The sequence below is a fragment of the Salvelinus alpinus genome, chromosome 23 (assembly GCF_045679555.1).
Source record: "Salvelinus alpinus chromosome 23, SLU_Salpinus.1, whole genome shotgun sequence".
Taxonomy (NCBI): Eukaryota; Metazoa; Chordata; class Actinopteri; order Salmoniformes; family Salmonidae; genus Salvelinus; species Salvelinus alpinus.
Window position 1 is genome coordinate 25,281,194 of NC_092108.1, and position 138,532 is coordinate 25,419,725.

The 138,532-nt window shown below is 42.1% G+C and overlaps 3 protein-coding genes across 5 annotated transcripts; 2 read left to right on the forward strand and 1 right to left on the reverse strand.

Moving 5' to 3' along the window:
• Nucleotides 1-6,210: 6,210 nt before the first annotated feature.
• On the forward strand, nt 6,211-84,875 carry LOC139550660 (solute carrier family 22 member 23-like). The gene is made up of 10 exons (XM_071361683.1): nt 6,211-7,295; nt 33,338-33,441; nt 33,724-33,878; nt 60,408-60,576; nt 61,563-61,690; nt 66,054-66,156; nt 67,109-67,347; nt 68,701-68,733; nt 70,470-70,593; nt 77,064-84,875. The coding sequence occupies exons 1-10, from the start codon at nt 6,843-6,845 to the stop codon at nt 78,385-78,387; spliced, it is 2,832 nt and encodes a 943-aa protein (XP_071217784.1). The 5' UTR covers nt 6,211-6,842; the 3' UTR covers nt 78,388-84,875.
• Nucleotides 84,876-86,982: 2,107 nt separating this feature from the next.
• Nucleotides 86,983-94,857, forward strand: LOC139550661 (tubulin beta-2A chain-like). Of its 3 annotated transcripts, XM_071361684.1 has the most exons (4): nt 86,983-87,160; nt 87,671-87,779; nt 92,672-92,782; nt 93,399-94,857. In XM_071361684.1, the coding sequence occupies exons 1-4, from the start codon at nt 87,104-87,106 to the stop codon at nt 94,490-94,492; spliced, it is 1,371 nt and encodes a 456-aa protein (XP_071217785.1). In that variant the 5' UTR covers nt 86,983-87,103; the 3' UTR covers nt 94,493-94,857. The 3 variants fall into 3 exon arrangements, with proteins under 3 accessions (XP_071217785.1, XP_071217787.1, XP_071217788.1); XM_071361686.1 differs by lacking the exon at nt 87,671-87,779; XM_071361687.1 differs by lacking the exons at nt 86,983-87,160; nt 87,671-87,779 and adding an exon at nt 88,123-88,143.
• Nucleotides 94,858-104,214: 9,357 nt separating this feature from the next.
• LOC139550662 (desmoglein-2-like protein) lies at nt 104,215-121,701 on the reverse strand. Its single transcript, XM_071361688.1, has 14 exons — nt 121,446-121,701; nt 119,487-119,612; nt 118,252-118,407; nt 118,009-118,150; nt 117,275-117,438; nt 116,986-117,120; nt 116,519-116,704; nt 116,017-116,330; nt 115,735-115,877; nt 115,333-115,554; nt 114,860-115,093; nt 112,426-112,553; nt 105,940-106,275; nt 104,215-105,744 (listed from the first exon to the last, which is right to left on the reverse strand). Exons 1-14 carry the CDS (start codon nt 121,494-121,496, stop codon nt 104,551-104,553), a joined length of 3,531 nt encoding a protein of 1,176 aa, XP_071217789.1. The 5' UTR covers nt 121,497-121,701; the 3' UTR covers nt 104,215-104,550.
• Nucleotides 121,702-138,532: the final 16,831 nt, after the last annotated feature.

Below are 138,532 nucleotides of genomic sequence, written 5' to 3' on the forward strand. Positions count from 1 at the left end.
ATGACACCTAGCAAAATCTGAAAAGCGGTTCCTTCATTTATTCCATAGGATATTTTTAGATTCACTTAAAATAAGGTCTGTGTTTCGTGTAGGCTTACACCACCTTGCCAATTTTATAACTGTGTAGATATCCATAGGACAAGGTAACTCTGATCAATATTGGCTAAATATAAGCGAAGATAATTATTTTTGTAGAGTGGATTTATGAAAATATGTTGACAAACGTTACCTTATCCTAGTGAGATTTACACGGGTATCAAAACGTCGAGGCGGTTTAAGCCTGCACGAAACACAGACCTTATTTGAAGTAGATCAAGACATTCTCTATGGAAGACATGAACGGTAAAATAACGAAGGAACCCCTGTCAAGTTCAGCTGCAAGTTATTACAGGAATTATAACGCGTCGACTATTTCTCTCTAAACCATATACCTTTGACTAATCCGGAAACTATCACCTCGAAAACAAAACATTTGTTCCGTTCCGTATTTTATCTAACGGGTGGCATCCATGAGTCTAAATATTCCTGTTACATTGCACAACCTTCAATGTTGTCATAATTATGTAAAATTCTGGCAAATTAGTTCGCAAAGAGCCAGGCGGCCCAAACTGTTGCATATACCCTGACTCTGCGTGCAATGAACGCAAGAGAAATGACACAATTTCACCTTGTTAATATTGCCTGCTAACCTGGATTTCTTTTAGCTAAATATGCAGGTTTAAAAATATATACTTGTGTATTGATTTTAAGAAAGGCATTGATGTTTATGGTTAAGTACATATTGGAGCAATGACAATGCTAGCTAGAAATTTACCTTAGCTTACTGCATTCGCGGCACAGACAGGCTCCTCGTGGAGTGCAATGTAATCAGTGTTAGAGCATTGGACTAGTTAACTGTAAGGCTGCAAGGTTGGATCCCCCGAGCTGACAGGGTGAAAATTCTGTCGTTCTGCCCTTGAACGAGGCAGTTAACCCACCGTTCCTAGGCCGTCATTGAAAATAAGAATGTGTTCTTAACTGACTTGCCTAGTTAAATAAAGATTAAATAAAGGTGTAAAAAAAAAAGAAGAAAAAAAAATCGGCAAATCGGCGCTCAAAAATACCGATTTCCGATTGTTATGAAAACTTGAAATCGGCCCCGATTAATCGGCCATTCCGATTAGTCGGTCGACCTCTAATCTGGAGCATCAGTATTTGTGGCTTCGACTACAGGCTCAAAATGGCCAGAAACAAAGACCTTTTTCTGAAACTCATCAGTCTATTCTTGTTCTGAGAAATGAAGGCTATTCCATGAGAAATTACCCAAAAAACTGAAGATCTCGTACAACGCTGAGTACTACTCCCTTCACAAAACAGCGCAAACTGGCTCTAACCAGAATAGAAAGAGGAGTAGGAGGCCCCGGTGCACAACTGAGCAAGAGGACAAGTACATTAGAGTGTCTTGTTTGAGAAACAGACACCTCACAAGTCCTTACCTGGCAGCTTCATTAAATAGTACCTGCAAATCACCAGTCTCAACGTCAACAGTGAAGAGGCGACTTTGGCCTTCTAGGCCTTCTAACTTGGATTAGCTAACACATTGTGCCATTGGAACACAGGAGTGATGGTGTCACGTTCCTGACCTTATTTTCCTTTGTTTAGTCTTTGTTTAGTTGGTCAGGATGTGAGCTGGGTGGGCATTCTATGTTTTGTGTTTCTATGTTGGGTTTGTTGTTTGGCCTAATATGGTTCTCAATCAGAGGCAGGTGTTTGTCATTGTCTCTGATTGGGAACCATATTAAGGTAGCCTGTTTTCACTGTTTGTTTGTGGGTGATTGTTCCTGTTCGTGTGTTCATCTGTTCTGTGTTCCCATGTTCAGGACTGTAGCGTTTTCGGTTCCTTCTGTCAGTTTGTTGTTTTTGTTCGTCGTTTAAATATCCGAATTAAAATATGGATTATCATCACGCTGCATCTTGGTCCTCCTCTCTTTCACCCGAAGACAGCCGTTACAGAATCACCCACCAAACCCGGACCAAGCAGCGTGGTAACGGGCAGCAGCGACAGCAGCAGCAGCGTACTCAGGACTTCTGGACATGGGAGGAAATTCTGGACAGTAAGGGACCCTGGGTTCAAGCTGGAGAGTATCACCGCCCTCGTGAAGAGCTGGAGGCAGCTAAAGCCGAGAGGCGGTGGTATGAGGAGGCAGCACGGAAGCGAGGCTGGAAGCCTGAGAGTCAGCCCCAAAAATTTCTTGGGGGGGGGGGGGGGGCTAAAGGGGAGTGTGGCGAAGTCAGGTAGGAGACCTGCGCCAACTTCCCGTGCTTACCGTGGAGAGCGAGAGTACGGGCAGACACCGTGTTATGCGGAAAAGCGCACAGTGTCTCCTGTATGTGTGCTTAGCCCGGTGCGGTACATCCCAGCTCCACGTATCGGCCGGGCTAGAGTGGGCATCGAGCCAGGTGCCATGAAGCCGGCTCAACGCATCTGGTCTCCAGTGCGTCTCCTCGGGCCGGTGTACATGGCACCAGCCTTACGCATGGTGACCCCGGTTCGCCAGCACAGCCCAGTGCGGGCTATTCCACCTCGCCGCACTGGCCTGGCTACGGGGAGCATTCAACCAGGTAAGGTTGGGCAGGCTTGGTGCTTAAGAGCTCCAAGCCTGCCCAACCTTCACGGTCCGGTATATCCGGTGCCACCTCCTCGCCCCAGCCCAGTACCACCAGTGCCAACACCACGCACCAGGCTTCCTGTGCATCTTCAGAGCCCTGTTCCTCCTCCACGCATTCGCCCTGTGGTGCGTGTCTCCAGCCCGGTACCACCAGTTCCGGCACCACGCAGCAGGCATACTGTGCGCCTCAGCAGGCTAGAGTCTGCCGTCTGCCCAGCGCCGCCTGCGCTGTCCGTCTGCCCAGCGCCGTCTGAGCTGCCGCCTGCGCTGCCCGTCGGAATTGCTCCTCAGTCCGGAGCTGCCCCTCAGTCCGGAGCTGCCCCTCAGTCCAGAGCTGCCCCTCAGTCCGGAGCTGCCCCTCAGTCCGGAGCTGCCCCTCCGTCCAGAGGCGCCCATCAGTCCAGTGGGGTTAATTTGGAGGGTCGCCGTTAAGAGGAGGCCACGGAAGCGAGGATTAACTATGGTGGGGTGGGGGCCACGTCCAGCGCCAGAGCCGCCACCGTGGACAGATGCCCACCCAGACCCTCCACTATAGGTTCAGGTTTTGCGGCCGGAGTCCGCACTTTGGGGGGTGGGGGGGGCAGGGGGTACTGTCACGTTCCTGACCTTATTTTCCTTTGTTTTTATTTAGTTGGTCAGGACGTGAGCTGGGTGGGCATTCTATGTTTTGTGTTTCTATGTTGGGTTTGTTGTTTGGCCTAATATGGTTCTCAATCAGAGGCAGGTATTTGTCATTGTCTCTGATTGGGAACCATATTAAGGTAGCCTGTTTTCACTGTTTGTTTGTGGGTGATTGTTCCTGTTCGTGTGTTCATCTGTTCTGTGTTCCCATGTTCAGGACTATAGAGTTTTCGGTTCCTTCTGTCAGTTTGTTGTTTTGTTCGTCGTTTAAATATCCTAATTAAAATATGGATTATCATCACGCTGCATCTTGGTCCTCCTCTCTTTCACCCGAAGACAGCCGTTACAGATGGTTGCTGATAATGTGCCTCTGTACGCCTTTGTAGATATCTTCTTATGGCTGCAATCCCGGTAACGGAATCGATATGACAAAAACAAAAAAAAGTGCAGGGCGCCAAATTCAAAAAACAGAAATCTCATAATTAAAATTCCTTAGACATTCATGTGTCTTATAACATTTTAAAGGTAATCTTGTTGTTAATCCCACCAAAGTGTCCGATTTCAAATAGGCTTTTCAGCGAAAGCACTACAAACGATTATGTTAGGTCACCACAAAACCACAATAAGCACAGCCATTTTTTCCAGCGAAAGATAGCTTTCACAAAAACCAGAAATAGAGATAAAATTAATCACTAACCTTTGATTATTTTCATCAGATGACACTCATAGGACTTCATGTTACACAATACATGCATGTTTTGTTTGATTAAGTTCATATTTATATAAAAAAATCTGAGTTTACATTGACGCGTTAGATTCACTAGTTGCAGAAACATCAAGTGACTTTGCATAGCCACATCGTTTCAACAGAAGTACTCATCATAAATATAGATGATAATACAAGTTATACACATGGAATTATAGATATACCTCTCCTTAATGCAACCGCTGTGTCAGATTTCAAAAAAACCTTACGGAAAAATAAACCATGCAATAATCTGAGACGGACCTTAGAACAATAGCCAAATTAGCCGCCATGTTGGACTCAACAGAAACAAGAAAATACATTATAAATGTTTCCTTACCTTTGATGAATTCATCAGAATGCAGTCCTAGGAATCCCAGGTCCACAATAAATGCTTGATTTGTTCGTTAATGTCCGTTATTTATGTCAAATTAGCTACTTTGAACAAGTTTACCAAATGCCAAACCCAAAGCGCGTCCACTACCGTCCACTATAACGTGACGAAATGTCCAACAGTTCCGTTACAGTCAGTAGAAACATGTCAAACGATGTACTGAATCAATCTTTAGAATGTTGTTAACATACATCTTGAATAACCTTCCAACCGGAGAATTTCATCGACTTCAGTTGACCGAAGGAACGGAGCTGACTCTCACGTGAACGCGCGTGTTCAATGCGTGATCACCTCCTGCCAGTGATCACTAATTCCTGTCTCCTTCGGCCCCCCTTCACATTAGATTCATCAGACAAAGTTCTATTGACTGTTGACATCTAGTGGAAGCCGTAGGAAGTGAAAACTCATCAATGACTCGCTGTGATTTCAATGAGAGCTTGGGTGAAAATTGGCACGCCCAGAAAAAATACAAACAGGAAGTGGAACTTCTCAGGTTTTTGCCTGCCATGTGAGTTCTGTTACACTCACAGACAATTCAAACAGTTTTAGAAGCTTCAGAGTGTTTTCCATCCCATATGAATAATAATATGCATATATTAGCAACTGGGAATGAGGAGCAGGCCGTTTAATATGGGCACCTCTGTGCACCTTTCATCCAAGCTACTCAATACTGCCCCTTCAGCCATAAGAAGATATACCATTAAAAAATCTGCTGTTTCCAGCTACAATAGTCATTTACAACATTAACAATGTCTACACTGTATTTCTGATCAATTTGATGTTATTTTAATGGACAAAAAATGTGCCTTTCTTTCAAAAACAAGGACATTTCTAAGTGACCCCAAACTTTTGAACGGTAGTGTAAGTCTCACAAAACTCTGTTTTGGACCAGACTTACTTTATGACCAAAATTATTCTATTTACACTTTGTAGTCAATTTTCACAGTAGAATAAATGTTTCTGACTCAAATCGATGTCATATAGGGTGTTTTCTAAATGGGAAGTTGGTTTTTAGAGGCAGTTGCTCTTTAAATCAAATCATGTACTTCATATTGATTTTGTTTTGTTGATTTTTAATAAGTTCTTGATTTTCCTCATGGTCTAAAGTTTTTTATCCGACCACACAAGACATTGTAGCTTAGAGTTACAGTTAATCATTACTGAAATAACAATGTAGTAAAGCTCTAAAAAATAATATGTTGACTGACTATACTGCACAGATGACATTAATATCTCTCTCTCTGTAGATCTCTCTGTGTATAATAGTACATTATAAACTGGGTGGTTTGAGCCCTGAATGCTGATTGGCTGACAGCCGTGGTATATTTATTTTAACTGCTCTTTTTACGTTGGTAACCAGTTTGTAATAGAAATAAGGCACCTCAGGGGTTTGTGATGTATGACCAATATACCTCTGCTCCGCGTTGCGTTGTGCAGAAGAACAGCCCTTAGCCGTGGTATATTGGCCATATACCACACCCCCTTGGTTCTTATTGCTTAAATAACCCATTGCATGTGTGTTTGTGTGTGTGTGTTTGACAGTGGGCCCACCCCCTTATTAAAATCTCAACTCAACTCAACTGCATCCTCTCTTCTCCTTCCCTCCACTATGACAGACCTCCTATTGTCATAAATATAAGGACAGGCCTATGGGCCTACTAAACGTCTCCTAGGCTACACACATTACAATGGAGATCTTTGTCGCTATATAGAGCCAAAACCGTGTTATGCAACCTGTCGGGGTATGCACTGCTGCGAGTGAGCGACAGACATGGGCAGAGGGTTGCTCAAAGTTCCGCCTCTAGTTTACCAGCCGGTTAAATGTTTTTATCTTTCTTTCTATTCTGTAATTACAGAATCTGTCCGTGTCACTTCACCGCTGTGAAAATTACTCAACATGTCTGATTTACATTTAACTTTCGATATATCGGATGACGTGGTCGGGAAGAAGGAATAGGCTATATGTTTACAGACCATCACATGACTGTATTTCACTATTTGTACAGGTGTGTTACCTGTAGCGCGCTCGAGAAAGGGGCAGTGTTTAACTTCCTCCCTCGATGTACCACATTTTCCGGCACAATTATATGCTAATGAGATGTAGCCTATCCAGCAGAAGGGAATATTGGTGATTAAAAACATCCCTGACAACTTCCCATGTTGTCGCGCTTGTTTATTCTAAATTTGGAAATTTGCCAGCCTACATTTAAAGCTGCTTGCTGTCACTCAAGTAGACTAGTGCTCTTCGTTCAGTGGCAATAGTCCATGGAGTCCACCTAAACAGGAGCACAGGGAGTCCAGATCATAAAGAAGTGACTCTTATTTCAATTTCAGTGGTTGCTTGCGCACGGCTTTCACCACTAGAGCGGGGGCATTGACGCATTTTGGAGTCGACGGGTAACACTGCCAACCCGGCTGCGCTACAGACGCATCCATGAGCGAAACCGCGATGGCCGTGGTGCAGCTCGAGACGGAGGACCATCAACCGGAGAACGGCTTCGTGTCCCCCGAAACAGAGTCGCCAGGATTGCTCACACGCATCGACGATTGTGTCTTGCCTTTTCTTGGGGGATTTGGGAAGTATCAGAGACAGCTAATCGTGCTAACATGGATTCCGGCGTTATTTATTGGATTCAGCCAGTACTCTGACGAATTCCTTCTTGCCCAACCGAACAATACATGTGTTCCGCCAGCTGCAAATACGACTAATTTTACTATAATTCCTTCCTCTTTATTTCATGGTCCAAATAATAGTTTCCCACGAACAGCGGCGTACGTTTATTACAATGGCACCCACAATAATACAGCCAGGCAGCTGCAACATTGTATGTGCAAGGAGTGGACGTTTGAGCTGCATACGGGACTAATGCAGAATGTGGTTACTAAGGTAAGTTTTTTTGCCTGACATTCAGCAATAAGGGCTGACTTTACATAGTTTATTTTATGTCATTACGGCCTATACATGTATTCCTCCCTCGATTCAGATGAGGTGCATTGGACCAATTGCATTATAATATCAGCATATTGTGGCGGGTTACCCACAGCCATAGATAAGTAAAGTATGTTAGCAGACGAGGGCTTTAACACTATCACATTGTTTCATTGTAGGAAAAGACCTATTGCAGTCTCAAAAAAAAAAAGCATATTGTTTTGATATAGGCTGGCACCTCGCTTAACCGTCACACCTTTATGAGTCTAAAAGCATGTGACTGGTTCATGCATTGCTGCCTCCAATAGCCTGCTAGCGCATGCAGCCCAGGAATGTATTTTTCCATAATTGGCTATCTCTGTATAATAACACGAGCTGCTCCACTGAGTGCTTTAATAACCAATTCATGGGGCTATGAATACTCATGGACAATAACTACGAGTATGTCGGCTGGAGAGACTGTTCTGTAGCCTATAGCTCATCTACATGCCGACAGTTCCTAAGCCAGTGATGTTATGCCATCACTCATAGGAGCAGCTGACGAGGTGCTACCTATCATGGAGAGATGTCCCTCTCCCTATGACCACGGCAGAATGTGCGGGTGGTCAGAATGTGCCGTTGGTCATAATGGCCCAGACCTAAGCGATACTCGAGCTTTGATCTAGAGCCAAGGGCATGTAGCCTACTGTCAAGTTCGTAAGTGCTCTCCCTCGCACACCTTGAGCCACCCGAGAATAATGACTTCCCTATTTTGATTATGTCACCTGCTCTAAAATAAATCCAACGATTGTTTTTCTTCCTTATCTGAACTTGTTTTATATCTGAACAGAAGCCTATAAACTATTCTACTGTGCCCAGTTTCGACTCTGTATCAGACATTTATTTTTAGTTACATGGAGAGAATACTAATATTTCCAAGGCTCTTGTGCTGTTGATGTTATAGTTCAGTTCCTCTGCCTCAGGTGTTTATCGATCCACACAGGCCTCCTATGCCCATATAGATGTACTAAGCCTAGATATACATTCTGAACCCAAATAGTGAAAGGACATGATTTCCCCATTTGCACTTTCAAAATGGACCTTGAGGCCTACTATTTCTAGCCTGACAACTCACACAAAATTCTTCCTCTGCTCTGTCTTACGCAACATACTTTATTCTAGACTGCCATCATTGAAATCGTTTGTGGTGACCAGTGGTGTTGTACAAAATAAAGTCATCAGCAATTGGATCGTCTCTAACCAATTAGAGTATCAAAGCCAATGACACATTTTCTAACTGCAGCTTTACCCACGTGTTCCAAGGAGCCAAGGGTTCCGGTCTAGAAGCACGGTTTTGACTGCTACAGTTTTGCTTTGGTACTGCAGTTTAACTGACCATTTCCGTAGACGCCACATAGAGAACTCCGATTTAAAAATCGTGAAAAAGACACTCTAGTCATCACCTTCGTGTACAAAACATCCATTGAATTATTCAAATAATTGTAGCTCAGGGAGATTTTTTTCCATCACTCACAGCCGACAGTATTAAAATGTTATATTCATCCACTGTCTGCCATGTTTTTGGATAACGTGATGACATCCACTGCATGTGCTACTCCCTGTGCTAGTGCGCATGGGATGTTGGTCCGTATAAACCCAATGCCACCCGGATATAGACCGTCCATGAGTCGGCGTGAGTAGATTACCTTGAAAATAACGGGCGGACATCTTGGATGCGGTCTCCAGTTCTTATACCTTAGTTGTGTGTTCTGGCTCTGGCCCAACCCATCGGTTTCTGGACCAATCAGACAGCCCCGGATGTGTTTGCATTCGGTGAAGGGTCTGGGAGGGTTTCAGATCCAGACTCATTGCAGAGAAGAAACTAACGTCCGTGGGCGTGGCATAGCTTTTGGCCAGAGCAAGAAGTCTGGGAAGCAAGGCAAAACTATTTCACAATAGGGTGTCTTTTCTGTAAGAAAGATAATGAGAAATGATTTGGCATTCTTCTCATGGACCCCTAGAGGTATAAGAGTACATCCATAGCAGGGATGTCAGTCATGTCCTTAGGGGCTATTTCTGTGATGCTTGGAGGGCCACACAGCAAGAAAACGACTGTAACCCATGGTGGACACCCCCTGCTTGTTTGTTGGTCTTGTACGTTACACTCTGTCCTATTGATTCCTTTATAATCTGTAGTAAGTTCTACAAAAACAAACTAAACATCCTGATTTATATTTTTATCAAAAAGGTTAAAAACTGAACTATATATATATATTTCCACACTATGCTGAATCTCTGAAATGGTGAAATTTATGATAATGCTCTTTTAGTGTAAGAGCTTTTTGAGATAAACACCTGGAATTTCAGTCTTTTCAGGTGTCAATGACCGGTCATCTTTTATTTGCATATGTATCCTCCTACTTTGAAGGGAAAGAGGGGTAGACTAGAATATAGTCTAGACAATCCTGTCCGCCAATCAGGTCTGTGTATGTAAATATATTTACCTTTGTATTAACACGCCTACACGATCAGACTGAGCATTTCAATGGCAAAAGGAGGCTCAGGAAAATAAATGATTTAAGTATTTTGAGTTATTTTCATGGAATAAACACACAGTGATTTATTAGACATACAGTGCTTTAAAGATTAAATAAAACATACTTTATCTGGGCTTTAACGTCACACATATTACTACATTGTAAATACTGCTCAATAGGCCTGTGGTCACCAACCGGTCGATCACCTAGGAATGATCTTCAAGGCATTCCTAGTCGATCACCAAACATTTCTATTAAGGCTTGCGCTCCTTTTTTAAAATTCGTGTTGCACTGTTGGCAGTAGGTGCACTTGATTCAGAGGCCCGGCGCACTGGCATGCAAAATGTTTCCATTTTGAACCATTTAATTAGTCTGAAAAGACAAACTGCACCTACCAGGCTGACTGGAAGATCTGTGGCTAAATTCAGTGTGCCTACTGCGCTGGCCAATCGGATAGCTCAATCACCGTGCCTACAGTTTCCACAACCCAGGCCACAGCAATGTTTGATACTAACCTACCTGAGATTTAATAACTTTTAAAACCTTGACCAGAGAGAGACTGTCAAAGAATACAGCAAAGACCTGCTGTTTTTATGACTGAGTTCACGTCTACGTTTTTATTCAGCACAATCAACACTGTTTTTATTCAACACTATTACAAAACATAAAATGTGCTTCTCCCTACTTCCACTGGCGCTGCAATGAATGAGTAGCTAAGTATCAATAGCCCTGCGTTTTTATTATAATTTGCAGCTTATCGTGTATTTTAATGTCAAGGAGTATTTCACTTTCTCTGGTCATAGAAATAACATGAATTTGTGCATGAGACAGATGTGGTGCGACTCGAGTTTCGCAATCAGATAGACGACGGTGTCCCCTCTCTCTGGTCAGTCTCACCGGAGGAAAGGAAGGAGAAATTAGGGACCGGGAGAGGCGGACCCTCTATTGCTCTCTCCCTCTCCGCTGAGACTAATGCAATGTTCAAAACAACTGGGAACTCGAAAATCTCCGACTTCAGTGTGTTCAAGACAACTGGGAACTCGGAAAATAACAAGGTCCAACTGGCAAAGATCGTTTTGAAAGGTCTTACAACTCGGAATTCCAAGTCGGAAACGGGTATCTTTCTTGAGCTCTGGATTTCCGATCAGAAGATCACCGACGTCATGATTTGACCTAGTTTTTTCCCAGTTCCCAGTTGTCTTGAAAGCACCATGAACATCAGATGCAAGTACCATCAGTCCAGTAAAATAAAAAATCTTGGTATTTGCAAATTAATTCAATTTATGCTCAGCTGTGCCTCGCAAGTGGTACACCAACTGATCAATTTTGTTATCAAAGCTTAAGTTTTGAATTACAATATGGTCTGAGAAGAACAACTTTGGCATGCCAGGCATATAGCCAATATGTTGTAATGATTTATTAGGCCTACTGCACAAACCACATTTTTGTTAGGTTAATGTTCCGACTTTATTAAGTCGTGTTTATTTTTATTTTTTAAAGATTTCAGCTTGCTTCTTCTCTGCAAAAGTGATCTTGACTCAACTTTGTTGTATGTTTATGTGTATCCTAACCCATCCATCTTCATGGGTGGTGGCAAGGATGTGTTAGCTTTTTGTTGAAGCTTCATACACGTTCATTTATCAAACACTACTTAAAATACACCAGTTTACCCACAGACATGTCATCTAGTCTGCTCAAAGGCATAAGAGGACCAGCTTGATAAAGAGCCTGGTTTTGAAGCCTCTCTCTCAGTATTGCACAAAGGGGTTCTAAGTATCACACCAAGACTTTAGGCCAGTGTGATACGACAAGGAGCAGCCATGCGCCCCTCCCTCTCCCCACAGCCTCGGACATCTGTTTATCACAGATAATATCCCCTGTTAAACGAGCAGCAGATAAAAACGCAGCAGCCCGGCATGCACAGTGTTTCATTCCACCACGAGTCAAGGGACACTTCAGCCACGCTTTCATTTTACTGTACTGTCTGGAGGGAGGCTAATAGGAAATGTCTGTATGCTCAGAGGACAGCAGGCTGACTGCATAGCTTTATGTTACACACACAGAAAGCAGGGGCAGGTAACTCCAGTCCTCGGGGGCCTGATTGGTGTCACACGTTTTCTCCATCCCTAGCAAACACAGCTGATTAATCAAAATTCATTGTAAACTGAAGATCATGATTAGGTGATTATTGGAGTCAGGTGTGTTAGCTGGTGCTGGGGCAAAACTGTGACACCAATCAGGCCCTCGAGGACTGGAGTTTCCCACCCTTGCACTAAAGCATGTAAGCGTTCATATTTATGTTTCTATGCATGACATCCATCGTGGATATTCAAATGCACATTTAGTCGTTACAAGTAACGGATTACAAAAAAAAGGTAACTCTAATCCTTTATGTTACCAGCAAAAATATTGTAATCAGATTTCAGATACTTAACTAAAAACGAGTTTACTTCTATTATTATTTTTACATTCAGAAAGGATGTTTGCGAAAACATTTCTTGACACCTTTCTGTTTTCTCAGTGACATTCAAATCAGCATTGAAAAAAGGCGCAAATTTACAGTAAATTTGTTCGGCTGAGTGAGTCTGACCACAAGTCAAAGACCACTATGATGACACACCAAATGCTTTTGATGGATCGTGGGAAAAGAGCAGGAATAGGCTTTTGTAGTCTATAGTCCAAGCTATGTTATCCAATGGTGTAACATCTGTCAGCATCCAAAGATTATCCAATTTGAATAAACGCTTGGAGGTAAGGACAACAGCAGTGGTGTAGCCTACAGGCGGGGCGATATGAATATCACTTATTACATAGCGCATTGATGTGAATTACACTGCTGCTCTCTCATTTAGCTATTTGCACCTTACGGATTATGGTTCTTGTGGATGGTTGTTCACAAATGTATAAGTGTACTTAATAGAGGTCCGATTAATCGGAATGGCCAATTAATTCGGGCCGATTTCAAGTTTTCATAACAATCGGAAATCGGTATTTTTGGACACCGATTTGGCCCAATTTTATTTTTTACACCATTATTTAATCTTTATTTAACTAGGCAAGTCAGTTAAGAGCACATTCTTATTTTCAATGACGGCTTAGGAACGGTGGGTTAACTGCCTCGTTCAGGGGCAGAACGACAGATTTTTACCTTGTCAGCTCGGGGGATTCAATCTTGCAACATTACAGTTAACTAGTCCAACGCTCTAACCACCTGATTACATTGCACTCCACGAGGAGCCTGCCTGTTACGCCAATGCAATAAGCCAAGGTAAGTTGCTAGCTAGCATTAAACTTATCTTATAAAAAACAATCAATCAATCATAATTACTAGTTAACTACACATGGTTGATGATATTACTAGTTTATCTAGCGTGTCCTGCGTTGCATATAATCGATGCGGTGCGTATCGTTGCTCCAATGTGTACCTAACCATAAACATCAATGCCTTTCTTAAAATCAATACACAGAAGTATATATTTTTAAACCTGCATATTTAGCTAAAAGAAATCCAGGTTAGCAGGCAATATTAACCAGGTGAAATTGTGTCACTTCTCTTGCGTTCATTGCACGCAGAGTCAGTGTATATGCAACAGTTTGGGCCGCCTAATTTGCCAGAATTTTACGTAATTATGACATAACATTGAAGGTTGTGCAATGTAACAGGAATATTTAGACTTATGAATGCCACCCTTTAGATAAAATACGTAACGGTTGTTAGGAATTTTGTTAATAAATAATTAAAACAAATTCTAGCTTTAGATAAAACTATAACTAATTGAACTCTGCACGCCTGGTGAAAAGAGATTTGTGTTGTGGGTTATAAAATAAGCAGAAAGGGTCGTTAAACTATGGTTGAACTGACCCAACTTAGCCCTGAGGTGTTTAGATAAGGCTGTGGGTAACTTTTTAGGTCTTCCATTATCTTGAGTTGTCTGCTAAAGTGGTAATAAATTATAGTGAGCCTTCAGGATAATAGATTATATTGTGTGTGTGCGCTGTGAAGTTGGAATGAACTTTTGAACCTGTTTTCTATTTGTCAGGACAATGAGACTTATTCTGTAACCTATGACGTCATATCTGGTATATAAACCTGTTGTTTATGATCAAATGGGAGCGTGCTCCGAGAATAAATTCTATTATCTAATTTTAATAAGACTGTATCCTGTCTATTTTATGTTAATAAGTATCTTACAAATTCTTATAAATAGACAGATTGAATTTAATTAATGAGTACATTAGAGGAATAATTTAATTTCACCAACACGGTTCCGTATTTCACTGAAAGAATAAATGTCTTGTTTTCGAGATGATAGTTTCCGGATACGATCATATTAATGATCTAAGGCTCGTATTTTTGTGTGTTATTATGTTATAACTAAGTCTATGATTTGATAGAGCAGTCTGACTGAGCGGTGGTAGGCAGCAGCAGGCTCGTAAGCATTCATTCAAACAGCACTTTCGTGCGTTTTTCCAGCAGCTCTTCATTGTGCTTCAAGCATTGCGCTGTTTATGACTTCAAGCCTATCAACTCCCGAGATTAGGCTGGTGTAACCGATGTGAAATGGCTAGCTAGTTAGCGGGGTGCGCGCTAATAGCGTTTCAAACGTCACTCGCTCTGAGACTTGGAGTGGTTGTTCCCCTTGCTCTGCATGGGTAAAGCTGCTTCGAGGGTGGCTGTTGTCGATGTGTTCCTGGTTCGAGCCCAGGTAGGAGCGAGGAGAGGGATGGAAGCTATACTGTTACACTGGCAATACTAAAGTGCCTATAAGAACATCCAATAGTCAAAGGTTAATGAAATACAAATGGTATAGAGAGAAATAGTCCTATAATTCCTATAATAACTACAACCTAAAACTTCTTAACTGGGAATATTGAAGACTCATGTTAAAAGGAACCTCCAGCTTTCAAATGTTCTCATGTTCTGAGCAAGGAACTTAAACGTTAGCTTTCTTACATGGCACATATTGCACTTTTACTTTCTTCTCCAACACTTTGTTTTTGCATTATTTATACCAAATTGAACATGTTTTATAATTTATTTGAGGCTAAATTGATTTTATTGATGTATTATATTAAGTTAAAATAAGTGTTCATTCAGTATTGTTGTAATTGTCATTATTACACATTTAAAAAAAAAAATCGGTCGATTAATCGGTATAGGCTTTTTTGGTCCTCCAATAATCGGTATCGGTTGAAAAATCATAATCGGTCGACCTCTAGTACTTAACCCAATAATGGTTGAGTTGAAGAAGATTAAGCTGCCTTTCAATCATTAGTTTTGTGACCAGTGGACAACCAATGAAAAATTCTCTCTTGCAACAGTTGCATAGTGCGGATCCCAGCCTGTGAAATAAAAGTTTGAGGGAGTTCTTGTCTTCCTTGGTATTGTGATCCATACTGTCAAAAACAAGTTTAATTTAAGAAGACCACGGGTGGGGATTATTACTCAATCTAATTCGTGATGATTCCCAAAGAAATTCCATAGGCCTAACGGACTCATGCTCAAACTCGCACACTTGATTAACTTAAACAGCTGCAAATTATCGAGATATCAAAGTGTCACCAACAAAAACATAAACAATAGTCCTACAGTGGCAAGAAAAAGTATGTGAACCCTTTGGAATTACCTGATTTCTGCATAAATTGGTCATCAAATTTGATCTGATTTTCATCTAAGTCACAGCAATAGACAAACATAGTGTGCTTAAACTAATAACACAGAAATTATTCAATTTTTCTATATTGAATACATCATTTAAACATTCACAGTGTAGGTTGGGAAAGTATGTGAACCCCACGGCTAATGACTTCTCCAAAAGCTAATTGGAGTCAGGTGTCAGCTAACCTGGAGTCCAATCAATGAGTCGAGATTGGAGATGTTGGTTAGAGCTGCCTTGCCCTATAAAAAACACTCACAAAATTTGAGTTTGCTATTTACAAGAAGCATTGCCTGATGTGAACTGATGTGAATACGTTTTTCACATGCAAATAGCACTTTTCGGTTTTGCTTAAAGCATGCGAGCCCATGACAGCCCAATCAGTCCTCCAAGACAATAAAATCATAAACAAAACCACTCCGTGGTAGTTAGCTAATAAGTCCATAGTTTTTAGGTTATGTTCAGATAAAACAATTGAGCTAATCTATATTTCCAAGTCCTATTCTTGAAGATCTGTCCCAACGCTCTAACCACTAGGCTACCTGCCGTCCCAGTAGAAAGCAATGGGTTAGAAGAAGCCTAAATAACCAACCCATGTAGTAAAATCCAACATCCATTTATGGGCAGCTATGTAAACTCTAACATTGGCTTATCCTGCAATAGATGTCATTCAATTGGTAATATACATTTTTGTCTTCTTCCAATGCTTCTTAAAGGAAAGTAGGCAGATTACGTTACTGAGTTTGGGTAATCCAAAAGTGATGCTACTGATTACAATTTTGGACAGGTAACTAATGGATTACTTTTAGAAAGTCACCTTCCCAACCCTGTGAAACTCATAACTATTTTATATAGCCTACCATTTTGCCTCTTCGCTATGTAATTAATTACAAAGCTATTACTAAATTATCATCTATTGCCGTAGTAATTACAGCTTTACTACACAGGTACAAGAGCATCTGAAGGTAAAGTGTTACCACAATATTAACAATATCGAACAAAATGGCATATCATTCCATTACACACACACACAAACACACACACACCCAACAAGGTTGTCCCCAGAAGGAATTGATTCTCAGGTAAATGGACGAGTTCAATCCCACTAAAGGACCTCGCTATAAACCCTCTCCCTCGACTCCTGGAGCCTCATTTATCCATCATTCGTAGTCACAAATCTGTGTAAACCATGCGTCGGATCATTTCCATGCAAAGTATGAAACTCATCATTTTGAACGTTTGCTTGAGAGTGAGCGTAAATTTACGCACAGCCTTGACCAAGCGTGCACACAGTGCCATGTGCTGGAACAGGGGAACTGCTTGTCAAGCGTAGAATGTGGGAAATATATGTTTAAAATGTGTGAAATTGCGAGAGTAATAAATACTTTTTTGATTTAATTTGTTTTTCCATTGTGAATTCATGCAACATCCTGACAGGCTATATATAATTTGACCCCATCAGTGCATTTGTTACAATAATAATCAATATAAAGTACAATCATTTGTTAAATCAGAGGCACTTGTGAAAGTGAAACCATTGTTGAAATACTATTAAAGTCGGAGATTGCGTTTATAGCATGCTGTTCTCATGCTTAAGTTCAAGGTCAGAATACACAGAGAGAAGTACATAAAAAAGGAATCACGTTCCATTCACGCATAACTCACGCTTAACTCAGTTCGGAATCGGCCCCTAAGAGCATTGGATATATCTCCTTGAAAAGTTATATCATAGAAATAATACAACATAGTGATAATACAATCAGAGCTTTGGCTCTATCTCCTTGAAATACTAGCATAGTGACACAATGGATTTCTTTGGTAGCGTCTCCTTGAATAGTCATGGCATGGTAACAGTGCCCCTCAGTGCAGCTCTGTCACTCAGAGCGATGTTCAGAGAAGGCTTTGATAACACTGGGCTCAGCAGAGTAGGGGATGGGGGCTGATGGGGAATCCAGAGTGGCTGGTGTGGATGTGGATTCTAATTTATACCTGGGGCTTCTTGGGGACAGAGCTGAATAAAATAATAAAACCAGCCTGAATCATTACAGCAAGACACAGATGGGCCGGATGGGTCGAGTATCCCACTCTCCCTGCGTAATGCTTAATCCTTCTCTGCTCACATACTCGCCATCACATTCAAATGGCAGCAGCATCACACAGCCTGGAGTAGAGCCAATAAACTATCATCACATTCTAGACTACACTGACTGAAATCCCCAGTGTGTTCAAGGAAAGTTGTGATTGTGTGGTTGTCCAAGTTCATTGGAGAGTTAGTGGTTAGAGAAGGATCAGCTCTTCTTAAAATATAGCTGGAGATTACCAGTCCTGTATCTAGATGGGACTGATATTGGTGCCAGGCAGCTCCCATTTCAAGTGAATGTGGAGAAATATTATGCTATAAAACAGGATATAACAATGTAATTCCTCTAATGTAAATAGGAAAGCATTTCGCTACACCTGCAATAACATCTGCTAAATATGTGTACGTGACCAATACCATTTGATTTGATTTGAAAAGTAAGAATATACTACTCATCAAGCTGGCACCCCAGTGTAAGCAGATGTTACATTGTTTTACGAAAGTCTGTACGCTTTAACTTTACAACAAGATAACTGTATGTCATGAAACTACTGTCATAAGTACGGAGAGATAAGGTTTGCACACAATTCCACTGTAGTACTAGCAGGACTGGACAATGCCCCCCAACGCCCTGAGAGTGAATACAGGAACGCCTAGTCCTTAAACATTCACTGTCTGTTTGTCCAGCTGTCCTCTCCTGTCCTGTCTTATCTACAGACCCAGCATCAGTGTGGGACAGCATGAGACAAACACAGCTGTTAGGAGGGGTTAACCCTCTGCCCAAGTCAGTTGTGTGTAGACACACACACACGTCAGCTGTGAGGAAAGAGAGGTCTGCCTGTGGGACTGAAAGACAAAGCTTCATACAATCTTTGTATGTATTTGCTGAAGGGAGTTAGTTTCTCGTAGTGGTATTTTTGAGCAGAGCAGCAGTAAACCTGGAACTGAACGTGTGACCCAGAGCAACCTGTGTCCCTGGTCGCAGTTGTTTAACAGTTTTTCTCAATTGCTAAAACACAATTTCTGAAACCTTGCTCCATTTCCTGAAAACATTAAACACAAAACCTAATCTCCAAGCACTATTTACATAACCTCTGACTCCTCTCGCAAAATGAAACATTCGCCTCGAAACAGTTTTACCTGTGTTCAAAATCAAACACTGCTCTCAAATCATAAACAAAGTGATCAAAATGATATACACTCTCAAGCAGTCAGTAAACAATACACCGAAAAATAGAAACACATTGTTCAAAACATACAATTCTCTGGGAGAAGTAGATTTTTAATCAAAAAAAATATTCATATTTTTCCGTCATTGTCTTTTGATGAACGAAAACATGTTCTATCATAGTAGCTCAAAATTGATCAGAAATTACTACTCTGCTTTGCTCTTTGCAATTTAGTTTTTTGTTCTCCCTCCTCCTTGTACCCCTATTTTTACAGTACTGTACCCTGCATCTCACAAACTTGTCCTTTGTCTCTGTGATACTGTAATTCTTGTTCTTTGTTGATATGAACCTGCAACCAGTCAAAATCTATTGAGCAGTCAGTACTGTTAATAAATGGAAAGCACAATGTTCAGGGCCATACAATTTGTCCATTGTACAGTATACAGCCTACAATGCACTTTACTACAGTATACAATACTAAAAGGGACAAAAATCAAAGGAGTAAACATGTGATCAATGTGCTTCTTCTTGTCTTTGGGCTGGGTCAGGCCAGACCACTTCGTCGACATCACAAGCAAGAGAAGCCTCTTGTGTGCCGTATCCAGCCCTGACATGATTCCTCACCTATATCACCACAGGCTACATCCATGGCTTGCAGCAGATTTACTCTGGTGTAGGGTTGTCTATCATACACTTTCCATCTCCAAGAGGAGAAAAACTCCTCAATCGGATTCAGGAAAAGCGAGTATGGAGGGAGATACAAGTTCATAAACTGCCCATTGATATTAAACCATTCCCTTACCTGAGCAGCTCGGTGGAAACTGACATTGTCCCACACTATCACATAGGTGGGAATGGGATTCTCATTTAGCTCTTGACCCTGCTGCTCTTGAACCTGCTGCTCAAATAAAATATCTCTTAGATTGGCAATACATCTTAGAAGGTGCTGGGTCTTATATGGCCCGAGTGTAACATGGTGATGTAGAACACCATGGTTGCTGATAGCAGCACAGATTGTGACATTGCCACCTCGTTGACCAGGGACTTCAACAATGGCCCGCTGTCCAATCATGTTTCAGCCTCTCCTTCTCCTCTTTGTTAGATTGAAGCGTGCTTCATCGACAAAGATGAACTCATGGGGTCTGTCCAAGGATTCCAAGTCAAATATTGTCTGTGTAGAAATACAATATACTGTATGTAGGATTTTGTAAGTCGTACAGAGACAGTGCTATACTGTAGAGTACAATTAGGCTTCTGATTCACATACATTGTATGTACTGAAGAGTAATGTCATTCACATAGTATGTGTTAGTACTGTAGACAATCTGGATTACAGTAAATGTTTCTGAATGTACACTTACTTGCACCTACTGAGCTTGCAGTTCTTTCACCCTTGGTGAGTTGCGCTCAAAAGGTACTCTGTATACTTGTTTCATTCGCATCCTGTTACGATGGAGGACACGGTCAATTGTGGAAATGCTCACACTGTCGATTCCCTGGAAGTGTGTGTTGTCTTGTATCAGTCGTTCCTGGATTTCTCTGAGTCGTATTGCATTATCTTGAAGGACCATGCCAACTATAACGGCCTCTTGCTCCCGAGTGAATATAGCTGTCCTTCCACCTGCATGTGGCAGCCTTGCAATTCTACAAAAAGTAGTTGTGCAGTTACAAAACATATTCATGCAGTACAATACATACAGTGATTAACTTTACAAATGTCTATTGAAACAGCTGCATATAGTGTAGTACAGTAAATTTGCAATTACAAAAATACAGTAGTATACTGTACCTGTTCTCTTCTCTGAATGTCCTTACTATGGTGGACACAGAAAATCGGCTCAAATTGGGTTGCACTCTATGTCCTGCTACCCTCATTGTCAGTCCATGGACAAGAACATGGTCTATAACTGTTGCTCGAATTTCATCAGATATTTCCACTCTTTGTCTTCCTCTTCCTCTTCGTCCTCCTCTTCCTCTTTCTTGCCCTCCTCCTCCTCTTCCACCTCGTCGCCCATCTCGCATACGCACTCGTCCTCGTCCTCTCACATTGTTTCTTCTATCCATTCTCAGACTTTCTCCTTCCCACCTTTAACAACCTGTTTGCGATCTGAACTGGCTTATATTGGTTGTGTCGCATCATTTGAAACAGGTTAAATCAATTTTGAGTGGTTGTGTTCAATCAATGACATGTGTTCTCTATTTGTATTTGATTGTTGCCACTTGTGTTTACCAGTATGGATGACGTGTGCATTAGAGTGCAGAATGTGTTTTGAGAATGAGAATGTGTTTAGAGTTTTGCTGAAAAGTCTAAGTGAGATCTGCAAATTGTGTTTTACCGTGTGAAATGGTTTAAGGTATTGACAACAGACTGCATAATTAGCTAAATGAGTCCAGGCAACTGAGAACTTTGTTCAGCCAATGGGTTTTAGTGTTTTAGCAATTGAGAAAAACTGTAAGATCAAGTTGTTGGTAGTCCTCCTCCTCTTCAACCGAAGAGGAGGAGTAGTGATTGAACCAAGGCGCAGCTTTGTGAAATGACATGATTTAATAAAGACACGACCAAACAACTAAGACAGAAAACGAACTAGACTTGAATTAACTAACAAAATAACAAAACGAATGTGTAGACAAACCTAGACATACGAACTTACAATAAAACACGAAGAACGCACGAACAGGGAAAAATAGACTACACAAAAATTACGATGTACAAACATACCGAACAGTCCCGTATGGTGCGACAAACACTGAAACAGGAGACAACCACCCACAACGAACACTGTGAAACAACCTACCTAAATATGACTCTCAATTAGAGGAACGCCAAACACCTGCCTCTAATTGAGAGCCATACCAGGCAACCCTTAAACCAACATAGAAACAGACAACATAGAATGCCCACCCAAACTCACGTCCTGACCAACTAACACATACAACAAACTAACAGAAATAGGTCAGGAACGTGACACAAGTGATGGAATGCAAGACTGGAAGAGAAGTAGCTGATCACGCCCTTTCTCTCCTTCCCTCTCTAATCACAAACAGTGAGATTGATCAAATTCATTTAATTATATGGTTCATCTACATTGCCATGACAGGATATGCTGGAGCACTGTGTGTGTGTGTGTGTGTCTGTGTGAGAGAAGTGGTGAGTTAGAAAGCGATGAGAATCATGCAGCAACCGCCTCTCGTTTTACCCACTATCCACCTAATGCTATTTGTTTCGTCTATCTTTCTCTTTCCACACAAAAGAAGGTTACACACTCTCAATCTAAGCTACTATCTTAGTGTACACACACAAACTGAGGAATATCTTTTTTATCCTTGTTGTTTTCAAGTCTGTCTGTGTGGACACTTTCAGGATACAGTAACAAAGTGTTGAGTATTGCCAGGCTCCCTGCAGACCTCAACGACAACACTGCAGATGTATCTGATCAGCTATTCTGTATCTCTCTCACACAGAAACTGGGCTGACAGGCACTGGAACCAACTGTCATTGATAGTGCGCTGTCTCGGACACATACACACACACACACACCTCCTTGCCCTGTCACTGCATGATCATTAGAGAAATAATGCTACGTTTCCTCAGACTGTTAATTGTGCCCCTGAAAGAGAAGATACCATTATCTCCATGAATGTTAACAGTAGAGAGAGACTTCAATAGGCTCATTATGTTTTTGACCTGAGGTGGTTTTTGAATAGATGTCACCATTGTCTGCTCAGCATGTAAATTGTATGTCTTTTTATTATTATTTTTAAAAATTAATTTAACTAGGCTAGTCAGTTAAAAACAAATTCTTATTTACAATGACAGCCTACCCCGGCCAAACCCAGACGACACTGGGCCAATTGTGCACACCGCCCTTTGTGATACAGCCTGGGATTGAACCAGGGACTGTAGTGACGCCTCTTGCACTGAGATGCAGTGCCTTTGACCGCTGCGCCACTCGGGAGTGTTTTTGAACATGTCTGCAATTAGTCCAACCTTTAATGTGTAACTTGAGAATTGATTCTGGAATGATAGTTATCTAGGATATGAATATGAAATACAATTTACACAACAGCTCTGGAATATGGCATTGCTTACATAGGTGATTTCTCAATGAGTCGCATCTTACTTTTCTAAATGATGTCACTGATTGAACAGTTTGGATTTATATTATCACATTTTCTATGACGACTAACGGTGATGGAATGTGTCCCAGAGCTCTCTCTCCCTTTTGCCCTCAGAACAGCCTCAATTCATCAGGCCATGGACTACATGGTGTTGAATGCCTTCCACAGGGATGCTGGCCCATGTTGACTCCAATGCTTTCCACAGTTGTGTCAAGTTGGCTGGATGTCCTTTGGAAGGTGGACCATTCTTGATACACATGGGAAACTGTTGAGCGTGAAAAACCCAGCAGAGTTGCAGTTCTTGACACACTCAAACCGGTGCGCCTTGTACCTACTACCATACCCCGTTCAAAGGCACTTAAATATTTTGTCTTGCCCATTCACCCTCTGAATGGAACACATACACAATCCATGTCTCAGTTGTCTCAAGAGCATTCTCCTCCCCTTCATCTACATTTGTTGAAGTGGATTTAAGAAGTTACATCAATAAGGGATCATAGCTATCTCTCTCTCTCTCTCTCTCTCTCTCTCTCTCTCTCTCTCTCTCTCTCTCTCTCTCTCTCTCTCTCTCTCTCTCTCTCTCTCTATACATTCAGTTCAGGAGTTTTCTGTGTGTTTCTTGCTAATGCACTCAAACAATAAAATAACCGAAGGGGCAGACTTCAAAGGCTTTAGCTTGTATTGTTTAAATATGGACAAGTAATTAAGGATGTGTCCTTCTCCTGCTGGATGTGTGCTTCTCTCTCTCACACCTCCTACTCTCCTCTATTCCCTGATCCCAGAGATGAGAGAATCTTTCTAAACTTATACTGTAAATTAGAAAAAGACTCATAACCAAGGGGATAGTCTGTTGCTAGGCAGTAACTATGCAGCAGTCTCACTCCACTCTCCCTGTCTCCCTCGCCTCACACTCCCTGCCAAGCATTTAATGTGTCTCTCTGTCTCTCTATTTACTCATTATATTTCCCTATTCCCTTTCTCCTTCTTTATCTCTCTCCATTCACTGTCAAGCATTTTGTTTCCTTCTCTATCTCACCCACCTTCTCCCTCTTTCTACTCATTCTCTCATCCCTTCCTCCCTCTTTTTATTTTTTTATTATTTATTTAACCATTATTTAACTAGACGTATCAGTTAAGAACAAATTCTTTTTTACAATGACGGCCTACCAAAAGGCAAAAGGCCTCCTGCGGGGACGGGGGCCTGGGATAAAAAAAGAAAAAAAAGAAATACCATATAAATATAGGACAAAACACACATCACAACAAGAGAGACACAACACTACATAAAGAGAGACCTAAGACAACAACATAACAAGGCAGCAACACATGACAACACAGTATGGTAGCAACACAACATGACAACAACATGGTAGCAACACAACATGGTAGCAGCACAAAAACATGGTACAACGATGATTGGGCAAAGTCAACAGCACAAAGGTCAAGAAGGTAGAGACAACAATACATCATACAAAGCAGCCACAACTGTCAGTAAGAGTGTCCATGTTTGAGTCTTTGAATGAAAAGATTGAGATAAAACAGTCCAGTTTGAGTGTGTGTTTGCAGCTCGTTCCAGTCGCTACCTGCAGCGAACTGAAAAGAGGAACGACCCAGGGATGTGTGTGCTTTGGGGACCTTTAACAGAATGTGACTGGCAGAACGGGTTTTGTATGTGGAGAATGAGGGCTGCAGTAGGTATCTCAGATAGGGGGGAGTGAGGCCTAAGAGGGTTTTATAAATAAGCATCAACCAGTGGGTCTTGCGACGGGTATACAGAGATGACCAGTTTACAGAGGAGTATAGAGTGCAGTGTCCTATAAGGAGCATTGGTGGCAAATCTGATGGCCGAATGGTAAAGAACACGTAGCCGCTCGAGAGCACCTTTACCTGCCGATCTATAAATTATGTCTCCGTAATCTAGCATGGGTAGGAGGGTCATCTGAATCAGGGTTAGTTTGGCAGCTGGGGTGAAAGGAGCGATTACGATAGAGGAAACCAAGTCTAGATTTAACTTTAGCCTGCAGCTTTGATATGTGCTGAGAGAAGGACAGCCGTATAGCCATAATCCCAAGTATTTGTATGAGGTGACAACTTCAAGCTCTAAACCCTCAAGAGGTAGTAATAACACCTGTGGGAAGAGGGGCATTCTTCTTACCAAACCACATGACCTTTGTTTTGGAGGTGCTCAGACCAAGGTTAAGGATAGATAAAGCTATATGGACACTACGAAAGCTTTGTTGTAGAGCATTTAACACTAAATCCGGGGAGGAGCCAGCTGAGTATAAGACTGTATCTCTAGTTAGATATGTACTGTACATGCAGCTGTGGCCGTTGGTGTTAAATGACACGGTAGACACCGCAGCAGGATGCCTGCAGGGGGGCTCCTGCCCCCCCCCCCCACTCACTTGGGTTAGTGTTCGGGGCCTGATGCCCTCCCTTGCTGTCACACACAGACCCAGAGCACCAATAGGCCTTTTGTACTCCCGCCTGCCTGTCAAACTAAAGGATTAATAAGGCATTGCCTACTGTCTAACATAGAGCCTACAATTCAGCTATCCCTAATGAACATTACAATAGTGAGTGAGGGCACTAAAGGAAGCATATGGGACGGAATGTTCTGTCGAGTAGCTAGCTGAACTTCTGTAGTGACATGACCGTGGTCACGTACGGTCGACATCAGGTTTACTAGCTAACATATTTTGTCCCTTGACCTCAGTCGTGGTTAGGATTTTTATCGTGGTTAACATTAAAACACTCTGTTCCTCTAACTAAGATGTGGTCAGGCTTCTTGCACAGTCAGCTCTCTCTTTGGTGCTTATTAATGGTTGAGGTTCCTTTCAACTGTGCGGTCACCAGCTGCTTTGAACTGCGTTCATCTGTCACGCTTAGTCAGGCACCCTGGCCGCGTGGTCTGGTTGATCCCCCATTCTGCACGGTCATGAGTTCTCCATATCCCATGGTCTTATACATAGTCCCAGCTCTGACACACATCACATTTTCAACACGCAAGTTTGACACGGCCAAAGACAGAGCAGACTTCCTTGGCTTTGACACACTACCTCATGGTTTATGTGGTATTACTCAACATTGGGGAACTTGTTTGCCTCCCATCTTGGTCTTGTCCCCTAGTGACATCGATACCGAAAGTATGCATGTGTGTGTCATGTGATCACTGCCTCGTGACAGTGCATAATCGTGGAGCTGGAGCTTTTTACCCTGAACAGGACAGATCGCTATGCCAGAGGTTATAAGAGGTCATAAACTCTAATAGCCTAAAGACATATTGTGAGTGGGGAACTTCAGTTTCAATTGAGAAGGAAATACAGAGTGCAAACTCAGTCCTCCTGTCCCCAAATGAAGAACATTGTTTTATTCGTTCTAGGGCTGTCCCCGACTAAAACAAATCTTGGTAACCCGAAAGTCGTCTGTTCTTTCACCCAATCGAGTGGTCAAAATTGTTAAAAGTCTATTTTTCCATATACAGTTGAAGTGGGAAGTTTACATACACCTTAGCCAAATACATTTAAACTCAGTTCTTCACAATTCCTGACATTTAATCCTAGTAAAAATCCCCTGTCTTAAGTCAAATCAAATCAAATCAAAATGTATTTGTCACATACACATGGTTAGCAGATGTTAATGCGAGTGTAGCGAAATGCTTGTGCTTCTAGTTCCGACAATGCAGTAATAACCAACAAGTAATCTAACCTAACAATTCCACAACTACTACCTTATACACACAAGTGTAAAGGGATAAATAATATGTACATAAAGATATATGAATGAGTGATGGTACAGAACGGCATAGGCAAGATGCAGTAGATGGTATAGAGTACAGTATATACATGTGAGATGAGTAATGTAGGGTATATAAACATAAAGTGGCATAGTTTAAAGTGGCTAGTGATACATGTATTACATAAAGATGGCAAGATACAGTAGATGATATAGAGTACAGTATATACATATGAGATGAGTAGTGTAGGGTATGTAAACATTATATTAAGTGGCATTGTTTAAAGTGGCTAGTGATACATTTTTACATAATTTCCATCAATTCCCATTATTAAAGTGGCTGGAGTTGAGTCAGTATGTTGGCAGCGGCCACTAAATGTTAGTGGTGGCTGTTAGGATCACTATATATTTAAGAATGTGAAATGTCAGAATAATAGTAGAGAGAATGATTTATTTCAGCTTTTATTTCTTTCATCACATCCCCAGTGGGTCAGAAGTTTACATACACTCAATTAGTATTTGGTAGCATTGCATTTAAATTGTTTAACTTGGGTCAAATGTTTCAGGCAGCCCTCCACAAGCTTCCCACAATAAGTTGGGTGAATTTTGGCCCATTTCAGCTGACAGATCTGGTGTAACTGAGTCAGGTTAGTAGGCCTCCTTGCTCGCACACGCTTTTTCAGTTCTGCCCACACATTTACTATAGGATTGAGGTCAGGGCTTTGTGATGGCCACTCCAATACCTTGACTTTGTTGTCCTTAAGCCATTTTGCCACAACTTTGGAAGTATGCTTGGGGTCATTGTCAATTTGGCAGACCCATTTGTGACCAAGCTTTAACTTCCGGACTGATGTCTTGAGATGTTGCTTCAATATATCCACATAATTTTCCTCCCTCATGACGCCATCTGTTTTGTGAAGTGCTCCAGTCCCTCCTGCAGCAAAGCACCCCCACAACATGATGCTGCCACCCCCGTGCTTCACGGTTGGGATGGTGTTCTTCGGCTTGCATGCCTCCCCCCTTTTCCTCCAAACATAACGATGGTCATTATAGCCAAACAGTTCTATTTTTGTTTCATCAGACCAGAGGACATTTCTCCAAAAAGTACGATCTTTGTCCCCATGTGCAGTTGCAAACCGTAGTCTGGCTTTTTTATGGCGGTTTTGGAGCAGTGGCTTCTTCCTTGCTGAGCGGCCTTTCAGGTTATGTCGATATAGAACTGTTTTACTGTGGATATAGATACTTTTGTACCTGTTTCCTCCAACATCTTCACAAGGTCCTTTGCTGTTGTTCTGGGATTGATTTGCACTTTTCACACCAAAGTACGTTCATCTCTAGGAGACAGAACGCGTCTCCTTCCTGAGCGGTATGACGGCTGCGTGGTCCCATGGTGTTTATACTTGCGTACTATTGTTTGTACAGATGAACGTGGCACCTTCAGGCATTTGGAAATTGCTCCCAAGGATGAACCAGACTTGTGGAGGTCTACATTTTCTTTTCTGATTTCTTTTAATTTTCCCATGATGTCAAGCAAAGAGGCACTGAGTTTGAAGGTAGGCCTTGAAATACATCCACAGGTAGACCTCCAATTGACTCAAATGATGTCAATTAGCCTATCAGAAGCTTCTAAAGCCATGACATAATTTTCTGGAATTTTCCGAGCTGTTTAAAAGCACAGTCAACTTAGTGTATGTAAACTTCTGACCCACTGGAATTGTGATACAGTGAATTATTAGTGAATTAATCTGTCTGTAAACAATTGTTGGAAAAATTACTTGTGTCATGCACAAAGTAGATGCCCTAACCATTGCCAAAACTATAGTTTGTTATCAAGAAATTTGTGGAGTGGTTGAAAAACAAGTTTTAATGACTCCAACCTAAGTGTTTGGTAACTTCCGACTTCAACTGTATAGACACACCCTATGTGTTTTAATAAAATAAACTATATGCTTTGAGCTTGTCTGATGCTTTAAAACTTCTTAGGGATAGGTGTCCTGCTAGCGGGACAACTGTCGACAACATCCTGTGAAATTGGAGGGCACGCAATTCAAATAAATAATCGTAATATGAAACATTCATGAACATACAAGTATCTTGTATCATCTAAAAGCTTAAATTCTTGTTAATCTAACTGCATTGTCCGATTTATAATAGGCTTTACACGAAAGCATACCATGCGATTGTCAGAGGATGGCGCCCCACATCAACATATTTTTCAACCAGCACAGGCTTCACAAAATCACAAATAGCGATAAAATAAATCACTTACTTTTGAAAATATTCCTCTGTTTGCAATCCCAAGGATCCCAGCTACAACATGAATGGTCGTCTTGTTAGATAAAATCCTTCTTTATATCCCAAAAAGTCTGTTTAGTTGGCGCCATCGATTTCAGTAATCCACTCGTTCAACATGCAGACAAAGGAGTCCAAAAAGCTACCGCTAAACTTCGTCCAAACAAGTCAAACAAAAAAGTTAATATTTATATAAAAAAATCTGAGTTTACATTGGCGCGTTACATTCACTAGTTCCAAAAACATCAAGTGATTTTGCATAGCCGCATCGTTTCAACAGAAATACTCATCATAAATGTAGATGATAATACAAGTTATACACATGGAATTATAGATATACCTCTCCTTAATGCAACCGCTGTGTCAGATTTCAAAAAAACTTTACGGAAAAAGCAAATCATGCAATAATCTGAGACGGCGCTCAGAACAATAACCAAATTTGACGCCATGTTGGAGTCAACGAAACCAGAAAATACATGATAAATGTTTCCTTACCTTTGATGAACTTCATCAGAATGCAGTCCTAGGAATCCCAGGTCCACAATAAATGCTTGATTTGTTCGATAATGTCCGTTATTTATGTCCAATTAGCTACTTTGGTTAGCGCGTTTGGTAAACAATTCCAAAGTCACAAAGCGCGTCCACTATAACGTGACGAAATATCCAAAAGTTCCATAACAGTCAGTAGAAACATGTCAAACGATGTACTGAATCAATCTTTAGAATGTTGTTAACATACATCTTGAATAACGTTCCAACCGGAGAATTACATTGACTTCAGTTGAGCGATGGAACGGAGCTGCCTATCACGTGAACGCGCGTGGTCAAAGCATGGTCAGCTCGTGGCAGTGCTGACTAATTCCTGTCTCCTTCGGCCCCCCTCACATTAGAGTCATCAGACAAAGTTCTATTGACTGTTGACATCTAGTGGAAGCCGTAGGAAGTGAAAACTCATCCATATCTCGCTGTAATTTCAATGAGAGCTTGGTTGAAAATCTGCCACCTCAGAAAAAATCCAAACAGGAAGTGGAACTTCTCAGGTTTTTGCCTGCCATATGAGTTCTGTTATACTCACAGACATAATTCAAACAGTTTTAGAAACTTCAGAGTGTTTTCTATCCAACACTACTAATAATATGCAAATATATATCTGAATATATATCTTCATATCTGAAAATCATTGTCATGTGGTTAATAAAAATTATATCCAAATCTAAATGAAAATGATACAAACCTAAAAAGTTAATTCTATTGCCATTGCCAACAATGTAAAAATAGCCTACATAAAGCCAACAAATAAAAACATTGCAGCCTGCAGGTAGAAAATATCCTGATATAAATGAATATCATATAAATCACATTGGCTACATATGGCCTGTCTGCAAGGAACTTGAAACATTGCATCAGTTGTACAGCGTTTCCGCCGACACATTGGTGTGTCTGGCTTCCAGCTTAAGTGAGCAGTGTGTCAAGAAGCAGTGAGGTCTGGCAGGGTCGCGTTTCGGAGGATTCATGGCTCTCGACATTTGCCTCTCCTGAGTCCGTACGGGAGTTGCAGCTGTGGGACAAGACTGTAACTACGAATTGGATATGGAAAAAGGGCTACAAAAATTATTACAAAAAATAAACGAATCACTTGGATCTGGCCTGAAACTTGCACTAACTAACTTGCAATATTGTATCAAATATTCTGTTCCCTCAGAGTTTCCTGCCCCAGCGAGCTCAGGACAGACAACAGCTGTAGGCCATTTGCACAAGGGATAAGAAGCAGTGCTCAACTTGGGCAGGAGCTCACCAGAGCTGAGTACCGGCACCTCAAATTTTCTCCTGCTTGAGCTCCTGTTCCTCTCATAGAATATTAGCTCAAAAGTATTGTAGAGCTCCTGCACCTAAATATAAACAGTACCAGAACCTATTCCAGTCCAAGTCAAACACAGATAAGAAGTAATCAGGTAGGCCTATTTTATGACGTTTCCACTGGATCAGAGCATGACATTTTTCCCTTCCACGCTGAGTGGTTATCGAAAGGGAGAAAGCTAGATAGATTTTTCAAATACATTGAGGAACTATTGTAATTCTCAATGGATGTAAAAACAGACTTTGTTTTCTTGCTGTTTGAGGTGAAGAAAACATTAATCTGAGAAGATCCACAGGTCATAGTTGGTGATGCATAAAGCCAATCAAAAATACTATCAAATCCCCCTACTTCTATGCGTGCGTGTCCTTACTCAACATTGACAGGATCGCTCCAAACAAAACACAATGACTAAATTCACAAAACTCGTAAATGGAATGAAAATAAACTAAAAATTGTTTCTCACAAGTGTAGAATAGGTTGTGCACTCTGCAAACAATGTGTCGACTCTGACAATGAAAACGGGAAGACTGGAATAATAATATTGAATGCATTATCATAAATGACTGTAACCAAAGTAACAAACATTGTAGATTAGAAATGCTAGGAAATAACAGTAAATCTACTACTGGTGATATATGTATTGTGGAATTGACAGACACTGACAATCAAACGCAAACAATTCACACAATGAAGTTCTGAAACAATGAATGTGCAGAAATTAGCGGGAGAGAGCGCATTCTGGAGAGAGAAGTGCATTGTGCATCTGGGCGCATTGTCAATCCGACGTCTGCCTTGGCCAGGTGATACGACCTCAGCAGAAGTCAGGGCATTCATACTTCTTGCGCTTTGCAGAACAGTGCAGAGCTGTTGTCAAGGAAGTGAGTTTGTATTTTCTACCGTCAACCAATCATGTCAATGTGGCGCTGTACAGAGAGCTCCACGTTGTTACAAAATTTGGGAGGCGCATGGTAATACGGTACAGAGCTCGATTTGGCCTCTGCATGGCTGTGCAGGCTCAAGCATGAATTGGCTTTTAGTCTAGGCCACCGCAATGGATTAGTTCACTGAGATGGGCACAAATATATTTATATTTATTTATATATATTTGTTACTGCTCGACTAAGACAATCTCGGTCAACCAACAGCCTAACGACCAAACAATCGACCAGTTCCGAGCCATTGCATTCACGTTTACCAGAAATCAAAAAGCAATGCAAAGTAATGGATGTGCTGTTTGGTACTTTCCAAAGCTGTGTCTTTGGGTATGTATTGGCTAATCTCAGAATTTGGAACCAAATCTTGTGTGTGCTTGTCTGTCTCTGTTGGCTAACCAGAGCTATACTCCGGGTGTCACATCGATAGACAGACACCCCATGTGTCACACACCTGTCACCATCACGCCCCACCCTTACACACCCTCTCCTTGACTCTTATATCCCTCAGACAGCTGGGAGCACAGAGGAGGCTCCATTCCAGACCAGAGTACCAGGAACCCAGTAACCCCAACAGCCTGCCTCTCAGTACTGTTTACTCACAGCTGCATTGGGCTGAAAGTGTGGGGTGATAGTGGAGTGGATAAGTCAAACAGATTTGGGGTGACATTATCATCATTGACTAAAGTGGGTTTATTCTGTATGTTTTGTACACATACTTTACAACGTAGACTTGAATCAGTAAAGGATTGATTTATTAGACATACTCTACATATATCTACTTCAGTTCCCCCTAAGGTTTTTTCCCAGCAGCGGTGGCAGAGTTAGCAGGGGATGAATGGGGTCTAGCTATTTTTTGCACTGTACTTTATTTATCAATGTTTGATTGATTTGTCCAAAGTAGGTTCCTTCTGTTCACACTTGTATTTACCTACAATTGTATTCATCCACAAATAATACAAAAAGATGTGCATGGATGTATTGCTAATGCAGATCAGCTGTAGTGGCACAGCATACTTTGCATTCTTGGAAGCCTACTACTGATGGGGCAGAGGACTACACTACACAGCCAGAGGAAGAGCACACAGGCATGGGGGGTTGAAGTGGGGGTATACATCATTATAGACAACACACAGGGCAATCTAGGCATTGGAAGGGGAAACTCAACATAATAGGCTACAGCACATTTACATGGTTGAACACTTCTAATGGAGGCTTTAAATCAATGGTTATTCTCTCTTTATGTTTCAAGGCGTTGTTAGCAAAGTGGGATGTCGGTTAGGGAAACTGGATTGAGATCAGGTGTGTGCAGCCTGGTTCAAATCCAATAGGAAGTTAGCTAGAATGCTCTTGTAGCTCTGAGTTAATGTTCCCATACAATCTGACAAATAATGTATATGCTTCATGTCCTTATTAGATATATTGAGTAACACTCTAGCTGAGATTAGTCTGAATACAAAATGGCTGATGTGAATGGGTTGTTTCTCCGTATGCCATAATTTGGCTGCCCTCTGTGTGTTTGTTACTTAGTGTGAGAGTCTTTCAGAGGAGTTGGGATAAAGCAGAAGACACGTTTCCGTTTGACATTTGTGTTCATTAGACAATCCAGTAACCTTCCTCTGTTCTTCTTCATCTTCTACAGTGGAGTCTGGTGTGTGACTCGGCGTGGAAGGTCCATATTGCTAAGTTCTCTCTGCTGGTGGGATCCATATTCGGATACCTGGTCTTTGGGGTCCTGGCAGACTGGTGAGTTTAATTATTCACTATTACATAATAAGTTGTTACATAATATCTTTACTACATAATACAGTTATTACATCATATATTTTCATAGACATTTCGTTCAGGAGTTTTCAGTATGTTTCTTTTTAATGCCCTGAAACAATACTCTAAGGGACAGACTTCAAAGGCTTTAGCTTGTATTGTTTAAATATGGACAAGTAATTAAGGATCTTTCCTACTGTATTTGTGCTTCATCCTCTCTCTCTCTCTGTCTCTCTCTCCCTCCTTCTCTCCCTCCATCCTCAGGTTTGGTCGCCACCCGGTCCTAATAATCTCGGTCCTGTTCATGCTGGTGTTTGGTCTGACCGTGGCCTTCTCTGTCAACGTTCCCATGTTCAGCACCCTGCGCTTCTTCGAGGGCTTCTGCTTGGCAGGCATCGCCCTCTCCCTCTACATCCTCAGTAAGTCCTCAGTAAGTCCTGCAGACCTACTACACCATGCTATTCTGCATGCCTTCGCTATACTGTACAGTCCATTGATTTATCTGTTAGGTGAGAATTTCTATTAGCGCTTTAGTAATGGATGTGCTGCTGTGTGGGCAGTAGTTGTTTCCCATAGCCTTGTCTTTGTGGGGTGTGTTATAGTTAGTAGACCCCCATGTCTTGAGTTAGGATTCACATTCTATATATTGTCAGATGGTGTTGCTGTATGCCTAAAAGTAAGGAAATCCCCAAGTCATGAGGTGTACAGTGCATTTGGAAAGTATTCAGACCCCTTGACTTTTTCCACATTTTGTTACGTTACAGCCTTATTCTAAAAACGATGAAATAATTTTTTCCCCTCATCAATCTACACACAGTACCCCATTATGACAAAACAAAAACAGGTTTTTAGACATTTTTGGAAATTTATAAAAAAATTGAAAACTGAAATATCACATTTACGTAAGTGTTCAGACCCTTTACTCAGCACTTTGTTGAAGAACCTTTGGCAGCGATTACAGCCTCGAGTCTTCTTGGGTATGACGCTACAAACTTGGCACACCTGTATTTGGGGAGTTTTCCCCATTCTTCTCTGCAGATCCTCTCAAGATCTGTCAGGTTGGATGGGGAGTGTCGCTGCACAGCTATTTTCAGGTCTCTCCAGAGATGTTTGATCATGTTCAGGCTCTGTCTGGGCCACTCAAAGATATTCTGAGACTTGTCCCGAAGCCACTCCTGCAATGTCTTGGCTTTGTGCTTAGGGTTGTTGTCCTGTTCGAAGGTGAACCTTTGCCCCAGTCTGAGGTCCTGAACGCTCTGAAGCAGGTTTTCATCAAGGATTTCTCTGTACTTTGCTCCGTTCATCCTTCCCTCGATCCCAGTCCCTGCAGCTGTTGAAAACATCCCCACAGCATGATGCTACCACCACCATGCTTCACCATAGGGATGGTGCCAGGTTTTCTCCAGACGTGAGGCTTGACATTCAGGCCGAAGAGTTCAATCTTGGTTTCATCAGACCAGAGAATCTTGTTTCTCATGGTCTGAGAGTCTAGGTGCCTTTTGGCAAACTCCAAGTGGGCTTTCATGTGCATTTTACTGAGGAGTGGCTTCCGTCTGGCCACTCTACAAAAGCCTGATTGGTGGAGTGTGCAGAGATGGTTGTCCTTCTGGAAGGTTCTCCCATCTCCACAGAGGAACCCCGGAGCTCTGTCAGAGTGACCATCGGGTTCTTGGTCATTTTTTTCCTACATGTATTTTTTTATTTCACCTTTATTTAACCAGGTAGGCCAGTTGAGAACAAGTTCTCATTTACAACTGCGACCTGGCCAAGATAAAGCAAAACAGTGTGACAAAAACACAACACAGAGTTACACATGGAATAAAAAAGCGTACAGTCAATAACAAGTAATTACAATTTAGCAAATTAACACTAGAGTGATAGATGTGCAGAAGATGATGTGCAAGTAGAAATACTGGAAAGACTAGTGCGCAAAAGAGCTAAAAAGTGAATAAAACAATATGGGGATGAGGTAGGTAGTTGGATGGGCTATTTACAGATGGGCTGTGTACAGCTGCAGCGATCGGTAAGCTGCACAGATAGCTGATGCTTAAAGTTAGTGAGGGAGATATAAGTCTCCAACTTCAGTGATTTTTGCAATTCGTTCCAGTCATTCGCAGCAGAGAACTGGAAGGAAAGGCGGCCAAAGGAGGTGTTGGCTTTGGGGATGACCAGGGAAATATACCTGCTGGAGCGCGTGCTACGGGTGGGTGTTGTTATGGTGACCAGTGAGCTGAGATAAGGCGGAGCTTTACCTAGCAGAGACTTATAGATGACCTGGAATCAGTGGGTCTGGCGACGAATATGTAGCGAGGGCCAGCCGACAAGAGTATCAGGTCACAGTGGTGGGTAGTATATGGGGCTTTGGTGGCAAAACGGATGGCACTGTGATAGACTGCATCCAGTTTGCTGAGTAGAGTGTTGGAGGCTATTTTGTAAATGACATCGCCGAAGTCGAGGATCGGTAGGATAGTCCGTTTTACGAGGGTATGTTTGGCAGCGTGAGTGAAGGAGGCTTTGTTGCAAATTAGGAAGCCGATTCTAGATTTAATTTTGGATTGAAGATGTTTAATGTGAGTCTGGAAGGAGAGTTCACGGTCTAGCCAGACAACTAGGTATTTGTAGTTGTCCACATATTCTAAGTTAGCTAGTCGGGCGGGCGGGTGCGGGCAGCGATCGGTTGAAGAGCATGCAGTTAATTTGACTAGCGTTTAAGAGCAGTTGGAGGCCACGGAATGAGTGTTGTATGGCATATTGAAGCTCGTTTGGAGGTTTGTTAACACAGTGTCCAAAGAAGGGCAAAATGTATACAGAATGGTGTCATCTGCGTAGAGGTGGATCAAGGAATCACCCGCAGCAAGAGCGACATCGTTGATATATACAGAGAAAAGAGTCGGCCCGAGAATTGAACCCTGTGGTACTCCCACAGAGACTGCCAGAGGTCCGGACAACAGGCCCTCCGATTTGACACACTGAACTCTATCTGAGAAGTAGTTGGTGAACCAGGCGAAGCAGTCATTTGAGAAACCAAGGCTCCTGAGTCTGCCGTTTTCTCCCTGACCAAGACCCTTCTCCCCCAATTTCTCAGTTTGGCAGGGCGGCCAGCTCTAGGAAGAGTCTTGGTGGTTCCGAACTTCTTCCATTTAAGAATGATGGAGGCCACTGTGTTCTTGGGGACCTTCAATGCTGCAGACATTTTTTGGTACCCTTCCCCAGATCTGTGCCTCGACACAATCCTGTCTCGGAGCTCTACGGACAATTCCTTTGACCTCATGGCTTGGTATTTGCTCTGTCATGCACTGTCAACTGTGAGACCTTATATAGACAGGTGTGTTCCTTTCCAAATCATGTCCAATCAATTCAATTTACCACAGGTGGACTCCAATCAAGTTGTAGAAACATCAAGGATGATCAATGGAAGCAGGATGCACCTGAGCACAATTTCGAGTCTCATAACAAAGGGTCTGAATACTTATGTAAATAAAGTATTTCCGGCCTGGAAACATTTCTAAAACTTTGTTTTCGCTTTTTCATTATTGGGTATTGTGTGTAGATTGATGAGGATTTGTATTTATTTGATCAATTTTAGAATACGGCTGTAACGTAACAAAATATGGAAAAGGCCAAGAGGTCTGAATACTTTCCGAATGCACTGTAAGTATGTTGTGAGGGCCAGAGTGTGTTATTTCCAACATATACTGTTTCTTCAAGTTGCCTATAAAGTGTTAAAACAGGCCTCTGCATCACTAGAGATGACTGCAAGCGTTTCAGAAGGAGCTGTGGATACCTACTGGAGCCTCATAGAGAGATATACAGTGGGGCAAAAAAGTATTTAGTCAGCCACCAATTGTGCAAGTTCTCCCACTTAAAAAGACGAGAGAGGCCTGTAATTTTCATCATAGGTACAATACAACTATGACAGACAAAATGAGAAAAACATTTCCAGAAAATCACATTGTAGGATTTTTAATGAATGTATTTGCAAATTATGGTGGAAAATAAGTATTTGGTCAATAACAAAAGTTTATCTCAATACTTTGTTATATACCCTTTGTTGGCAATGACAGAGGTCAAACGTTTTCTGTAAGTCTTCACAAGGTTTTCACACACTGTTGCTGGTATTTTGGCCCATTCCTCCATGCAGATCTCCTCTAGAGCAGTGATGTTTTGGGGCTGTTGCTGGGCAACACGGACTTTCAACTCCCTCCAAAGATTTTCTATGGGGTTGAGATCTGGAGACTGGCTAGGCCACTCCAGGACCTTGAAATGCTTCTGACGAAGCCACTCCTTCGTTGCCCGGGCGGTGTGTTTGGGATCATTGTCATGCTGAAAGACCCAGCCACATTTCATCTTCAATGCCCTTGCTGATGGAAGGAGGTTTTCACTCAAAATCTCACGATACATGGCTCCATTCATTCTTTCCTTTACACGGATCAGTCGTCCTGGTCCCTTTGCAGAAAAACAGCCCCAAAGCATGATGTTTCCACCCCCATGCTTCACAGTAGGTATGGTGTTCTTTGGATGCAACTCAGCATTCTTTGTCCTCCAAACACGACGAGTTGAGTTTTTACCAAAAAGTTATATTTTGGTTTCATCTGACCATATGACATTCTCCCAATCTTCTTCTGGATCATCCAAATGCTCTCTAGCAAACTTCAGACGGGCCTGGACATGTACTGGCTTAAGCAGGGGGACACGTCTGGCACTGCAGGATTTGAGTCCCTGGCGGCGTAGTGTGTTACTGAATGGTAGGCTTTGTTACTTTGGTCCCAGCTCTCTGTAGGTCATTCACTAGGTCCCCCCGTGTGGTTCTGGGATTTTTGCTCACCGTTCTTGTGATCATTTTGACCCCACGGGGTGAGATCTTGCGTGGAGCCCCAGATCGAGGGAGATTATCAGTGGTCTTGTATGTCTTCCATTTCCTAATAATTGCTCCCACAGTTGATTTCTTCAAACCAAGCTGCTTACCTATTGCAGATTCAGTCTTCCCAGCCTGGTGCAGGTCTACAATTTTGTTTCTGGTGTTGTCCTTTGACAGCTCTTTGGTCTTGGCCATAGTGGAGTTTGGAGTGTGACTGTTTGAGGTTGTGGACAGGTGTCTTTTATACTGATAACAAGTTCAAACAGGTGCCATTAATACAGGTAACGAGTGGAGGACAGAGGAGCCTCTTAAAGAAGAAGTTACAGGTCTGTGAGAGCCAGAAATCTTGCTTGTTTGTAGGTGACCAAATACTTATTTTCCACCATAATTTGCAAATAAATTCATAAAAAATCCTACAATGGGATTTTCTGGATTTTCTTTTCTCATTTTGTCTGTCATAGTTGAAGTGTACCTATGATGAAAGTTACAGGCCTCTCTCATCTTTTTAAGTGGGAGAACTTGCACAATTGATGGCTGACTAAATACTTTTTTGCCCCACTGTACCTGTAGTGCATAGCTTTTCCTATGTGTTTCATGTAGATGCTGTTACAGCAGCTTCCATAGGTCCAAGCTAGCTGTGTTTTCACTTATCCCTGTTGCCACCAGCCCAGGCCTCTGCATTGATAGAGATGACTACAAGCATTTGTACTTGTGTGGAAACCTAGCTTGTGTCCGAAATGGCACACTATTCCCTAGATAGTGCACTACTTTTGACCAGGGTTCTACCTTTTACCAGTGCTCTGTGTCAAAAGGGAATAGGGTGCCATTTCAGCCGCAGCCTTAGCCTTTCCAATGTGGGTTATGTTTGTGCAAGGTCAGCAGAGGGTTAGAGGCTGTTGAATATGTACTAAACACAGAGGGAGGTTGGATAATGGCAAAGGCCACTGTGTAGGCGTAACAGCAATACTGTACCCGCAACCTGTCTGGTCTACTACATGGATTATTGGCAGAGCAGTGTCAGGCTCACACTTTCGATGGGGTCAGTTAAAATAGGTTTGCTTTGTTCCGAGTTTGTTTTGTTGTAGTTCTAGGAAAAACGACATGGTATTGCTGGTAGACAGAGAATGGAAAGTTATCAAGAGCATGTGTAACTGTGACATCAAATTCACTTGATCAAAGAGCCTTTCAGTGTAATGTAGCCTCTGATAGCATACAACTTCTATTTTAGAGGGCGTGACCTCCTTATGAGGAGGTATCAACTGACAGAGAAGTGCTGACTTTCCACATTAGGGTTATTCTTTGGAAGGCCCTCTGAAGCACAATCAACCTCACTCGGCCAAATAACAGTTTTTCCTGGGTTTGTCCTCTTATTACTGCTAATCAATAGACTGACAGATACTGAGAGGGAAACGGAGGAGGGGGGATATTGATAACCTGTCTGCTCCACTCTACTCCTTGGCTTTGCCGACTACAGCTCTTCAGTGGTACTGTGTGTACTGTACACTCCATAACAGTCACAGAGAGATGAATCCTCATTGCCGTTGAATGGTGACCTTTTCTCTCCACAGTAAAGGTTTGATGAGCGATAATCTGCTTTAGACAGCCGTTCCAGTCGGTCCTGCCGCTCGTTACCGTGGAAATAGATTTACCCAGCTAGCGAAGCGGGGGGAAGGGAGGGAGGAGTGGTGGGGGAGGGGGAATTAATAGCATCCTGATAACTAGCCTTGCGGTTGATGCCCAGTACAGTCCCGCTGTACAATAGATCCCTAAAAGCCTCTTTGCCTGCAGTAATTGTCTGTTGCAGAGGAAGGGGGGGACAGAGGTCGGCAGAGGAGCCCTCCATGTCCTTGTCATTCTAACTTAATCCATACGGTCTACCTTGAAATGCCGTGCAGCTCACCCAAAATAGAGCACTGGGATTGGTCGGTACTGAGTGGAGCAGAGTGGAGCGGCCGGATGAATGCGGAGACTAGAGGGGTTCCTGGCTGTTCAGAGGTTGGGAAGAAAAATAATAGTTGTTGTGTAATGGGGCAGACGTTTTTAAAGCAATGATGAGGTGTCAGACTGATGAGTCTTGACTGTGATTGGGGTGTTAAGAATGCAGAGTGATTGACGTGTACAGTACATGCTTCTGTAAACTTTCCATATAATTTCTGTCTCACTAGCTTTTTTTTCTCCTTTTTTTTACTGAGTTAAAGTTCTTTTAAGGAAATTAAATAAATTCATTAAGCCCTATTATGAAAAGATTTGGCATGGGTCCTCAGATCCTCAAAATGTTCTACAGCTGCACCATCGAGAGCATCCTGACTGGTTGCATCACTGCCTGGTATGGCAACTGCTCGGCCTCCGACCGCAAGGCACTACAGAGGGTAGTGCGTACGGCCTAGTACATCACTGGGGCCAAGCTTCCTGCCATCCAGGACCTATATACCAGGCAGTGTCAGAGGAAGGCCCTAAAAATTGTCAAAGACTCCATCCACCCTAGGTCATAGACTGTGCTCTCTGCTGCCGCAAGGCAAGCGATACCGAAGCGCAAAGTCTAGGTCAAATAGGCTTCTAAACAGCTTCTACCCCCAAGCCATAAGACTCCTGAACATCTAATCAAATGTCTACCCAGACTATTTGCATTGTCGTCGCCCCCCCCCCCCACACAATTTTACGCTGATGCTACTCTCTGTTTATTACCCTCACTTTAATAACTACCTACATGTACATATTACCTCGACTAACAGGTGCCGCCGCACATTGACTTTGTACCGGTACCCCTTGTATATAGCCTCCCTGTTGTTATTTTACTGCTGCTCTTTAATTATTAGTTGTTGTTTTAAAAAAAAAAAAAAACTTATCTATGTTTTTTTTGTTTTTTTTACTTAGCATGTATTTTTTTAAACTGCATTGTTGGTTAGGGGCTTGTCAGTAAGCATTTCACTGTAAGGTCTACACCTGTTGTATTCGGCGCGTGTGACTAATAACACTTGATTTGATTTTAATCTATGGATTTCACATGACTGGGAATACAGATATGGATCTGTTTGTCACAGAAATCTTTTATTTTTTTAAGTAGTGGCGTGGATCAGAAAACCAGTCAGTATCGGGTGTGACCACCATTGTCTCATGCAGCGCAACACATCTCCTTCACATAGTTGATTAGGCTGTTGATTTTGGCATATGGAATGTTGTCCCACTCCTCTTCAATGGCTGTGTGAAGTTTCTGGATATTGACGGGAATGGGAACACTCTGTCGTACACGTCGATCCAGAGTATCCCAAACATGCTCAACGGGTGACATGTCTAGTGAGTATGCAGGCCATAGAAGAACTGGGACATTTTCAGCTTCCAGGAATTGTGTACAAATCCTTGCGACATGGGGATGTGAATTATCATGCTGAAACATGAGGTGATGGTGGCGGATGAATGGCACAACAATGGGCCTCAGGATCTTGTCACGGTATCTCTGTGCATTCAAATTGCCACTGATAAAATGCAATTGTGTTCGTTGTCCTTAGCTTATGCCTGCCCATACCATAACCACACCACCACCATGGGGCACTCTGTTCACAACGTTGACATCAGCAAACCGCTTGAGATATCTTTGGCGTTGTGTTGTGTGACAAAACTGCACATTTAAGAGTGGCCTCATATTGTCTCCAGCACAAAGTGCACCTGTGTAATGATCATGCTGTTTAATTATCTTGGCAAAGGAAAAAATACTCACTAACAGGGATGTAAGCAATTTGATAGAAATACGCTTTTTGTGTGTCTGGAAAATGTATTTCAGCTCATGAAACATGGGACCAACACTTTACATGTGGCGTTTCTATTTTTGTTCAGTATACATACTGTGTACTAATCATATACTACATACTATTTAGTTTGAAAAATATGAAAATATATGCACTCACTACTTACTGTAAGTAGCTCTGCTAAATGACTAAAAATACAAATGTAAAACGTGGAACGTACTGTTTAGTAAAATTGATTGCAGTAAGCAACAAAATATTAACATACTAGGCTTACCCATACTGAGAATGTGTCATCTAATGTGGAATTGCGTTGTTTTTTTTGTACACTGCGTGACCTCATCTGATTACCAGCTGTTGTCAAGCACACCTGGGTGTGAAAAGACACTTCTCTTCCTCAATAGTGTGCAGGGAATTCTACTTGATCAAAAGACAATTTTCTAAATTTCACAAACTATGAAATGTTCTTTTTTTGCATACCCAAAATGGTTACTATTTAGAACACAAGTATGGGCATTCAGACATGGCCCCTGTGTTTAACCTCTACCTCTGTGTGCCTGTGTTTGATAATTGCTTTGGTTGTGTACATACCTTTTGCAGAGTCATCTCACTGTTTGCTGACTTAATACTGTGTGTGTATGGACACAATAAAATTGAGGCCCAGTTTTTCTCTCTCTCTCTCTCTCTCTCTCTCTCTCTCTCTCTCTCTCTCTCTCTCTCTCTCTCTCTCTCTCTCTCTCTGTCTGTCTGTCTGTCTGTCTGTCTGTCTGTCTGTCTTGCCAATTTTTTTCTCTTTCTCTCTGTCTAGTCTCCACATCTCTGCCCTCTGTCTTTCTCTCTCCTGTTTTTCCGCTCATTATCAACTGCCATCCAGTGTTTTCTGAGTAAATACTGTAGAATGTATGTACGCTTTAAGGTGTGCCACTAAATCACTCAGGCAACTCTCCTCAGGCAACAGTGATAAAAGACTATGTACTACCCATTACATTTCATTCTCCGTCAGTGTTGTTGAGCAACACACACCAGACAGGCAGAGCAAGGAGATGGGGATTTTCCATCAAGATTATGTGCTAATTGGTCGGGACTACATTATCTGACCACTTGTTAAAACTATCATACATTCATTGATATCATTTTTTTATTTGTTAGAATCAATAGTGTAACTAGCAAACCCATGGTGGGCCTAGTATATTTGCTTTAAGAGACACAAATTGTGAGGAAACCTGTGAAGAACAGTGGAGCAAGGGAGTGACTGTATATTAAAGATATGTTATTGTAGTAATGTCACCGTGCCTTGCAATCTGTGATTTCCCACATCAATGGCATTCTTCCCTTCCTCCTTTTCCCAAAGTGTGGCCGTGAGTAAGTAATCATAATCCTGGTGGACTGATTTACTTTGTCAGTTGGTCACACACGTCGGTCTAAAGAGAGAGACTGTAATGCAGGTAAACCTCTGCGGTGTTCACTGTCAACAAAGTGACATTTCCCCATGTAAACCACCATGTAAGCTACCGCGTCTGGTTTCATTCTACCTAGACACAGGACGCAGTGATGTACCATAGAGATGATTGACGTTGACAAACTCTCTGTGTGGCTCATGTTCTCCTCTAGTCACACACAGAGACACAGTGACTCAAAACGCTCTTGAGTGTGTATGACAGTGATTCCCCTACCATTACATAAGTAGGGTTGGCCCTTCCATCTAGCTTCCACCTGTTATTCCCGGCCTGAAAGTATTTCACATGGTATGGTTGGGCCCTGAATAGACTTGCAAAATGACTTTAACTTTACCACAATTCCCAGGTTTTCCAGAAATCCTGTTTGGAGGATTACAGATTTGTTACTTATTCCCTTCTGTGTCTGGGAATCTTCCAACCGGAATTTCTGAACAACCTGGGAATTTTGTGAAGGTTACCAGAATTTTGCAACCCTAACCCTGGATGCTGCTTGGGGGGCCCTACTGTACCACACCGCCAATGGCAATACTGATATGTAGGGGAAACACTGAGGATAAGGTTAGTAAAAGGACAGAACCAGCCCCTCACCTCCCCTGCCTCTCATACCCTTAACTATATCCCCAGAATCAGCCAGCCAGCCAGCCAGCCTTTTGATGAGTTGTATTGCGGGCGGTAAGCCCCTGTAGGGGAGAGGTTTGTGTAAATGTCTGTTTGTTCCGCTAAGCTGGCTTGTCGGGTTCAGGCATACTGCAGGGGCGGACAGGGCTGATGTGAGGCGACACCTAATACTGCTCCTGATGCTACTGCCATCCAGACAGACTGGGACATGAGAGAGAGAGAGCAAGAGAGGATACAGAGGGAGAGGGAAATAGGGGAGACAGGACTGGTGAGGGATAGTGAGAGAGGAGCGAGACTGGGGGAGAGAGAGACTGGGGGGAGAGAGATTGAGAGAGACGGGGGGATAGAGAGAGATACAGAGAGAGAGGGAGATGGGGGGAGAGAGAGGGGTACAGTGAGAGAGAGGGGGGGGGGGAGAGATGGGGGGAGAGAGAGGGGGGACAGAGAGATGGAAAGAGATAGACGGGTAGAGAGGGACAGGGGGGAGAGAGATTGGGGGATAGAGGGAGATAGCGAGACAGGGAGAGAAAGAGACTAGGAAAGTAAGAGACAGGCGGAGAGACATGGGGAGAGAGAGAGACATGGGGAGAGAGAGTGACAAAGGGAGAGAGAGAGACAAAGGGAGAGAGAGAGACAAAGGGAGAGAGAGAGACAAAGGGAGAGAGAGAGACATGGGGAGAGAGATTGTGGAGAGAGAAAGACAAGGGAGAGAGAGAGAGAGAGTGAGAGGGAAAAATAAACCGAGGGGACAGATGGGAGAGAGGGATTACAAAGGGACTATTATATAAGCATCACAGCTCACAATCTGTCTATGTAATGACTCATTAGTATGCTAATGATTTAATGTTATCAATCTGTGTTAAGGTTTGCTGTGCATTTACCTGCAATGCCCATGATGTGCTCTCAACTCTACAGCAGTAGACCATTTTAAGACTGCCACATCCAACCTATCCATCCTATCTATCTATTTACATAGAAGATAAGCAAAGCAGACACCTAAAGGGTCATCTGATACACCATTTCTTTCTTTTTTTACCTCAGGGTTCTGTCACTGCAGTATGTTAGTGTTTTTAGTGCTGTAGCATCAGGAATTGCTCCGGTGCTTAGCCAGGGTCACGTTAATGCTAACGTCTGTAGCTTAGCGTGTAAATGCAGAGCTGTGTTTTTCATCAGCTTGTTTTCAGGCAGTGTTCTGCTCCCCACATGCTAGATGTATGTGAGTGTGTGTGTGAGAGAGAGGTCATTGTGGTCTGTGATCAGTGTTTGCCAGGGTAATTGTGCTCTGGGGTAGGGTAGGCCTAGCTAGCTAGATTTAGTTCTCTCTGTATATGTTATTGTTAGCTCATGTTTTGCCCCACTTATAGAGACCATTACTTCTCTTCCAGCCGTGATACGATTGAATTCAACTACTGAACTATATACATTACGTTCCATCTGATGGTCTTAATTGGATCATTTTAGCTAGATCATCAGATCATTTTAGTAGCCTACAATTTATTCCTTTAACTTAATGAATCGTAAATGTTGACAACCATGCTCTTATTCATTAGTCTAATGACAGAAGTATACAGTGTATTGGAGAGATCTCAGTATATTGTACACCTGGACAACCTGGACAACCTGGACACACAGTCATAGAAGACAAGCAAACATAGAAATCATATCACATCAACCCTGTTAGTAGACCTCTGCTTGTTGCTTACTGTGTTGGGAGCTCTTCTGATCCTAGAATGTTGAACAGTGTCTCAATAGAAGCTACTTGATGTCACTCTGGCTGCAGTGTTCCCAAGTCTTGCCCCTGCCTGCCTTATGTATGTATGTATGTATGTATGTGTGTGTGTGTGTGTGTGTGTGTGTGTGTGTGTGTGTGTGTGTGTGTGTGTGTGTGTGTGTGTGTGTGTGTGTGTGTGTGTGTGTGTGTGTGTGTGTGTGTGTGTGTGTGTGTGTGTGTGTGTGTGTGTGTGTGTGTATTGCCTTGCCTCAGGGCCTTTGTTGAGGGATGAGCTAGTAGAGCTGATGTCATCAGACCGTTAATTAGGAGTGCCCCAGCCCTGTGTACTAGGAGTCACAGGTCTGTGTGGGTATGATTATCCAGATTTGGCTACATGTTTTTGTTGTCAGTCACATGCCTACCACTAATCTAGTCTAGGTGATTTTACCAGGTTTCTTTATCTGTTTAAGGGATAAAGTAGCAGAGTTGTATCTTGATCACTGTGAATCGCTGACAGTAAATGAGACATACTACCTGTATGTGATCAGTCGATTCATTCCATTCAGACTAATGTGTTTTAGTCTTGACGCATCTCAACACTCACAAGGCTGCATTGATTATTCTGTGTGGTTACACCTTAGTCTGCATTCACTTCAACTTACATACATAGGCCTACTACTACACTACTTGACCATAAGTATGTTGACACCTGCTTGTCGAACAACTCATTCCAAAATCATGGGCATTAATATGGAGTTGGTCCCCCCTTTGCTGCTATAACGACCTCCACTCTTCTGGGAAGGCTTTCCACTAGATGTTGGAACATTGCTGCGGGGACTTGCTTCTATACTGCCACGGGCATTAGTGAGGTTGGGCACTGATGTTGGGCGATTAGGCCTGGCTCGCAGTTGGTGTTCCAATTCATCCCAAAGGTGTTCGATGGGGTTGAGATCAGGGATCTGTGCAGGTCAGAGAAGTTATTCCACACTGACCTGACCACAAAAAAATATTTCTGTGTGGACCTCACTTTGTGCATGGGGATATTGTCATGCTGAAACAGGAAAGAGCCTTCCCCAAACTGTTGCCACAAAGTTGGAAGCACAGAATCGTCTAGAATGTAATTGAAAGCTGTAGCGTTAAGATTTCTCTTCACTGGAACTAAAGGGTCTAGCTTGAACCATAAAAACAGCCCCAGACCATTATTCCTCCTCCACCAAACTTTACAGTTAGCAAGTTAGCACTATGAGGCAGGTAGCGTTCTCCTGGCATCCGCCAAACCCAGATTCGTCCGTTGGACTGACAAATGGTGAAGCGTGATTCATCACTCCACAGAACATGTTTCCACTGCTCCAGAGTCACTGAGCTCTTCAGTAAGGCCATTCTACTGCCAATGTTTGTATATGGAGATTGCATGGCTGTGTGCTCAAGTTTATACACCTGTCAGCAACAGGTGTGGCTGAAATAGCCAAATCCACTAATTTGAAGGGCTGTTCACATACTTTTGTATATATAATGTAACTAGTCTACAGTTAAAGGTACGATTCACCCATTTTTATTGTTTTTTGGGCATCTTTGAGCAATGTTCTATTGATTCCCGAGGTCATTTCATGTTTTCATGTGATGCATGAGTTCTTGCCAAACCGGCAGAAATTCAGCCGGTTTGACATGGCATTGTTATAAAGCCCTCACTACAGTGGAAGTTAATAGGAATATGACTTTTAGATCGTGAAAACATCTATCATACATGTCCAATTTCAATACTGGCCAATGTCATAACGCGCGAGGTAGGGCTGGGCGATATGACGATATATATCGTGTGAAGATAGAAAAACGTCTGTCATTTCATATTGTGGTCTATCGTTTATTTCGTTGCTTCGCAAATCACACTCTTAACGGCAATATTTTTTGTCAATTGGACGAAGCTTTGCGTTCTTCCACACGTGCCGTGTGAATGGAAATTTGCACAAAGAAAACAAACATGAAGAGAGACACAGAGCACGGAGACACGGAGCTTGTGCCTAAAAGAGGGGAAAATTCGGTCGCATGGACATGGTTTGGGTATGAAAAGTCTGACACGAACCAGGAAACCGTTCACTGCAAAATATGCCGCAAGCCGGTCCCAACAACAGGCTCAAACACCACTAACCTATTTTACCACCTACGCAAGAATCAGTACAGTCAAGTAGTACAGTCAAGTGCTCAAAACAAACCCCCTACTTAGATGTTGCAAGAGGCTTTTTCCCGTGGCACACCATATGGCAAAGAATCACGAAGTTGGAAGGAGATAACAGCTGCCGTTACAACTTACATCTGCAAAGACATGGCCCCAATTTACACGGTCGTGAAACAGGGGTTTCGTGAGTTGGTGCCAACACTCGAGCCAAGGTACCAAATGCAAATTGATATGTGACACGTATTAATGCCAAAATAACATGCAAAACAGGCAAGCCCCCCCCCCAAAAAAAAAATATATTAAGCCTATATTTATTTTGTTTGCAACTATAGTTGAAGTGTTTTCTATTTACCTTTTTAGATTTTATACATTCATATTTTATATTTTGTTACATGCTTAATTGAAAATTTGCACAGGTTCTAAATAAAATAAATAATCGAATATGATTAAGTACCTTTTTATTTGTTGAGTATAATTCAAAATGTAATAAGAAATAGGCCTTTACATGTGGTCATTTGATATAAACTATTTATACATTTAATTTACAGAAAATGTACTATATCGTGATATGTATCGTTATCGGGATATGAAATGACCTATATCGGGATATGAGATTTTGGCCATATCACCCAGCCTTAGCGGGAGGTTGTCTTCTCTCGAATTAACCATTGATCATATTTTTGCGATATTCCTACTTCGAGAGGGTCCACCACATTTCTCAGATTTTTCTGCCTTTTCAGTCCATGGTGCATTGCATGGTGCCGTTGCATGGCCGTTGCGAATGGCAGACTCCACTCTGCGAGGCACATCGATCTGCAGGTTGAGTGTGGTGAGATTGTAGACTCTTAAATTGATAGTGCAGTTTGTTTAGGCGATTTTACAGCTAACTAGCTACTTCACATGCAGATATTGAGTTTGTTATTATTGTGTGTCGCTACATTTGCTTGCAGGTAGCTAGCTAGCTAGCCAGCCAGCCAGTCTGCCAGCCTGTAGAGTGCATTGTGGGTTTTGAAGTCGACTTGAGCTGCATCAGATTTCTATAATGATTTTCACGTGTTGCTACTGCAGTGAAAGAATGACAAAAGGTGATACTCGCGACTGGTGACTTGCACGCTGATTAGATTAGAATCTGGGTGTGTTTTCCTGTCTTTTGTTTTTACTAGCAAAGTGCAAAGAAATGTTAATTCAGGTTGGATGTGAGTTTCTCCTTGAATTTGGGTAAAAGGACAGTGAATTTGTTCATACTTTGAGAACTTGCTACCAAGCTACTGTGTGTATCAGACAAGCATAGTTTTCTCTCTTAGAGATTATTCTGAACTGAAGACACGTGTAAATAACCACTTTAAGTCATAGCCTATTGGTGATAGTCATTTACTCTGAGTAGTCTGTAATGTATCATGTATTTCATGTACACTAATTGTTTGAGTGTTAATTATTTTGTGACTAAAAATTATATTAGTTGAATTGAGTAAATGCATTCCTCATTTTTACAGAATAGTTATTTGACTATACGTTCATCATTTAGTAGGTCTATTTCTAGTTATATACATCTCTGATCTGCTTGCCTCAATAAATTAATGCTAGAAGATTGGTCGCCAGAATTGGCTATTTGTATCTCTTAATAATTGTTTAACGGTGCAAGTTAGACACATGTTCATTGTAGTCATACTACCTTGACTAGATTCCTTTTGAGGCATACAGGGTCTGTTGCATTTAATCACATAATATTGGAGTTTGAAACCACCAAGACTCTTCCTACATCTGGCCGCTCTGCCAAACTGAGCAATCAGGGAAGAGTGGCCTTGGTCAGGGAGATGGTCACTTTGACAGAGCTCCGGAGTTCCTCTGTGGAGATGGGAGAACCTTCTAGAAGGACAACCATCTCTGCACACTCTACCAATCAGGCTTTTGTAGAGTGGCCAGACGGAAGCCACTCCTCAGTAAAAGGCACCTGACAGCCCGCTTGGAGTTTGCCAAAAGGCACCTAAAGACTCTCAGACCATGAGAAACAAGATTCTCTGGTCTGATGAAACCAAGATGGAAATCTTTGGTCTGAATCTCAAGCATCACGTCTGGAAGAAACCTGGCACCATCCCTATGGTGAAGCATGGTGGTGGCAGCATCATGCTGTGGGGATGTTTTTCAACAGCTGCAGGGACTGGGAGACCCCTATTAGTTCCTGCCAAGGCAGCAGCTACTCTTCCTGGGGTTCGGCAAAATTAGGTCAGTTATACAATCTAAAAACATTACAATACATTCATTACAGAATTCACAACACACAGTGTGTGCCCTCGAGCCCATACTCCACTACCACAGATCTACAGCACAAAATCCATGTGTACGTGTGTGTATAGTGCGTCTGTTATCATGTTTGTGTATGCATGTATCTGTGCCTATGTTTGTGTTGCTTCACAGTCCCCCATGTTCCATAAGGTGTATTTTTATACTTTTTTATCTGATTCTACTGCTTGCATAATTTACCTGATGTGGAATAAAGTTCCATGTAGTCATGGCTCTATGTGGTACTGTGCGCCTCCCATAGTCTGTTCTGGACTTGGGAACTGTGAAGAGAACTCTGGTGTCATGTCTTGTAGGGTATGCATGGGTGTCTGAGCTGTGTGCTAGTCGTTTAAACAGACTTTCAACATGTCAATACCTCTCACAAATACAAGTGGTGCTGAAGTCAATCTCTCCGCTACTTTGAGCCAGGAGAGATTGACATGCATATTATTAATGTTTGCTCTCTGTGTACATCCAAGGGCCAGACGTGTGCTGCCCTGTTCTGAGCCAATTGCAACTCCAAGCCAATTACTCCAAGCAGTTTAGTCACCTCAACTTGCTCAATTTCCACATGATTTATTACAAGTTTTAGTTGAGGTTTAGGGTTTAGTGAATGATTTGTCCCAAATACAATGCTTTTAGTTTTTGAAATATTTGGGATTAATTTATTCCTTGCCACCCGTTCTGAAACTAACTGCAGTTCTTTGTTAAGTGTTGCAGTAATTTCAGTTGCTGTAGTAGCTGATGTGTACAGTGTTGAGTCATCCGCATACATAGACACTCTGGCTGATGAGGTAGTCGGGTGTGCTATTTACAGATTGGCTGTGTACAGGTACAGTGATCGGTAAGCTGCTCAGACAGCTGATGCTTAAAGTTAGTGAGGGAGATATAAGACTCCATCTTCAGAGATTTTTGCAATTCGTTCCAGTCATTGGCAGCAGAGAACTGGAAGGAAAGGTGGCCAAAAGAGGTGTTGGCTTTGGGGATGACCAGTGCAATGTTCCTGCTGGAGCGTGTGCTAGGGGTGGGTGTTGCTATGGTGACCAGTGAGCTGAGATAAGGCGGGGGCTTTACCTAGCAAATACTTATAGATGACCTGGAGCCAGTGGGTTTGGCGACTGATATATAGTGAGGGCCAGCCAATGAGAGCATACAGGTCGCAGTGGTGGGTAGTATATGGGGCTTTGGTGATAAAACAGATGGCACTGTGATAGACATCATCCAGTTTGCTGAGTAGAATGTTGGAGGCTATTTTGTAAATGACATCGCCGAAGTCAAGGATCGGTAGGATAGTCAGTTTTACGAGGGTATGTTTGGCGACATGAGTGAAGGAGGCTTTGTTGCGAAATAGGAAGCCGATTCTAGATTTAATTTAATCTTTCATAATTTGGTCAGATATGCTTCGATGTGTAGTGTCATTGGTTGTTGCTGGCATGTCATGCCTAAATTTGCTAATCTTGCAATGAAAAAATTATTAAAGTAGTTGGCAATATCAGTTGGTTTTGTAATGAATGAGCCATCTGATTCAAAGAATGATGGAGCTGAGTTTGCCTTTTAACTATCATTCTTTATGTCATTTATCTTTGTTTCATAGTGTAGTTTCTTCTTCTTTTTATTCAGTTTAGGCACATGATTTCTCAATTTGCAATACATTTGCCAATCGGTTGTGCAGCCAGACTTATTTGCCATTCCTTTTGTCTCATCCCTCTCAACCATACAATTTCATAAATGTGTCAAGTGCAATGTCTGTGTGCTCCTCATTACAGACCACGGACCAACAAATATTCTTTACATCAACAACATAGGAATCACTACAGAATGTATTGTATGACCTCTTATACACTATATTAGGCCCAGCCTTTGTAACTGTGGTTTTCCTACCTATGGCTACTATATTGTGATCACTACAGTACATCTGATGGATCTGGATACTGCTTTCAAGCACAGTTTTGCAGCATTAGTAAAGATGTGATCAATTCATGTTGATGATTTCATTCCTGTGCTGTTTGTAACCCCCCTGGTAGGTTGACTGATATCCTGAACCAGGTTGCAGGCACTGGTTACAGTTTGTAGCTTTTTCTTGAGTGGGGAGCTTGATGAAAGCCAGTCAATATTTAAATCACCCAGAAAATATACGTCTCTCTTGATATCACATACATTATCAAGCATTCCAACAGCGACCCTAAGCGCACAGCCAAGACAACCCAGGAGTGGCTTTGGGACAAGTTTCTGAAGGTCCTTGAGAGCCCAGCCAGATCCCGGACTTGAACCCGAAGGAACATCTCTGGAGAGACCTGATAATAGCTGAGCAGCAACGCTCCCCATCCAACCTGACAGAGCTTGAGAGGATCTGCAGAGAAGAATGAGAGAAACTCCCCAAATACAGGTGTGCCAAGCTTGTAGCGTCACACCCAATAAGATTTAAGACTGTAATCGCTGCCAAAGGTGCTGAAACAAAGTGCTGAGTAAAGGGTCTGAATACTTATGTAAATGTCATATTTAGATTTTTTTAACTTATTAATACATTTGAAAACAATTATAAAAACCTGTTTTTGCTTTGTCATTATGGGGTATTGTGTGTAGATTGATGAGAAAAACAACAACTATTTAATCGATTTTACAGTAAGGTTGTAACATAACAAAATGTGGAAATATTCAAGGGGTTTGAATACTTTCAGAATGCACTGTATATTGCGATTCTCACGATTCTGTATGTATTGCGTTTTAATACTGTGATTTTATTGTGTTTTGATGATTCCAAAATTTTGCTCACTATATGCAAGGAGAAGAGAGAGCATGAAAAAAATTGTTTTGATCAGTCAGAGAAATAAAGTCGATACTTAGAGTAAAATATGAATATAATGGCCTCCCGGGTGGCGCAGTGGTCTAGCTGCGCCACCAGAGTCTCTGGGTTCGCGCCCAGGCTCTGTCGCAGCCGGCCGCGACCGGGAGGGCCGTGGGGCGACGCACAATTGGCATAGCGTCGTCCGGGTTAGGGAGGGTTTGGCCGGTAGGGATATCCTTGTCTCATCGCGCTCCAGCGACTCCTGTGGCGGGCCGGGCGCAGTGCGCGCTAACCAAGGGGGCCAGGTACACAGTGTTTCCTCCGACACATTGGTGCGGCTGGCTTCCGGGTTGGAGGCGCGCTGTGTTAAGAAGCAGTGCGGCTTGGTTGGGTTGTGCTTCGGAGGACGCATGGCTTTCGACCTTCGTCTCTCCCGAGCCCGTACGGGAGTTGTAGCGATGAGACAAGATAGTAATTACTAGCGATTGGATACCACAAAAATTGGGGAGAAAATGGAATAAAAATTAAATAAACATTTATATAGGTATATATATTAATATAATATCGCCCAAAGATAATATTGCTATATGTAACTGTATCTATTTTCCCCCATCACATGTACATCATCGACATTGCTATACATTTAGCACAGAGACATTGCTAAACATTTAGCACAGAGGCATTGCTATACATTTAGCACAGAGATATTGCTAAACATTAAGCACAGAGACATTGCTTTACATTTAGCACAGAGACATTGCTATACATTTAGCACAGAGACATTGCTATACATTTAGCACAGAGACATTACTTTACATTTAGCACAGAGATGTTGCTATACATTTAGCACAGAGACATTGCTAAACATTTAGCACAGAGACATTGCTAAACATTTAGCACAGAGACATTGATACACATTTAGCACAGAGACATTGATATACATTTAGCACAGAGACATTGATACACATTTAGCACAGAGACCTTGCTAAACATTTAGCACAGAGACATTGCTATACATTTAGCACAGAGCCATTGCTATACGTCTAGCACAGAGGCATTGCCTAGAGACAATGCTATACGTCTAGCACAGAGACAATGCTATGCGTTTAGCACAGAGACAATGCTATGCATTTAGCACAGAGACATTGCTATACATTTAGCACAGAGACATTGCTTTACGTCTAGCACAGAGGCATTGCCTAGAGACAATGCTATACGTCTAGCACAGAGACAATGCTATGCGTTTAGCACAGAGACAATGCTATGCATTTAGCACAGAGACATTGCTATACATTTAGCACAGAGACATTGCTTTACATTTAACACAGAGACATTGATATACATTTAGCACAGAGACATTGATATACATTTAGCACAGAGACATTGCTTTACATTTAGCACAGAGACATTGCTTTACATTTAGCACAGAGACATTGATACACATTTAACACAGAGACATTTAATACATTTAGCACAGAGACATTGCTATACGTCTAGCACAGAGACATTACCTAGAGACAATGCTGTACATCTAGCACAGAGACAATGCTATGCGTTTAGCACAGAGACATTGCTTTACATTTAACACAGAGACATTGCTATACATTTAGCACAGAGACATTGATATACATTTAGCACAGAGACATTGATATACATTTAGCACAGAAACATTGATATACATTTAGCACAGAGACATTGATATACATTTAGCACAGAGACATTGATATACATTTAGCACAGAGACATTGCTATACATTTAGCACAGAGCCATTGCTATACGTTTAGCACAGAGACAATGCTATGCATTTAGCACAGAGACATTGCAATACATTTAGCACAGAGACATTGCTTTACATTTAACACAGAGACATTGATATACATTTAGCACAGAGACATTGCTTTACATTTAGCACAGAGACATTGCTTTACATTTAGCACAGAGACATTGCTTTACATTTAGCACAGATACATTGATACACATTTAGCACAGAGACATTTATGTACATTTAGCACAGAGACAATGCTATACATTTAGCACAGAGACATTGCTATACGTCTAGCACAGAGACATTACCTAGAGACAATGCTGTACATCTAGCACAGAGACAATGATATGCGTTTAGCACAGAGACATTGATATGCATTTAGCACAGAGACATTGATATACATTTAGCACAGAGACATTGCTTCACATTTAGCACAGAGACATTGATATACATTTAGCACAGAGACATTGCTATACATTTAACACAGAGACATTGATATACATTTAGCACAGAGACATTACCTAGAGACAATGCTGTACATCTAGCACAGAGACAATGCTATGCGTTTAGCACAGAGACATTGCTTTACATTTAGCACAGAGACATTGCTTCACATTTAACACAGAGACATTGATATACATTTAGCACAGAGACATTGATATACATTTAGCACAGAGACATTGCTATACGTTTCGCTCAGAGACATTGCTATACATTTAGCATTGCACATAGAAACGGCAGAGATACTGTATGTACTGAAAAACAGGAAAACACTAATCAACTCTAAAGAGTACATAGCTGTAATAGGTCATATCCGTAGCCCCTCTTCCGTGTGAGCCAGTGGGCAGCGTACCCCCTGTTTGCCCTGCTCTATCCTGGTCTGTTTCCCCTCTGGTGATGGGGGAGTAAAGCTGGTTCATTCAGACAGGATTTGGCCCAGTTCTGTTCCCCTTCCTGCTGCAATACGTAGGACTGAACTGAGTCCATGCGTTACCAGTCTTGGATCCTTGTAGCTTCAATATCAGTTTATCGTTCTCTCTGTCTACTTGTCCTCGTTTTAATTGATTGTCAATGGGTCTTTATCTGGGTGGATGTATCACTCAGGCCTGTTCACATTAGCAGACACTGTCCATCTCTCTGCTATAGAGAAGAGCTTTTCATTTCCCCTCATCCAGTATGGATATGGCTTCCTGAGGACACCAGCCACAGCCTGCTGCACTGTGCTCAGTCACCCTCAGGACCTAGGATCAGTTAGAGACTTATAATGAAGGCATGTTGGACCCAGGCTTAACTGAACATGGATCACTTAGTCAAATCAAATCACATTTATTCATAAAGCCCCTTTTACATCAGCCCATGTCACAAAGTGGTATACAGAAACCCAGCCTAAAACCCCAAACAGCAAGCAATGCAGATGTAGAAGCACTACAGACAAATGGCTGCTGAGATCAGCCCTATTTCTCAGAGAGACAGAGAAGGATGTCTAGGTGGAAGAAATGGAGGAGTTTCTCCAATGAGAGGAGAGGAGAGAATCTATGACTGGGTGGGTGATTCACAGAATCCCTTCCCTCCTTCTCGTCCTGTCCTCCCCTACTCCCTCACTTTTTGTGTCTAGATAAATTAGATAAGATGCACACTCAGTGCTTCCTCTGAGCAGGGTAAAGTTCACTTTTGTGCTGAGTGTACATTCCCTGGCTGCTAGGCAAACTTCCTTTCCTTCCGCCCCTATATCCCTCCATCCCTATCTCTCACCCCTAGCCCCCATCATTTCTTGGGGGTCTATATCCCTCCATCCCTATCTCTCACCCCTAGCCCCCATCCTCTCTTGGGGGTCTATATCCCTCCATCCCTATCTTTCACCCCTAGCCCCCATCATTTCTTGGGGGTCTATATCTCTCCATCCCTATCTTTCACCCCTAGCCCCCATCCTCTCTTGGGGGTCTATATCCCTCCATCCCTATCTTTCACCCCTAGCCCCCATCCTCTCTTGGGGGTCTATATCCCTCCATCCCTATCTTTCACCCCTAGCCTCCATCCTGTCTTGGGGTCTATATCCCTCCATCCCTATCTTTCACCCCTAGCCTCCATCCTGTCTTGGGGTCTATATCCCTACATCCATATCTCTCACCCCTAGCCCCCATCCTCTCCTGGGGGTCTATATCCCTCCCTATCAGAAGTCCCAGTGTGGTGGATGGATGGGGACCTTCTTTCCATAGCTTGATACTGTAGTAGGCCCATTTTGCAGACACTGTGTTATTCAAATAACTCACGCTTTCACAACATGATATAACAACATGATCGCTTACCCTTTGGATAAGTGACATTTACCCACTGTCCAAAGCAACAGAGCAGGACATAGTATCAGACTGCATTGTGTCTCTTTTTTCTTCTCATGGTGTAGGGAGTCAACGGTAGACCTAATCCATCAACTGTTTGGACCAGGTTGATGACTGTGGTTTTGTTGGTGCTATTTTGTCATGATTTGTGTTTGTGTTACACTGACTGGATGTATGTTATGTCTGTCTGGGGTCTCATCTGGGACTAGTAGAGCTGGGGTGTAATCACTAATCCAAACAATTTAGCGACGAAAACTAGCGTTTCTATTGGATAGGTTCAGCAAACAGAGGAACCTACCTAAGTCTGTCCAATAAAAATTCACATTTTCGTTGCAAAAGTAGCTAAACTCATTTTGCAACTGTTTGGAATAATGATTAAACCGCAGATACATCCTTTTTGTGTTGATAGTAATGTCTGTTTTTACTACAGAGACACAAGCAAACGTACATGTGCGTGCACACTCACACACATTCATTCATCCACGTTCAGCAGGCAAAGTTCTAAGTTGCAAATATTGTCATGCCATTTTGGAAGTAGGGATCAACGTAGTATTACTGTGAAGTTGTTACCTAAACATCCCTCTATTCCTCAGAGGCCTTGGACCCAGAGCCTATTGATCCTTACAGTTTAAGATAAGGTATTGATCAATGAGTGTGACCTCACTTAAAGTCCACAAAGAATGAGATAGGCCTACTACACACACACATGCACTCAGGCGTGCGCACGCACAAACACACACACACACAGTCTTATACAACTAACCTTGTGGGGACACAAAAATCAGTCCCATTCAAAATCCTATTTTCCCTAATCCCTAACACTAACTTTAACCCTTACGCTAACTCTAACCCGAAAACCTAACCTTAACTCTAACCCTTCTTTGTTTACTATTCTTGTGGGGACTTCTGGTCCCCAGAGGCATAGATAAACACGTCCACACAGTCACTCTTCAGTCTCAACCTTTCTGGATATTGAGCACATGGTTGCACACACATTATTCCATTTGTACAATCTCTTTAAGAAAAAAACAGGAAGCAGTATTCTGAGTCTTATTATCTACAATCTTTTTAAGAATAATCATTATAACTGTACAGTATAATATGTCTACCACCACATCTTTACTGTATTTAGAAGGAGCGGGCCCTGGAGCTGTTTACTGGCTGGGAACACACAAACCCAGTGGCCGGGAGCAGGGGGGGAGGCAGGGGGTGACGACATGGCATGGGGCCATGAGGAGATCATGTGACTGCCGGGGAAAGGTCAGTGTGGTGTGTTACCCACTGGTCACAGGGAAATAACATCACTGTGGGCCCCTAGTGGTCAGATACTGTAATGTTCTCAGAACAATGGAACCTCTTTGACTCACTGGACATTATGTTCTTGAAGTTGCATGTTCTATTCCAGAATCCACACTGTGTTGGACTACTTGATGAACAGAGGTTGCAAACCAGAGGCTTTTGGCAGATTATGGCTTTGATGGTTAGGCTACTCCTTGATAACAATGCTGTCCCCCACCATGGCTTTAGATAAGTATTGTCAGTTGTCATCATGTGTTAACAAAGTCCTGTTTTAGTGCATTTGGTCACTCCTGTTTGGTCACTCCTTTTTGGTCACCCGTGGGTCACCTCAGTATCACCCCTGTGTCATTGTGGCTTTCTGTGAGTGCTTTGTGTGTGACATCACCTGAGCGCTGGGATTTGTGTCAGCAGGCAGGGCAGGCCCTGGGCTGATAGTTGGAGGTTGGGGCTGGTGCAGGGCAGTGTGGGACTGCTGATCAGGTGGGATGTGGAGGATTAGGATCAGCTGGAGTAAGGAGCTCATAGTACTTCTGTAGAATGTTTTGTAAGTACATCCATATGTTCGATTCACACACTCACAAAACCACATAACACCAACCCATGCTATTCCCAGTGACCCATGACTTTACTCAGAAAACTCCCACAAAGAATCAGGATGAGGTTACTCCAAAACCCAACACTCCCTCTCCTCTCTCCTCTCCCTCCTCTCTCACCTCCCACCCCTCTCCTCCCTCCCCTCCCACCTTGCTCCCCTCTCCTCTCTCCCCTCCTAACCCTCTCCCCTCTCCTCTCTACTCTCCCACACGTCTCCCCTCTCCTTTTCCCCTCTCCTCCTCCTCCTCAGTCTTAGCTCTGTCGTTCCAGCTGCATTACTGTCACAGTGTCATGGTGAGGTTACACCAAACCCAACACTCCTTCTCCTCTCTTCCCCCTCTCTCACCACTCTCCCCTCTCCTCCTCCTCCTCCTCAGTCTTAGCTCTGTCATTCCAGCTGCGTTACTGTCCCGTGAACACAGAGCATTATTCATACTAGCTAGGAGGGGGCAGATGCTAATTGAAATTCCGGCCTTTTCCTCGGGGGTGGAGCTGCAGCCTGCTGACAGTGTATTATCCCGGCCCTGTCACCTTGAAAGACCCAGTTGGAACTGAGAAAAAGAAAAAACACAAGTAAAAAGAAAAATAGGAGGAGATATAAAGTGATGAGTGGAAGACAAAAGACTGAGAAAGAGAAGGGAATGAAAGGGAACTGTTGTTGCAGTACAGTACCACTCACCAGCTTCATAAGATTGATATCGCCTATTTTATTCTATGCTATGCTGCCGCAGTGTCTAGCTTGCTAAGGGGCTGAGTTCTGTGTGTTTCTGCCGGCTAGCGTGGTGGTGGCATGCATGCTAATGTCTGTATGAATGAATCAAGGACTTTCTGAAAGTGACTGGGAAGAAATTAGTCGAAGGAGACTCTCATTACTTTACTGCAATAGGTTTGGTTCAGTCGGATCAGGACAGAGACTGTGTTGTGTCCTAGCCATGGAAGAGTCAGTGCTCTTCAGCTAAAATAGGCTAATAGTCCCATATTCTCTGCCTGAAAATGCAGGTTTATGCAGTAGCATCAGTCATACATTTAGAATCAGTTCTAGACAAGGTAATTGGACAATAATGTTCACAATACTGGAGTGGCATCGGTATCAGGATAACTCGTCTCCTTCCCAGGGATAGAGCTATGTAGTGGAACTGTAGTGTCGACCCCTCTCCCTTCTGTCCACTCTCTCTGTCAAGTCGTGAATGTGTGGGAGTGTCATTGTTGACCTTGTGTTCCCTCTGCACCCTCTCTATCATAGATGGAACTGTGTCTGTGGTCAGAGTGTGTGTATCTATCTGTATTGTAGGTCCCTGTAGGCTAACCTCTATCTCCTCTCTCTCTACCAGGGATTGAGCTGTGCCTACCAGCCTGGCGTTTCTCCATGACCATGGTTGCCAGCTTCGTGGTGCTGGGCGGGCAGCTCCTGATGCCAGGGATGGCATACCTCTGTCGAGACTGGCAGGTTCTGCAGGCTGTCATCATCTGCCCTCTTCTCCTCATGCTGGCTTATATCTGGTGAGGACAACACCTACTTTACTCCCCATCTCAGGCAAAGCGCCAAACTGTTCTAGGACCAGGCTATACTTCAACACCTGCTACAATTTGGCAGCTCAGTGTTGATATATTTAGCTATTTATTATATGCATACAGGTGATCCCATTTAGATAGAAAATACTGATTTAATTCACTTGATAAGGTGCTACTCCCAATTATCTTACACTACAGTTCATGATTGGTTTCTGCTTTATGTTAATGTAGGCTCTATTTATCCAATGCTCATATTATGTATGTATGAAGTTAGTATGGGGCCAGCGGGGCATGGGAGCACACGGAAGTGAAATATTATCTGTGTAGTTCCCAGGACACTGGAGGTTAATCAGATATGTATAGAATCAGAGGGAAGCTTTTTGGGTTTTTCCAGCTGTGTTTCCCTCTTATTTAGGTATACCTAATCGCCTATCATCTTTATAGCTTAAGAGCCTCAGCTTAAGGTCAAAGGACCTCTACTGTACATGTTAATACAGCTGGTCTTTTTAAAGCCTGGGTAATAAATAATAATTAATTAACCATCATTTACCCTGTATTCACACTGTATACCTGACTGCTGGGAAAGCTGCCAACAGAACAAGGGGAAGAAACTTATGGGTTTTAGTTCATCCAAGAGAATCATAGCTCTTGTCATTTTCTTTCCCTTCAAATTACACACCTTAACAAAGGACTTAATATCCACAAGTTATGAAAGCATTTTAAAGGCAGATTCAATCCGAGTTTCAATCCGCTAGAAAGAAAGAAATTAATATTCACATATACGCACATGCCACACACACGTTTCAGACTCAGGGATTCCCACAGAGCCTGAGGAGGAGAATGATGTATTGAGATTCCTATCAGCCTCTCATTAAATCCCAGTGAAAAAAATAGGTACTAATTTCATTTTGATTCAGCGGTTCATATTTTATTGAGGAGAGAGTTAGAGAGTGTTCTGTCTTGTCTCCATGCAGGATCTTTCCCGAGTCTCTGCGGTGGCTGCTGGCCACTCAACAGTACGGCCGCTCCAAGTGGATCATGGGACACATCATCAAGAAGAACCAGGTCAACCCCGAGCTGGACACTGACCACATCCTTACAGGTAGAGATCACTATCTAATTAGCCCAAGTGTTTTGTCTTTGGTTTGGATTCGTTTCTTTCCTCTGCTATGGGTTTAATGTTGTTATTTGGAAGTGAAATGTTTGTTGATCCCTGAAGTGAAAGGTTCTTCTTAGACAATATCTCTAGCAATGACAGTTAGGATAGTCTCTAGATCCTTTTCATTATTTTCACTATCTATTAACTTTGAATACATTGAACAAAACTCTGGCCGTGTTTACACAGGCAGCCCAATTCAGATCTATTTTTTCACTAATTGGTCATTTAACCAATCAAATCAGCTCTGAAAAAGATCTGATGTGATTGGTCAAAGACAAATTAGTGGAAAAAATATCAGAATTGGCCAGCCTGTGTAAACGCAGCCATAAGCATACAGTATAATAATGCCAATGTTAGATTCTCTCTGAGACAGAAAGGCCTGGTCAGGCTCAGTAGAGTGTAGGTCCCTGTTGTCCAGTCAACAGTCTATATGGATTATCTTGAAGGGGAGATCCCCTTCCTTCCTCTCTGCCTGGTTACCATAGAAACAGCCCTCTCTCCTGGGGGTGGAGGTATATCTGCGGCAGGGTAGTAAACCTACACCGTGGCATCATGGACCCGACCCTCCAGAACCTAATTCATTTTATTACCAGTGTTGGGGAGTAGTGAACTAGAAGTAGTTCAACTAGTAATGTAACTACATTTTGCTGTAGCTTGGTGGAGCAAATTCTAATCCAGTAGTGTTTTCAGTAGCTACTTACTTTTTTGCCATGTAGCAGTGTAGCTACTGTAAGTACATACTACATTTTGGCAAAAAAATTATCAGACCTGCCTAATTCTCACTTCAAACATTGTTTAAGTGTTTAATAGGATAAATATACATTCAGTTAACATCTGACTCCAGAGTGATCTGTTCTTGCAATTTGTATTCTATGGCATTTCAGATTTAGATAGGATAATTTATCACAAAGTATTTTGGATGTTGTGAACTACTTTTTCTAAGTAACTTTAGTTAAGTAAACTATATTTTTCTTAAGGGTAGCTTTCTTCCAGAGTGAAGTATTGGTAGCTTGGTAAACTATATTTTCAGAGTAGCTTCCCCAACACGGTTTTTAGGGCCTTTAGAGGGAGCGGGGCAGAAGGAGAAGGGGAGAGGCATCACTCATAGACAACAGATGGGACCAGGTCAATCCCTTTGACCTCTCTACCTTAGTGTCTGGATAATGGATAAATATAGCCAGGCCAGATTCCTGCAGTTTGGACAAGAGATGACTGGATGGTTCTCATGAAATCAGTTTTAAAATGTCTGTAGCAAATTGAGTTACAAAAGCATGATGCATCATTCTGAGGACTAAGATGTCTAGTTTTTGGGAACGTGTCTTATTTTAAATACATTTTACATTTTCGTTTGAGTTTTGAACATTTTCACTGTAAATCCTCATTACCAAAATGTGTCCAGATACATTTATCAGGTCATTAAAAAATGAGAAAAAAAAGTTCGTACATAAATCATAAGAATGGTATAGTAATTAAAGTTTACATTAAACTATAGTATGTATTACATACCTACAGTGTCTGTGGACATCTCATTACCGTGACACTTTTTCAAGTTCCTGTAAAAACTCCAATCAGTTTTTAAAGAAAGTTTTATTCACCAATGATGCATCACCTAGAGGATAAGTCCTTAGATGAGCACAAGTCAAGTTAATGTATTTGCTTATATGCCTTCAGAATGAGGTTCTTCTCATTACCGAAACCGCTAAAGAGCTCAAATTGGGAAAAGTCTGATTTAATTTGATAATAGTTGTATAATTTTATTTGGAATATTAGTGTTTTCATTGTTATGTTTAACACAGGCCTTTTCATTAGGGGAGCAGGTTTAAAAAATATTATAAATATTGATTTGTTTATTACATTTTTGGACTTTTACGGTAATGATACTTTTGAAAAAATGTTGGTCAAATGTATAAAAAAATAAATACAAAATAGATAAGTACAGATCCTAATCTCAGTGATTCAAGAGAACATTTTGTGAAAAATGACACTTGAGAATTGTTTGTTTCTTTGGACAGTTTCGTGAGAATGACCCAACTATGTTGTTGACAGCGGTTATGATTTACACATTTTCCCCCTAAATGTGAATAGCATAACCTCTGTAAACAACATAGTTGGGTCATTCTCACGAAACTGTCCAAAGAAACAAACAATTCTCAAGTGTCTAATAATACTTTTCGGGAATGTAAAACATTTTCAGTGTAAACTTAAACGACTAAAACCATATATAAAGTATGTAAAAAAGATAATGGATCAATATATGTTTTAATAAGATCATCTTTAATAACCATCACCAAAATCAAAAAAACTAGACAATCAGGGAGATTCTAAAATTCAAAAAATGGCATGGCATGAGGACCCTATTGATTTTGTTGTAATGTTTGAGTCTCTCAGATAACATAAGAACAAGGCATAAGCCATGGAAAAATGTGTATCATTTAAGGAAATTAGCTTTAAAACTGAAATGTCTCTCGACCCCATGGCAAAATGTGTAGAATTGCAGGAAATTTGCTTTGAAGCTTCAATATTTCTCTCAGCCCCTTTACAAAATGTGTTGATTTGCAGGAAACTAACTTTAAAACTGTAAAATGTTCTCTCTGTCCCATGTAATAAAATAAATAAAAAACACCATCATAAAGTGTCTTAATTAGGTCGTTGGGCCATCACGAGCCGTCAGAACAGCTTCAATGCGCCTTGTTATAGATTCTACAAGTGTCTGGATAGAACCTATTGGAGGGATCTTTCATTAGAAATTCCATAATTTGGTGTTTTGTTGATGGTGGTGGGAAACGCTGTCTCATTCAGTGACCACTCGTGCCTGGTGAATGGCGGCATTGTCATCCTGGAAGAGACCACTCCCATCAGGATAAGAATGATTCACCATAGGTTGAAGGTGATCACTCAGAATGGCTGTGTATTTATTGGCGTTTCCCTTGCCCTCTAAGGGTTGTGTGGATCTAAACCATGCCAGGAAAAGGCCCCCGACACCATAGCAGAGTTCCCAGAAACCTAATTTACTCAAGTGTTTCCTTTATTTTGGCAGTTAACTGTAGCTGTGCCCTTTTACCTAGGATGTCTTCTTGTCAGGTATGATATGGCAGAGGAAAATGCTAACCATTTACAAATTCTTCTGCTACTGTGCTACTCAGAGTAACAGTGAGAATACATCGTTAAATAGATTTGCTTAATGTGAAATCAACAATTTTCTTAGCATCCAGAGATCCTTTAGAGCAGTGTGTGCTGATACAGCGTAGAGAGACAGTGTGTCAGTCAGCAGGGTCGTCCCATTCGTCCTCTCCTGCACACACAACTCTCTGTCCTCCTGTTGTCATCTGCATCTATGGGTGTAGCTAGCTAGAGCATTCTTTGTCTCTGTAGTGGTAGAGCTATGCTCGTGTCATCTTTCCATGGTGCACCTGGCTCTCTTAGCTGTAAACACTTCACAATAAAGCCAGGAGCAGCCTCTGTTTGTTTGTCAAATCAAATTAAAGTTTATTTGTCACTTACCCAGTTTACTGCTGGTGTAAACGGTGCAGCGAAATGCTTACTTGCGAGCTCCCTCGACAATGCAGTACAAATATGATGTATTGGGCCGTCCACACCACCCCCCCCAACCTGCGGTTGAGGGCAGTGCAGTTGTGTGTGTGTGTGTGTGTGTGTGTGTGTGTGTGTGTGTGTGTGTGTGTGTGTGTGTGTGTGTGTGTGTGTGTGTGTGTGTGTGTGTGTGTGTGTGTGTGTGTGTGTGTGTGTGTGTGTGTGTGTGTGTGTGTGTGTGTGTGTGTGTGTGTGTGTGTGTGTGTGTGTGTGTGTTATGTAGCCTTGTAACATAACTAGCCCCTGAAAAGGGCCTCTTGTTTAAGAGCCAATCATAGATTGGGCCAGAGGATGACTTCCAAGCGCCATTATTTTATAGAGCGATAAACTTGGAATGTGCACGTGCATATGTGTGTGTACATGCAGAAAGTGGAGGTTTGTTTCCATAGCAACCCATTATATTTCAAAACATCCGTGCTCCATGTCGTGATCCGTGCTTCGCTGGGGCGTTGTCCTTTTTCATTTATCCATTCATTTACTCGTCTTCTTTTCCCCTAGTCACCCACTCCTTCCCCCTGTCATACCTTCTCCTAACAGGTATGCACTGCACTGCCCTCATCATAAGTCACATGATGAAATGTGTTGGTATGAATCACATAGTGTGCAGCTGAAAGTGTCCTTCCCTCACCTAAACCCGTCATGTGGAATTAGATGAAGCCCTGTGGTTGACTGTACAACCTGGTATGAAGCCTTATGTGACTTATTTTCATTGTTTCAGAGCTGCAGAACGCTCTTCACAAGAAACCAAAAAAGACATGTATCGTAAAGATGGTGGGGACAAGGAACCTGTGGAAAAACATTGTGGTCCTCTGTGTGAACTCGTAAGTATGTTCTTTGTGTGTCTGGCGGTGTGTGTCTGGCATTGTGTGTCTGGCGGTGTGTGTCTGTGTGTGCGTGTGCATGTGTCCATGATGCAGCTTGCCAGTAAGATGCCTCTGGGTGTTAAATGCGGTGGCCGGTGTTTTGTGATGATGGGACTATTGACCTGTCTGCTCGATGCAGCATCGACCAGCAGTGGCCCTCTGTGCTGTTGGCAGGCCTGTTCGTCCGTCCATCCGTCTCTCTGTCTCTGTCTGTCTGTGCTGTTAGAAGGCATGTCTGTTTGTCCATCCAGCCATTCATCTGTCTATCTATCTCCCTTCAGAATAAAGATTCACCACTTCCCTCACTCACCAGTCATTATAGACAGGCTATTAGCTATTTCAGTGCCCTGACCAGTCTGTCTGTCTGCCTGTACGTACGTCCGTCTGTCTGTCTGTCTGTGCTGTTAGCAGGTCTGTCTCTCTCTGTCCGTTCGTCCGTCTGTTTGTCTGTCCATCTGTCTGTATGTCTGCCATATGGCCTAAAGAATAAAGCTTAACCTTCTCACTCACCTATCCCAGTAATTTATAGACATGCAGACATAGACACAGCCCTGGCTATTTCAGTGCACGGTGCCCCTGACTCTAGTCTGACCATGAATTTTGCATGAGCTGTGTTTTTATGAGAGAACTGGAGATGAGCAGGAGAGGGTGTATGTGCATGCTTTTGGCTTTGTTTCAGAGGAGACGAGAGGAGAGATTCATTTTCCTCTTTCTTCTCCCTCACTCTCTGTCTGGACTCATCGTTTTTCTTTACCCTCTCTTCCCATATCCCTCTCTATCTTTCTGTCCTCTGTACACTCTTTCATCTCCTCACTCCTTTTTCCCTCTCTTGCACCATCTCCCCCTTTCTCTCTTATCTTCATTCTCTCTCTCCTCATTCTCTCCCCTCCCTCTCTCTCCCTCTATCCAGACTGACGGGCTATGGCATCCACCACTGCTTTGCCCGCAGTATGATGGACCACCACGAGACCCACGAGTCCACCATGTTCCACAACTTCTACGCTGACTACTACACCATGGCGGTCATCGCCGTGGCTTCATGCATGGCACTGTGCCCGGCGGTGGGCCTGATGGGGAGGAGGGGAGGCCTGCTCATGTTCATGATCATCACTGCGCTGGCATCACTGCTGCAGCTTGGCCTGCTCAACTGTGGGTAGCCTACAGTGTTATACACATACTGCATAGTACACACGCTGTCACAAACATGCACACACACACACACTCACACACACAAATATACAAACACACAGGCATGCACATGCACACACACACAAACACACACACACTCACACATACACTGCAAGCACTCACACACAAATTATCATACAGTCTGTGCATTCTAGCTGCTCACCTTGACCTCTACGGCACAAAGCCATTCCTTGACCTCTACGGCACAAAGCCATACCTTAACCTGTATGACACAAAGCCATACCTTAACCTCTACGGCACAAAGCCATACCTTGACTTCTATGGCACAAAGCCATACCTTAACCTCTACGGTACAAAGCCATTCCTTGACCTCTATGGCACAAAGCCATACCTTGACTTCTACGGCACAAAGCCATACCTTGACCTCTACGGCACAAAGCCATACCTTGACCTCTACGGCACAAAGCCATACCTTGACCTCTACGGCACAAAGCCATACCTTGACCTCTACGGCACAAAGCCATACCTTGACCTCTACGGCACAAAGCCATACCTTGACTTCTACGGCACAAAGCCATACCTTGACCTCTACGGCACAAAGCCATACCTTGACCTCTATGGCACAAAGCCATACCTTGACCTCTACGGCACAAAGCCATACCTTGACTTCTACGGCACAAAGCCATACCATGACCTCTACGGCACAAAGCCATACCTTGACCTCTACGGCACAAAGCCATACCTTGACCTCTACGGCACCGTGTCATTCTGTCTCGTCCCTACAACACTCACGTTGTGAGAGTAGCACAAGCTATCTGACATGTGGCATAGCAGGTCATGTCTCCCCGCTAAAATGTCTCACTGTCACTAGCCAGCTGGTATGTGTGGATCTTATCTAGTTGTATCTAGTTTTATTATGAATGTGAATAGGTAGAGGTGAAATAGCCTTTATAGTTAGTTATAGTTGTTTTGGAGTGGGGTTTAAATGTAGGTCTATGTGATGTGGTGTTACTGTATGACAAGGACAAATGATTGTCTGAAATCTGTCAGAGTATTTAGTATTTCTTTAAAGAGTCACTTATATGTTGAGTGAACAAATGTTTAACCTACAACTACAGGTACACATCAAGGTCAAACACATACACACACACACGCACGCACACACAACACACATCTTGTGTTGTTATTGCTGTGGTGTAACTAGTGTGTTTTGTGACTGGAAAATTAACTTGTGGTACTGCATGGCTGTGTCTTATTTTTGTGTCGGCTATGCTCTGTGTGATGTGTTAGATGATCATTTGACTACATATTAACCTGTGTATGTTTCCCTCTCTCTCCCTATGGCTCCTGTAGTGCTGGGGAAATACAGTGTCCATCTGAATATAGGTACAGTACAACCATCGGTTTGTCTCCTATTCATTCTAGTGGGACCTCAGCCAATGTTTCCCTTGTTGCTGTTGCTCTGCCCTAGAAGCTGAACTAATCAATACCCCATCATTCTGGCTCATAACTGTTTATCATGTTTACCGAATTATATTCAGCTTACTGGAAATACTTTAACTGCTTGATAAAGAACCAAGAAGGTCCTGGGCAGATGGGAGAATTCTGCAGTAAATTGATAACCAATAAATGTGGTTCAAGCTGTTAGAAACACATTATGATAGCAGCAGATGTCCTCAGCGTGATTTGTTTGATATGATTACACAAAGATTGGAGGAACTGACATCTTTATAAGATTGAAGAACACTAAGAAAATGTCAGCATTATAAACTAACAGCACTAAAATCAGGGCTTTAAATGTCGCAATGTGTTTGTTGCACAATGCTGGTGGTTCCAGGCAAAGGTTGATTTTTCACCTCAACCTAAATACTGTGACTTTTCCTAGCTCTCCCTTTCTCCCAATCACTCCCACTCTCTTTCCCACCCACTCTCTAAAAACACAAACTCATTGCAGAGTTCAGTCAGGTCCCGATAGCCCAAACCGTGACGTGCGATTTCTGTTTGACAACTACGACAAGTGACAGTTCAGAGGCACCATGTGACTGGCTCAGTACGTCTGTAGGCATTAGTGAATAAATATCTCAAGGACTAGCTAGCTGCGTTCTGTTTACTGCATAAATACACATTCAGATCCAGCTTGCTTGTCCTTCACAGTGAAACGCCACAACAGACACATGAAACCAGCAGTTGTACAACCTTAAAAGCTAGTACATTATACCTGGTATGAAATACATTATGCCGTATCACCATCATTCATCTGAGCTGCTTTTCATCTTGCTTGGTCTTCATGTATTTTAATAAGAGTAACTTCTTCTTAATGCTATTTTTCATTAGAGGTGGAATTACCAGTCTCCCTGTCTGTATTCTACTCCCTGATCCTCCTTTGTCTCATTGACCCTAACTAACCTCTAGCCCTCTTCTTCCCCTGTGTATTTATCTATCTCTTATGTTCTCTCCATTCTCTCTATCCCTAATCTTCCACGTGGAAGCAAACTGGGCCTGGCCTGTTGTCAGACAGCCAGAGGATTAGAGATTAGAGAGGAGCAGCAAACTGACCAACCTCGGATGATCCTCTTTGGGCAACTTAAACATCTTTAATTTGGACACCAAACCGATCCGGGACCAGCCAGAGATTATCCTCTTTGGGCAACTTAAACATGTTTAATTTAGACACCAAACTGACTGGAGACCAGCCTCGGACGATGCAATTTAAACATGCCTCATATACTGTATACACGTCATGGGAATGATGTAACCATCTACATATGTTATTTATAAACCCATAGTTTTATGTCAAGATGGCAGGAAATGTGTTGTTGAAGTATTAGGATCATCCTTCAACAACACCCTGCTCTTAGGAGAAAGCATAGGTACTTTTCTTGCTCAGTGCAATGAGCATTCTCTTAAGAGCGTCATTCATCTATCAGGGTTAGATATAGTATTTTCCTTTGAGCTTATCTCACCTTTCTACATTAGAATGTATTCTCTCTGTATAATGGCTGGATAATGGTTATGTTTGTTTGCTTTCTAAGCAGAGTGCTCATATACACTAATCTCACTTTAATAATTTAGGCTGAATCGAGTTTAATAGCTGACTCGTGTGTTGTCTTCTTTCTGTGCAGAGAGCTCGGATACACTTAATAAGAACTTCTCCATCGCCTTTTCCATCATCGGCATGTTCTCCTCCCACGCTGTCAGCAACCTGAGCATCTTCTTCTGCGCTGAGATCACCCCCACCGTCATCAGGTGAGCCCACCCACACACTGGGACCGGACCACTGGAGCGTACCACTAAGGGGGGTTGATGGATAGGATTCAGAGGGGCTGTGAGGATATGTTCAGGCCAGGGTTGAGGAGAAAGCTTGTTTTAGGCCTCATGGGAATTGAAAACAGGGTTTAATTTTATTCCCCTTTTATTCAGAGATGGCTTGAGGAAAATGTCTGGTTCAGTTTATAACATTTTACAGAACATTCACTCTGTCAAGCGATGTAAATATACTGTCTACAAATCTGGAATTGAAGAAAGATAAAGAGGTGTGGAGTCTGAATGTTGCTGTCATCATCTAGTGTGAAGGCAAAATAGCCTGTGTTTTATGATGCTCATTATCCAAATATAACATAGTCTTAGTCGTTTGATCGCAGTAGAGAGGTTAATGACTTAAGGTTGCTCTGACCTGCTAGGATATCACCAGGATATTACAACCCTGCTGTTAGCACAGCACTCCCACCATTTCAAACTATTGTGTGATCATGGACCTCTTCTTACATGCCCCCATCGATAACATAGTAAGGGTGTAGTTCTATATCCACATATTGTTTGAATTAGCCTTTCCCTCTCTGTACAAACTACGACACATCTTTGGATCGTCATGATGGTGTGTTGTATTATGTAAGGTATGGTGCACTGCACTGCCTCGAGTGACTGCGGAGCACCACCTAGTGGCCAGTACCAGACCAGAAAGGAGAGAAATGATGGTACTGCATTGGCAGGATTCTCTTACAAATCAAATCAAATTTTATTTGTCACATGCACCGAATACAACGGGTGTAGTCTATACCGTGAAATGTTTGGTTACGAGCCCTTCCCAACAAGGCAGAGTGAAGAAATAAACAAATATAAGTAATAGTAACACATGAATGAAGCTATATCCAGGGAGTATCGGTACCAGAGGTAGATATTTACATGAAGGCAGTGTAAAGTGACTAATAATACGAGTAAAATAAAGAACAGACTAGCAGCAGAAAGTGTTCAGTTGTTCCACATTTTGTTGTGTTACAGCCTGAATTCAAAATTGATTAAATTGAGATTTTGTGTCACTGGCCTACGCACAATAATGTCAAAGTGGAATAATGTTTTTAGACATTTTTACAAATAAATTACAAATGAAAAGCTGAAATGTCTTGAGTCAATAAATGTTCAACCCGTTTGTTATGGCAAGCCTACATAAGTTCAGAAGTGAAAATGTGCTTACAATTTCTTAAGGCTAGGGAGCAGTGTTTTGACGTCCGGATGAAAAGCGTGCTCAAAGTAAACTGTCTGCTACTCAGGACCAGAAGCTAGGATTTGCATATTATTAGTAGATTAGTAGATCTGGATAGAAAACACTCTGACGTTTTTAAAACCGTTTGAATAATGTCTGTGAGTATAACAGAACTGATTTGGCAGGCGAAACTCCGAGCACAATCCATCCAGGGATTTTTTTTTTAGGTCAATGTGTTTTCTATTAGCTCTTTTTAATAGGAATTTGCTTGCAGTTCCTATGGCTTCCACAAGATGTCAACAGTCTTTTGAAATTGGTTGATGTTTTTATTTTGAGAAATGAAGAAGTAGCCCTGTTATTTCCATGTGTCACTCAGAGGGACTCAAGTCTTTTGGTGGGCGCGACCTGGAACGTGCTTCACTTTGTTTTCGTCTGGTATTGAACACCGTTTATCTCGTCTTAAATTATATTGATTATTTACGTTTTAGGATACCTAAGGTTGGATTAGGAAAGTTGTTTGAAATGTTTGGACTAAGTTTACAGCTAATTTATTAGATACTTTGTAGGTATGTCGGGCGAGTTGAAACCGGTGTATTACTCAATCAAATGCGCTAAATAAATGGACATTTTGGGGATATAAAGAAGAAATTTATCGAACAAAAGGACCATTTGTGATGTTTCTGGGACATTTTAGCGTGCCAACATAAGAAGATCTTCAAAGGTAAGGCATGAATTATATCGTTATTTCTGATTTTTGTGTCGCACCTGGCTGGTTGAAATAGGATTTTCTTGTGTTTGTATGCGGGGTGCTGTCCTCAGATAATCGCATGGTCTGCTTTCGCTGTAAAGCCTTTTTGAAGTCTGACACTGTGGCTGGATTAACAAGAAATTAAGCTGTATTTTGATGTATAACACTTGTATGTTTAATGAAATCTTATTATGAGTATTTCTGTTTTTGAATTTGGCACTGCAATTTCACTGGATGTTGTCAAATCAATCCCGTTAACGGGATCCGAGCGGGAATGGGGGTGAAGGGATCCCTAAGAGGTTTTTAACTTCTTACGGCTGAGATCCCGTTAATGGGATTGATTTAACAACAGCCAGTGAAAGTGCAGGGCGCTAAAATTCCTCAAACATACAAGTATTTTACACCATTTTAAAGATAAACTTGTTGTTAATCCCACCACAGTGTCCGATTTCAAAAAGGCTTAACGACGAAAGCACACCATCTGATTATGTTAGGTCAGTACCTAGTCACAGAAAAACACAGCCATTTTTCCAGCCAAAGAGAGGAGTCACAAAAAGCAGAAATAGAGATAAAATGTATCACTAACCTTTGATGATCTTCATCAGATGACACTCAAAGGACTTCATGTTACACAATACATGTATGTTTTGTTCGATAAAGTTCATATTTATATCGAAATCTTAGTTTACATTGGCGCGTTATGTTCAGTAATGTTTTGTCTCCAAAACATCCGGTGATTTTGCAGAGAGCCACATCAATTTACAGAAATACTCATAATAAACATTGATAAAAGATACAAGTGTTTTACATGGAACTTTAGATAAACTTCTCCTTAATGCAACCGCTGTGTCAGATTTCAAAAACACTTTACGGAAAAAGCACACCATACAATAATCTGAGTATAGACGCGCTAATACACAAAAACAAGCCATACAGGTACCCGCCATGTTGTGGAGTCAACAGAAGTCAGAAATAGCATTATAGATATTAACTTACCTTTGATGATCTTCATCAGAATGCACTCCCAGGAATCCCAGTTCCACAATAAATGTTTGTTTTGTTCGATAAAGTCCATATTTTTTGTCCAAATACCTCCTTTTTGTTTGCGCTTTTAGTTCAAAAAGCCAAAGTCATGACACGCAGGCCAGACGAAAAGTCAAAAAATTCCATTACAGTTCGTAGAAACATGTCAAACGATGTATAGAATCACTCTTTAGGATGTTTTTAACATAAATCTTCAATAATGTTTCAACCGAAGAATTCCTTTGTCTTTAGAAACTAAAAGGAACGCAGCTGCCTCTCACGGGGGCGCGCCTGAGTGAGCTCGTGGCACTCTGCCAGACCCCTGACTCAATCAGCTCCCATTCCCTCATCCTTCACAGTAGAAGCCTGAAACAAGGTTCTAATGACTGTTGACATCTAGTGGAAGCCTTAGGAAGTCAAATATGACCCCATAGACACTGTATATTGGATGGGCAAACCAACAAACCTCAGATTTCCCACTTCCTGGTTGGATTTTTTTCTCAGGTTTTTGCCTACCATATGAGTTCTGTTATACTCACAGACCTCATTCAAACAGTTTTAGAAACTTCAGAGTATTTTTTATCCAAATTTACAAATTATATGCATATCTTAGCTTCTGGGCCTGAGTAGCAGGCAGTTTACTCTGGGCACCTTATTCATCCAAGCTACTCAATACTGCCCCCAGCCATAAGAAGTTAACTGGACTTTATTAATTACTGCTGTATAACTCTATTACTAATTAAATCTACAGATAAAGTTGATCAAATGGATTAAACTGTAATATTTTTATTGTAAGGGAAATTAAAATAGGCTGGAGGTCTTGTGTTTTTTCTGGACTGAAGAATTATACAAACCATTTCTTGACTCTAGCTAAACAATAGCGAGTGTTTCTCCCACAAATATGTCTTAATGCAATTAATCCTTTACAATAGTTGATGTACTATTTATCAATTGCAGGTGCTTATGTTTTCGCACCTTGTGGGTTGATATGGATCTGATGCATATGCTAAAGAAGACGCCCATCAACGTTGTCTAGCGGGTTAATAGATATGATAGGAGAAAACTGAGGAAGGATCAACAACATTGTAGTTACTCCATAATACTAACCTAAATGACAGAGTGAAAAAAAGAAAGCCTGTACAGAATACATTTTTTCCAAAACATGCATCCTGTTTGCAAAAAGGCACTAAAGTAAAACTGCATGTGGCAAAGAAATTAACTTTATGTCCTGAATATAAAAGTGTTATGTTTGGGGCAAATCCAACACTTCACTGAGTACCACTCTTCATATTTTCAAGCATGGTGATAGCTGCATCATGTTATGGGTATGCTTGTCATTGGCTAGGACTAGAAAGTATTTTTAGGATAAAAATAAACCGAATAGAGCTAAGCACAGAAAAAATCTGAGGAAAACCTGGTTCAGTCTGCTTTCCAACAGACACTGGGAGACAAATTCACCTTTCCGCAGGACAATAACCTAAAACACAAGTCCAAATATATACTAGAGTTGCTTACTAGGGCAACATTGAATGTTCCTGAGTGGCGTAGTTATAGTTTTGACTTAAATCGACTTGAAAATCTATGGCAAGACTTGAAACTGGCGGTCTATCAATGATCAACAACTAATTTGACAGATTAAAAAAAATAAAAAAATAATTATGTGCAAATATTGTACAAACCAGGTGTGCAAAGCTCTTAGGGACTTACCCAGAAAGACTCGATTACAGCTGTAATCGCTGCCAAAGGTGATTGTAACAAATTGACTCAGGGGGTGAATTCTTATGTAAATTAGATTTTAGTATTTCATTTTCAATGCATATGCTAAAATTTATAAAAACATGTTTTCACATTGTCATTATGGGGTATTGTATGTACATGTGTGAGATAAAAAAAAAATACATTTGATCCATTTTGAATTCAGGCTGTAACACAACAAAATGTAGAATAAAACAATGGGTATGAATACTTTCTGAAGGCACTGCATAATGAGTGCAAAAGTGTGTGTGCGTGTGTGTGTGTGTATGTATGTGTTGTGTCGGTATGCACGTGGGTGTTTGTGTTGTCGGTTTGTGTGTGTGTGTGTGTGCGATATGCACTGTATGTGTGTTTGTATGTAATGTATGTGAATGTGTGTGAGTTTTGTGTCAGTGTAGTGTGAGTTTGTATATAGTGTGTATGTATAGTCTTGTGAGTGTGCATAGAGTAAGTGCAAGATAGGGTCAGCGCAGGTAGACCAGGTAACCATTTTATTAATTATTTAATTAAATGCGGGAATAATGACATGCAAACCTGGGAAGCTTTGTGTTCACATTGCCCTAATAAAGGGAACCGGAACCGTGTAATTCAAGCTAACCGAATTCAGACCACCTCTCGAGATGGCCTCATTTCGGTTCGCTTTTGGGGCTCTTTTGACAGGTCTGAGTTCCTTTTGGAGTGAGAAGAAAGATTAAGTGAACTGCACTGAGTTCATAAAAATGGTCTGAATGGGGCCAAGTGTGAAAACACCCTTACTCACATCGACCATGTAGAGCGAGATCACACAGTCATCCGTAACAGGGGCTTTCACGCAAGACTCAGTGTTGTATTTCTCGAAGTGAGCATAAAAGGTATTTAGCTCGTTTGATAGTTCTGCATCACTGGGCATCTCATGGCTGGGTTTCCCTTCGTAATCTGTTATTGTCTGCAAAACCTGCCACTTAAGACGAGCGTCGGAGTTGGTGTAATAGGATTCCATCTTCCTCCTATATTGTCTTTTTGCATGTTTGATATTGCGTCGGAGGTCGCAACAGGCTTTGTTGTATGCGTCCATGTCCGTGTCCCGTTCCTTGTACGGAGTAGCTTTAGCCTTTAGCCCAGCGCGGATATTGCCTGTAATCAATGTTTTTGATTTGGATACGTTCGTATTGCTACTGTGGGGACGACGTCGTCTATGCACTTATTGATGAAGCCTGTGACTGATGTGGTAAACACCTCAATGGTATCGGATGAATCATGGTATTGCAGCACTCTCTGCTGTTGTGACTTTAAAATGGCTGATAGGATATGTCAACACAATAATCACCAAGTGTGTCTTCGTAAGGAAATGACACTAGTAGGGGCTTGAATGTGGAATGTGCCATTGAATGTGAACATAGAGAAAACCTTGAAATTGAATAAATTCAGACTGTAACTAAGCAGATCGTTGCACTGGAAATAGCAGAGGTTGCAGGGCACACCCTTTCTAAAGAATGGATCAGGTTTAAAGACAGTGGGGTGGTTTCGGACGTAGTCATGTGCTTCAGATATGGTGGCTTCCTAGCTGACGTTCCATGTCTCCCATTGTAGGGGTGGTGGTCTGTATCGTCTCAAATCTACATGAGAGCTGCCTAGGAGAGTAGGGGGCAAGGGTGGGTTTGAGATTTGGTGTAGTTGTGTAGACTTCAGAAGTGATGACTGACATGACGTTCCTTGTCTCTCTCTCCGTAGGGGTGGTGGTCTGGGCCTGGTACTAGCCAGCGCTGGCTTCGGCATGCTGACCGCCCCCATCATGGAGCTGCACAATCAGAAGGGCTACTTCCTCCACCACATCATCTTCGCCTGCTGCACCCTCATCTGCATCATCTGCATTCTCCTCCTCCCCGAGACGCGCTACCAGCCCCTGCCCGAGACCCTGGCCGATGGGGAGTGTTACACCCGCCAACCCCTGTTGCCCCCCAGGAAGCCTGGCGAACAGCGCCTCCTCCTGGCCCAGTCGGAGAGCAGCAGGGACTACACCCGGGTCCACGACACACCAATGCATGAGGCGGCCGCCACCACTGTCTTCACCATGGACTCCACGGCATCCTCCGCTGTTGACCTCACGGCACCGTCGTTTATAGATATTTTGCCGCCCCCCGCCACAGAGTTGACGTCATTCCAGCCTGAGCCTGATCCTGATAGCGTGCCCCTGGTTAAGAAAGACCTCAATGGGCGATCCGTTACGCCCCCATCTGGTACTCCCATGGCGGCCCTAGATAAGGCAGGCGTTGTACTGCCTAGTAAAGAGCACCTGTTATCTTCCACACCTAGAAATAGTGCCCTCACTCCCTCCAATCCCCTTCTGCCTCCCTCCATTCCCCCTGTCATAGAAACTCCTTGTACCTTGGGCTCTACCACTCACCCTGTAATTGTCCCTATCCCCCCTTCTCCAACACCCTCCCCTACTGTCAATGACATTGTTCCCCTTCCCCCCATGGCGGACTGTACCACTCCTATTGATTCTACTGACCCCATCACCACAGATTCGATCATTCCCATTCTAATAGACTCTGTAGATGACAAACTCCCCCCTCCTCCTACCCATAATTCAGACTGTAACATTCCCCCTGTCACAGACTCTGTCCATACTCCAGAGTTGGACTCATGTGTTAAGGATGTTGTTGTCTCTCCCTCTTCCCCTGTCATAGCTCATTCCCCTGTTCATTACCCCACCCCCCTACCACCACCACTGCCACCCATTGACTCAGTTCATATCCCACCAACAGTGGACTCTTCCACTCCCCCTGTCATAGACACTGTTCACCCCCTCACTGTGGACTCTACCACTCTCCCCATCACAGACATTTTTCAACCCCTTACATTGGACTCTACCACTCCGCTTTTCATAGACTCACTTCTCACCAACATAACAGACTCTGAGACCACAGAGGCGGCCCCTGCTTCCACAATAATGGACTGCACCATCTCCTCCCCAATAGACTCAGGTATCCTCCCAGTAATGGATTGTGCCATCTCAGAAAACAGCGCTGTCAACGGGGTGGTGTCTTCATGATCCAAGGCTCCACCTGTGGAACAAGGAGGTGGGCCCCTCCCTCATGGAGGAAGAAGCCCTGGACACCCATGTCACATGACGGGGGTCACTAACTGGCCTACCAGGCCTCAGACATTTCAGCTGCTCTGTAGGGAGACTGCCAGCGACAGACAGGAGGGTAACAGCTTGAGCTAGGGCCAAGTTTTTTTCTGTCATACATCTTACTGGGAACAGCCAGAGAACAGGACAGGGGGACCGGTTGTGGTGACAGTGATGAGTGGTTAGGGACAGTTCAAAATTTACTGGCAGGGTAATGCGTTTTTTCCCCCAGGTTTACATTCACCTATTTTCAGGTTTTACTATATAATTTCTTCCATTCTAGACATATTTCCTCATCTGCTTGCATGTGCCTCCCCTATATCAAGGTGTTTTGGAGGTTCCATTATGCACTGCACTTTTCCAAACACTAACTATACCACATGCCAATATAGTCTACCAGTCTAACTGTCTATCCACCATTCATAGTGACAATGGTGGTAGGTGGATAGTTTGTCCAGATCTGCAATAACTAGCGATCATACCACACATAATATCATTCAAAGCTGAACCAATATAAGCAGAGACCAGGTGCGTCATTGCGGATGAAATAACAGTGAAGACATGAGACATGCAGCTCAAAAATCTCCCCTATACTGTAAATCTTGTTTAGGGACTATACAATTATCCTACCTAGACTAGCCTAGAACACATTATTGCTTTCAAGTCAGTACATTTTACTCTAGGCTATGAACTGCAGTGAAAATGTCATTTGATTAACATTTCATTCCATTCATTCCATTTGGCTCAGTTGTTGGTCTACTCTTGACAGTTTATAAGATCTAGAACAAGGGTCTCAAACAGGTCCAGTAGCTCGCAGCCCACCTATGAGTAGCTCGCAGCCCACCTATGAGTAGCTTGCAGCCCACCTATGAGTAGCTCGCAGCCCACCTATGAGTAGCTTGCAGCCCACCTATGAGTAGCTCGCAGCCCACCTATGAGTAGCTCGCAGCCCACCTATGAGTAGCTCGCAGCCCACCTATGAGTAGCTCGCAGCCCACCTATGAGTAGCTCGCAGCCCACCTATGAGTAGCTTGCAGCCCACCTATGAGTAGCTCGCAGCCCACCTATGAGTAGCTCGCAGCCCACCTATGAGTAGCTCGCAGCCCACCTATGAGTAGCTCGCAGCCCACCTATGAGTAGCTCGCCAAACAATTCTGAAAGTACATGCAATTTTCACATGGTCCACTGCAAACTGTCATAAACAACTCTCTCAAGTATCAGACACCGCAGCTTCCCAGCTACGATCTAATCAATGCAACGTTGGCATTATCCCACCCCTGGTTAGCCACTATTGGCCTAAAAAGCCAAACGTAACACAATATCTGCCAATCAATTTTCCAGCAATATTGCCCCGGTCTGTCTGTGTGATGCACGCGTTTGTCTATCACTTCATGTGGAGCCAGTTGATGTGATAACTGTCTTGTGGGTTTCCCCAAAGCCTTCTCAATCAAATGTTCACTGCAAAGTAGGCTTACCTGGCAGAAGTATATCATGAGTAAGTATATCATGTGTGTCTATACTGAACAAAAATATAAATGCAACATGCAACCATTTCAAAGATTTTACTGAGTTACAGTTCATATAAGAAAATCAGTCAATTTAAATAAATAAATTAAGCCCTAATCTATGGATTTCACATGAATGGGAATACAGATATGCATCGGTTGGTCACAGATACATTTTTTTTTTAAAGTAGGGGCGTGTATCAGAGAACTAGTCATTATCTGGTGTGACCACCATTTACATCATGCAGCCCGACATCTCCTTCACATAGAGTTGATCAGGCTGTTGATTGTGGCCTGTGGAATGTTGTCCAACTCCTCTTCAATGGCTGTGCAAGGTTACTGGATATTGTCGGGAACTGTAACACGCTGTCGTACGCTTCGATCCAGAGAATCCCAAACATGCTCAGTGAGTGACATGTCTGGTGAGTATGCAGGCCATGGAAGAACTGGGACATTTTCAGCTTCCAGGAATTGTGCACAGATCCTTGCGACATGGGGCCGGGAATTATCATGCTGAAACATGAGGTGATGGCGGCGGATGAATGGCACCACAATGGGCCTCAGGATCTCGTCACAGTATCTCTGTGCATTCAAATTGCCATTGATAAAATGCAATTGTGTTCGTTATCCGTGGCTTATGCCTGCCCATACCATAACCCACCGCCACCATGGGGTACTCAGTTGTAAGGCCTCTTGGACGTACAGCCAAATTTTCCAAAACGATGTTGGAAGTGGCTTATGGTAGAGAAATTAACATTCAATTCTCTGGTAACAGGTCTGGTGGAAATTCCTGCGGTCAGTATGCCAATTGCTCGCTCCCTCAACTTGAGACATCTGTGGCATTGTGTTGTGTGACAAAGCTGCACATTTTAGAGTGGCCTTTTATTATCCCCAGCACAAGGTACACCTGTGTAATGATCTTGCTGTTTAATCAGCTTCTTGATATGCCACACCTGTCAGGTCGATGGATTATCTTTGCAAATGAGAAATACTCACTTACAGGGAAGTAAACAAATTTGTGGATAACATTTTAGAGAAATAAGCTTTTTGTTCGTATGGAAAATGTCTGGGATCTTTTATTTCAGCTCATGAAACATGGAAACAACAATTTATGCATTCATAAACTTCATAAACTTCGCCATGAAATGAGTAGCAGCAGTACAGAACCATCGCTAGACCGGCACATTAGACGGTACATTCCTCACTTGTGCAATTAAAGGGCCAGATGTGAAACTAAAGGGGAATTACACTCAAAGATCAATTTGTTAGTTTTTTCCAGACCTAAAAAAAATATATATTCTGATGTGACTTTAAGCATTGACATGGACTCAGAACATCCAATTTTGTTGTTTCTTAATGAACTATTATTGTAATTTTGAGTTTTAAATTGTTTTAATCTAAACCCACAATTTATATTTTACTGAGAATGTAATTTGGGAAAATATTCAACATATTTGGGGGATTTATTATTTATTTATTTTAATTTAAATTATTTTTTAAGGGCCCCCTTTAGAGTTGTTCATTAACCATTATTTTACCAGGTATATTCACAGAAAACATTATATTGTACACTAAGGACCTGGCGATTAATTGCAGGGGAGAGGAGAAAAGGAAGAATGTGCCTACTTGAAAGCTTGAAAAAATGTGTAACTCGAGACGCATTACATTTTTAAGCTTTTCATGCTAGAAAAGGTTGGAGACCCCTGGTCTAGAAATACACAGTAGCAGGCCATTCTGGCTTTATTTTAAGTTCTGATACTGAGATGCGCTGTCTGTTGCGGATCATCATTCTCCTAAGTCGTGCTATAATAATGTGGTCACATATGCTCCCAGCAGGCCCAGTTGTTCAGGAAAGCGTCATGCGTGCTCTGCCTCCTCTCCGATCCGAGCAGCACCTAGAACCTAACACTTCAATATAGCCTAAATATTTGTAATTTAACTTTTAAAATGGATTACCTTTTATGTGTGGCATAAACACAACCAGTCACAATATTTGAATCTGATTAAGCTACTTCAAAAGTCTCCTGTAGGCTACCTGCGTACATTTGTCCAACATTTTATTCAGGCATCCAAACTGTCCAGATTGTGGTGTTGAAAACGCAAACCATGATGTTGAAGCAGCCAAAGTCAGTATGCTTTGCTTATTGGTTGTTGTCCATTGGCACAGAGACCTGTTGGTGGAAAATTTGTTGCATATATTTTATATAATTATAAACCGGGTGGTTGGAGCCCTGAATGCTGATTGGCTGAAAGTCGTGGTATATCAGACTGTATACCATGGGTAAGACAATAAAAAATATTTGTACTGTTCTAATTACGCTGGTAACCAGTTTATAATAGCAATAAGGCACCTCAGGGTTTGTGGTATATGGCCAATATATCGTGGCTAATGGCTGTATTGAGGCATTCCGCATTGCGTTGTGCATAAGAACAGCCCTTAGCCGTGGTATTTTGGCCATATACCACACCCCCTCGAGCCTTATTGCTTAAATATGGCATCAACATTTTGAAAATCTGATTTCCACCTAGCTGATCATTGTCTGCAGCTTGCTCTGATTGTGGTGTAGGTCTAATGAAACAGGCCGGGAGCGTTAGCTCTGTCCATGGTGGTCGGCGAACTCTCAACCTTCTGGCCTATAGCCCTGCGTTGTATCGACTATGCCACAAAAGCATGATGAGGTGGAAAAGTCACATTTATAGACACAGGGTCTATATATATATATATATATAACTATATATATAGTTAGTTATTTGTGGTCGCAAACATTATTTAGAGTTAATTCTATGAGGGGGGACGGTGTGGAATTATCTTTTACAATACAAGGGGAGTGTTGTGTGAAAATATTTTTTACTTTGAGGATGGGGGGTGCCATATTTTTAGGACACCTCGAAAATTTTGAACTGTCCCTTACTCAGCCACAGTCTGAAACTGTCAATAATTAGGACGTCGTCAGCGTGTGACGTTGTTGTTGTTGGGGGAATCTGAATGTCATTTCAGACTGAGAGACTACCAGCCAAAACTCCATTTAGAATCCTTTATCCCCAAGGTTAGTTGGAGATTCCATAAATACCACAAAAAAAAACATTTGACTGTACATTTGGCTCAACTGCAGACTTAGATGTATGTCCAATGTGTTTGATGATGTACAATTGCCTTATCATGTAGAAAAAAATTACTTCAAGTATACAAAGCAGATTTTTGAATGTCAACAGTGCCAGATTTCTCCTAATTGTTCTTGTTGTCGCTGAAATTAGTACTCAGAAACCAATTGGAATCTGTGTAGGGAAAAGAGCAATTTGCCAAACATGAAAAACCAAAAGTAAATTTTGCTGCCCGAATGAATTGCCAATCAAAGGGCAATAAAGACAAGTATTGGAGGTATTTTGATGTATTAGACAATGAGTTAAAATCACAAGTGAAACATCTCAAGACTTCAGTCCTTAGTGGTGTATGAAAAGTTAGAGAGAAGGAGAGAATGACTTGAACTGAAGAGGCATGCTCCAAAGTTAAAAGACAATAGACTGTTTATGTCTGAAATGATAGTAGAAAAGGAGCGCTTTACCAGTGATGTGGTTTAAGTGAGTGGTCAGTTGGTCCTGTAGGGCTATGTTGTGATTATTGACGGTGTGGTCCTGAAAGTGAAACATTTTCATTTTCTTTTTTACTATTTCCCTGTTTCATGGGACTGAAGCGTCATCTTTTTATTGTTCCACTCTTTTCATAAATGAAATGAATTGTACTGTATGCAATGGATCTTGTAAACGTGATATTGTAGATAAAATTGCATACTTAATGTTGTTGTGCTACTGATGTTGAGCTTGATTACAAAAAAAAGAAAAAAGATTTCTACTATAATCTCAAGGGGCGTGTCCTTAGTGTATACAGCTAATCGGCACTGTCACCATTATTTGTGTGAATGTAAGTGGCACTTTATCCTTTGCTAAGGGGACAGAGCATGTAAACAAAAATGTAACTTTTCCACGAAACAAAGAAGTGATGTTCAAATGTTACCGAAAAAGGCACAAGAGCTATCGCTCTGAAATGGACACATGAATGACAAAAGTATTTTGTCAAATATATCTGTCATTGCCACCATCTTGTGTGTATTGTGTATGTGTCATTTGCATATTTGTTGTAGTAAAAATATTTTTGGTATATTCCCTAGAAAAATATACCTGAAAATATTTTCATTTCACAAAAGTATGCAAAAATGATATTTTTGAGATATTGACAAAAATTCTGCTACATTTTGAAATGTAGGCTTACCCCTCTCTGTTTTTGTTGGGTTTTTACTTCAAAATATTAACAATCATTAACATTAAGTACTTATTTCATTGTAATCAATACAGACATGATAGAGAAATGCTGTGATCTCTTGACTGTAAAAAACAACCAACATCTTTGATTATTTTTATTAAAATTGAAATATATGAGGAGCTTTCTTCTTCTTTTTAAAACCCAAATGGCTAGTGTCAACATCATGCTTTACCAACATCTGTGATTGACTGACTGTTGACAATAGTACATACCCGACAAACAAAATGGTGGCTGTCAGTTCACTAATAAGGCTACTACATCCAATTGTGCAGAGATCTGTGTCAATTGGCCACTGTTTACAAATACAACATCACTAATTTATTGTAAAGCTTCTTTTCAAATCTCATTGATTGATGTCAAATACCATGGAGTCCACATTCTTATATAGTGTGTTTATTACTATGTATTTAACCAGGAAAATACAATGGCTTTGGAGGTGTCCAAAGTGTTGTGTATGATGCAATAGCAGCCAATATGATCACTCTACTGTACACTAATCATACAGTAGTCATCACAACACATATTGTCATGTATTTCTATGGATGTAAAAAAAATAACTATGTAAATACTAAACATGTAACAACATACTTTATGTTAATTCTCTGGTTATTTCCTGGTAAATAAGCACACTGTTTTCCTGGTAAATAAGATATAATTTTCTTGTGAGATTAATTACTAATACTACATCCACCCTGTTCACAAGACTCAAGCATGATGCAGAAAGGATATGTGAAACAAGTTAAACTTCAGTACACCCCTATATGGGCCTATTCACTTCTTTAATCTCCAATACACCCTAGGCCTCAAAGCACAATGTATCCTGGTGTCCTGCCAACTCAGAGTAGTTAACTCAGGAGTAAAGTTTCCCCTAGTTACAGATCTAGGATCAGCTTCCCCTCACCCGATCCTAAACTTAACCATTGGTTGTGAAAATGCAAAACTGACCCAAGATCAGTGTCTAGGGGCAACTTCACCCCAGTCCGATTAGCTCGTTTGGCTAGCAGTGATGTGAGGAGGCTGCTGTTGTGAACACAGTCTGTCTGAGCACTCTATCACTTCAATAACAGACTCAACATGTTGTTTTTGTACAATACAATACAATACACTTACTTTACTGTACATTCTGTCACTGTACTGTCTATTCACACTGGAACAACAAAATAGGTCAATCTTACAGATGTTAAAGAGGATATTGTCTGCAGCTGTAGATACAGTGGTTCTCACCCCCCAATTTCCTGAAATGCAACCTCACCATCTCATTGGTTAGCTGATACACACATGCACTGACACACACAGGAACAAATGGTGTAACCTCACCTGTACAATTACATTTCCATTTTTGATTTGAATTCTGGTCATTTAGCAGATACTCTTATCTTCAAATGTCACAATACAACACATTGCAACCTTACATTACAGTCTCAGATTTCATATGTAATAACAAAGTCAGCACCAGGTGCTAGTGTATGGTAAGAGTTGGGTGATGGCTTGGAGAGTGGCTATAGTAAAACAGTAAAAGTAGATAGACCATAGAATACATTCAGGTAAAGATGATTTTCTCTAGGTTCATAGGTTGTGCCATCATACAGTGGTTTGGAAAGGGTTTTCAACTGAATAAATCAGGTTTTCAACTGATCAAATCTTCACTCATCCTACATGCAACCAAACATCTATATTGGTGAAATGAAAAATGACCCCAATATGGCGCAGAGTTTCTGTTGGTGCAAGATTTGAATGAATGAATGTAAAAATCACAGACTGTACCAGTTAAAGTTTTTTGGGGGGATTTTGAATAATGCACTTGTATATAAGCCACGTGACGTTGTAATAAACTTCACTATTTATTAATGAATGATGTATTTCTTGGTCTTTGTTGAGTTAATTGTTCTTCAGACTATTTTCAAGCCACCTCTTGATACTGAATCTTGAGGTGTTTGAGTTTTCCCTTGTTTTACCAGTTGAAGTCCTCTCTATCCCAAGATCATGCAATGGGCATAAAGTGTGTTGATGCTATACATATAGAGGATCAGTTTTCAATATATCACTTGCTTATTGCATTGCGGCTGAATGTTGCTATACTACTGTGCTAGACAGTCATTCCATAAATGTGGTTTAGTATTTTATTTTATTGATCTTTAAATGATAAGACCATTCTACTAAACCAACTATTAACCCACTGATGCTGCCAATATATTTCTCTGCTTGGAAAACTCTGATTTTAACCACTTCCTGTTGTATGATGTCATACAATACCTCAATACCCTGTAAACATGCTCCTAGGGGAAAACTACTCCCCACTCTACTAAACAAGTGATTAATAAAAACGAATATGCCTGTCTTGAGAATGGCATTGACAACATTGTGGATGATGTAGTTGCAGAGCTCCAAACTGACCTATATTGGACATCATGTACACTGAAGCAGATGCAGGAAGGCAAGCTAAAAGGTGGGCACAATGCCTAGCTTACATTGAACAAGGGGATATTTATGAACAATCAAGTTGCATTTCCTTAACTTGGCAAATAATAGCAATGCGCCATGTTTTAGATTAATAGTGATGCAGCAGCATCCTCAACCAGTCCACTGGTCCACTGCATCAAACGTTGCCCGCTGATAGGCTGGTGCGCGAAATTGGGATGCAGCGCCGGTGTGACGTCACCCAGCATCAACACGATGACACCCTGAGCTCACCGCTCGCCCTACTAATGTAAAAACTGCTGAGAGGCGACACATGCAGCGGTAGCAACGAGGTTGAGGACATCGGTGTTAGCTGAGACAAAAGGCTGCTGTCTGCTTGCACCCACAAAGCATCATCATGAGGGAGATTGTTCATATCCAGGCCGGGCAATGTGGAAACCAGATTGGTGCCAAAGTAGGTGGCATGTTTATATTTGTATACTGACACAGTGGTTGTTATAGAGCAATAACTTTTTTGTTAGATGTTTGAAATGTTGAGACCTGCATGCTTTTTCCTCCCATGTAACTTTATTTCAATTAGCCCTATGTCGCACTGCATTTTCCAAGACATCAAATTCCCAAATACCCATCCAGTATTTTGGTATAATATTTTTGGGCCTAATGTGTTATGGAAATTAGTATTTAATTTATTTAGAAATATTAGATGCTATTCGATTGATATGGGTGTGGTCCTATGGATTTGGGCAAAGAGGCAAAGTGTCTGCAGTGGTGTCGCGCATCTGCGGGGCCGATGAGTCATGCTATCACCATGCGCAATAGGGATAGGGCTACGCACAAGGAGCGTTCGGTATTTTTCCTTTTGTCTTGAACAGGTTATAGCCAGAGCACAGAAAATCGTATTCATCTCTTAGTTCAAACCTTTAAACATCAAAGTTGCAGAACCTACATCTCTGTCCCATCTCAGTTCTGGGAGGTCATAAGTGATGAACACGGCATCGACCCCACCGGAAGTTACCAAGGTGACAGTGACCTGCAGCTGGAGAGGATAAATGTGTACTACAATGAAGCATCGGGTATATATACATCTATTTGTCTGGACTGGGCATGAAGTAATCTCTGCATGCATCTGAACAATTGGTTAAAGAAAATAATAAACCATAAGCACACTGTAATATCACTTGGCTTTCCCCCAAATTAAAACAAAAGTACATCAATATTCCCTGGTGATAAAAACTGCAGACCTCATTTGATTTGCAAAGTCATGCTCTGTAGGGCTAATCCAAACTGAGTATGTGACATTGTAACCATAATATCTGTCTGGGTGCAGTGGGCCCTGTGGCAGGGCAGGGGAAATGAGGACAGCAGAAGGTACCTGCCAATCTCTCTCCCTCCCTCCATTCCTCTCTGGCAGGGCAGGGGAAATGAGGACAGCAGCAGGTACCTGCCAATCTCCCTCCCTCCCTCTCTCTTTATTTCTCTCCCTGGATCATCTCTTTCTTTCTTTCTCTCTCTCTTTCTTTCTCTCTCTCTCTCTCTCTCTCTCTCTCTCTCTCTCTCTCTCTCTCTCTCTCTCTCTCTCTCTCTCTCTCTCTCTCTCTCTCTCTCTCTCTCTCTCTCTCTCTCTCTCTCTCTCCAGCATCATTTATCTCTCTCTTTCTCTCTCTCCCTCTATCCTCTCTCTCTCCCTCTATCTCGCTATATTACATTCAATGGAATTTATTGGGATGGGAAACATATGTTTACATTGCCAAAGCAAGTGAAATAGATAATAAACAAAAGTGAAAAAACAATCAAACAGCAAACTCTATATATGTCTCTACATCAGTGGTCAGGTATACATCTGCAGTCTCTGTAAAACCGACCCAACCCTAATGGTTGTCTGCTGTCTGTGTGTCGGTCTGATTTTTATTAGCCAGGGATTTGAAGGTCATTGCCGTGCTGCATCCCATCCTTTGTCTCCGGCTCTTTGCCGTACTGAGCAGTCAGTCTCTTTTGCCAAACCAACCAGGCTGCAGAACCTGGGGCCTATGAGGCCTACATGTTCTGTTGTTAGCTCTGATCCTATTTCCAGTGTGTGCAAATGCTAAGCAGTATTGATCCCTCTCATTTCACTGTTGTCAGGCGTAAATTGAGCTTGCATGTGTGTGAGCAACTCTGCCATCCTTTATTGTACATGTATTGTGCATTCATCAATAAAACGTTTCCTGATTCATAGAGAGATGTGCATAGCAGCACGTTAACCTTCATACTACCAACATATTTTATATACATGGATTACCAACTAGGGTCATTGTCCCCAAGAATAATCTATTGGAAAAAGCAACCGTCATAGCAAATATAAACTTAATTCTTATCAAAACATAATTAGACATGTAAATAATGTTATCTGAAGTAAAAAATAATAACTAAACAGACGGTTATATTTGCAAAATTACAGTTAATTTGCATATCCTGGAAAAAATATATATACAATTTTCCCATAAATAATGTGCAGCTTTTTTCCAAACTGCAAAGTACTAAAAAGCAGATTGACCATCATTTCATTGTAGTATCTTTTAGTTTTTAGATTTTTTAACTAAATACTAATTTTGTCAAATTTATGTGGCAAAAAACAACTGCCATTTAAGGGGCAGTACAACAACATTGAAATATACTTAATTGTATTCACAAAAAGTGATTAATCCATTGATCCTGAGAGACAATGACCAAAAACATGGCTTAGTTTTCTTTATTTACTTACCCTACAGCCAGAATTAGCATTGCTACTAGTAAACAATGGGAGTGGCAGGGCCAATGGCAGGATGCTTACAAATCCTTAAAGTCACTTCAAACCAATGTTATAGCAACCCAAATATCACATAAAGTTGCACATACATACATATATATATATACAGTACCAGTCAAAAGTTTAGACACACCTACTCATTCAAGGGTTTTTCTTTATTTCTACTATTTTCTACATAGTCGAATAATAGTGAAGACATTAAAAATATGAAATAACACATATGGAATCATGTAGTAACCAAAAAAGTGTTAAACAAACCAAAATATATTTTATATTTGAGATTCTTCAAAGTAGCCACCCTTTGCCTTGATGACAGCTTTGAATACTCCTGGCATTCTCTCAACCAGCTTCATGAGGTTGATTTCAATGGCTTTCAATAAACAGGTGTGCCTTGTTTAAAGTCAATTTGTGGAATTTCTTTCCTTCTTAATGTGTTTGAGCCAATCAGTTGTGTTGTGACATGGTAGGGTTTGGTATACAGAAGATAGCCCTATGTGTTAAAAGACCAAGTCCATATTATGGCAAGAACAGCTCAAATAAGCAAAAATAAATTACAGTCCATCATTACTTTTTATGGCTGCAATCCGGCTAACGGGATCGATATGACAACAGCCAGTGAAAGTGCAGGGCGCCAAATTCAAACAATAGAAATCTCGTAATTAAAATTCCTCAAACATACATGTGTTTTATATCATTTTAAAGGTAATCTTGTTGTTAATCCCACCAAAGTGTCCGATTTTAAATATGCTTTTCAGCGAAAGCACTACAAACGATTATGTTAGGTCACCACCAGACCACAATAAGCACAGACATTTTTCCAGCGAAAGATAGCAGTCACAAAAAGCAGAAATAGAGATAAAATTAATCATTTACATTACATTTACATTTAAGTCATTTAGCAGACGCTCTTATCCAGAGCGACTTACAAATTGGTGCATTCACCTTATGATATCCAGTGGAACAACCACTTTACAATAGTGCATCTAACTCTTTTAAGGGGGGGGGTTAGAAGGATTATTTTATCCTATCCTAGGTATTCCTTAAAGAGGTGGGGTTTCAGGTGTCTCCGGAAGGTGGTGATTGACTCCGCTGACCTGGCGTCGTGAGGGAGTTTGTTCCACCATTGGGGTGCCAGAGCAGCGAACAGTTTTGACTGGGCTGAGCGGGAACTGTACTTCCTCAGAGGTAGGGAGGCGAGCAGGCCAGAGGTGGATGAACGCAGTGCCCTTGTTTGGGTGTAGGGCCTGATCAGAGCCTGAAGGTACGGAGGTGCCGTTCCCCTCACAGCTCCGTAGGCAAGCACCATGGTCTTGTAGCGGATGCGAGCTTCAACTGGAAGCCAGTGGAGAGAGCGGAGGAGCGGGGTGACGTGAGAGAACTTGGGAAGGTTGAACACCAGACGGGCTGCGGCGTTCTGGATGAGTTGTAGGGGTTTAATGGCACAGGCAGGGAGCCCAGCCAACAGCGAGTTGCAGTAATCCAGACGGGAGATGACAAGTGCCTGGATTAGGACCTGCGCCGCTTCCTGTGTGAGGCAGGGTCGTACTCTGCGAATGTTGTAGAGCATGAACCTACAGGAACGGGTCACCGCCTTGATGTTAGTTGAGAACGACAGGGTGTTGTCCAGGATCACGCCAAGGTTCTTAGCACTCTGGGAGGAGGACACAATGGAGTTGTCAACCGTGATGGCGAGATCATGGAACGGGCAGTCCTTCCCCGGGAGGAAGAGCAGCTCTGTTTTGCCGAGGTTCAGCTTGAGGTGGTGATCCGTCATCCACACTGATATGTCTGCCAGACATGCAGAGATGCGATTCGCCACCTGGTAATCACTAGCCTTTGATGATCTTCATCAGATGACACTCATAGGACTTTATGTTACACAATACATGCATGTTTTGTGTGAAGTTCATATTCATATAAAAAAATCTGAGTTTACATTGGCGCGTTACATTCACTAGTTCCAAAAACATCAAGTGATTTTGCATAGCCGCATCGTGTCAACAGAAATACTCATCATACATGTAGATGATAATACAAGTTATACACATGGAATTATAGATATACCTCTCCTTAATGCAACCGCTGTGTCAGATTTCAAAAAAACTTTACGGAAAAAGCAAACCATGCAATGATCTGAGACGGCGCTCAGAACAATAGCCAAATTAGCCGCCATGTTGGCGTCAACAGAAATGTCCTTGTTTTTAAAGAAAAGCAATTTTTTTTGTCCATTAAAATAACATCAAATTGATCAGAAATACAGTGTAAATACAGTGTAGACATTGTTAATGTTGTAAATGACTATTGTAGCTTGAAACGGCTGATTTTTTATGGAATATCTACATAGGCGTACAGAGGCTCATTATCAGCAACCATCACTCCTGTGTTCCAGTGGCACGTTGTGTTAGCTAATCCATTTTAAAAGGCTAATTGATCATTAGAAAACCCTTTTGCAATTATGTTAGCACAGCTGAAAACTGTTGCGCTAATTAAAGAAGCAATAAAACTGACCTTCTTTAGACTAGTTGAGTATCTGGAGCATCAGCATTTGTGGGTTCGATTACAAGCTCAAAATGACCAGAAACAAAGACCTTTCTTCTGAAACTCATCAGTCTATTCTTGTTCTGAGAAATGAAGGCTATTCCATGCGAGAAATTGCCAAGAAACTGAAGATCTCGTACAACGCTGTGTACTACTCCCTTCACAGAACAGCGCAAACTGGCTCTAACCAGAATAGAAAGAGGAGTTGGAGGCCCCGGTGCAGAACTGAGCAAGAGAACCAGTACATTAGAGTGTCTCGTTTGAGAAACAGACACCTCACAAGTCCTCAACTGGCAGCTTCATTAAATAGTACCCGCAAAACACCAGCCTCGACGTCAACAGTGAAGAGGCGACTCTGGGATGCTGGCCTTCTAGGCCAAGTTGCAAAGAAAAAGCCATATCTCAGACTGGCCAGTAAAAAGAAAAGATTAAGATGGGCAAAAAGAACACAGACACTGGACAGAGGAACTCTGACTAGAAGGCCAGAATCCCGGAGTCGCCTCTTTACTGTTGACGTTGAGACTGGTGTTTGAGACTGGAGACCATGCTATCTCACCCAGGGTAGTAAACGGTTTGGAGTAAACTGTTTCCTTTGTGCAACAAAATCTGACTAATGAATACACCCCTCTCCTCCCCCCACAGGTAATAAGTTTGTCCCCCGGGCCATCCTGGTGGATCTGGAGCCAGGCACCATGGACTCTGTACGCTCCGGGCCCTTCGGCCAGCTCTTCAGACCAGACAACTTTGTCTTTGGTGAGTAGTGGTTATCATATAGCCGAATTCCATATCTTTTTGTGCTATCTCGCCTATCCTGGTCCCAGATCTGTCTGTGCTGTCTTGCCCAATTGGTCATTATCATGTCCTCATCAGCTCTTCCATCTTTGACCCAAAGCATGTCATGTCTGTGTCAGCATTCACTGAAGCGAAGCTTAGTTTACCTTTCACATAGATGTACAGTTTGTTCTCTGTGCAACGTTTCTGCAGTTGTGTCAGGCAGAGAGAGCCAGAATGGTGACACAGCAGAATGCAGTCCAGACTGCTACTGCTGCAGTGCTCATCAGGATGGGGATATTGAGCTAAATAAAATCCACCCCAGGACACCTTACCTATAATACTGAAAAAAGTATAGTAGGCTTAGACTCACATCAGTACAATTAGATTAAAACACAACTTTTATTAGATACAAATTATTCAATGTTGTTTCAATGGAATGGAATTTTCTCTTTCACTGGAAATGAATAAATAATGTACACAATGCATATGCCTGTTACTGGTGACTTGCTTTTCATTCTCCTAGATGTGTATGACTAGATGTTTACTAGCACAAAGATGCTATGTCTCTAACCTAGATTTTTCATGGGTCTTTCAGGTCAGAGTGGAGCTGGTAACAACTGGGCTAAAGGCCACTACACAGAGGGAGCTGAGCTGGTTGACTCTGTCCTGGACGTAGTCAGGAAGGAGTCTGAGAACTGTGACTGCCTCCAGGGCTTCCAGCTCACCCACTCCCTGGGAGGGGGCACAGGCTCTGGCATGGGCACCCTGCTCATCAGCAAGATCCGCGAGGAGTACCCTGACCGCATCATGAACACCTTCAGTGTCATGCCCTCACCCAAGGTGTCTGACACGGTGGTGGAGCCCTACAATGCCACCCTGTCAGTCCACCAGCTGGTGGAGAACACTGATGAGACCTTCAGCATCGACAACGAGGCTCTCTATGACATCTGCTTTCGTACCCTCAAGCTCACCACACCCACCTACGGAGACCTCAACCACTTGGTGTCAGCCACCATGAGCGGGGTCACCACCTGCTTGCGCTTCCCCGGTCAACTCAACGCCGACCTCCGCAAACTGGCCGTCAACATGGTGCCCTTCCCCCGCCTCCACTTCTTCATGCCTGGCTTTGCCCCTCTGACCAGCAGGGGGAGCCAGCAGTACCGTGCCCTCTCCGTGCCCGAGCTGACCCAGCAGATGTTTGACGCCAAAAACATGATGGCCGCCTGCGACCCTCGCCACGGCCGCTACCTCACCGTTGCCGCCATCTTCCGCGGGCGCATGTCCATGAAGGAGGTGGACGAGCAGATGTTGAGCGTGCAGAACAAGAACAGCAGCTACTTCGTAGAGTGGATCCCCAACAACGTGAAGACTGCCGTCTGCGACATCCCGCCCCGTGGCCTTAAGATGTCCGCCACCTTTATTGGCAACAGCACGGCAATCCAGGAGCTGTTTAGAAGGATCTCTGAGCAGTTCACTGCCATGTTCCGCCGTAAGGCCTTCCTTCACTGGTACACCGGAGAGGGTATGGACGAGATGGAGTTCACTGAGGCTGAGAGCAACATGAATGATCTGGTGTCTGAGTACCAGCAATACCAGGACGCCACTGCTGACGAAGTGGGCGAGTACGAGGAAGACGAGTTGGAGGATGCGGATCAGGATGTCCAGCAGCACCATGATGTCCGCCACTGAGGGGTGCTGGGTAGAAGCAGTACAGCAGTCTGTATGTTATATCCACTAGTCACTTTAAATGATCAATAGGTATGGAAGGATAGAGGCGCAGAATGAGTTATTGTCGCGTCAAGATACTGTATATTGTAGCTGTTTAGCCTAAAGACTACTACTATTGCATTTCATTGTTCTTCAAATATGTCTCGAAGACCATAAGTGAAACATAACAATTATGTGAGTATTATAAATGTCATGGGTGTTCCAATTCATGCTGTGTCAATGTCAATAAAAACAACATCATTACACTATTATTAGAAACCGAGTTTTGTAACATTTACCTCAGAATGCATTTTCTATCGCAAAATAAAATGTTCCTGTCCTATGAATATCACTCTCGTTAGCCTTCTTTTCATGGGAATGCTCATTGTATTCAGCATATGAGATACAATTAACAATCCAGACTTTTCATGCTGTAATGAAGATAAATAGATACAATAAGAAAAATAAATATATTTTTTCTGGTTTTAAAATGCAAGGTAAGCATGGAATGTGATTACCATACCTATCTACCTATTTTATAGTCTTGTGAATCCCCTGAGTCATCTTGACTGTGTTGGTTTGTTTTCTCTGTCTGTCTGGGACAGGAGACACTTTTTATGATTGAAAAACCCAGTTTTTTGTTTATTCCTCTTCATGATCTGTCAGATAGTAAATCTGATTTATGGCTGGCCAGACATGGTGACTATCCCAGCATCGAGTTTAATGTGTGGGGACGTAGGACACTCTCTTCCAATGGCAGAATGTTTTGCTAATAATGCAAATCTTTGAACATGTAAACCTAATAGGATCTTTACATATTGGTTCATCACAATATTACACACCTTTATTCTACATGCTCAATTTGCTTGATATCATTTACATAAAGGTCCTCTGGCAAGGCTCAAGAGTTTCCGCTTTGTTAGAGGTACTGTTATGCTGGTGAATGAGGACCCAAAAGCGACGTAATAGTAACAGAGTCTTTATTCCAGTATTAAACAAATAATGATTCTCCTGGAATTATCAATGGTCAATCCAAAACAGGAAACTGAAATCCTCTCGTCAATAGAGAGGAACGACTGGAGACGCGACCACAGACTGCAGGTCGCTTCAGGAAGGCACTGGCCGTAGCTGACATAGACACCTGCTCACACGCAGCATCTGAAGGCAAAGAACACGACAGGGCGGAACAAGGACACAGGAACAGCAAACATCAAACAAGAATCCGACCAGGCAGAAGCGGAAAACAGAGGGAGAAATAGGGACTCTAATCAGAGGGCAAAATAGGGGACAGGTGTGAAAGAGTAAATGAGGTCGTTAGGAGAATGAGAAACAGCTGGGAGCAGGAACGGAACGATAGAGAGAGAGAGCGGGAGAGGGAGAGAGGCAGGAGGAGAGAGAGAGAGAGAAAGAGGGAAAGAACCTAATAAGACCAGCAGAGGGAAGCACAGGGACAAGACATGATCAAAGACAAAACATGACAGTACCCCCCCACTCACCGAGCGCCTCCTGGCGCACTCGAGGAGGAACCCTGGCGGCAACGAAGGAAATCATCAATCAACGAACGGTCCAGCACGTCCCGAGATGGAACCCAACTCCTCTCCTCAGGACCGTAACCCTCCCAATCCACTAAGTACTGGTGACCACGTCCCCGAGAACGCATGTCCATGATCCTTCGTACCTTGTAAATAGGAGCGCCCTCGACAAGGACGGGGGGGGGGGAGGGAAGACGAACGGGGGCGCGAAGAAAAGGCTTGACACAAGAGACATGGAAGACAGGGTGGACGCGACGAAGATGTCGCGGAAGAAGCAGTCGCACAGCGACAGGATTGACGACCTGAGAGACACGGAACGGACCAATGAACCGCGGAGTCAACTTGCGAGAAGCTGTCGTAAGGGGAAGGTTACGAGTGGAAAGCCACACTCTCTGACCGCGACAATACCTAGGACTCTTAATCCTACGTTTATTGGCGGCTCTCACAGTCTGCGCCCTGTAACGGCAAAGTGCAGACCTGACCCTCCTCCAGGTGCGCTCACAACGTTGGACAAAAGCCTGAGCGGAGGGAACGCTGGACTCGGCGAGCTGGGACGAGAACAGAGGAGGCTGGTAACCAAGACTACTCTGAAACGGAGATAGCCCGGTAGCAGACGAAGGAAGCGAGTTGTGAGCGTACTCAGCCCAGGGGAGCTGTTCTGCCCAAGACGCAGGGTTTCGAAACGAAAGGCTGCGTAATATGCGACCAATCGACTGATTGGCCCTTTCTGCTTGACCGTTAGACTGGGGATGAAACCCGGAAGAGAGACTGACGGAAGCACCAATCAAACGACAGAACTCCCTCCAAAACTGTGACGTGAATTGCGGACCTCTGTCTGAAACGGCGTCTAACGGGAGGCCATGAATTCTGAACACATTCTCAATGATGATTTGTGCCGTCTCCTTAGCGGAAGGAAGCTTAGCGAGGGGAATGAAATGTGCCGCCTTAGAGAACCTATCGATAACCGTAAGAATCACAGTCTTCCCCGCAGACGAAGGCAGACCGGTAATAAAGTCTAAGGCGATGTGAGACCATGGTCGAGAAGGAATGGGAAGCGGTCTGAGACGACCGGCAGGAGGAGAGTTACCTGACTTAGTCTGCGCGCAGTCCGAACAAGCAGCCACGAAACGGCGCGTGTCCCGCTCCTGAGTAGGCCACCAAAACCGCTGGCGAATAGAAGCAAGCGTACCCCGAACGCCGGGGTGGCCAGCTAACTTGGCAGAATGAGCCCACTGAAGAACAGCCAGACGAGTAGAGACAGGAACGAACAGAAGGTTACTAGGACAAGCGCGCGGCGACGCAGTGTGAGTGAGTGCTTGCTTTACCTGTCTCTCAATTCCCCAGACAGTCAACCCGACAACACGCCCTTCAGGGAGAATCCCCTCGGGGTCGGTAGAAGCCACAGGAGAACTAAAGAGACGGGATAAGGCATCAGGCTTGGTGTTCTTATTTCCCGGGCGATAGGAAATCACGAACTCGAAACGAGCGAAAAACAACGCCCAACGAGCTTGACGTGCATTAAGTCGTTTGGCAGAACGGATGTACTCAAGGTTCTTATGGTCAGTCCAAACGACAAAAGGGACGGTCGCCCCCTCCAACCACTGTCGCCATTCGCCTATGGCTAAGCGGATGGCGAGCAGTTCGCGGTTACCCACATCATAGTTGCGTTCCGATGGCGACAGGCGATGAGAAAAGTAAGCGCAAGGATGGACCTTATCGTCAGACTGGAAGCGCTGGGACAGAATGGCTCCCACGCCCACCTCTGAAGCGTCAACCTCGACAATGAATTGTTTAGTGACGTCAGGAGTAACAAGGATAGGGGCGGATGTAAAACGCTTCTTGAGGAGATCAAAAGCTCCCTGGGCGGAACCGGACCACTTAAAGCAAGTCTTGACAGAAGTCAGAGCTGTGAGAGGAGCAGCCACTTGACCGAAATTACGAATGAAACGCCGATAGAAATTAGCGAAACCGAGAAAGCGCTGTAACTCGACACGTGACTTAGGAACGGGCCAATCGCTGACAGCCTGGACCTTAGCGGGATCCATCTGAATGCCTTCAGCGGAAATAACAGAACCGAGAAATGTGACAGAGGAGACATGAAAGGCGCACTTCTCAGCCTTCACGTAGAGACAATTCTCCAAAAGGCGCTGGAGTACACGTCGAACGTGCTGAACATGAATCTCGAGTGACGGTGAAAAAATCAGGATATCGTCAAGGTAAACGAAAACAAAGATGTTCAGCATGTCTCTCAGTACATCATTAACTAATGCCTGAAAGACAGCTGGAGCATTAGCGAGACCGAACGGCAGAACCCGGTATTCAAAATTCCCTAACGGAGTGTTAAACGCCGTTTTCCACTCGTCCCCCTCTCTGATGCGTACGAGATGGTAAGCGTTACGAAGGTCCAACTTAGTAAAGAACCTGGCTCCCTGCAGAATCTCGAAGGCTGACGACATAAGGGGAAGCGGATAACGATTCTTAACCGTTATGTCATTCAGCCCTCGATAATCCACGCAGGGGCGCAGAGTACCGTCCTTCTTCTTAACAAAGAAAAACCCCGCTCCGGCGGGAGAGGAAGAAGGCACCACGGTACCGGCGTCGAGAGAAACAGACAGATAATCCTCGAGAGCCTTACGTTCGGGAGCCGACAGAGAGTATAGTCTACCCCGAGGGGGAGTGGTCCCCGGAAGGAGATCAATACAACAATCATACGACCGGTGAGGAGGAAGAGAGTTGGCTCTGGACCGACTGAAGACCGTGCGTAGATCATGATATTCCTCCGGCACTCCTGTCAAATCACCAGGTTCCTCCTGAGTAGAGGGGACAGAAGAAACAGGAGGGATAGCAGACATTAAACACTTCACATGACAAGAAACGTTCCAGGATAGGATAGAATTACTAGACCAATTAATAGAAGGATTATGACATACTAGCCAGGGATGACCCAAAACAACAGGTGTAAAAGGTGAACGAAAAATCAAAAAGGAAATGGTCTCACTGTGGTTACCAGATACTGTGAGGGTTAAAGGTAGTGTCTCACATCTGATACTGGGGAGAGGACTACCATCTAAGGCGAACATGGGCGTGGGCTTCCCTAACTGTCTGAGAGGAATGTCATGTTTCCGAGCCCATGCTTCGTCCATAAAACAACCCTCAGCCCCAGAGTCTATCAAGGCACTGCAGGAAGCAGCCGAACCGGTCCAGCGTAGATGGACCGACAAGGTAGTACAGGATCTTGATGGAGAGACCTGAGTAGTAGCGCTCACCAGTAGCCCTCCGCTTACTGATGAGCTCTGGCCCTTTACTGGACATGACATGACAAAATGTCCAGCAGAACCGCAATAGAGGCAAAGGCGGTTGGTGATTCTCCGTTCCCTCTCCTTAGTCGAGATGCGAATACCTCCCAGCTGCATGGGCTCAGTCTCTGAGCCGATGGGAGGAGATGGTTGAGATGCGGAGAGGGGAAACACCGTTAACGCGAGCTCTCCTCCACGAGCTCGGTGACGAAGATCTACCCGTCGTTCTATGCGGATGGCGAGTGCAATCAAAGAGTCCACGCTGGAAGGAACCTCCCGGGAGAGAATCTCATCCTTAACCTCAGCGTGGAGTCCCTCCAGAAAACGAGCGAGCAACGCCGGCTCGTTCCAGTCACTGGATGCAGCAAGAGTGCGAAACTCTATAGAGTAATCCGTTATGGATCGATCACCTTGACATAGGGAAGCCAGGGCCCTGGAAGCCTCCTTCCCAAAAACTGAACGATCAAAAACCCGTATCATCTCCTCCTTAAAGTTCTGATAAACGTTAGAACTCTCAGCCCTTGCCTCCCAGATAGCTGTGCCCCACTCCCGAGCCCGACCAGTAAGGAGTGATATGACGTAAGCGATCCGAGCTCTCTCTCCTGAGTATGTGTTGGGCTGGAGAGAGAACACAATATCACACTGGGTGAGAAAGGAGCGACACTCAGTGGGCTGCCCAGAGTAACATGGTGGGTTATTAACCCTAGGCTCCGGAGACTCGGAAGACCAGGAAGTAGCTGGTGGCACGAGACGAAGACTCTGAAACTGTCCTGAGAGATCGGAGACATGAGCGGCCAGGGTCTCAACGGCATGACGAGCAGCAGACAATTCCTGCTCGTGTCTGCCGAGCATTGCTCCCTGGATCTCGACGGCAGTGTTGCGAGAATCCGTAGTCGCTGGGTCCATTCTTGGTCGGATTCTTCTGTTATGCTGGTGAATGAGGACCCAAAAGCGACGTAATAGTAACAGAGTCTTTATTCCAGTATTAAACAAATAATGATTCTCCTGGAATTATCAATGGTCAATCCAAAACAGGAAACTGAAATCCTCTCGTCAATAGAGAGGAACGACTGGAGACGCGACCACAGACTGCAGGTCGCTTCAGGAAGGCACTGGCCGTAGCTGACATAGACACCTGCTCACACGCAGCATCTGAAGAAGGCAAAGAACACGACAGGGCGGAACAAGGACACAGGAACAGCAAACATCAAACAAGAATCCGACCAGGCAGAAGCGGAAAACAGAGGGAGAAATAGGGACTCTAATCAGAGGGCAAAATAGGGGACAGGTGTGAAAGAGTAAATGAGGTCGTTAGGAGAATGAGAAACAGCTGGGAGCAGGAACGGAACGATAGAGAGAGAGAGCGGGAGAGGGAGAGAGGCAGGAGGAGAGAGAGAGAGAGAAAGAGGGAAAGAACCTAATAAGACCAGCAGAGGGAAGCACAGGGACAAGACATGATCAAAGACAAAACATGACAGGTACAGTAAATTGGTTGTCTTTTTCATTGCTCTGTGGTCCATAAATACTTGAAGACTCTGAAGTTGTTCTATTTTGACAGCAGGCGTCTAAAAAGGCTGACCAGGCAGAATGTTGTTAGTATAATGTTATCCACCTCTTGGCAAATTTAGACACAACTGGGGGAAAGATGCTCTTGTCAAATACATCATACATTGAAAGAATGTGCGGTTACCTAGGAGGATGTAGCAGAGACAGATACATTAGAAACCAACAGGAGGACTCAAAACCACAGGTAGGCCAGTCTTAGGCTATGGCAAGGGTTGAGACTGGGTGTGGACGTGAAGTTAGGGTTAGGTTTATTCCTGAGTTATGCCGGGGTGTGGACGAAACAAGAGTTAGAGTCACTTTCTTAGTAATGTTAACCTGTTCCAGGTACATCAACAGTGACATTGTGTTATATGCAGATGTGTCCCCAGAGTAACTTTAATCTGTCTGAATTTACTCAGACTATAAGTGCCGCAACCCCAGCGTTGATTATGCACATTACTACCTTTTGCCTCTTACCATCAGTCTCCTGTCTTTTACATCAGACCATAGGAGTAATACTGTATGTGTCACTTGTCTGTCATATTAGCTTAGAATAGAAAATCTGAGATCAGGTCACCTATCTGACACATTATGTGAGGTCTCCTGCCTATATCACCAATTTTCATATATAACACTGTACTGCATTATTTATATGTATGTTAGCATATGCCATGGTACTATACACAGTTTATTAGGTACAACCATCTAGTACCGGGTCGGACCCCCTTTGTCTCCAGAAGAGCCTGAATTGTTCAGGGTATTCTACAAGCTGTTGGAAACGTTCCACAGGGATGTTGGTCCATGCTAACGGGATGGCATCACACAGTTGCTGCAGACTGGACAGCGGTACATTCATGCAGCGACCAGCCCGTTCCATCTCATCCCAAACCTGCTCTATTGGGTTGAGATCTGCGGACTGCGCAGGCCACTCTCCTTCAAATTCTCTTATCAACAAGCTGTTTTTGTCCACAGGACTGCCGCTGACTGGGTATTTTTTGTTTGTCGCACCCTTATTGATAAACTTTAGACACCGTTGTGCGTGAAAAACTCAGGAGGGCGGCCTTATCTGAAAGACTGGATCCGGCGCGTCTGGACCCGACGATCATACCATGCTCAAAGTTGTTTAGGTGACTTGTTTTACCCATTCTAATGTTCAATCAAACAGCAACTGAATGCCCCAGTGCCTGTCTGCCTGATTTTTCTATTTTAATAACCTTAAACACTGAGTTAGGAATAACTCATTTCAAAATAGGCCATTATCACCATCCTTCTTGAATGATAATTCTTCACATTTTAACTAGTGAAATATCCAAACTGCGTCTGCATGCCAATAGTTTGATCTGAAGCAGTTTCTTGAGAATATGCATTTAGATATTCTTCAATTACTGTTTCGTGAGCGAATTAGAGCAGATGGTTTTAACAAACTTTTAACCTGTCTTGTGTTTTGTTTCAATCAAAGCATATATACATGTATCCTGCCTAGTGACGCACACTGTTGCATTCTGGCCTCATGAGAAAAGAAATGCTACTATTCAGTTTCAGCTCCTAAAGAAATCACTAGAAATTAGGTGTTTTTGGTGTAAAAGTACCGTTATAAGCCTAGTATGCTGTGGTATTATAGTCAGTTCTGTTGTGTAAAATACTCATTCATCATTATGTGATCTTTTAGGACATTGATTCAGCTTCAGAAATAATTTTCCAGAAATATTTTTACCAGCTCTGTGTATTCTCAAATTGAAAGCGCGCTCCAGCACCACTACATCCCTGCCCATTGCAAACAGCAACAGTTTAGACAGAAGCCCCCCCCCAACTTCTCATTACATTGTTCTGAATTAAGAGTCCAGCACCATATCACAGTAGCAATTCAGCTGGTTTTAACATTCTTATGGAATCAAATACTCCTTTAACATTCTTCTGGTACTTCATCTGTGATAATATTGTTCCTGACAGACATCAGTGATCAACTCTGAAAAGCAATAGATTTCCCAATGAATTCTGTGAGTGGGTGGTGGGAGGTGAGTCAAAAGTCCTCTTTTGTAGAGCCATCTTTAGTTTTTTTTGGTTGAGCAGTGACATCTGAACTACAGTATGTAAAGATGTCAAGGTGTGATAAGAGTGATACTATAAAACAGGATTTTCCACTCTCAATCTCCAGAAGAACCACTGAAACACTACAGGAGTGAGAGTAAGAAAGAAATGAAAGGAAACCATAACACATGACTAACTGAATGTGTATGGTATATGTTCAAGTTTATTATTCTCTCAAAATCAGAAAACATTTAATACAACTTTTTAGTTCACAATGAAGGACAGACATAGTGCAGGCAGACGCCATATCTCATGACACATACAGTATAATATATTAGACATGAAAGTTTGCAGCCAGGTCAGAATTGGCAAAAACACCAGTAGCATTAACAGCAACATCAATCTCATACTTTAATGCAGGGGTGTCTGCAGGGGTGTCTACTTCTTTGAGTAAAAAAACAACAATAATAATAATAATAAAGAGTTTATATATATATATATATATATATATAAAACTAATAATAATTTGTGGGGGGATACGAACTATTGATAACACAGTATGTTATCAATATACTTTAAAATGACTAAAACCAAATTGAAACTGTGTAGAATTGATAATGGACCTGCATTCATACAGAAACTTGACTGTGTCCAGCTCGCTAATAACCACTGAAATGAAAGACAGTCAGGGAGCATTGAAAATTCCCCAAACTATGGATAGAGAACTGCAAATTTTCACGGCGAGAAATATAACACATTTTCAATGCAGCCCCCCGAACCTCGTTGAATACTGAATGTGGCCCCAGGGGCAAAACACATTTTACACCCCTGCTTTAATGCATATCAGTGCATAATAAGGCAAGCCCACGGTAAAAATCTTACATAATCTCTATTTTTAGCCCGAATGTTGAGATGAACAAAAATATAGGCATAATTTAATGTACATTTTCCCAAAATAATATTACCTTTGCATCAATAATTTGAATATCATGGGATAAATTAATGCATATGAAACCCAACAGAAAAACAAGACACTCTTTGGCTTAAAATGTAAACTATAAGAGAAAAATAGGGGATTTTTGACGGGTCCCACACTTCTCTGGTACCATAATTTTGTATGTCCCGCTTGGAAACCTTGACCTACTGATCTATGAATTAGATCAAGAATTGACAATGCCAGTAAAAAAAATCTTTATCAAAGATAGACACATTTTCTCACCTGAACAATTAATACATCACCCACCACAACATTTGAATGTTTAGAAAAATATTTCACTCCTTTCAAATACTGATTCGATTCCATGATTTCATTATTTTTATTCAATTTCTTCTTCTGTAATCAATTATCTTCAACTCAATCATTAATTCACAATGTATCAATGAATCATATTTATGATTATATACCATCTGGTAATCGTGATAATAAAAACTAAAAGTGTTATAAAAGAGTTGTTAGCAAACAATGGTTAGAATTCCTGTATTTCAGACCAGCAGAGAGCACCAGTCAGACCAGCAGAGAGCACCAGTACCTCTCTATCTCTTTCTCTCTCCCTAGATTGTTGCTTTATTGACTAAAAAATAAATCACCTTTAAACCCACAGTGTACAGTATGTTATCAAGCTGATGTGAAGTTGTTTTTCTATGCTATAGTACTGGTCTCAACGTATTTCTCAGTGACAGATATTTTCTTCTCTTGCACCACAGCGGTGTGGCTGCTGCTACTACAGGGTGCAGCTGTGGGAGTGGTGGTGACTTTGACAGCAGTAGCAGAGGCCTCGTTTGACCCTGCCGTGCCACACAGGGAGCTGGAGCTCAACGAGGAAGCACCACTCTGACCTCTCACTTCTACACTATGACATTTGACCTCTAACCCCTGGCCTCTCTGCAGCATGGTGACCTGGGCAGCCCCTAAGCCTGCGCTGCTCCCTGCTGCCGAGGCTGACCCAGACCCACTCTCAACAACCAGCACTTTCCTGGACCCGGACAGGCTTCCCTGTGAGAAGTTTCCTCCTGGCGATAGATGGCCTTTTCCGATCATGGTCTGGTCTGCCCCCTGTAGAACCTGGCCTCCCCGTGTAATGGTTTGGCTCGTCTCTGTAATAATGTGACTTCCCCCAATAATAGTGTGGCCCGCTCCCTGTAAGACCTGGCTTGCGCCCATAACAACATGACCTTGTCCTTCCTCACTGCCAACTACTCCTACCTGCCTCTCCAGTAAAATCATGCCCTGAGAACCATGGAGCCCTCCTACCTGCACCACCCCCTGACCCATCCCTACCCCCACCTGGCTTACCGCCTGCTGGGCATGGACATAACCACCTCCCCCTCTCTGCTCCACCAACACCAACTGGGGCTCCACCATGCACATGGTGGGGGCAGCGGCGTAGTAAATAGGGGGCTGCTGGATGAAGAGGGTCTTGTTGGGCATCACCTTGTTCTCCTGAACCTTGCGGATGGTGGCTGATCCTTGGGCCCGAGGAACCAGGTTCTCCTGCAGGCGTGTGGAGGAGGTAGAGGAGGTGGATGAGGTGTTCAGGGTGTTGACATTGAGAGCTGTGTCTCTATTGACCTCTGTGTGGGTGGATGTGGTAGGCTTAGGTCTAGGGGATGACACAGACATGTTGACAGTCTCTGCCTCCATAGCTATCGACCCCTGGCAGATCTTAGCCAAGGTCTTGAACTTGGGCCCCAGGTCGTTGAGGAAGTCCAGGTCGTCATCGGCCCCTAGGAGGCTGCAGCAGCCAACAGAGCCTACCGGTGACCCCTGACCTTCGTAGTCGTAGATCAGTAGGTCATCTCTCTGTTGGTCGTTCCGCGCAGCATGATTGGCCTTCTGCAAAGGTCATATGATAGGAACAGATACAGTATATTAACACATTTAATCAAAATGGCTACAATAATGCTGCCCTCAACTCCTATGTCAATGGAGTAATCCAAGAAGTTCACTTTCACCGACTCAGTATAATCTCAATACTAATGGATACACACTTTTACTGGTCTTCAAACGATCATGATCTAAGATACTCACTGCAGAGTAGTACTCCTCTAGGACTCCCTCGGAGAGAGCGACCCCGTCATAAGCTCCAGCTCCATATCTGGAGAAGTGTTCATGTCCAGTCATGGTTCCTCCACCCACGCCATAGCTCACCTTCACTCTGCCACTGGGCTGGTGGGAGCCATGGGAATGGTTGTGCTCCCATGTGTTTATTGCGGACCGGGTGAAGCTGTCCCCGAACACCCCTCCTGCTGATCCTCCTGCAGCGCCTGCATCTCTTATTAATCCCATCCCCCCCCCGTTGTTTGCCAAGTCAACAACTTTGATGGAGCCATCTATCGCCACAGGAATTTGCAGGAGTGGAACTTCCTGTGATAGGAAATGAGTGGGCCAAATTTCAACTTGGAAATGGAACATAATAAATGTACAGTACCAGTCAAAAGTTTGGACACACCTACTCATTCAAGTTTTTTTTTTTTTTTTTCTACTATTTTCTACATTGTAGAATAATAGTGAAGACATCAAAACTATGAAATAACGCATATGGAATCATGTAGTAACCAAAAAAGTGTTAAACTTATCAAAATATATGTTATATTTGAGATTCTTCAAAGGAGCCACCCTTTGCCTTGATGACAGCTTTGCACACACACTCTTGGCATTCAACCAACTTCACCTGGAATGCTTTATCAACTGTCTTGAAGGCGTTCCCACATATGCTGAGCACTTGTTGGCTGCTTTTCCTTCATTCTGCCGTCCAACTGATCCCAAACCATCTCAATTGGGTTTCAGGTCGGATGATTGTAAAGGCCAGGTCATCTGATGCAGCACTCCATCACTATCCTTCTTGGTCAAATAGCCCTTACGCAGCCTGGAGGTGTGTTGGGTCATTGGCCTGTTGAGAAACAAATGATAGTCCCACTAAGCGCAAACCAGATGGGATTGCGTATCGCTTTAGAATGCTGTGGTAGCCATGCTGGTTAAGTGTGCCTTGAATTCTAAATAAATCACAGACAGTGTCACCAGCACCACACCCCCACACCATCACACCTCCTCCTTCATGCTTGCAATCTGAGGTGCAGTTAACTATAATGAACTTATCCTCTGCAGCAGAGGTAACTCTGGGTCTTCCTTTCCTGTGGCCAGTTCCATCATAGCGCTTGATGGTTTTTGCGACTGCACTTGAAGAAACTTTCAAAGTTCTTCACATTTTCTGGATTGTCTTAAAGTAATGATGGACTGTCGTTTCTCATTGCTTATTTGAGCTGTTCTTGCCATAATATGGACTTGGTCTTTTACCAAATAGAGCTATCTTCTGTATACCTATCCTACCTTGTCACAACCCAACTGATTGGCTCCAACGCATTAAGAAGGAAAGAAATTCCACAAGTTAACTTTTAACAAGGCACACCTGTTAATTGAAAAGCATTCCATGTGACTACCTCATGAAGCTGGTTGAGAGAATGCCAAGAGTGTGCAAAGCTGTCAAGGCAAAGAGTTGCTAAATTGAAGAAACTGAAATATAAAATATTATTGATTGATTTCACACTTTTTTTTTATTGAATACCCGAAACATACAATATACTTGCAGTGAAGCCGCTCAACAACTACACCATACCAGTCATACAACAGACTCCCATTCAGAGCGACACACAGAAGCATCCAGGGTCAATGCCCTGCTCAAGGGCACGTTGACAGATCTCCCACCAATTAGTATTTGGTAGCATTGCCTTTCAATTGTTTAACTTGGGTCAAACGTTTAGGGCAGCCTTACACAAGCTTCCCACAATAAGTTGGGTGAATTTTGGCCCATTCCTCCTGACAGAGCTGGTGTAACTCAGTCAGGTTTGTAGGCATCCTTGCTCGCAAACACTTTTTCAGTTCTGCCCACACATTTCCTATAGGATTGAGGCTTTGTGATGGCCACTCCAATACCTTGACTTTGTTGTCCTTAAGCCATTTTGCCACAACTTTGGATGTATGCTTGGGGTCATTGTCCATTTGGAAGACTCATTTGCAACCAAGCTTTAACTTCTTGACTGATGTCTTGAGATGTTGCTTCCAAATATCCACATAATTTTCCATCCTCATAATGCCATCTATTTTGTGAAGTGAACCAGACCCTCCTGCAGCAAAGCACCCCCACAACATGATGCTGTCACCCCTGTGCTTCACAGTTGGGATGGTGTTCTTCAGCTTGCAAGCATCCCCCTTTTTCCTCCAAACACAATGATGGTCATTATGGCCAAACAGTTCTATTTTTGTTTCATCAGACCAGAGGACATTTCTCCAAAAAATACGATCTTTGTCCCCATGTGCAGTTGCAAACCGTAGTCTGGCTTTTGTATGGCGGTTTTGGAGCAGTGGCTTCTTCCTTGCTGAGGGGCCTCTCAGGTTATGTCGATATAGGACTCGTTTTACTGTGGATATAGATACTTTTGTACTTGTTTTATCCAGCATCTTCACAAGGTCCTTTGCTGTTGTTCTGGAATTTATTTGCTCTTTTCGCACCAAAGTACATTCATCTCTAGGAGACAGAACGCGTTTCCTTCCTGAGCGGTATGACGGCTGCATGGTCCCATGGTGTTTATACTTGCTTACTATTGTTTGTACAGATGAACGTGGTACCTTCAGGCTTTTGGAAATCGCTCCCAAGGATGAACCAGACTTGTGGAGGTCTACAATTTATTTTCTGAGGTCTTGGCTGATTTCTTTAGATTTTCCCATGATGTCAAGCAAAGAGGCACTGAGTTTGAAGGTAGGCCTTGAAATACATCCACAGGTACACCTCCAATTGACTCAAATGATGTCAATTAGCCCATCAGAAGCTTCTAAAGCCATGACATAATTTTCTGGAATTTTCCAAGCTGTTTAAAGGCACAGTCAACTTAGTGTATGTAAACTACTGACCCACTGGAATTGTGAAGCAGTGAATTACAAGTGAAATAATCTGTCTGTAAACAATTGTTGGAAAAATTACTTGTGTCATGCACACAGTATATGTCCTAACCGACTTGTCAAAACTATAGTTTGTTAACAAGAAATTTGTGGAGTGGTTAAAACATTTTTTTTAATGACTCCAACCAAAGTGTATGTAAACTTCCGACGTCAACTGTATATCTCACTAGGTCGGGTTTTTTAGTCTCCAAATATCCACTATTTGTAACGTTTCCATAATATTTGTGAATTCCTTAAGGGCACGGTGATAATAGTTTGTAGAGTGATTACCTTTACGGTCCATTGAGGTACTTAACACTGTGTTATAGTCTCCTACCATAATGATTTGATCATTTGTTGCCTGTAAGTTCAATAAATAAGTATAAATGTTTTCGAAGAGGTATGGATCATCCTGATTTGGACCATGTAGATTAATGAGCCAAATCTCTTTTTCGTCCACTTTCATATTCAAAAAGATCCACCTTCCTTGCGAATCATTCCTGACTATTTGCACATTCAGATCGAAATTGTTGTTAATTAATATCACACCTTTTGAGTTCCTTTGTCCATGACAGAAACATTTTTCACCACCCCATTCCTTTGTCCACGCAACTTCATCTGAGGATGTAGAGTGAGTTTCCTGTATACAGTATATGTTATATTCCTTTTCTTTTAGCCATGTAAAGACTGATCTTTTTTTATAATCTGCTAAACCGTTACTGTCACGCCCTGGCCTTAGTCATCTTTGTTTTCTTTATTATTTTGGTTAGGTCAGGGTGTGACATGGGGGATTTATGTGTTTCGGCTTGTCTAGGGGTTTTGTATGTTTATGGGGTGTTTTCTAGTCTAGGTGTTTGTATGTCTATGGTTGCCTAGATTGGTTCTCAATTAGAGGCAGCTGTTTATCATTGTCTCTGATTGGGAACCATATTTAGGCAGCCATATTCTTTAGGGATTTCGTGGGTTATTGTCTATGTGTAAGTTGCCTGTGTCTGCACTTTTTCGTATATAGCTTCACGTTCGTTTTGTTGCTTTTTGTATAGTTTGTCAAGTGTTCTTCGTTTCGATATAATAAATAGAAGAATGTATTCCTATCACGCTGCGCCTTGGTCCTCCTCTCTTCCTCCATACGACGAACGTGACAGTTACAATTATAACTGGCTATACTTTTTTCACCCCTTACCTTAACTAGATCCTATTCTCAGTCTAAATTGACCATAATTAGTGCTTGTAAAGTTACTGCCATCAGAGGTATTATGACGGTCAAAATTAGAGCTTTCAAAGGTCTGATATTTAGAGTTCAAGAAATAGGTTCTAGCAATATTTGTTTTATTCCCTTGTCTGTTTGCCTGTGAGCCAATACCACAGATGTTAGAAAATTGAGACAAGATATTATGTGTGTAGTAAATCTGAGTAGGTTGATGTGTATATTGGATGTGATTTAGTGAGTGTGTACGAATTCTGTATAAGAGTAAGACTATAATATGTGATGTCCAGATGAATAATAACTCTGCCAATTTGCATGGTTGAGTGTCTATGTGTGTAACATGTAGTGCCTATAGACTTAATATTCATGATGATAATTGTAATCAATATCGTATCACCATCATAGTTGCATCATAATTACCTTTAACATAATTGAGAAACACATCCCAGCATTTCCATAGCAATTGACGTTTCACATGATCATGAAAGAGACCTTGCATTACTCTAGAGACGGCTTCACTACAGTACAAATGTATTCCGTACAATATGTTATTATTCCCCAGTGCCCCTATTCTGATATCTTCCCCTTGCTTGTTGTAAACATATATAAACTTGTAGACAAATACATAAAAAAGATAGACAAACAATAAACATATTACATTTTAAAACAGTTCTCGACAATAAAGAGAAAAGAGAGAGATAGAGCGAGATCAGGTGTGTGTGTGTATGTATAAGTCTATATGTGTAAGCAAGCATGTAATTGAGTATGTGTGTGTTCATATCCACTTCATATCCACTTCATTTTTACAGTTCCCATACTTTCTTTATTTCGTAACCTGAAGTCCCTGTAGAATTTAGTACAGCCATGTTGTTATGGCGCTGTCTCGGAACAGCTGTCCATCTACAAAGAGAAAGGCACGCTTACCCGTCTCCCTTTGTTGCCTTTTTACCGGATACAGTCTCTTACGACGTTCGTTTATCTCCCTTGGTCACTGAGACCGAATTTGGTCCCTTTAAGCTCCCTTCCTCTGCTTTTGATCAGCTCCTTTTGTTGGCAGTGTTCAAATTTTGCGATGATCGGTCGGGGACCCTTGGTCTTGTCGCTCTGAGCTGTACTTGGTGGAAAGCCACCTTGTTTACAGTCTCCATAGGAAGTTTCAAGGCGGATTGCATAAATTCTCTGATCGCGCCCTCTGGATTATTGGATTCGTCCTCAGGAATCCCATAAAAAAATTGATTTTCACGCATGCTACGACTTTGTATGTCTAGTAGCGACTCCATCACCCTGTTTCCCCTGAGTAGACAATCCATGTTGGAATCGTGGATTTTTACCTTGGCTGTGAGTGCCTTGTTTTCTCCTTGGAACGTGAGAATTTCACTCTGGCTAAACTCCCCCTCAGCCCTGCTACCTCCTCACACAACTTTTCCAGTGTTGCATGGATTCCAGCCAGAGCACTTGCCTCTACTTCAATGGTAAGTAAATCGTCCGTGTCTGTAGATTAATCTGTTTTACTTTTTTTTGTCGGGTTAAAGTTATTTTGTGAGGTAGTCAGATCTTTCCATGATGGAGTATGTTGTTCCTCCATAGTGTAAAGCTTTTGGTACTCGTCGATTTCCCTCAGGATCTCCTTAGTATCCAGGTTGGCACTTTACTGAAACCAGTTGATTTACGAAAAGATAACAATGAGTCTTTCCCACGATGACGACAGGTGTCTGTAGTACAGCCAACTAGCACTCGCAGAATCAACGCAAAAAATGGAACATAAACTTGCAGTCCCAGCTGTAAAGGCTAACCGCGTCGTGGAATCCTTAGCAACAAAACTTTAGTTCTGATTAAAATGTATTTAATGAAAATATTTTAATATAAACAACAAACCGAGTGTAGACAGTACAATGTTCTGTTGCGCTCTCTGATGACGTATCTGATGACGTATCTGTATACCAACCCAGCCAACTGATTGGCTGAAACGCATTAAGGAAAGAAATTTCACAAATTAGCTTTTGACAAGGCACACCTGTTAATTGAAATGCATTCCAGGTGATTACCTCATGAAGCTGGTTGAGAGAATGCCAGAGTGTGCAAAGCTGTCATCAAGGCAAAGGGTTGCTACTTTGAAGAATCTCAAATATAAAATATATTTTGATTTGTTTAACACTTTTTGGTTACTACATGATTCCATATGTGTTATTTAATAGTTGTGATGTCTTCACTATTATTCTACAATGTAGAAATTAGTAAAAAATAAGGAAAAACCCTTGAATGAGTAGGTGTGTCCAAACTTTTGACTGATACTCTATGTCCAAAGATCATTCTTATTTACAACCTCTAGAAAAGTTTGATGTCATCCATTGGCAGTGCCATCATGAATAAAATACCTTGTCTTCTCCTTGTCCCTCGGTGTGATATGGAATCAGGTGTTCTTTAGTGTCAAACGGCATGGCCTTAAAGTCACCTATGGATGCCACTCCTCCACACAGACAGAACAGCAGCAGGAGGGGCACCACTGTAAACACACATTCGAAATTTCAACTAATGTTCACAAAACACAAAGCCCAAGACATGCTGTTAGGTGAGAGGTCTGAATGCCTTGGGACAAAGGGTTGTAGACATAACCCATCAATAGCTATGTTTACATTACCTTGTCGAGTGATTTGTTGTCAACATTTCGAAAGTTTGAACAGAACATTGATGCGACAATTGCATGCTATTGTGTGTTTCCATTTAACTATCTTGAGTCAATAAAAACAGCTAAACGTAATGACGTCACACCTAAAAAATATATACTCTTAGAAAAAAAGGTGCTATCTAGAACCTCAAAGGGTTCTTCAGCTGTATTAGGATAACCCTTTGACGAACCCTTTTTGGTTCCAGGTAGAACACTTTTGGTTCCAGGTAGAACCCTTTTTGATTCCAGGTCAAACCGTTTTGAGTTCCATGTAGAACCCTTTACACAGAGGGTTCTACAAGGAACCCAAAAGAGTTCTACCTGGAACCAAAAAGGGTTATCGTATGGGGACAGCTGAAGAACGTCTTTTGAACCCTTTTTTGTAAGAGTGTAGTGTTGAAAAAAAAAGTGGTGTTTCCATTTTGGCAAATTGCACATTAGGACTAATAAATTGGTGACAGTAGCTTATGCCCTCTATCTGTTTCATGTCTCAGGTAGCCCGCGAAAGCCAAAATGAACAGAATGCAATCATTTACAAAAATTTGCTATATTCAAACAACTATCCTGTGCATGGTTCGGGGCCATGGTGAAACTTTCACTCCTGTAAATCTGAAATAATTGGATGGTGAAACTTTCTAGCCAATCATAAAAACAAGGCGAAGCAATTCAGGCATTCTTGAAAGCCAGGACAATCCTTGTCATGCAAAGAAAACTTCATTTTCATAGTTGAAAAAAATTGATTAAGCAAGAAGTATGCTTTTAGAATGAAATGTGGAGTGGAGTTTTATAGAAGCGTGATGACATAACGTGCATCGCGTACCTTCAAAATGATTCAACAATCATAATTTACTCAAAAAACACTGTTTCCATCATCATTTGTCGCAATCATTTGTCGCAATAAAGAACGTAGGACAAAATAAAAATCCACCCCTCAAAATGATTCAACAATCATAATTTACTCAAAAAACACTGTTTCCATCATCATTTGTCGCAATCATTTGTCGCAATAAAGAACGTAGGACAAAATAAAAATCCACCCCTGTAGAACGGATAAAAATGTTGTCGATCTTTAGAAAATGTCTCCTACATGTATATCTGCCATTTCCATTACACATGTCAACATATATTTTTTGCGACATTGCTTTTGTCAAATAAACCTGGGTAACCTTTCTGGACTACCCATCCCGGATCCGGGATATTTGTCATCAGAAACACTGACTAGCATAGCGTAGCCTAGCGCGAACGATATATAATAAAATATAATTTCATGAAATCACAAGTGCAATATTGCAAAACACAGCTTAGCCTTTTGTTAATCCATCTGTCGTCTCAGATTTTGAAATTATGCTTTACAGCGCAAGCAATACTTGCATTTGTACCTCCGTTTGATTGCTGCGTTATGCCCAGGAATCCACCGGGAAAAGCGTTCGCGACAACGCCGGAAAAAAATCCAAATTATATCCATAATGTCCACAGAAACATGTCAAACGTTGTTTATGATCCAACTTCAGGGTGTTTTTCAAATATCTATTCGATAATATATCAACCAGGACAGTTGGCTTTTCACTAGGACCGAGAGAAACAATGGCTGCGTTTCACTTTTGCGCAAAAATCACTCGAAGAGCCCCCACCTATCCACTTACGCAATGTGCCCTTTCACGCTCATTCTTCAAAATAAAAGCCTGAAATTATGTCTAAAGGCTGTTGACACCTTAGGGAAGACATAGAAAAATAAGTCTTATTGATATCCCTTTATATGGGCAATAGGAATGCATGGGAACAGAGAGGTCTCAAAAACAGGGCCACTTCCTGGTTGGATTTTCCTCAGGTTTTCGCCTGCAATATCAGTTCTGTTTAACTCATAGACAAAAATTTTACAGTTTTGGAAACTTCAGAGTGTTTTCTATCCTAATCTGACTATTATATGCATATTCTAGTTTCGGGGGCTGAGAAATAGGCAGTTTCAAATGGGTACGCCTTTTTAGCCAAAAGTGACTTGTCTTGCCCAACTTACTAATCACTCAAAACATGTTGAAATATGTTAGTCAGCAGCATTATGAAGCAGTCTCTCCTTCTTAGATCTTTATCAAGTAGGCAGTTTGAGGAAGCCAACAGAGTATGAAGTTAACAGAGGGCTTACTCACGCAACAACAGCAGGAGGCTCAGAAGGAGCAGCAGGATGGCAGATGCTCCTAATGTGACGTCCTTGCCCGTCTCCCGGGCGAAGCAGACCTTATTAACCTGATCACAGGTGCACACAACCACGTTCAGAATCTGGATGTCAGCACAGGCCTTCCCCTGCTGGTCACTGATCTCCACAACAACCTTGTAGTGACCTGGCCACATGTGGGCATGGTCTCGTAAAATGGCAGTGGTAGCTAAAATAAATATGAGAGAGACAAAACAAACATGAATAATACAAATCTAGAAATCAAATCTATCCACCAATTCCATTCAAACACACCACAATATGTAATTTAAGTTCAGTTTACGACTGCTCTTTCTAAAACACCTTCTATCAGGCTCAACAAAATAAAGCCAAAACAGCCCCTTGATGAAGCTTGCCATACTGTCTATCTGCTTCCTAAACCCCAAAGTCCCAGATTAGTTACGTTACCATTGAGGTGCTCCAGTGTCCACTTCTGTTTGCTGTCCCCCTGAATCACTCTGAACTTGAAGGGAGCTCCGTTGGGAAAGGTGTCCCCATCCACAGCCGTGACATACACAGCGGTGTCCCCCAGACACATGGTCGTAGCCGTAGCTGTCAGTATGGGACAGTGGTCGTTAAAGTCCTCCACCTGGATAGCTATTGTCCCTGTGGCCGTTTTGGATGGCAGATCTGGACACCAAAAGAAAATACAGAATTACATACAGACTTGACTTATTCTCTTTTAGCTCCAAGTGGAGCAAAGGTCCTAGAGTGCATCTTCAGTGACCAATGTTCTGGACAGATTTCTTGACTTCTTGATATCTTACAGAATGGCATGAGGACAAATTGATTTTTAGTATGGGTACTTGCCGGTTGTGATGGCTATTATCTTGGCGTAGTATGTTCCATTGACCAAGTATTTGGACTCCCGATCAGGGACTTTGTTCAGCTTGATCTCTGCTGTCTTTCCATCGATGATCAGCCAGTTGTCTACATCGGATTTTTTGGCATACCTGAGTAAATGATAATGACAAGAGCACACAATTAGGATCAACTAAATTATCCTTTAGTAAGATGGAGATTATTATAACATAAAATCACATCAATATTATTTACTCAGATAAAACTATATGAAAACATCTGGGACCTCACCTAACATTGGTAGCAGTCAGTAGTGTGTCACTGTCGATGGCTGCGTAGGTGGTGATGACCTTGTTAATGGTGACTGTGGTGGAGTCCTCAGAGATGGTCACCACTTTAACCATTGGCTGGAATTTGGGGCCCTCTTTCTGGTTGATCACGTTGATCTTGATGGGGTAGGTCTTACCACCGCCCGTCATACCCCCGCCTGCAACCCCTCCACCTCCTATCCCTCCACTCGTAGAGGAGGCGCCAAAGTTGTACACTGCTTTGTTGGAAACACTTATGGCAAGGTTGAGCACTTTCAGCTCCTCATAGTCCAGTGCCTTTAGATTCAAACAGCAGGGATAAACAGTAGAATGAGTCAAGTGATACAAACAATGTTGGAATATTATGAGAATTGAGAAGACTAGTAGTTGCAAGACACTGAGGCTGGAATTACAATGAAAAGAAAATGTTCTATATGCTTTTGATTAAATTCAAGCCTGAGTCAATCTTCAATCAGAGCCCACACCTTGGTTATCATAATAATGCCTTCGTTGGTCATGGAGTCGGTAGTGATAGTGAAGTAGCCAGCTTCGTTGCCTGAGATGATGGTGAACACAGCCAGCCAGTTCTCAGTGTACATCAGGTCCAGATCAGTGGCTTTGATCCTCAGCACCTCCACATTGACCGTGTTCTCCAACACACTCCCCTCGTACTGCAAATACACATTCACACATCAAAAGTTCATACATCCCAGCAACATATTGCAGTGAATTGCGGGTGTCCAGCAACTGTCAAGCCAACACGTTAGCCATTGCGCCAAGAGATCTGAACTTCTCGACGAGGCTGCTAGGTGTTGGGTTATGGTTGCTACAATATTATAAATATAAAAACACTATTATACTGATTGGGGTTTGTTCGCTACAAAATAATAAATATAAAAACACTATTATACTGAATAGAGAATAGAAAAGTAGTGAGATGTTGAGGTCTTACAGATTCTTTCTCCAGGGTGGGGATGTTGTCGTTGATGTCCAGGATGTTAATCACCACCTGTCCTGTTCCTGAGTTTCCACCCATTGCTCCGTTCATGTCTGAACCTTTTACAGTCAGGATGTAGGTGTCTTGGGTCTAGACAACCAAGAAATATAATAGAGCTTATAGTTAGTTACTTATTGTTGTAGATATCAACATTATTGGCTGTGAAAGTGTCAATGCATACAGTGCTGTGGTCACATAGATGCACAGTACACTGTATAATAGTATACCAAGGTATCTCTCTCACCTCTCTGTCCAGCGTAGTCTGGCGAACCATGATCTCCCCAGTCTGGTAGTTGATGGCGAACATGCTATCTGAAGAACTCTTCTGCACTATGCTATAGTAAATCTGAGAGTGTGGCGTGTTCACTTCATCCGCATCTGTGGCTAAAACTTTCATGACAACGGTTTCTGGAATTGACCAAGGGAAGAGTTACTTGTGCAGTACACCAGTACTACTACTGTACTATTACTATTACCACTACTAATATTACCACTACCACCACCACTACCACTACCACAGATGTAGGATCTTTATATGAGCCAGTTTGCTACAGCAGGAAAATAATCCTGCAGCAAAAGGAAATGTGAATTATTATGTGGATTATAATGAATGCACATTTTTGTAGGGGTTTATACATATTTTATTAGGTCATTAGGTCAAATAGAGTCTGACATTTTAAAGTGGAAATTACAAACTTTAGAAGCCTTTTTAAAACTCAAATACACTAAACATTTGAATTTGCTGCTGTGAAGGTAAAATTCTCAGCAACAAATGTGATCAAATTAAGATCGTACATCTGTACTACTATGACACCGATGACTACTACTACTATTACTGTATCACTACTGTGACTATTTCACTGATTACACTGGCAATAACACTACTAATACAACAGATACAGCTTGAACCATTACCACTACTCTGGCTGCTAATTCTCATCAATTTTGATAGAAACATTTAAAATAATTGGAACATGCCTGCAGCACTGGACTCATTAACGGATCCAGATTGGCCAAAAACGAACACTGGTTGGCAGTCATTCTGGTCCTCAACGGAAATACGCAGGTCAATGTCCTTCTCTGCTTTGCTTCCATTGTTGTATGTCGCTACTCCAAGTAACTAAAAGAGAGACCATGTTAGAACATCAGACATTCATTAATTTCTTACATGTTGAACACAAGCATTCCATTCCTTGGATTAGGTTTTACTGGGTAGCTTACGTGGTAGGAAGGTATCTTCTCTCTGTCCAGAATGCCATTGATTCTGACCAGGCCTGTATTTGGGTTGACAGTGAATAGGCTCCTGGGGTTTTGGTCTGCACCGATCCCAGTCAGTGAGTAGGTCACCTTTGAAGTGTACTGCTCATCAGAGCGAATCTGTCACAAACACACATACTAATCAGTCTTGATAGTAAAATACTATTATTATTGTAATAGTATTGATATGATAATAAGCATCGGTGAATAGCTAGGATAATACCACAAAAGCCTTTTTTCTTTTTACAGAACCTATTTTTGGAGTATAGCCTAAATGTCAAATGTACATCTGGAGATGTAGCTGAACACATGCTTTCATATCAAGGTATACTGTAGGTATGAAACTATTGATAGATGAATGGCATGTTTGAGTTGTAAAAAAGAGATACAGGCAGAATGTGTTGTTGAAAGACTTGTTATTTTACGCTGCTACTCTGTTTATTATCTATGAATAGTGACTTTAATAACTCTACCTACATGTACACATTACCTCAATTACCTTGACCAACCGGTGCCCCCGCACATTAACTCTATACCGGTACTCCCTGTATATAGCCTCACTATTGTAATTGTACTGCTGCTCTTTAATTATTTGTTACTTTTATTTCTTATTTTTTACTTATGTATTTATTTAGATTTTTTTTTTACTTAGCAGGTATTTTTCTTAAAACTGCATTGTTGGTTAAGGGCTTGTAAGTAAGCATTTCACTACACCTGTTGAATTCGGCGCATGTGACAAATAACATTTCATTTTATTTTGATTTGTTTTGTTTTTAGACTAAACCATTGCTCAGTGACTGTAGGTATGACCGCCCATTGGGCTGTATCTCTGAGCAGCTTGTTCCTAACAGAAATCAAACATAACGATTACACCTTCACTTTAGAGTACAACATCTGGCTGACACAGATATATTGTATGCAACCAACCTGATCAGTAGAAAGCAAGACAACATTCAGCACTTCTTTGGTTCAAAGTACGGACATGGACAAACTTTCAAAGTGCTAATTTTGACTAAACGCTAAAGCCCTGTATCTTCATGGATCTTATTATGCATGATTCATTCTAGACAGACAACTGACTTATCTGATGTGTAGCCTAAAGAGCTATGCCATGCTCAGACTTTTTCATGTCTCATAGTTGTCAGAAACATCTGAATCACTCCATGAGTTAGAGTAAGACGTATAGGATCAGATCATACCTTTGCGATGTACTCTTGGCTGGTGTAATCTACATTCTCCTTCAACCTCTTAGGAGGAATGATCCATTCTCTCTTCTGTCTTCTCAGCTTCAGCCCACCGCTTTCTGCTGCCACCACACATAAAAACTGCAGAAAATACAAAAGAAAAAATACAGCATTATAATATTGACTCACCACGAAGGCCTAGGGGTTTTATGCTAATGTAATAATAACACCGTAATAACACTGCATTGCTTCTAAATAACTCACAACTGCAGACTAAAAGTTGTACAATAGCTTATACATTGAGTGTACTAAACATTAGTAACATATTCTTAATATTGAGTTGCACCCCCTTTTCAGCCTTAATTCGTCACAGCATGGACTCTACAAGTTGTTGAAAGCATTCCACAAGGATGCTGGCCCATATTGACTCCAATGCTTCCGACAGACAGTTGTGTCAAGTTGTCTGGATGTCCTTTGTGTGGTGGACCATTATTGATACACACGGGAAACTGTTGAGCGTGTAAAACTGCATTGCAGTTCTTGACACACTCAAACCAGAGTGCCTGGCACCTACTACCATACCCTGTTCAAAGGTACTTAAATATTTTGTCTTTTTTTATATTTTATATTTTCAAGCATGCTGGTGGCTGCATCATGTTATGGGTATGCTTGCCATCAGCAAGGACTAGGGAGCTTTTTTAGGATACAAATAAATGGAATAAAGCTAAGCACAGGCAAAGTCCTACAGGAAAACCAAGTTCAGTCTGCTTTCCAACAGACACTGGGAGACAAATTCACCTTTCAGCAGGACAATAACCAAAAACACAAGGCCAAATATACACTAGAGTTGCTTACGAAGACGATATTGAATGTTCCTGAGTGGCCTAGTTACAGTTTTGACTTAAAACAGCTTGAAAATATATGGCAAGACTTGAAAATGGCTGTCTAGCAATGATCAACAAACAACTTGACAGAGCTTGAAGAATTTTATAAAGAATAATGTGCAAATATTGTACAATATTACCCAGAAAGACTCACAGCTGTAATCACAGCCAAAAGTGATTTTAACATGTATTGACTCAGGGTGTAAATACTTGTGTAAATGACATTTCAATAAAATTGCAAAAATGTCTAAAAACATGTTTTCACTTTATTATTATGCGTTATTATGTGTTGATGGGTGAGATTTAATAAATTGATTTAATCCATTTTGAATTCAGGCTGTAACACAACAAAATGTGGAATAAGTATGAAGACTTTCTGAAGTTCTAACGTGTAGTTTCTTGCCAAGGCAAATTATAATTGCATGTTTATGCCAATTCATAATCAAAGACATATGACAGGCATACTTAGAACTGAAAAGTATATAGCTTTAAGCTATTAATAGTTTTCGTTCACTGTCACAACGACAGGAAGCTGTATGTATTCAATTTATGATAAATTCGTTATCTTCTGTATGCAGAAGACCCAATGAAAATGTTGAACAAATCATTTTCACAACATTTAAACTAGGAGAAAGTTGTGATAGTGATATCAGTGTCGATTGTTGCTGTTGATAGATATCATATTCAGTGACATTCTCTAAAATCGGAGCTAAGTTTTTTACCAGCTGTTCTTTCACTGACATTGACCAGATGTGTTCAGACTTTCTCTAGGCAAATGACCACTGGGCACCATTACGCAGCTAAACTGTTTTTGTTCTCAATCTCATGTTGTCCGTAGTCGGTGTTGCACGCGAAATATGAACGGGCGAGTAATAAAATAGCGACATATGAAGTAAATGTTCTCTTCAGATAAGTGAAGGTTACAATCCTAAAAAGAAAACTGTTTTTTCGACATTGTCATTGAGATGCTCACATCTAGGCTGGCTGAGAAGTGTCGCACCTAAAAAAAAACAGAGCCGTTATTGCTCGTGTAGCCTATACCTAATTACCAGCACATGCTACAATATGAAAAATAAGATGTTTTACTTACCGTTAGTATGAACGGCAATAATAAAACAGTGGCTGTGGCTACACGGGCCATTGGAATGATTGTTGACTTAGGTAAAATGTTCCCCTCTTGAAGTGTAGCCTAATCCTTTAAATCTGCTGCTCGGTATTTTCTGTTGTAGCCTACATAAACTTCGGCCTATTTGAAATTGTAAACTCTTTATTCTTTTATTATACAGACTGCAACAGGCGCCGTCTCTCAACTAGTTTCACCACAGCACCGCTCATAGGCTGATTACAGAAAGGGCGAGGCAAAAGATGAAGCTTGGTTCATCGCACATAGATGGAATATTTGTGCACAGCTCACATACAGTAGATGGAGTATTTGTGCACAGCTCACATACAGTAGATGGAGTATTTGTGCACAGCTCTGACCGGGAAATATATTATTATTGTGTGACAATATAGAATGGATATCACCTATGAAAACAAATTGGTTTATTTATCACAATTGGTCACCAATATATTTTGCCTTCCAAAATGGTCCAACAAGTGAAAGTATTGCATTTAATCATTCAAAATCTCTAAAATATTTGGACTTGATCTTGAATCCAGTGCTCTCTCACTCATGTGTTAAACTTCACCTCAGGACTGTCACATTCCCAAACTGCTTTCAGCTGGGAAGGACAAGGACAACACTCAAAGAATAAGGAAAGTGTGTTGGGTCATTGTCCTGTTGAAAAACAAATGATAGTCCCACTAAGCGCAAACCAGATGGGATGGCAAATCAATGCAGAATGCTGTGGTAGCCATGCTGTTTAAGTGTGCCTTCAATTCTAAATAAATAACCAACAGTGTCACCAGCAAAGCACCCCCACTCCATCACACCTCCTCCTCAATGCTTCATGTTGGGAACCACACATGCAGAGATCATACGCTCAACTACTCTGCGTCTTACAAAGACATGGAGGTTGGAACCAAAAATCTCACATTTGGACTCATCAGACCAAAGGACAGATTTCCACTGGTTTAAATTCAATTTCTCGTGTTTCTTGGCCCAAACATGTCTCTTCTTATTATTGGTGTCCTTTAGTAGTGGTTTCTTTGCAACAATTCGACCATGAAGGCCTGATTCATGAAGTCTCCTATGAACAGAGATGTGTCTGTTACTTGAACTCTGTGAAGCATTTTTTTGGGCTGCAATCTGAGGTGCAGTTAACTCTAATGAACTTATCCTCTACAGCAGAGGTAACTCTGGGTCTTCCTTTCCTGTGGCGGTCCTCATGAGAGCCAGTTTCATCACAGCGCTTGATGGTTTTTGTGACTGCACTTGAAGAAACTTTAAAAGTTCTTTACATTTTCTGGATTGACTGACCTTCATGTCCTAAAGTAATTATAGACTGTCGTTTCTCTCTTTTTTTCTTCTAAGGGGGTGGATCAGCTTTAATACTGCGGATAGATTGTTGCTTCCATCAATGTAATTGTCTGCATCATTTCCATTCCCCCATAGATTTTTTGGTAAATATATATACATGTACAGTTGAAGTGGGAAGTTTACATACACTTAGGTTGGAGTCATTAAAACTCGTTTTTCAACCACTCCACAAATTTCTTGTTAACAAACTATAGTTTTGGGAAGTCAGTTATGACATCTACTTTGTGCATGACACAAGTAATTTTTCCAACAATTATTTACAGACAGATTATTTCACTTATAATTCACTGTATCACAATTCCAGTAGGTCAGAAGTTGACATACACTAAGTTGACTGTGCCTTTAAGCCACTTGGAAAATTCCAGAATATGATGTCATGGCTTTAGAAGCTTCTGATATACTAATTGACATCATTTAAGTCAATTGGAGGAGTACCTGTAGATGTATTTTAAGGCCTACCTTCAAAGTCAGTGCCTCTTTGCTTGACTTAATGGGAAAATCAAAAGAAATCAGCCAAGACTCCAGAAAAAACACTGGAGACATCCACAAGTCTGGTTCATCCTTGGGAGCAATTTCCAAGCGCCTGAAGGAAGAAGCCACTGCTCCAAAACCGCCATAAAAAAGACAGACTACGGTTTGCAACTGCACAAGAGGACAAAGATCGTACTTTTTGGAGAAATGTTCTCTGGTCTGATGAAACAAAAATAGAACTGTTTGGCCATAATGACCATCGTTATGTTTGGAGGAAAAAGGGAGGCTTGCAAGCCAAAGAATACCATCTCAACCGTGAAGCACGGGGTGGCAGCAACATGTTGTGGGGGTGCTTTGCTGCAGGAGGGCCTGGTGCACTTCACAAAATAGATGGAATCATGAGGCAGAAAAATGATGTGGATATATGGAAGCAACATCTCAAGACATCAGTCAAGAAGTTAAAACTTGGTCACAAATGAGTCTTCCAAATGGAGAATGACCCCAAGCATACTTCCAAAGTTGTGGCAAAATGGCTTAAGGACAACAAAGTCAAGGTATTGGAGTACCCATCAGAAAGCCCTGACCTCAATCCTATAGAACATTTGTGGGCAGAACTGAAAAAGCTTGTGCGAGCAAGGAGACCTACAAACCTGACTCAGTTACACCAGCTCTGTCAGGAGGAATGGGCCAAAATTCACTCAATTTATTGTGGGAAGCTTGTGGAAGTCTACCCGAAACATTTGACCCAAGTTAAACAATTTAAAGGCAATGCTACCAAATACTAATTGAGTGTATGTAAACATCTGACCAAATGGGAATGTGATGAAAGAAATAAAAGCTGAAATAAATCATTCTCTCCACTATTATTCTGAGATTTAACATTCTTAAAATAAAGTGGTGATCCTAACTGACCTAACACAGGGAATTTTTACTAGGATTAAATGTCAGGGATTGTGAAAAACTGAGTTTAAATGTATTTGGCTAAGGTGTAGGTAAACTTCCGACTTCAACTGTACATACATACATACGTACATACATAACCCCCCCCGACACACACATATATATATATATAAACATTCATACATACGTGTAACGGGTTTCGCCCTCGTCTGAAGAGGAGTATGAAATTTCAGACCAATGTGCAGCATGGTAAGTGTCCATTTTAATTATTATAGAACTGAACACTAAACAATACAAAATAACAACGTGCAAAATACAGAAAAAACCCGAAACAGCCCCGTATGGTGAAAACACTAACACAGGAAACAACCACCCACAAAACAAAAAAGTAAAACAGGCTACCTTAATATGGCTCCCAATCAGAGACAACGACTGACACCTGCCTCTGATTGAGAGCCATACTAGGCCAAACACATAGAAACAGACAACCTAGACATACAACATAGAATGCCCACCCACATCACACCCTAACCAAACAAAACATAGAAACATACAAAACAATCTATGGTCAGGGCGTGACATACTGTATATACACATACACACTTTTTTTAGAATATACCTTCCTTTATTATTCCCCGCAGACCCTATCACCCCTCCCCCAATTGGAGTAAACGAATAAACAGTAACACTTAGGCTTCTACTTCCAGTTTATACATAGTATACACATTTTACAAACACAATCTATTTAACAATAGTTATATATTTTTTGTTTTTAGTACTGGCCTTCCTCTATTTCTGATGTCCATCCAGTTTGCAACAGTGCTGTTTCACAAAGGTTCGGAACCTATATATATTTTACAGACCCTGTATGTTTTACATTTGTTATCTTGTTGTTATTAGTCCTACCCTTCAGCTCCATTCAACCCCTCCCATCTATCTCTTAAAACACCATCCATTTTCAATTTTTATTTGCCATATATTTTTCATCTGTGCTGTGATGCTTCACAAAAGTACTGAACCTTTCTATTCTCAGAGTTTCTACTGATTGTAAATTAAATATAAAAAAATGTTGGTAAAAAAATTATTATATTATTGATAGATTGGCTATGACAGCACCGAAATAAATGATCTGATGACTCTGTCTTGAGTGTGACCTGGAAGAGGGGATGCATCTGGTTTTGCACTAGGGGAGGTGAATGTAAAGGGTATGAGAGGGACTGTTGAAGTAACAGAAATACTAGAAGTTTGAACAGTCAGGATAAATAAAAAATATATGAACATTATATGAACATTATAGTCCATCTACGTAACATTGCAAAAATCAGAAACTTTCTGTCCAAAAATTATGCAGAAAAATTAATCCATGCTTTTGTTACTTCTACGTTAGACTACTGCAATGCTCTACTTTCCGGCTACCCGGATAAAGCACTAAAAAAACTTCATTTAGTGTAAAGTACGGCTGCTAGAATCCTGACTAGAACCAAAAACTTTGATCATATTACTCCAGTGCTAGCCTCCCTACACTGGCTTCCTGTTAAGGCAAGGGCTGATTTCAAGGTTTTACTGCTAACCTACAAAGCATTACATGGGCTTGCTCCTACCTATCTTTCCGATTTGGTCCTGCTGTACATACCTACACATACGCTACGGTCACAAGACGCAGGCTTCCTAATTGTCCCTAGAATTTCTAAGCAAACAGCTGGAGGCAGGGCTTTCTCCTATAGATCTCAATTTTTATGGAATGGTCTGCCTACCCATGTGAGAGACGCAGACTCGGTCTCAACTTTTAAGTCTTTACTGAAGACTCATCTCTTCAGTAGGTCATATGATTGAGTGTAGTCTGGTCCAGGAGTGTGAAGGTGAATAGAAAGGCTCTGGAGCAACGAACCGCCCTTGCTGTCTCTGCCTGGCCGGTTCCCCTCTCTCCACTGGGATTCTCTGCCTCTAACCCTATTACAGGGGCTGAGTCACTGGCTTACTGGTGCTCTTTCATGCCGTCCCTAGGAGGGGTGCGTCACTTGAGTGGGTTGAGTCACTGACGTGATCTTCCTGTCTGGGTTGGCGCCCCCCACTTGGGTTGTGCCGTGGCGGAGATCTTTGTGGGCTATACTCGGCTTGTCTCAGGAAGGTAAGTTGGTGGTTGAAGATATCCCTCTAGTGGTGTGGGGGCTGTGCTTTGGGAAAGTGGGTGGGGTTATATCCTTCCTGTTTGGCCCTGTCCGGGGGTATCATCGGATGGGGCCACAGTGTCTCCTGACCCCTCCTGTCTCAGCCTCCAGTATTTATGCTGCAGTAGTTTGTGTCGGGGGGCTAGGGTCAGTTTGTTATATCTGGAGTACTTCTCCTGTCTTATCCGGTGTCCTGTGTGAATTTAAGTATGCTCTCTCTAATTCTCTCTTTCTCTCTTTCTTTCTCTCTCTCGGAGGACCTGAGCCCTAGGACCATGCCTCAGGACCACCTGGCATGATGACTCCTTGCTGTCCCCAGTCCACCTGGCCGTGCTGCTGCTCCAGTTTCAACTGTTCTGCCTGCGGCTATGGAACCCTGACCTGTTCACCGGACGTGCTACCTGTCCAAGACTTGCTGTTTTCAACTCTCTAGAGACCGCAGGAGCGGTAGAGATACTCTTAATGATCGGCTATGAAAAGCCAACTGACATTTACTCCTGAGGTGCTGACTTGCTGCACCCTTGACAACTACTGTGATTATTATTATTTGACCATGCTGGTCATTTATGAACATTTGAACATCTTGGCCATGTTCTGTTATAATCTCCACCCGGCACAGCCAGAAGAGGACTGGCCACCCCTCATAGCCTGGTTCCTCTCTAGGTTTCTTCCTAGGTTTTGGCCTTTCTAGGGAGTTTTTCCTAGCCACCGTGCTTCTACACCTGCATTGCTTGCTGTTTGGGGTTTTAGGCTGGTTTTCTGTACAGCACTTTGAGACATCAGCTGATGTAAGAAGGGCTATATAAATAAATTTGTTTTGATTTGATTTGAGATTATAATAAATGTCAAGACAACATCAGCGATTTCCCGGTGAGGCCATTAATCTTCCGCGTAGGTCATCTATTTTATTGTCCAAAGATTGCACGTTTGCTAGCAGAATGGAAGGAAGTGGGGGTTTATTCGATTGCCTACGAAGTCTCAGAAGGCAGCCCACCCTCTAGCCCCTTTTTCCCTGCGTCCTCTTCGCGCAAGTCGCTGGGATCTGTGCCTGTTCTGAGAAAGCAATATATCGTTCGTGTCGGGCTCGTCAGACTCGTTAAAGGAAAAAAGGATTCTGCCAGTCCGTGGTGAGTAATCACAGTCCTGATGTCCAGAAGTTATTTTCGGTCATAAGAGACGGTAGTGGCAACATTATGTACAAAATAAGTTTTAAAGAAAAGTTACAAACAACGAGTACTTATGTAAATAACGTATTTCTGTTTATATTATTAATATATTTCTTAAAACCTTTTTTTGCTTTCTCATTATGGGGTGTTGTGTGTAGATTGACGCCCAACATTTTTTACATACATGTTTTAATAATAATGCACTGTACATGGTAAAATCTCCACTGTGCGTGATACCTATCGATGAGTGTTCGAACTGTGCCAACTGCTTGAAGCTACTCGAATCTGGCTTATTGTGAGATCAATAACTCTGATAAATACATCATCGGCAAGAAACATATTGTTCTGAATCAAATCTATTATAGGAGTAGCAAGCTATCAAAGTTGACCTTCGGGTCTTCCTTCTCATCTTTGCGCTCTTCTTCTCGAATAGAACAGCATATAGGCTATAGGCTAATCCGCACACAAGATAGTGGCCTAATCAAAAAGTATTAGGCCTAATCAAAAAACTAGGCTTAATTGAAAAATATTTTCAGAAGAAACCTGAAACTCTCCTCCTGAACTGAAACCATAGCCCTACACAGCACAACCATTGGTTAAGCAGCACGAAAAAAAGTGTTTTATCAGCAAGAGCAGAGCAGGCCGTGGCTCAGGGTTGGAATATCCATTGCAGTGTGTATTGCAGCCTAGTTTTATTTACACCATCCCAGCAGCTATCTTAGAAATATAACTTTGCTATGTGCTTCTCTGAGAATGCACTTCGAAACCTATAGCCTATAGGCTATGGATCATTTGTTTGAGACCACACTAAATAACGCATAGACGCAATTTATATTGCGCGGCCAGCGGAGAATCAGAGATGAGGGGCGGCATCGGGCGCACCTCGATATATAGCCTAATAAGCAACTAATTCTGAAAGACTGAGAAATAAAGACATTTTATGACCCTCCCCTGGACTAGATTTATAAACACTAAACCCTCCCCTTGACTGAAATTGAAAAAGCATGACCCTCCCCCATTCCCTCCAGGTAACCATTCTGTACATTTTGATCCATCCCTAATACTGAAAATATAAATAAAATATATATATATTAACACTGTAACAATGGTAAATGTCAATTTGGGTGAGGGCAGGGTAAATGGGTGGGAGAGGACAGGGGGAGCAAGTAGCTAACTAGTGGTAGCTATTCAGCAGCTTGAAGAAGCTCTCGGCCAGTCTTCCAGTTTTTGCCATGACGCTCCTGTACTGCCCGTGTCGGAGTGATGGAAGAGGGGAGAACAGGCCATGGCTCAGGTGGCTGGAGTCCCTGATTGTCTTCTTCTTCAACACCTGGTGTTGTAGGTGTTCTGGAAGGCAGGCAGTGTGCACCGAATGGTGTGTTCGGCTGAGCGTACCTGGAGGCGAAAGAAACACACACCTGTTTAGGCGAGGTTCTGGCCAACGGAGTAGAACACTTGAAAAAAAAAAAATGAGTCTGTGTAATTAAGGGAACAGTTTTATGTGAATGAGAGAGTTAGAGAGGTAACATCAGAGCATCTCATCAAATTCTTCTGGAAAGTCTCCAAAATTGTCCAGTATGAAGGATAACCCTACCTTAACTTTCTCACGCTATGTTCTTCATGCACATGTTCGTCTTCCAGATCTGGTTAAGGATGGGTGTTTTCTACTTAAAAGATCTCTCCCACAGGAAATTACTATCACAGGTAAAACATATTAATTTTGAATTTTGGCTGGGCCTACATGTGTGTTGACAATAACTGACATCACTATAACCCCTTTTGAATTTCAAAGTAAAATGATTCACCATCACTACAGGCCTGTGCAGTCCCAGAGGGCGGTGTATTGATGCTGTGTTAACTCTTGCCAGGTGTCAACTAGCATGTACAGTACCAGTCAAAAGTTTGGACACACCTACTCCTTCAAGGGTTTTTCTTTATTTTTTACTATTTTCTACACTGTAGAATAATAGTGAAGACATCAAAACTATGAAATAACACATATGGAATCATGTAGTAACCAAAAAAATGTTAAACAAATCAAAATATATTTTATATTTGAGATTCTTCAAAGAAGCCACCCTTTGCCTCGATGACAACTTTGCACACTCTTGGCATTCTCCCAATCAGCTTCAGCTGGAATGCTTTTCCAACAGTCTTGAAAGAGTTCCTGTAATGTGGTGTGGTTGGATCCAGGTGCAGAGAATAGACCAGACGAGAAATCAGTGGTTAAGGATAAAGTTAATACTTTACTACGAAACGGTAGCCACAGGATCACAGTAACACTTGAAAAAACAGCAAACACTAAGTCTCGAAAACTCACTCAGGAAACGACCGCACACGGTAAACAATTAATTCAAGCTTCTGCAAAGGACAACAAAAAACACACCTCTTTGAACAGGGAAATCCCAATGAATAAATAGGACACACCTGAGTGTCGTTAATGTCTCTAGGACGGTCTCTGCCACCCTCTGGTGACAGCTGGAACCATGACAGTACCCCCCCTTCTAGGAGCGGCTCCAGCCCACGGAGCCAGGGCGACCACCACGGAGTTGATTGAAGTCCCGAACAAGTCTCAGATCCAGGATGTCCCGGGCAGGGACCCACGCCTTCTCCTCAGGGACGTAGCCCTCCTAGTCCACCAGGTACTGCAGGGTGCAGTAACTTGAAGTTTTTGACCATCTCCACGTCGGCCCCATTGATGAGGATGGGGGCGTTCCCAGCCTGGTCCCTCCTGAAGTCCACAATCAGCTCTTTTGTTTTGCTGATGATGATGGAGAGGTTGTTTACCTGGCACAACGCCGTCAAGGTGCCTACCTCCTCCCTGTAGACTGTCGCATTGTTGTTTTGCTCAGAGGGCACAATGGTATTGAAGGCTGAGCTGTAGTCGATGAACAGTATCCTCACATACGCATTTCATTTGTCCAGATGGGTGAGGGCAGTGTGCAGTACAAATGTGATTGTGTCCTTAGTGGATCTGTCAGGGCGGTAGGCGATTTGGAGAGGGTCGAGTGTGTCTGGGAGGGAGGAGGTGATGTGGTTTTTGACTAGCCTCTCGAAGCACTTCATGATGAAGGAGGTGAGTGCTACGGGACGGTAGTCATAAAGTTCAGTTACTTTCCCTTTCTTGGGCACGGGGATGATAGTGGCGTCTGAGCTGGCAGCCTTGCAAGAGTTAACATGTTTGAATGACTCCGTGGAGACCATATGGGCCTCTCCTCTCCAGCTTAGAGTTTTCGTTGTGCTCGATTATATGAAAAAGGTGTTTAACTCATCCGGTAGGGCGGCGTTGGTGTCCGCAATGTGGCTGGCTTTCTTTTTGTAATCTGTGATCATTAGGAGCCCCTTGCTTCTCCACTTTGTTCCTATACTTGTGTTTTGCCATCTTGATCGATCTGCGTAGGTCATATTTGTACTGTTTAACCATACTATTTTCCCCATTCACCTTGCCATGTTTAGAAACAGCATCTCTCACCTTCAGTGTCCCTAGAAGGCTGCCATCAATCCGTGGTTTTTGATTCAGGTACATTTTGAAAGACACTATTGGTATTACATCATCTATGAATTTTCTGAAGAATCCAGTGACAGAGTCGACGTATTTATTGATGTTATCCCCAGAGGCGACTCGGAACATATTCCAGTCCACGTGATCAAAACAGTCTTGGAGCATGGACTCTGATTGAATCTGTACAGCGTTGGTCCGACCGATGTTCAGAAATTACGATTCAATGTTTTTCCTTAATGTGCCCCTGGTAGAGTTCCGAGCTGTCAGTCAAATAGCTTCTCCGAGAGCGTTTGTATTAGTTCCATGGCTCTCCGACACCAATGGGTGCTAACAATGTTTCATGTTCAAAGTGCTTCTGTAGCCAGTTGGTTAGTTGTGGTGTCTGCCCTGCTGTGTATGATAAAGGAGGTACTGTGTGTTAAGGGTATTCGGGCAGATTGTAGGTAACCATTAACTAGCTAGTAGCTCTGTATCAGAGGATAAGAGTTATACAACATGGCTCGGCCTAAAATACACAATACAATCAGACACATCTTTGCAATTTAATTTGTAAAATTTCTAAATGACTAAAATGATTGGGCTCTATTTTTTTTAATTAATAATAGGAAGCAGGATGAGGTTTTCAGTTTGTGTGTGTGCGCGCATGTGTGTGTGTGTGTGTGCGTGTGTGTGTGTGTGTGTGTGTGTGTGTGTGACACACCAGGTGTGTCCAGTGATATGGTTCTCACTTGCTCTCTCTCTCTAACTTAATAAACCCCCTGGACTGCCTCACCACACCTTGTTTGGCACAGAACAGGTTTCAGCAGCATTTCTCTCTGGAGAGAGAAGAGCAGATAACATCACTATGGAAACGGCCATAAGTGAGACATGTAATGACTGCAATTAGCCAATCAGATAGCACTGGGGGAGATTGTGTTTTGTTTGTTGATGTGTCTAAGGACTAGAATTAATGCCTTTATGTGACAAAGTCAACTATGTAGTGATATTGCACATAACCTGGGGGTTTGTCAAAATTAAAGTGTAATTGATTGTACAACAATACAGACTGAGATGAGTTGTAGATAGGCCTCAGACCAAATCCCAATACTGACAGTGCAGTAGTTTGTTAGCTCTCCTGTCAAAGACGTAATCATCATTATGAATAGTGTCTACGTTGACAATAACTGACATCACTATAATCCCTTATGAACTTTAAAGTAAAATGATTCACTAGCTACAGGCCTGTGCAGTGCTAGAGGGTGGTGTATTGTGGTTGTATTAACTCATGCAGGTGTCAACAAGCATGTAGTGGACACACCTATGTACAGTAAGCTCTAAATTACGTTATCAGTAAATGGATGACTAGTATGGGAGAAAGAAGAGATAGTGTTTGTGTAGCAACACAGAAATTCAACAACAGACTTAATTGTTCACCACTAGGGCCGAGCTCCCTGCCATCCAGGACCTCTATATCAGGCTTTAATTTATTGTACAACAATAAAGACTGAAATTAGTTGTATATAGGCCACAGACCAAAGTCCTTCGACTTAAAAATCCTGATGCTGACAGTGTAGTAGTTTGTTAGCTCTTCTGTCTAAGACGTAATCATCATTATGAATAGTCTCTATGTTTTCTAGGCTTCTAATGCAACTTCTCTCACCCAGACAATGAATCATCCTCACACATAATGGCAGTGCCCCTCCCTCTCACTCACTGGCTTCAACCCAGCTTGGGCTGGGAAGGGGAGAGGGTGGTTGGGTGGGTGAGGGAGAGGGGTGGGTGGGTGGGGTGAGGGATAATGGTGGTTTAGGAAAGGAGTGGGAGAGGTGGGGGGGGGAGAAGGGGAGAAGGGGGGGAGATGTGGGTGGCTGAGGGAGGCAACGGGTGAAGGGTGCAGTGTGTGTGTGAGAAAATATTATTTCTTTTGGATTCACAGAGCCACACCCTCATCTGTCAACAACAGTTCTACTGAAGTTGCAAAGACCTGAGGTATTGTTTTGTGTTTACATTCAACTCAGAGCATCAATAGACAGTAGAAAGAATTCCCAACAGGCGATAAGATATACAGGTACATAGAAATTATGTGGCTTGATGTTGTAAGAACACATAAATCATAAATCTAGGCGATAAACACAACTAAATATTTGAAATATTCAGGGCAAATAAAACTAAGACTTGTAAATCATTAGGAGAAAAAGTATGAACCCAATTTGTGATTTGTCCATGCCCATAAATGTAACTGCTTTAAATGATAAGACCTGTTCTTCTATTGAGTCATGTGTGTAAAATTGACTGTGTAATTAAGGGAACAGTTTTATGTGAATGAGAGAGTTAGAGAGGTAACATCAGAGCATCTCATCAAATTCTTCTGGAAAGTCTCCAGAATTGTCCAGTATGAAGGATAACCCTACCTTAACTTTCTCACGCTATGTTCTTCATGCACATGTTCGTCTTCCAGATCTGGTTAAGGATGGGTGTTTTCTACTTAAAAAGAACACTCCCACAGGAAATTATTATCACAGGTAAGATTTATTAATATATATTGTGATATATTGTGTTGACAATAACTGACATCACTATAACCCTTTGTGAATTTCAAGGTAAAATGATTCACCATCACTACAGGCCTGTGCAGTCCTAGAGGGCGGTGCATTGATGCTGTGTTAACTCTTGCAGGTGTCAACTAGCATGTACAGTACCAGTCAAAAGTTTGGACACACCTACTCATTCAAGAGTTTTTCTTAATTTTTTACTATTTTCTACACTGTAGAATAATAGTCAAGACATCAAAACTATGAAATATCACATATGGAATCATGTAGTAACCAAAAAAGTGTTAAACAAATCAAAATATTTTTTATTTGAGATTCTTCAAAGAAGACACCCTTTTCCTTGATGACAACTTTACACACTCTTGGCATTCTCTCAATCAGCTTCAGCTGGAATACATTTCCAACAGTCTTGAAGGAGTTCCTGTGATGTGGTGTGGTTGGACCCAGGTACAGAGAATAGACCAGATGAGGAATCAGTGCTTAAGGATAAACATAATACTTTACTAAGAAACGGTGGCCACAGGATCACAGTAACACTTGAAAAAAAACAGTAAGCTGTAAATGACTTCATCAGTAAATAGTTGACTAGTGTGGGAGAATGAAGAGATTGCTATTGTTAATCACTGGGGCCAAGCTCCCTGCCATCCAGGACCTCTATATAAGGCGGTATCAGAGGAAGGCCTGAAAAACTGCCAAAGACTCCAGCCACCCAAGTCATAGACTGTTCACTCTGCTACCGTCCAGCAAACGGTACCATCGGCTCGTGGACAAACAGGCTCTGAGAAAGCTTCTACCCCCAAGCCATAGGACTGCTAAATAGTTCATTCAGGAGCATTTCATTTTATGCTCTTTACTTGTCAGTGTTCCAAACATAACATTATTTGTCTTTTTACCTTATCATGCAAACGCCATCCGATATAATTCATAGCAAGCAGTGCTTTGGGTTAGTCAGATGTTATTAAATATAACAGAATAGATGAACTGGAATGATATTCCATCTCACAAGATGGTTGGCCAATAAGAAATAACTGAAAGCCACACCCCCAATAAGCCAACAATATGACTGCATTGAAGCATAATGTCACTGTGCTTCTATGGCTATATGCACCATGCCACTGCCTATTTTATTTGTTCATTTAGCGAACAAGACAGCTCATAATCCAGTGCCCTTATCACAGTCAACACACCTATATTTAGCTAAATTGTCTGTCAGCCTCATGGCAAAATGTGTATAATAGCATGAGATTCGCTACAAAACTGCACATTTTTCTCTTTGCCCCATGGCACATTTCTGCAGGCCCACCCACCAACAAAATTCTGGCTATGCCACTGAGCTAATTATTGGTTACCTGGACTTTAAACAGTACATGTATATATATATCCACTGTGTATTTCCGTTTGCGGAATATTTAGATAAAGCCTGGAATAAAAGACTACCTATAATTAAATTGTAAAAATATTTAGCTTCTATGTGGTAAATGGCACGTGTGTATATAGATTGTGTATAGGCTTGTCTCCCATATGAAATCTTCTCTTCGTGACAGACTGGGTTCAAATGCCTTTGGTTTCTTTTTTTCTGTATTTATTTATCTGTATATGTTATGTTATGTTATATTATGTATGTATACAGTCTGTACGTTTGTTTGTATGTATATTATTTTACTGCTCTAGGGATATAATTATTGTTTGGATAACCTTAAATACTATTATGTATTGATTTTTACCTTATATATATATGAATGATTTTTTTTTAAATTGTGTCAAATCGCCAATTGGCAACCCATCACTTATGGGATTAATTGACACATAAACAAACATTACAATAATTCACTATGGTAATTATATGTTAATTCTTCTTCCGGTGTTCTCTGCATTGCACATTGCATAAAGAGTGAGAAAATATAAGGTAAAAATCAATACATAATAGTAATTAAGGTTATCCAAACAATAATTACATCCCTAGAGCAGTAAAATAATATACATACAAACAAACATACAGACTGTATACATATATACATAATATACTACATACTACACTGACACTGACACTGACACTCTCACACAAAACCCCCACACATTCACATACACTATCTACACATACCGACAACACAAACACACACGCATACTGACACAACACAAACACACAATTTTACACTCATCATATGCTGCTGCTATTCTGTTCTTTATTTTACTCTTGTTATTATCTATCCTGATGCCTAGTCACTTTACCCTGCCTTCATGTACATATCTACCTCAAATACCTCGTGCCCCTGCACATTGATCTGGTACTGGTATGCCCTGTATATAGCTCCACATTGATCTGGTACTGGTATGCCCTGTATATAGCTCCACATTGATCTGGTACTGGTACTCCCTGTATAGCTCCATTCTTGTGTACTTTATTCCTCTTGTGTTACTATTTTTATTTTTATGCACATTTTTTAATTGCATCGTTGGGAAGGGCTCATAAGCAAGCATTTCACGGTTAAGTGTACACCAGTTGTGACAAATAAAATTTGATTTGATTTGTGAGGATGAGGTTGCTTTGTTTTTGTCTTTACTGATATTAACGTCTGCACATAGTGAATAATCCTTTATGCTTTGCACAAACAGCATTGCTGGACTAGCCCCTATAAAAGTGCATCACTTTCACTTGGAGACTGACAGAAGAGAGAGAGTGGAGATGACATTGTTTTAGGGGCATTTGCAGTGTGTGTGTGTGTATCTGGTTTGCATTATGGTGTTATATTCTCCCTGAAGGCCTCTTATTATGTCTACACCCATGTCCCAGACCCACAGAGAAAATAAATATTTCACTGCAAGTGTGCTCGTTGTCTGTTCTTCTCCTGTTCTGATTCTTTGTGTGGATTCTGAATGCAGTCTAATTTTAAACAAACCAAGAACAACAATGCTCAATGGAGTGTGATAGTCTAATGTTGGCCCATCACTGGGAAATTCAAACATCTGATATCTGCTCTAAAATGTTAGTGAAAATGTAATAGAGGCAATTAGGTTTACCATAATCTCTCTCTCGCTCTCTGTACTGAACTCACTCCTTACTCAGAATGCTCCAGTCTTATCAGCAGTTTATAGTGATAGCATGAGCTCAACGGTCTGAACACAGAACCCAGCCTCCCCCACTGCAGGCCCTATCCAAGACACATTCCTGTGGGGTTAGGGAGGAGCCCATAATGCTCTCTTAATCACCATGCTTGAATAAACTGCATGCAGAAAGAGGGGCAGAGAAACTTGATGTACTTTCCAGTACATGATCAGGAAAAGTTTTAAATGGGCCTAACAGAATATTTGAAAGGCCTTGCCGGTCCGTCCGAGTGCACTCAAATTTCCTACTATTCATAATAATGACACAGAATACAGTGCATTCGGAAAGTATTCAGACTCCTTGACTTTTTCCACATTTTGTTACGTTACAGACTTATTCTAAAATTGATCAAATCTTTTTTCCCCCCTCATCAATCTACACACATAGCAACAAAGCAAAAACGTTTTTTTTTAGAAAATGTTTCAAATTTATTCAAAAGATTGCTTCATCATAAGGATGGTGCCAGGTTTCCTCCAGATGTGACGCTTGGCATTCAGGCTTGGTTTCATCAGACCAGATAATCTTGTTTCTCATGGTCTGAGAGTCTTTAGGTGCCTTTTGGCAAACTCCAAGCGGGCTGTTATGTGCCTTTTACTGAGGAGTGGCTTCCGTCTGGCAGCTCTACCATAAAGGCCTGCAGAAATGTTTTGGTACCCTTCCCCAGATCTGTGACTTGACACAATCCTGTTTCAGAGCTCTATGGCCAATTCCTTAGACCTCATGGCTTGGTTTTTGCTCTGACATGCACTGTCAACTGTGGGACCTTATATAGACTGTGTGTGTGTCACGTATACTCCCTCTCCGGCCTCTAGGTCATCAGGATGCTGATTATCCTGCACACCTGTCACCATCGTCAAGCGCACCAGCGCCTCATGACACTCACCTGGACTCCATCACCTTCTTGATTATCTTCCCATATCTGTCACTCCCCTTGGTTCTTTCCTCAGGTGTTATTGACTCTGTTTTCATGTCAGTGTGTTGTTTGTTTGTTGTTTGGTTTATTTATTAATTAAAACACTCACTCCCTGTACTTGCTTCCCGACTCTCAGTGCACTCATTACACTGTGCCTTTCCAAATCATGTCCAATCAATTGAATTTACCACAGGTGGACTCCAATCAAGTTGCAGAAGCATCTCAAGGATGATCAATGAAAACAGGATGCACCTGAGCTCAATTTCGAGTCTCATAGCAAAGGGTCTGAATAATTACGTAAATAAAATATTTCTGTTTTATATTTTTTAAATGTGTAAAAAATTCAAAAAACCTGTTTTCGCTTTGTCATTATTGGGTATTGTGTGTAGATTGCTGAGGATTATTTTATTTAATACATAACGTCAAAGGGCCTGAATATTTGCCAAATATTCCCTGAACACGGATCAAGTTTATTTATTGTGGCTTTCAGCAGTTCAATTCATCATCATTGAGATTATGCAATGATAGAAAGAGAGAGTTTACTCTTGAAATACATTTACATTTAAGTCATTTAGCAGACGCTCTTATCCAGAGCGACTTACAAATTGGAAAGTTCATACATATTCATCCTGGTCCCCCCGTGGGGAATGAACCCACAACCCTGGCGTTGCAAGCGCCATGCTCTACCAACTGAGCCACACGGGACCACATGACATGTTCCTATCTTAATTTCCCTGGAACAGAATGGAGTTATAAAATACTTCCATTGATAACTGCACTAAGGATTAAAATATCATTACAAATTACTGTCTACTTGCTTACATTTTTTTAGATATAGAAAAAGCAGAAAAAATCATTTCAATTTTAAATCCATTGCATGGGACAGTTGATAGTTGAGAAAAAAAATCCAAGGGGAATTCCATTGTTTTCAGACAACAACC

Excerpts from the sequence above, each read along its gene's own strand:
- LOC139550660 (XM_071361683.1), top strand. The coding sequence starts at position 6,843 with ATGAGCGAAACCGCGATGGCCGTGGTGCAGCTCGAGACGGAGGACCAT. Across the intron at positions 60,577-61,562 it reads CTCATGCTGGCTTATATCTG|GATCTTTCCCGAGTCTCTGC; the intron begins GTGAGGACAACA and ends GTCTCCATGCAG. Across the intron at positions 68,734-70,469 it reads CAGTGTCCATCTGAATATAG|AGAGCTCGGATACACTTAAT; the intron begins GTACAGTACAAC and ends CTTTCTGTGCAG.
- LOC139550661 (XM_071361684.1), top strand. The coding sequence starts at position 87,104 with ATGAGGGAGATTGTTCATATCCAGGCCGGGCAATGTGGAAACCAGATT. Across the intron at positions 87,161-87,670 it reads GAAACCAGATTGGTGCCAAA|TTCTGGGAGGTCATAAGTGA; the intron begins GTAGGTGGCATG and ends GTCCCATCTCAG. Across the intron at positions 92,783-93,398 it reads ACCAGACAACTTTGTCTTTG|GTCAGAGTGGAGCTGGTAAC; the intron begins GTGAGTAGTGGT and ends TGGGTCTTTCAG.
- LOC139550662 (XM_071361688.1), bottom strand. The coding sequence starts at position 121,496 with ATGGCCCGTGTAGCCACAGCCACTGTTTTATTATTGCCGTTCATACTA. Across the intron at positions 116,331-116,518 it reads GCATTATTATGATAACCAAG|GCACTGGACTATGAGGAGCT; the intron begins GTGTGGGCTCTG and ends TTGAATCTAAAG. Across the intron at positions 115,878-116,016 it reads CTGACTGCTACCAATGTTAG|GTATGCCAAAAAATCCGATG; the intron begins GTGAGGTCCCAG and ends TCATTTACTCAG.